This window comes from Spea bombifrons, chromosome 1, assembly GCF_027358695.1.
Source record: "Spea bombifrons isolate aSpeBom1 chromosome 1, aSpeBom1.2.pri, whole genome shotgun sequence".
NCBI classification, from domain to species: Eukaryota; Metazoa; Chordata; class Amphibia; order Anura; family Pelobatidae; genus Spea; species Spea bombifrons.
The window spans coordinates 54,871,902-54,993,797 of record NC_071087.1 but is presented as its reverse complement, the minus strand read 5'-3'; the positions used below and the strand labels follow the sequence as shown (position 1 = coordinate 54,993,797).

The following is a 121,896-nucleotide window of genomic DNA, read 5'->3' as shown; positions in this document are numbered from 1 at the left end:
TTATCCAGAATACTGAATTTGTAGTCACTTCAGATGACAAAACCTTCTAGGCCCGGAAATCAGTGAGAGGAAAAGTAAACGTTTTGTGTCATTTACTTTATTTCAATCTGCATATCTTATCAAAGGCCATATTTTCTCTCAATGAAAAATGAGTGTGGCCCACGCACATATATATTTCTGATGAAGTGGCCCACTGCAGAAAAAACTTGGACACCCCTGGTATAGAGTAATAACCCCCAAGCGCTGTATTACAATAAACGTCCTTTATCTGCAGACCTGCTGCCATTGTTGTCTACTAAATCAACTACAACTGCTTTAAAAAGAAAACAGCAAATGGTAAAGTGTGACTTAAACATTAATGTATGTATTTGTAAAATATTTGCTGACATTTTATACAAAATAGATATGAATAACAAAAAATATTATTTCTAAGCCTCCTTTATCTTTATAAAAAAGATGTATGTGGTTTATCTATAGAAAGGAGGAGAAATGTTAACAAGACGTCATGATCAAAAGCTAGAGGGTCAGAGATTTAGATGTAGTGTGAGGAAGTTTTACTTAACTGAGAGTTATTTGGAACTGCCTTCAGGCAGAGGTAGTAAAGGCTTATACAGTAAGGGGCTTTAACCATTCATGGGATACACATGGCTCCTGATGAGACCCACAACTGTCAGTTACCGAGTAATTGTTGCCACATAAAATGTATCTTCTGTTTTATATGCTGCTCTATCACTTCACTATAAGACCTAATAACTAAAATATCGCTGCCCTGTGAAGATGATGTGGAAAATGTGACCCGCACAAAATGCTGCTTACATAAGACCCTTTGAAGGTTAAATTAACTTGTTTATCCTTCTTTAATTGGAAAATGACAATTAAAAGCAAATAAGGAGTTGAACTACTTGGAAGAAAAATTCACAAACACCGATTATTAGATTATTAATAGACTTTATTATATAATCAATTTTTTTCTATTTAATCGACCCTAAAGCAGGTCAAGGGGGGGCCACCTCTGGACTCACAAAGAGTCATTCACCAGCACGCAGTATAGGAAAAACCCCCTCTTTGGAGGAAACCTATGAGGGACCATGGCTGGAAGAATTGCCCTTCCCTCTGGGCATTAAGAGGTTAATCCTATCTTGTGGATGGGGCAAAATTAAATGAAAAAATAAAAGTAAATGGATGATCACAAATGTCCATCTGCAGGTTACAATCTTCAGACCTCTGCTGGGATCCCGACACTCTGCGAATATCTTTGCCGGAGAGCCGACACTCCGCAGATCTCTTTGTCAGGCGGCCAGCAGTTTTGACATGGTTCTTCAGACTACCTTGCTGCTGTAGAAGATGCTCCAGAGTGATGGCTGCTCTCCTGTGTGGAGATCTGTTCACCTTCCGTTATGACATCACAGTGGGGGAACAAAATAAAAAAAACTTTATTTACACACACGTTTACACAAATCTTTACAGATTTTATAATGGGAACTGGGCATGGCTGAAAATGGTTGATGTAGAGGGAAAAGTAACCTACAACCTGCTCAATATGCAAGAGAGAACTTTACTACTGATAGGATGGTAGAAGGTGGAAAAGCTTCCCAGCAGAAGCGGTAGAGGCTAATGCCGTGAGGGAACTTAAACATGCATAGGATAAGCATATAGCTCCTGAATTAATAAATGTGTAAAAAAAAGAACGTGTTCTACTGCCCTAAAAGCCATAATAAAGTGTATACAGGCAAAAAAATTAAACGGTTAATTGTGTAAACTTCTGTGAATATTTAACTGTCCCCGAGTGCTGTAGGACGTTTGTGTGATCATTTGTGATATTGCGTCGCCTCCGTGTTCGACAGTTTTATTTTTAACCACCTACCGTCAATTGTGTTATTTGTTTAATTCAACAATAAACGTTATAATTCATTCTGGCATCAATATACCGCCAACGCGCATTTTGGCTCACATCTTGCATTGCTGCCTAGCAACTAACCGTAGCTGCTGCGAGGCGCCGGCACGGCTTACTGCGCATGCGCGGAAATGTAAGCGTGACCTCGTTACGTATGCGTGCTACCCAGACGCAAACGCGCGCGGTTGTTTCGTTCCGGTGATTCGTCTGGAAGTGTGTTTCCGGCCGGCTCTCGAGCAGTGACATGGCCTTTAACTTTGGAGCCAGTACGGGGACCGCGACCAACCCGGGTGAGATAGCGTTAGAAAGAAGCGGCAGTGCTACCGACTCATTTTGCAGGGGCCTGCGTGAGATAGGAGATGTAATAGTGAGCTGGGGGTAGTTAGACGAAATCATTATGAGACGAACGAAAGGTAAATAAGGCTGCTGAGGCAAACTGCACCATGGCAAGGGAAGCCGCATTGGCCATTCATGGAACGCAAGCTGTCTAGAGATATGAAGTGTCTGTGGTGGAAGTGGGTTGCAGCAATAGAGGACTGTCGTACTGGCCCTCTATATAGAATGTAATATGGTGTAAGACAATGAAGTAAAGTATGATGGGGGGCAGATGGATATTTAGACTACTCAGATATGGTTGTATATGAAATCATGTGGCCAAACATATATTTTCCTATTTTCTCCCTACCTTTCTCTCCTCTCCCCTATTCTCTTGCCTCTATTTTTCTCCTAGTTATTCCTCCCCACTTTCTCTCTCCTTACCCTCACTCTCTCCTTCCACTGCTTCCCCATCACTCCCTCCTCCTCTCTATCTGTATTGTTCTCCCCTTTTCATCAGCTTGTTCTCTCTCTATCCCTTCTATCTCCCTTCGTCTCTCTAATTCAGGAAGCATAAAGCATTTATTAAGATGTGATAACACTAACCTAATTATTGTTTGTTGTTTTTTTTGTGTGGCTCAGGGCACAGAAGAAGAAAGAGGTCCTCTAATAAGAACATCCTAAACCATTTTCTGCAGACTGGATTAACTATGCAAAGTAATCAGAACCTGCCCATACTACAAAATACAATGGATGGACTTTTTTGGAGTTAACAGCACACATTTTATGCACATTGAGTCCTTGGAGTCCGTTCAGATTCATATTTCAGTAACTACTTTTTTGTGTGTAATACTTTCTCCTTACCCTTAGAATGTAACATCTAAAACAAACATGAATGAATATAAAACCACTAATTGACTCATTCATGTTTGGTTTACAGGATACTTACTATCTTAATTTGTTATTTGTGTAAATGAACAGATATGCATTTTTGCACTTACATATTAAATAATATCATATCAAGAATTGAAGGGACTAGGGTTTCAGTTTTCCTTAAAAAGTATTTTAGTTGCAGCTATTATAATTTTTAGCAGAAGGGTGTTTTGGCTAAGATGCTAACAATACTAGATGCAACTTATACTATATGCCGCTGTATTCCTTGACCTAAGCCAGCTTTTGATGTGTACCAGAGACAAACTACCATAGATGGCTTTTAAACTGCTATAGGACACAACTGGAGTGACCAGAGGCGTCAATACTTGGGTTCTCTACAGCTTTTGCACTTTATGGTGCATGGAGAGTTTACTACTTAGAGACAAATGTTAATACAATGTCAATATTTCTTTAGATACCGTAAGTACCCAGGGGCATTATTTTATTTTCAGGTAACAGTACACAGATGATTCTGTGCTTATGGTGACAGTCAACTGGCTAATGGCATTGGTAGTCGTTAGTCACACAAACTTAAATTGACTACCATTCTATTTTAATTAGAAGGATGTATACATTTGACACTTATGTAGCACCAAATAAACATTTTACAAAGATAACTGGCTGCATGACGTTGGGCAATCTGGTTTCTTTATTACCTTTTTTGTATTGGAGCCCAAGGTGCAAGTGGTTCCATATGTCGTGGAGAAGTGGAGTGAAACAAGGTGCTCAGGAGGAGACAAAGTAGATCACTGGGTTCACTTCTGGGGCTACACTTCTATGTATTTTCTTCCCAAAAGGCCAGCGAGAGGGCTGATTCTTGCCCTCTCTCCAAGAAGGGGAACCACTGAAGAAAGGGAGTAATGAGTGCAAAGGAACCACTCAGCAAAAAGCCTAATCTTTGAGAATACGTCTTCACTGTGGCCTTTTCACCAAATCAAAAAAAAATGTGCATCAGTATATTTGCTTGAATACATATCTTTAAATCCAGAAAAGTGATAAAAATCGATTTTGATGGCAAATAAGATAATCTGCTCATTTTTCATGTTGTAAAGACAGTCATTGGTCTTGTCATAGATTTACATCTATCAAATAAAATTGAGGAAAAACTGTAATTTTGTAATTCACTGCTTGTTGGGATTGATTCGCTACAGGAAAGTTGTGATTAATCTCTCAATTCACAATTCATTATTAAGGGCCAATCTTAGCAAATTTATCTAGCAAGAAGGACTGAGCTGACCTTGTGTCATGTATAATCCTGTGGGTGGGAGGCTTTAAATAATTCTCACTGACTTAATTATACATTATACGGGCAGCCAAGCTCTTCCTGCAGAAGAAGCTCTGTGGGTTGGCTCTTCACAGTGTATAGTGAAGTTAAGGAGCTGAACTATAACTCTCCTGACAACTCTTCCTTAACTTAACAATTCTTCATAATGCAGTGTGCCTGTCAATATGGTGAGCTTTGTTTTTACCTCTTACAGACCCCTTAATGTATTTTTATAAATGCAATGTCAACCTGATTTCTAATAATGTAAATGGAAAATAATACAAAATAAAGGTTTGCTTGTTTACCAAACCCAAAGTGTTTCTCTTATAAATGCTGGGTTAGGTATTATCTCATGGTGTCCTCATAAACCTTGAGTCAGAGCTGCTGGTGATAAATGCCTAGACTTTAATACCTAACGTTTAATGTTACAGGAAGTCAGTGCCTATTGCTGATCGTTTCCTTTTAAGGTTAGAATTTAGGGGCAATATTAACACAATAATCTAAGTTGCACCTTAGTGGATATTTAATGGCAGGTGCCGCATAACCATTCCTTTATTTTCGTTCTCTCGAGGGCCATATCATATTTTATCATGTGAGTTGAAAAAAATAATTGCAAGGTGCAATTACTTAAATTAGAGCAAAACTAATGCAACCACAACAAACAGCCGCCTTCTTATCTTGGATACTCTCTAAGTAAGGGCAGATAACATTTAGCCTGGGCATGATAGGAGTGTGATTGCTGTTAACAATCGTGTATATATATATATATATATATATATTATATAAATATTAATATTGTTATTGAAGTTTTTGTCCAATTTTGGTGTGTTAACCACACTTTTATTAAAAGTAAGTAACACACCAAAATTGGCCCCAAAAAATACAACATTAATTTATATATGATTGTTAACAGCAATCACACTCCTATCATGCCCAGGTAACCAGTACATGCTGAAATCTGGGTATGCCTGAGATTGCTCTTAACAATCATATATATATTAACATTGTTGATTTTTTTTGTACAATTTTGGTGTGTTACTTTTATTAAAAGTGTGGTTATTTATTTATTTTTTTAAAGTTGGGGGGGGTCATTTTCGGTTTCGGCTTCAGCTAAATGAATCCTGAATTTTCCTTTTCGGTCCAGAATTTTCGTTTCGGTGGATCCCTAGAATAAATAGAACTATTTAATTTTTACTTATCCAGAATACTGAATTTGTAGTCACTTCAGAGGACAAAACCTTCTAGGCCCGGAAATCAGTGAGAGGAAAAGTAAAGGTTTTGTGTCATTTACTTTATTTCAATCTGCATATCTTATCAAAGGCCATATTTTCTCTCAATGAAAAATGAGTGTGGCCCACGCACATATACCGTATTTGCTCGATTATAAGACGACCCTGATTATAAGACGACCCCCCAAAATCAAAATATTAATTTAGGAAAAAAACAAAAAGCCTGAATATAAGACTACCCTATAGGAAAAAAGTTTTACTAGTAAATATTAATTCATGTAAACTAATTTTCATATTTAATAAAAGCTATGATTGAGAAAAATATATTTTTTATTTGCCAACCTGCCCCCCCCAGTTATGCACATCTGCCCCCAGGCTTGCCACTCTGCCCCCAGAAATGCCTTATACCCCCCTATTTGCCACTCTGCCCCATGATGTGCCTTTTAACCCCCTATATGCCCCTCTGCCCCATGATATGCCTTATACCCCTATATGCCACTCTGGCATATAGGGGGTTAAAAGGCATATCATGGGGCTGAGTGGCATATAGGGGGTTAAAATGCATTTCTGGAGATATATATATATATATATACTGCTAACAGCAATCACACTCCTATCAAGCCAAGGCAGCCAGTACATGCTGGAACCTGGGGATGTTAGAAGTGTGATTACAGCCTCCCTATGCCATGCTACCACCCCCCCCCTTACACATCCATGCTATCACACACACACACACACTGATTCACAAACATTTAAATACTCATTCATTCCATTAATCACACATACACACACACTCAAACCCCCCACCTTACCTGAACTGCAGACTTCTGCAGGGCCCCGGCTGTGCGAGCAACTTCTCTGGCCCCGCCCCCAGAGGAAGGAGGGGGAGGTAGAGTTATGTGAGGACTGTGCTAGCTTCCTGTTTCCTGCAGCTAATAGCAGAGACGCTGCTCGTGATCAAAGCCCGGTAAGCAGCACGGCCGAAGCAGAATGAGGTCTGATTAGAAGACGACCTCGATTATAAGACGAGGGGTATTTTTCAGAGCATTTGCTCTGGAAAAAACCTTGTCTTATAATCGAGCAAATACGGTATATTTCTGATGAAATGGCCCACTGCAGAAAAAACTTGGACACCCCTGGTATAGAGTAATAACCACCAAGCGCTGTATTACAATAAACTAGGGCTGCAACAACTAATCGATAAAATCGATAATAATCGATAATGAAATTCGTTGGCAACGAATTTCATTATCGATTAGTTGAATCGATTATTATCGATTATAAAATGAGGGTTTTTTCAGAGCAAACGCTCTGAAAAATCCCCCTCATTGTATAATCCGTTTAGTCTGACTCACCGTCTCACAGCAGCAGCTCCTACTTACTCCCCCTCCCTGTAATCACTGTGACAACTGGCCCCGCCCCTTCCTTCTCCAGGCCAGAACCACATGGCTGTGACACTCATCTAACTGTAAGTATATGTGTATATATATATATATATATATATATATATATATATATATATATATATATATATATATATATGTGTATGTATATATGTATGTAATATATATATATATATATATATATATATATATATTTGGGCTACTGAAAGTTAGGGGAGGTGGGGGTTAATTTAGGGGCAGTTATGGTTAGTGGGGTGTTTAGGGTTAATTTAGGGGCAGTTATGGTTAATTGGGTGTTTAGGGTTAATTTAGGGGCAGTTATGTTAATAGGGCGTTTAGGGTTAATTTAGGAGCAGCTGTGGTTAATGGGGTGTTTGGGGTTAATTTGAGGCAGTTGTGGTTAATGGTGTGTTTAGGGTTAATTTAGGGGATGCTGTGGTTGATGGGGTCTTTAGGGTTAATTTAGGGGATGCTGTGGTTAAGGGGGTGTTAAGGGTTAATTTAGGGGCAGTTATGGTTAATGGGGAGTTTATGGTTAATTTAGGGGAATCTAAATCCTGGGGGCAGTGAAGTGGCATATCTGGGGGTATAAGGCATATACAGTATATAAGGCATATGTGGGGAGGGCAGTGCGGCATGTCTGGGGAGGACGGAGTGGTGTATCAGGGTGTATAAGGCATATCTGGGGGTAGAGTGGCATATCTGGGGGTAGAGAAGTGGCATGTCTGGGAGGCAGGGTGGCATGTCTGGGGAGGATGGAGTGGGGTATCAGGGGATATAAGGCGTATCAGGCACAGTGGCAGATGTGGGAGGCAGTGTGGAGTGGCAGATGTGGGAGGCAGCGTGGCATATGTGGGAGGCATTGTGGAGTGGCAGATGTGGGAGGCAGCATGGCGTGGCATATGTGGGGAGGGCAGGGTGGCATGTCTGGGGAGGATGGAGTGGTGTTTCAGGGGGTATAAGGCGTATCAGGCACAGTGGCATGTGGGGGGTAGAGTGGAGTGGCAGATGTGGGAGGCAGCGGGGCGTGGCAGATGTGGGAGGCAGCGTGGAGTGGCATATGTGGGAGGCAGCGTGGAGTGGCAGATGTGGGAGGCAGCGTGGCGTGGCAGATGTGGGAGGCAGCGTGGAGTGGCAGATGTGGGAGGCAGCGTGGAGTGGTATATGTGGGAGGCAGCGTGGAGTGGCAGATGTGGGAGGCAGCGTGGAGTGGCATATGTGGGAGGCAGCGTGGAGTGGCATATGTGGGAGGCAGCGTGGAGTGGCATATGTGGGAGGGAGCGTGGTGTGGTATATGTGGGAGGCAGCGTGGAGTGCTGTGGTAGGCAGCGTGGCATATGTGGGGGGGCAGCATGGCATGTCTGGGAGGCAGCGTAGCAAGCCTGGGCTCAAATGTGCATATATTGGGGGGCTGGTTGGGAAATAAAGACAAGAAATGTATTATCAAAGTTTTTTTATTCTGCTGTTTGTATTTAACATCATTTGTTTAGTAAATTATTTTAAATAAATGAAAAATTTACATTCATTTTTTTTATCCGATTAATCGATTAATCGAAAAAATAATCGGCCAACTAATCGATTATTAAAATAATCGTTAGTTGCAGCCCTACAATAAACGTCCTTTATCTGCAGACCTGCTGCCATTGTTGTCTACTAAATCAACTACAACTGCTTTAAAAAGAAAACAGCAAATGGTAAAGTGTGACTTAAACATTAATGTATGTATTTGTAAAATATTTGATGATATTTTATACAAAATAGATATGAATAACAAAAAATATTATTTCTAAGCCTCCTTTATCTTTATAAAAAAAGATGTATGTGGTTTATCTATAGAAAGGAGGAGAAATGTTAACAAGACGTCATGATCAAAAGCTAGAGGGTCAGAGACTTAGATGTAGTGTGAGGAAGTTTTACTTAACTGAGAGTTATTTGGAACTGCCTTCAGGCAGAGGTAGTAAAGGCTTATACAGTAAGGGGCTTTAACCATTCATGGGATACACATGGCTCCTGATGAGACCCACAACTGTCAGTTACCGAGTAATTGTTGCCACATAAAATGTATCTTCTCTTTTATATGCTGCTCTATCACTTCACTATAAGACCTAATAACTAAAATATCGCTGCCCTGTGAAGATGATGTGGAAAATGTGACCCGCACAAAATGCTGCTTACATAAGACCCTTTGAAGGTTAAATTAACTTGTTTATCCTTCTTTAATTGGAAAATGACAATTAAAAGCAAATAAGGAGTTGAACTACTTGGAAGAAAAATTCACAAACACTGATTATTAGATTATTAATAGACTTTATTATATAATCAATTTTTTTCTATTTAATCGACCCTAAAGCAGGTCAAGGGGGGCCACCTCTGGACTCACAAAGAGTCATTCACCAGCACGCAGTATAGGAAAAACCCCCTCTTTGGAGGAAACCTATGAGGGACCATGGCTGGAAGAATTGCCCTTCCCTCTGGGCATTAAGAGGTTAATCCTATCTTGTGGATGGGGCAAAATTAAATGAAAAAATAAAAGTAAATGGATGATCACAAATGTCCATCTGCAGGTTACAATCTTCAGACCTCTGCTGGGATCCCGACACTCTGCGAATATCTTTGCCGGAGAGCCGACACTCCGCAGATCTCTTTGTCAGGCGGCCAGCAGTTTTGACATGGTTCTTCAGACTACCTTGCTGCTGTAGAAGATGCTCCAGAGTGATGGCTGCTCTCCTGTGTGGAGATCTGTTCACCTTCCATTATGACATCACAGTGGGGGAACAAAATAAAAAAAAACTTTATTTACACACACGTTTACACAAATCTTTACAGATTTTATAATGGGAACTGGGCATGGCTGAAAATGGTTGATGTAGGGAGAAAAGTAACCTACAACCTGCGCAATATGCAAGAGAGAACTTTACTACTGATAGGATGGTAGAAGGTGGAAAAGCTTCCCAGCAGAAGCGGTAGAGGCTAATGCCGTGAGGGAACTTAAACGTGCATAGCATAAGCATATAGCTCCTGAATAAATAAATGTGTAAAAAAAAAGAACGTGTTCTACTGCCCTAAAAGCCATAATAAAGTGTATACAGGCAAAAAAATTAAACGGTTAATTGTGTAAACTTCTGTGAATATTTAACTGTCCCCGAGTGCTGTAGGACGTTTGTGTGATCATTTGTGATACTGCGTCGCCTCCGTGTTCGACAGTTTTATTTTTAACCACCTACCGTCAATTGTGTTATTTGTTTAATTCAACAATAAACGTTATAATTCATTCTGGCATCAATATACCGCCAACGCGCATTTTGGCTCACATCTTGCATTGCTGCCTAGCAACTAACCGTAGCTGCTGCGAGGCGCCGGCACGGCTTACTGCGCATGCGCGGAAATGTAAGCGTGACCTCGTTACGTATGCGTGCTACCCAGACGCAAACGCGCGCGGTTGTTTCGTTCCGGTGATTCGTCTGGAAGTGTGTTTCCGGCCGGCTCTCGAGCAGTGACATGGCCTTTAACTTTGGAGCCAGTACGGGGACCGCGACCAACCCGGGTGAGATAGCGTTAGAAAGAAGCGGCAGTGCTACCGACTCATTTTGCAGGGGCCTGCGTGAGATAGGAGATGTAATAGTGAGCTGGGGGTAGTTAGACGAAATCATTATGAGACGAACGAAAGGTAAATAAGGCTGCTGAGACAAACTGCACCATGCCAAGGGAAGCCGCATTGGCCATTCATGGAACGCAAGCTGTCTAGAGATATGAAGTGTCTGTGGTGGAAGTGGGTTGCAGCAATAGAGGACTGTCGTACTGGCCCTCTATATAGAATGTAATATGGTGTAAGACAAAGTAAAGCATGATGGGGGGCAGATGGATATTTAGAGGTGTAGTTGGCCAAAGGCTTTTTATATAGAAGGATCTAGCTGTTGTAATGGGTGTGGTAGGTGACAGGGAGCAGGCTTTTCTGATTACAGGATGATTACATGGCTTAATACTGATGTACAACCCCAAGGTTGTTGTTTTTTTCCAAACTACCAAAGCTTGGATTGTGTTTTTGTGTTGTGGATGTTGTGTAGCTGCATTGATGTTACGTGTGTGTGGCTTGTGTTGCATGCACTGCCTTAATGTCATACTGTGAGAACCCTTGTTAATAAAGCCCCAGGGAAGAAAAAAAATAAAGAAAACCAGAAATATAGTACTAAGATATATATATTCCCTTTACAGTTGTATGGTACTAAAGCCATCACATTGGTGGCATCAAAGAGGCAAAAGTAGGGCATAGAGCTAAAGCTATATCCATGCCTGCCTAAAATATGGTAGCTTGCCATAAATAAAGTAACAATATTTAGCCTGTTGGCAAATAATGTCTGCTATCAAATCACTAGTTGATCTAAAGCCTTGTTCCTAAAGCATTTGCTTAACAGAAATTCCCTCCGTGTGTTTCGAAGCTGGCACGCTGCGGTGGCATCTGGGAGTACGTTAGATATATCTGCTAGTAACTGCCATATATCCCAAAATAAATTGAATGTGAATTGTGTTTTGTGTCATTCATGGTCAAAGTCACCTTTGGGTAAAGGAAATGCATTCATTTATTCATTCATTGGTCTTCTGATTTTGTATAATTTGTTTTGTGTGCTGTCCACTAGGTACGACTGGATTCTCGCTGGGGACTTTTACTCCCAAAACAACCACCTCGGGCCTCGGTTTTGGTACGGCCACCACTACTGCGGCAACTGGTTTTGGAGGTAAGGGCAGATAGAGGTAATCAAGATTTAAAGAGGGCTAATGTTTTTAAAGAGTATGTTAACTTTGATTGTGCGCCCTGAAATGTTAATGTGTTGCTTATAGCCATCAAAAGAAATGCTTTATTACTTAGTAATATAGAGTTTTCCTCTGTTTTGCGTAGTTCGGTTACAGCATAATATGTTGTCTATCTAGAACCTTTGCATGTGAGAAGTGACTTGAATGATTGATTTAATGACCAACATCATATCCAGAATTTCCAAATAAATTATTTAAAGTGTTTTCAAACCAACAAGTCTCATTCTTGTGTTTCTTATGTTTAGGTCAGTAGTGAATCAAATCTTCTTCCATCTGTTTAACAGATAAACCTGCTGAATGTTTTTTTTTTGTGCCCATGAGTAGGATAGAATAATGCTACAAGTAACATTATCCTACCCATGAGTACAAAACACTATATGCTACATTGGGACTGTCTGTCGTAGGGATTGGGAATACGCTTAGTGTTTTCTTCAGATTGCTCTATCCTTGCGTATAGCAGTTAGTTTTTTTTTTTTTTTTTTTTAGTAAGGGCAAGATTTACTAAGCAGCGGGATTTCTAAAAAGTTCACACTTGCCTATGTTATGTTTGTGCAATTAAGGAATATACTATGTTAACCAGCCATACATTTTCCTTCTCCAACATTTGGCCTGTTATCAATGCTATCTTTTCCTGCACAGCCACTTTTCCTCTTGCTAGACTTCTATGCTATTAGATTTTGTATGCCGGATCCCTTAATTGAATTCAAATGCCTTTCCGCAGAGTGATTGTGTGACATTGTATGATTAGGTATTGTTCATGGGGTTAGGATTATTTATTAAGGGTAGTTTGTGGCCAGTGGCGGTTTGCTGTTTGAAGTCCCTGTGTCTATTTTAGCTATATGGTATTAGTCACATGTTTGTCAAATATTTGGTTTAGTGCAGAATAGCTGTACTTGCACAAAGACAACCCCGCACGTCTAACTGCTTCCTATAATGCTCCTATTGCTAGCTGTATACCTCAACATGGTGTAGGCGATCCTCACTTTTATGCTTTCTTTCTGTGCACTTCTTTTCTTTTCTTCTATGCTTGTTTCTAACTCTTGCCACCTTTTCTTCATGCTTCCCATGCTTCAGGATTTGGAGGGCTTGAATCTACGACCTCCAGTAACAGTGGGTTTAACTTTGGGGGGTTTGGACTAGCCTCTAATCCTGCATTAAATTTTAACATTGGGAATTTCAGTGTTTCTTCTGCTCCCGCAGCACCCTTCAATTTTGGTAACACCCTGGCAAGTGCAGGTAGAGAGATATATGTATGTGATGTTTGTTTGTGAACACTTTAAACACAGTGGTGCACGAATAGCCAAAAGTTGCTAATGTTGAAGAATGTGTATTAAAAGGCTTGCTGCTTCCTTTGTTAAGAAAAAAAAAGTAATAAAACAGTGTTTCTCGTTGGTATAATTTCAGTGCATTTTAGAACATTACGCTGCATGTCTACTCTGGCATGATTTATTTGAATATTTTTTGGAGCAAAGTGGTTTTCTTTGTCGTTTTTGCTATATGTGTCCCTTGAAGCTGCCTTTTTCCCAGTGAGTGCAATGGAGTTCTCCTCCAGCATGCTTTATAATGGCTCTCAAGAGCCTTTGGTTCAGTCAATGATTTGACAGTTATGTATGTATTTGTTCCTAGGGAAATCAATGCATATACTTTGTTATATAGCGATAGCACTTGTGTTATTGTCGATGGATATTACAACTTTCGTGCTATAGCTACTCTAAACACTACTAGTTGCATGTGGAATAAGTAGTTTCAGCTCAGTGAAGCAACACACACAAGCTTTCATATACTTCTTGCCTAGCTCCAAAGATTTTTCTATCTAGCAAGATTCTGTATCTGTGCTTGCAATCTTTGCTGCAAACAAACAAGACCTCCTGTAGAGACCATTTGAGGCTTGCGTAACCAAGCCATTGGCATTCCCTAAATATTTACGTGAGATTTTGCGCACTACTATAAAACCAGAAGATTTTCCATAATGTCCTCTTTACTTTAAGCTTTACTTACTATGTTCTGTTTGGCACTAGTTATTCTTGGACCACTGTGATTTCACACACATTCCACCAATCTGTTACCATTCTGCTTTTGTCAAGTCCTTTTATACGGTCGACTCTTCATTCAGTATCTGTATGCCGGGAGAAGGGAAACTGGAGATGTCATATCTGATGCCTCATTTTACATCTTTCTGTTTGTACTTTTCCCTCTACGTTTACCGTACCCCTTACGACATTATATATATGACGATGTAACGATCAGACTGTTTAATCTGTGCCCCATATATATATAAATACAGCTATGTACTTATACAGCCATATAACCGCTACCTCTTACAGAGAGTTTGTGTGAAACACCGTGCCTAGCTATTTAACTCTGCACCTTTGGCTTAATGACATGTTAGCCTGTATATGTACACCATAGGAAAGGTATCTTAACTTTTCTTATAAGCCTGTTATGTCTAATCTGTTAAATTACGGGTTCGGTCAAATAGTCTTTGTAAGGATGAGAAGAAAAGAGAGAACATCACAGAAGGAAGTCCTTTACATGAGACTCGCACTGCCGCCGAGTCACAGATCTGACCTTCCGTGCTTGTTAACCTTTTAACTAAATATCTTCATAGCAATCACACAATGATAGTAAAGCAACCTATAGTTTGCTTTTATGCTAAAAGCTGTGATGGCAACAGATCCACTTAAGGGAGTAAATCCACATGGATGTGCTAGCTTTAGCTAGCTAGTACCAAATAAACTGTAATAAAGTGGGTTCAGCTTAACACTTTAACCATTCATTTTGGCATTATTATGTGACTATTAACGATAATAGAATATTTATCTGAAATTAGGATATTTGCACCTACACACGAGGTGTGTTTAATGATTAGGGCTCTTTTAGATCAGCCCCCACCAACAATTTTCCAAACCATTCTCCTTTTTCTTTGTAGTTTTATGACAACTGCTTTTGTTTTCTTAGCGTCGGGTGGTTTTGGAGGATTTGGGAACACAGCTACGACAACAGCTTCTGGGTCTGCGTTTAACTTTTCTACTCCTTCAAATACTGGCACTACAGGTAAGACAGAGTAACATAGGCAAAGAAACCTGTGTGTGTGTGTTTCCAGTTCTCAGTTTTAACCCCTTAATGACAATTGCCGATTCTGGCACATCATGCACTAACATCTGGTTAGTGACAATTGACGTGCCAGGCTTTAAACGGGTGCAGAAAGCGATCTACGTTTGCTTTCTGCACCCATATGGTATTGCTGTAATGTAGGGCTGCAACTAACGATTATTTTCATAATCGATTAGTTGGCCGATTATTTTGACGATTAATCGGATAAAAAAATGAATGTAAATTTTTCATTTATTTAAAATAATTTAATAAACAAATGATGTTAAATACAAACAGCAGAATAAAAAAAACTTTGATAAAATGCATTTCTTGTCTTTATTTCCCAACCAGCCCCCCCAATTTATGCACATTTGAGCCCAGGCTTGCCACGCTGCCTCCCAGACATGCCACGCTGCTTCCCACATATACCACTCCACGCCGCCTCCCACATATGCCACTCCACGCCACCTCCCACATATACCACTCCACCCCCACATATGCCACTGTGCCTGATACGCCTTATACCCCCTGATACACCACTCCATCCTCCGCAGACATGCCACACTGCCCTCCCCACACATGCCTCATATAATGTATATGCCTTATACCCTCAGATATGTCACTCCGTCCTCCCCAGATATGCCGTATACCCCCCAGATATCTCATAGTCCCCTCGTAGAGTCACAGACCCGTTCGCATCACACTGACACCATACTTTTATTAATAATTACTGGGTTAATCTTCACTGCCCCCAGGATTTAGATTCCCTTTAGTCTGCCCCCCTTTATCTCTAACTGCACCCTAAGTTAACTTTATTAAATTAACCCTCAGTCCTCATCATTAAATTAACCCTAAACACCCCATTAACCATAACTACCCCTAAATTAACTCTAAATACACCATCAAAACAACTACCCTAAATTAACCCTAAACACCCCATTAACCATAACTGCCCCTAAATTAACCCTAAACACCCCATTAACCACAGCATCCCCTAAATTAACCCTAAAGACCCTGTCAACCACAACAGCCCCTAAATTAACCCTAAACACCCCATTAACCACAACTGCCTCAAATTAACCCCAAACACCCCATTAACCACAGCTGCTCCTAAATTAACCCTAAACACCCCATTAACCACAGCTGCCCCTAAACTAACCCTAAACACCCTATTAACCATAACTGCCCCTAAACACCCCATTAACCATAGCTGCCCCTAAATTAACCCTAAACACCCCATTAACCATAACTGCCCCTAAATTAACCCCCACCTCCCCTAACTTTCAGTAGCCCAAATATTAATTTTATACTTACAGTTAGATGAGTGTCACAGCCATGTGGTTCTGGCCTTCTGGGAGAAGGAAGGGGGCAGGGCCAGTTGTCACAGTGATTACAGGGAGGGACTGGTAAGTAGGAGCTGCTGCTGTGAGTCACTCAAACGGATTATATAATGAGGGGTATTTTCAGAGCGTTTGCTCTGAAAAAACCCTCATTTTATAATCGATAATAATCGATTCAACTAATCGATAATGAAATTCGTTGGCAACGAATTTCATTATCGATTATTATCGATTAGTTGTTGCAGCCCTACTGTAATGCCTCGATGTCGACTGTATGGCAGCGGACGCCCATTTTTGTGTGACAGTGGCATATGCCACGACATGGTAATTCATACATGGAGTAAAAGATGTGTGTGGGGGGAAAAAAGACTACCACAAAGTTTGATAAAGACTGGTGGTAGAATTAGTGCATGGAAAGAGTTAAAATACTAGCATTTGAAATACCCTGTGGTGTCTAGTATTAGAAAAGTAGCATTTATTTTGCGGGTTTTTTCATTAGCTTTTATAGAAGAGTAAAAGTCAGAAAGTCCTTTTTTTTCTAAAATGTTCACCATATTTTATACTTTTTTTAATGGTAAATGAAATGATACAATCAAAACAAAGACATCTAAAGAAAGCCCTTCTCCTGAAAAAACGATGCATAACTTGTGTGGGTTCTGTAAACAGTAAAGAAGGAAATTACAGCTAAACACGAGCACCACAGGAATGGCAAAACAGCCATTGTCACGATGGGTACAAAAAATAAAATCAGCCTTTGTCACGAAGGAGTTAACATTCTTCCTTTGACTTATTGGGTGTAAAACAAATCCATGTTTAATTTGGCTGCACATATATCTGCTGGATTGTATTCATAATGCTTATTATTTCCTTCTCTTGGAGAAGGAATGCTTAATATTTATTGTGCTTTTTCTTCTGTAGGACTGTTTGGTGCCACTCAAAACAAAGGTTTTGGGTTTGGAACTGGGTTTGGAGCTACTGCCCCAAGTACAGGTCTGGGTACTGGCTTAGGAACAGGTCTTGGCTTTGGTGCATTCAACACCCAGCAGCAGCAGCAGCATCAGCAGCAGCAAACTGGTCAGTATCATCTCTTCGGATCACTGTCTGTTCTGTGAAAACCTATGCAAAATAGTTTGTGGCATCAGCTGATTGCCTCAGTCGCCACTAGTCAGTCCAGTGTCCATCCAAAAGTCATGACTTGCATTATAATATCCATTTAAAGTGTGTCCCTGGGGTAAATGGAGCTGTGCATCTGGGCCTAATCATCGGTAGAACGTTTTCCTAAGCAGGGAAGTAGTACTGGTGCTAAAAACTGCAACTCTTTTTAACAGTTCTGTATGTTCTATCACTCCTAGGACTTGGTAGTGGTCTGTTTGGTCAGCCTGTTCAAAATGTTCAAGCAAATGCCCAGTCCAACCAGCTGATAAACACGGCGAGTGCTCTTTCTGCACCAACTCTGCTTGGAGATGAAAGAGATGCGATCTTGGCGAAATGGAATCAGCTTCAGGCGTTTTGGGGAACTGGGAAAGGTTATTTCAACAACAGCATTCCTCCAGTTGAATTCACCCAAGAAAACCCATTTTGTAGATTTAAGGTAGAACACCTATATTTTAATGGCTACACATTTTTAATTCCATTTTTTTTTCACAGTAACATTAACTAGAAAGTAGTTTTGTTTTCCCATAAAGTTCTTTAGAAATATAAATATCCCGTCTCTGTAGCAGAGGGACGTGTTGCTCTTATTTTATATAAAGACTGGTGGGTTTTTTCAAGGCATTAACTGTTTATAAAAGTTTAATTGTTATATTATCACTGACTTCTTTTAAAATGGTATCCTGCAACATTGACAGAATAGAGCACTGCTATGTTTCACTGCATTATGTCATTTGCATAGGGTTTATATTTTTGATTTATGTTCCATCCAAGTATACTAAACTCTTCCTGATTTTCGGGACAAGAAAAAAAAAAAAAAAAGTTGGTAATTATCGTCTCCTGTTACGTACAGGCTGTAGGTTACAGTTTCATACCCAATAACAAGGATGAAGATGGCCTGGTAGCACTGGTGTTTAACAAAAAGGAATCTGACGTAAGGGGCCAGCAGCAACAGCTGGTGGAAAGTCTGCACAAAGTCCTTGGATCAAACCAAACACTGACTGTGAATGTGGAAGGTGTTAAAGCAATGCCCGATGACCAGTAAGTAGTGTCTACAAAGCTGACATGTGAAACGCAATAAAGTAACTCCCGGGTAGTAGATGACTTATATTTCCCTTCTATTTAATGCGACAGATGTTACTGAAAATGCTTCAATGGCTCTAGCAAGCTGTGCCATGCTAAAAAAGAACATAGACTCCTGCTTAGTGGAGTATGTATGAGGTGGATATGAATGTCTCATTGAATCTTAACCAAGTGAATATTCCCTGGGATGTTGATTTGATCCACAACAATACTATGAGAATTTAAATCGCCTTTCAGAGATTCTTCTTAGTGTACCTTATGCCGCCTTTTGCTTTTTTGTTTTTCTCCCCCCCCCCTGAGCTGTATTACATCAGCTGATAAATGGCAGTACCACAGATTGAAAATATGATTTGTCTTTTCTCTGCAGGACCGAGGTGGTGGTCTATGTTGTTGAGCGATCTCCAAATGGCACCTCCAGGCGGGTTCCGGCCACAACTTTGTACAATTATTTTGAGCAAGCCAATATCAAGGGAAACCTGCAGCAACTGGGAGTCACTCTTGCCGTTGCAAGGACAGAGCTTTCCCCAGCGCAAATAAAACAGCTCCTACAGACCCCACCTGCAGGCAAGTGTTATCACATCAGTAGAATTGCTCTTGTTGCATACATCGTAATCATAAGTGCCTGTTCAGGGCTCTCAACTTTATAAGCTATGTATGTTTTATGCAAACTGACCAGAAGAAATAAGAAAAGTATTATAGTTCATGCTAATAATTTTGCGTTCTTGTGGATTGATGCTACCGTAAAACAAATGTTTTTTTTGTGTGTGTAGGTGTTGATCCAATCATTTGGGAACAAGCTAAAGTAGATAACCCAGATCCTGAGAGGTAAGTAAATATCTGAGTGTTTGCGTGAAATTCATTTTGAAGTACTTTTTGTCCTGCTATTGATTTATTTTAACCATGCCAGTCACTGGTACAAAAAGGTACAGAAAATTTTGCTTAGCTATAGAAAATGTAGTCACCTTTTGTACTAAATATTATATAATTTGTAATGCATTTTCTGATGTATATTTAATTTCTACAACTTTAGTATTACTGTGTAGGAACTGTAACCATCGTAGGAGTCTTTGGTCCGAGTATTCCAATGCTATTGTTTTTGTTAAAGGCTTCATGCCTTTGAAACAATGTTGATTTTGTTCTTCCAGACTGATCCCTGTACCCATGGTTGGCTTCAAGGAACTTCTGCGTAGACTTAAAGTTCAAGACAAAATGACTAAACAGCACCAGTCCAGATTAGATGTAAGTTTTAGGGTTGCTAGTGCCAATCATTTTTGGAGATTATTTCAGTACCGTTTTACCCAACTCGCCCTCCTCCATTTTTAGATAATATCAGAAGACATAAGTGAGCTACAGAAAAACCAAGCTACGACAATGGCTAAAATTGCACAGTACAAAAGAAAGTTAATGGAATTATCTCACAGAGTTCTCCAGGTATTTACCCATACATATACCTCCTATATATATCGGTTCGGTCTTTTCTTTAGTTCAGATCTCATATGTGTTTCGTGATATCATCATGTAATGATTTAGTTACTGGACTGTAATTATTATGCAGAGGACATCAGCAACACTGGTACTGGTACGGGCAACACTGGTACTTATGGAGATCTGTATCTCTGCTATCAGAATACTCTTAGGCTTCAATAATAAAGGTTAGGATTAGGAAACAGTATTGGTTCCCAAGCCAAGGAATGTGTAGGAATAGACTGCACGACACCTCCAATGTTTTTACATTAACTGTCTTAACTCTGCTGCTTGTGTGTATGTTTAGGGTGGTAGCATAGTGCTGAATGATGTCTGATGTTGCATTACAGTCTAGCTCAACATAAACTGGTTTTCATATTACTGACGCTTTTTATTTACTTCCTAGTTATATATTTTATCATTTATAATTTTATCTGTTGGTCCACAATATATATTCTCTCACTGAGGACCCTTTTGTCGTTTAGGTTTTAATAAAGCAAGAAATTCAGCGCAAGAGTGGGTTTGCTATCCAAGCTGAAGAGGAACATCTACGTGTTCAGCTGGACACAATTCAATCTGAACTTAATGCACCTACTCAGTTCAAGGTAAGACTCAACCTGTGTCCTGATGTTTTAGATTCTGCTTACTATAATATAATATTGGTATTGCGCATATGGAAAACAAAGTTCTGAATGTGGTCTTCTTTCTTATTCAAATTCAACTCCAGAATCCACAAATGATAGTGTAATAAAACACAATTTATAAGGAATATATTTGGAGTCTGATTGGCACTGATTTATTAAGCATTACAAAGCCACGTATATAAGATATAACTGTCTCTTATCTACAGCGGTAGAAATCCTCCCTTTTTACCCAGTGTTAAGTGTTTGTCGGGTTGTAATTCTAATTCAAGTGGGCTAAGCATCCGAGATCTAGTACATTTACCTTTCCTTTTTCCAGGGTCGACTTAATGAGCTTATGTCACAGATCAGAATGCAGAATCACTTTGGAGCAGTTAGATCGGAAGAAAAATATTACGTAGATGGTGATCTTCTGAGGGAAATCAAACAAGTAAGTGGCTTCTTATCTAGCTGTTGCCCTTGATGGCTAAAGTGTGGTGTTACGCATCTGAACCAGACCAATGTGTATTAAAACAAAGCCATCGTCTGATAATAGTCAATAAATGCTATGTGGTAAAAAACACTCTCCTGCAAATTGTCCTTTCTGAGTTATTGGAAAATAGGTGTAGTCTTACTGGTTAGTTCCTTGCAGGATTAGTTCCCTCATCTTTTGTACCAGTCTATTTTTAAGATGTATTAATGTAATTTTAAATAGTCAAATATTATTGCCCTGTACTGTAATGGTCATATGGAATGTTGAATCTGTTACTGTAAGTCGGGATTCCATTTTATTTGGAGAACACAACAAATAATTGTAGTCACAATCTTCCGGCACCTCAGATGGGGTTACATCAGAAGTAGAGACCCTAAAACATATGCGACTGCATCCTTTTGTTTGTCCATAGGATTATTGGGAAATCGGGAGTAAACTTTGCACTGTAAAACTTTTGAACTATACTAACATTTCTTTCTCCTCTCAACTGCTAGCATTTAAAGCAACAACAAGAAGGACTGAGCCACCTAATTGGCATAATCCGAGATGACCTGGAAGACTTAAAGCTCGTTGAACAGGGACTCACTGATAATGTTCACATCCGAGGGGGAATGCTAAGCAGCCAAAACACAGCAAGTTCGTTTTTTTAGAGGCCCTGGTTCTATGACAACTTTACTGCATATCGAGCAACACGTACTACACAGATATGACCAAAATAAAAGCAAGTCAACGGATAATGCACTTGTTTTGCTGTTAAACAGTAGATTTACAGCATTACTTGATGCCGCTATATACAGAATACTACAGTTTGACAGTCCTGGGTTTTTATTGAAAAGATTCTTTGGTTTCTAGAACACTCTAAACCAGCTGGAATAAACTCATGGAATAGTTTGTGAAACATCAATTGCATAAACTGCGGATTTAGTGAATGTAAAGTTCTGATTTAAAAGACTTTTCGTCTCGGTGGTTTGTGTGTGAAATGGGGGGATATCATGATATATGGTATTTTGCAAGAATATTAATAATGTTGCTATGGCTACAGTACAAACTTTACCTAAAATGTGGTCTTTAAATATATGTAAAACTGTTTTTTATGGCTCCTATAAATATTTTCTTAATATTTCTACTGGAGAGTGTTTTACTTCAAAAGAGATTATTTTTTGCGGGAAAAGCCGTTCCATTCCCAAATGCGTAATCTTAAAATGGCAAAATGATACACTATATGATCAAATGTATATGAAAATTTCTCTTAATTATTGAGTTAAGTTGTTTCACCTCGCTAATTTGGTGTATAAAATGAAGCACATAGGCACATCTTAATAGGCAAACATCGACCGTAGAATGGCTCGCACCAAACGGCTCAGTGGCAATAAATGTGACACTGTTCGTGTCATAGGATGCCCCCTTTACCACTGGTCAGTTTGTGAACCATATCTGCTTCTGGAGGTAACATCAGTACCACCACTGTGTTTCGTGAGCTTCACGTAATGGGTTTCCATGGCTGCTGCACACAAGCCAAAAATCACCATGTACAATGCCAAGCATCAGCTGAGTGGTGGGACGCGCACCGCTACTAGACTCTGGAAACTTAGGAGTGAGGAATCCCGGAAGTCTGATGGATGAATATGGGTTTGGAGGATAAATGCTCTTGGCTGAATGTGTGCTCGGATTTCCTCAGACACATTCCACAAACGTCTGGTCATAAAGTGTATGTTTAAAAAAAAAATTAAAAAAATACAGTTAGTATTTAACCCTTATGAACTGTACACACACACATGGTATCGGTTGATTGTTACAATTATTCCATGCAAGTCTACTGGTCAAAAGAAAATAAGATGAATCTTTCGGTTTGTTACAGCACTCACTTAAAGGAGAAAACAAAATGGGTATACAAATATCCTGTAGTGCCTACACAGTAGTACAAGAAACTGCATGTAAGAAAAGGAAAATTACCAATCCTGTGAATGCATAAGAACAGGGGTCGCGTAATGTTTAACCCCTTAATGACAAAGCCTGTACATGTACGGGCTCAAAATGCATTGTTTTCAATGGGTTTAGGGACCGCCCATTGTCCTTAAGGGGTTAAAGTGGTTCTGGCATCGTCTCCAAACAAGAGAGCAAAGTTGGCAGCAAGCTTCCGTTTGTTAGTAAAGGGCTTTTTTCATTCGGCAAAGTTGGCAGGAGAGTTATGGCTTAAAACTACACCCATCATGCTATTTCAAATTTAATTACAGTAATTAGATTCCCCAATAGGCTGGGCTGGGTGAACTTCCCAAAAATGTTTTTTTGTTTTTTACGTTCTTAAAGTTTAGCCCTGTCTCTGAAATCAGATGAACCAAACTAAATGTAAAAAAAGAAAATTAAGTGAGGTTGTTGCTGCTGTGGTTGTAAAGTAACTTGCACAGCTTTTATTACATGTGTGTAGGCATCCACCTGTCAATCCACAGGTCAATCCACCTGTCCAAAAGGGGTCACTTCATCAAATAAAAGGTCATAAAATAGACTAGCCTTTGCTTAAAATAAAGAAAAGGAAGCACAGACTAAAAAGCATACTAACTCTGATTTTGTAAATACTTTTTGTAATCACCTACCTGAGGCACACATTTTGGAGATTCTATCACAGTATATAGCCATATATTGCTTAGCCCACCACTTAGTCAAGTTTGGCACATTCTACCTATATTTCTTACCAAGGAGCTCAATTAACGGGACAGCACAGCTTCATGAAGTTTAATTTACACCTCTGCAGTCTTGACAAAGGATCCCCCTCTTGAAGTAAGTCTGCCCTGCAGGTGGATCTTATACTTTGTGTGACTGTTCCGGCCAGTCGCTTTATAACCGTATGCGCATGTCTATAATAAGTCTCCCCAATGCCCCTCTTTTCTAAGTATACATTGGTTGCTACATGTATACCATGGCCTTGTCAGGCACAGACTAGTCATCTGGCATATTTTGGCATTTAGTGTTTTAACCTTTTGAACTCAGGAAGCATTAATTAGGCCAGTGGGACAATTAAACCTTGCATTCAGTGCCTACATTGATCTGAACTTGGTGCTGTATAGACTGTGAACAGCCATTTAACTTCATTTCTATGCTGTTTCCACTTCCCATCACCTTCCCACAATTGCAGAGGAAGGTCTGTTGATACAGGCCCCAGATGACAACCAGGGCCCGAATGGCAAAAAAGAAAACTTGCAGAATACTGCAGTCTTTATTACAAAAACATAGTGGCAAATGAATTAAGGAAATACAAGAGTTGGGCAAATCAAAAAAAATGTTGATGATGTAGTCAATGTGCACAACAAGCTGCTGGTTGACCTCCATACTGAAGTTATGACTAGGCAACTGACCAACTTTAATTTTGTTGTTTTTAGCCTTTCAGGACTTGCTTTTGTGTACTTTGGGTCATTGTCCTGCTGCATAAACCAACTGTGCTTGAGCTTTAGGTCACAGACTGATGACCAGATCTGGTTTTCTGGTAGAGAGCAGAATTCATGGCTCCATCATTTATTACAAGTTGCAGAGGTCCCGAAGCAGCCCCAGACCCTCACACTACCATCACTCTGTTTGACTGTTGGTATGATGTTCTTACTGTAAAGTGCTGTGTTAGCTGTATGCTAGATGTAACGGGACCTGTGTCTTTCAAAATTTCCCCTTTCGACTCATGAAGCCACACAATAATATCCCAAAAGTGCTGGGGGTCAACGAGATGTTTTTTTGGCAAATGTGAGAAGTGTTTGTGTTCTTTTATGTTATCAGTGGTTTATGCTTTTCAACTCTCCCATGGATGCCATTCTCTTTCTTGTTGTGGAATTGTGAACACTGACCTTCTTCTTTACATGTTAGTTTGGGTTCCTTTGTGACCTCCTGGATGAGTCGTCCGTATGGTCTTGGAGGGATTTGGTAAGCCTGACACTCCTGGGGAAGGTTCACCACTGTTCCAAGTTTTCTTTATTTGGTAATGGCTCCTACAGTTGTTCTCTGGAGTTCCAGAGCCTTAGAAATGGCTTTGTAAACATTTCCATACTGATAAGTCAGTGACTTTGCTTCTCATCTGTTCTTGAATTTCTTTAGATTGTGGTACCATGTGCTGTTTTTTGAGATCTTTTAGCCTACTTCACTTTGCAAGACAGGTTCTTTTTAATTAATGTTTAGATTCAACAGGGCTGACCATGGGTGTATCTAGTACAATTAAACCAAATTATTAATTTGGTTAACTGTTTAATAACTAAAGAGGAAATTACCTTTTCACATATTGCCAGGTAGGGTTGGGTAGCTTTTTTTCCCCTTCAACGCGAAATAATTTAAAAACTGCATTGGTTTGATCATCTAAAACTGTTAAATGTGAGAAATGTGCAAAAATAGAAGAAATCTGGAAGGGGCAAATACTTTTGCACAGCACTGTAGGAGCAACCACAGATTAACCTCAAAGTGGTAGGCAGAACAACTCACAGAATGAGAGAACCAAAAATGTTTAAAAACCACCTGCCTTCATTTGGCACACTCATTAATGGGTACCTAATTGGCCTCTGTGTTAGGACTATATAGCTATACTTCCCGTGGGCAGTCCTGGTGTGAACGCGCAAGAGAATGACACCACAAGGCCTTTCACCCAGTTCCACCCCGGATTAAACCGGAAGTAAGCTATATAAACCTTCAGTCTGCATTCTGACACTTTCCTTGGTGTTGTCTCTTCTGTTTTGCTCCTGCGAAATACTTGGGTTGTCCAGGGACATCACTCATGTCTCCTGATTTGGCACCTGTTGTCTTTCTGAACTGGTTCTGAACCAGCTTGTTCTGACTCAGCTCCTGCTTGCCGTTCGGCTTCTGATGTTCCTAACTCGAGGTTTCAGACTTGTCATGCTCCTTCAACTACTCCTGTCATTCCTGTGGCTCATACCTCCTCCTACTGCTATTCTTGTGGTGTCACTCTGGAAGCAATGTCAGTACAATAACTATTTTTTAGTAACTTCATGAATTGGGTTCCCATGGCTGAGTCACACACAAGACTAACATCAGTGAGGTATGTTCACTAAACGGAAGAACTTGGCTGGCCTTGTATCATCAAAAATGTATATATAGTCACATCGGTGAAGGTTCTTGAAAGCCTTTTTACACAGTTAGCATTATACAGGGCAAGTTTGCTAGGGATAGTCCTTCGTTCTGAATAATGAAGCGAGAAAGTTAAAATTAAAATAAATGCCACTCTCCTGACAACTGACCCTTAAGTGGATATACCCCACTGTCCAGAGACAAATATCAGCAGAGGTGGTATAAAACGTCTCTGGAGTCATTCTTCATTTGGCAGTCCAATAGGTGACTGGGTGAGTATGAGAAGAGGGTACTACCTTCCTGACTGCATTCTGCCAATAAGATAACACAATAATTGTTGAATAAGAAATAACGGAGTTGTTCTTCGTACCTTGGGCTGGGCCCTGTAATTCCATTGAAAAGTCATCTAAAGCATGAAATAATGTTCAACATTATTCTTTGCTTACAGAGTCAAAGCCAAAAAAATCAGTCACGGGATGGTAACATAGGAATCCACTAGGGAAGCCAACATATTGAGTTACTTATTATTTAATGACTGTCAATGCTACATGGACTTTCACTTTTTATGTTTGTGTCATAAGAAGTGCTGTAGATGTCCATGTTAAGGATACGGCTGTAGATGGCAGGTGCTGGTATAAGTATATATGAGTTTATGTATTTATTTATAGATGCAAACACAATCCAAACATCTATATGTAACCTGATGTTGATGAACTTAGGGTAGCTATAGTGGCTCCTTCATTAGTGCTTTTAGATGTTTTTAAGCTCAAAATCTTAATGCCCTACTTTATCTATTAATAATTCAGTACTTTGCAGAATGTACAATAAGATTGCTGTACAGGTTTTATGAGCTGAATGTCAGCCCAAGAATATAACAAGCTCAATAAATTTCTAATTCTCTGTCTCCAATATGAGGTCTGTCAACTAATCGGAAGGCTTCCAGGAACTCATTGATGTCTATGTTCCCATCCTTATTGAAGTCAATGCTTCGGGCCATGTTCCACACTGCCTCATCACTAATTTCTATGTTTAAGTGGGAACTTAGTAATTTCCAGGTATGTTGGAACTCCTCAAATGAAATAAGACCTAAAATAGGAGAAAACAAGTAATACATCTGATTTGCATGTGTAAAAATGAACAACATATTTTATCAATGAAATTGCATCCTATTATCATCTTCTGTAGAGAACAATCACCCAATCAAATGTGTTTAATTACAAAATATCTATACTTTTCTCCCCAATGTCTCGCTTTTCTATGAACTTAGAATGTTTGCTGAAAAAGTCACAATAACATATGTAGAAATAGCAGAAGTCTAGAACTTGAACTGTGTAAATAACACAAGATTCCTCTTCTAAATACTTTATTAAATTATTTAAATGGATATCAATTGGTCACCAAGTCACATAAACCATCTGAGCAAAGCCCTGACCACTACCCTTACCACACACACACACACACACACACACACTAACAAGTGTCTCTCATTCACCACTTGAAATAATGGGGGTATCAATTTATATTCCTTTGCAAATTTACATTCTTTTAACACTTTGAAAAAGCCTTTGTAACATGTAGTGTGCAGTTTTATACTATTTTATACTTTTTATTCTGTTAAGTATAAATAAATACATTTTTACATTGCTCCTGCTCATTTTGCTCATTTTTTTTTTTTTTTTTTTTTTTTATCAAGAAGGACACCTGCTGTTCCAATATCCTTGGTGGGGATCATTATGGCATCCTGTCAATTCAGTATAATTAATTTGACATATAATAAAGAGGTGCCTATCAATAAGGACTTAGTCTTATGTGTATTCAACGTACCAGAGCTGTCACTGTCTATTATTCTAAATATGGTCTCCAAATCCGATCGGTTTCTGTAGAGAGCTTCCAGTAAACTGGCATGTAAGTTCTGCAATACAAAAACCATTCATATAAAATACACACATGGCATTTCATATTTACCAGTTCACTATTTTTTACAGATGTTATTGTAAAAAATATTATTCTTTTACAATTATTACAAATCAATGTATTGAAATGTACAGAAACATTGTTTATGTAACACTAATTACTGTGCAAATGGGCCAAAAAATATATGTAGAATATTTCTTCACTAGCATCCTCTTCATCTTCTTGCTCTTTCTTATGTCTTTCGTTTTTGTTTTTTTTTGTCCGCATCTCCGTAGACATGTCCTCCCGGTGAACGCAAAAATGGCGGGATTCCGTTGACACCCTTCAATCAGAGAGAAGATATCATGGAAGCTACACCATTTTTGTGGACGTTCACCGGGAGGTCATGTCCATGGAGATACGGAAAAAGAGAGAAGAGGGAAGAACAAGAAGATGTAGAGGATGCTAGAGACAAAGGGGAACTTTGAGATATGGAAGGTCGTGGAGAAGGTAGGGAGACATTCAGACAGTGTGAGAGAGTGGAGAGAGTGAATGAGCCTACGAAACTCCAAATGAAAATTCAGAGATTTTTGCTTAGTTTTTTTTTCGTTTCGTCTGGGGTTTTGAATAGAAAAAAATATGCAAGTTTCATAAAATTTGCTATTTGTACGAATCTGAATGCACAAAGTCTCTTACTAAGCCTCATTTAAGCTTCAAGCCAAGAGAAGTGTTATCTGGCCTTGAGTTCCCCTTGCACAGGTTCTAGCCACACCCTGCCCCTTCCAAAACTATTTGATCAATTCCAAATAGACAAATTATATTAGACTGACAAAATAATGACCCTGCATAATAGATTGTAAGTGCGCAAGAGCAAGGACCTCTACCAGTATGTTTTAACATGTTATTCTTATTATGGAATTGTATATTGTCAATTTTAATGTTAATGTCAAGTACTAATATTCCCTGTGCTCCCTTTTGTAATAGCACTATGGAATTTGCTTGGGCACTGTAAATAATGTAACCGTACCTCTCTAATTGGTTGGCATGCAGAAAGTTCATCAAACCACTCTCTATATTTAAGGAGTCCCTCTGGAGAACTACGTATAAGCTGTGGCCTCAGCATTCGCCATGGCAGACCAAGATTCAAAACTGATTCCAATGCAGTTGCCCAGTCATTTAAAGTAATGTATCCTGTGGAAAAGAATACAATTATCTGTATAGTTTGATGTGTCAGGTGTGGTGAAATAAGAAAAGCAAAAGACTAAGAGATGCCACACCAGTTTCGTTTATTAATCTATACATAGAATAACCAATGGTTGAATTGTTTTTTGAGATATCCAGCCATTTTTTTTATCTCATTCTATAACATACGAATAATTGATGTTTAATATTTCACCATTTTCATGAGGCAACAATTCCCAATATTATGATTATGTTAAAAACATAATGATTAATGCCCTATTTTCAACATAAGAAAAAAATATGTTTCATAGTATAACAAAATTTCCACTTTTCAGCAAGTTTATCCAAAGGAGTGATTTTTGCCATTAACATAAGATTTAATAAACCAGCAGATCCTGCTGGCTATGAGTTCTTGATGTATTATTTATTCTTAAAATCACCTGAATACACAATGGAATGTAAACTACCTGGATACTTACAAGAAGAATGTTGTGGCTCAATATCTATATGACCCTCCTCATGACATTTACAAGTAGTTTGCCATTAAATAATCACAATGTAATTTTAAATGAAATACATAAAAGCTGAATTAGCATTATTGGTGTTAATGGTGACCTCAATATAATGATGGCTGTCCTTACCGCTTTGCTTTTTGTCATAAAGCTTGAACGTGTTGATGAGGTCTGATTTGTGAGCAAACAGTTTCTCCCTCAACGCTCTCAAAGCGGATTCCTCTACCGCACTCACTCTAAAACACAAAAAATAGGAAGGAACTCGGCTGAATGTCTAGTCGAACAATGGTGCAAACTTCCTGAACCTTAGTTGGAGGCAGATCTGTCAGGCATTAAAAACTTTTTCAGTAGGGCCGTGGAAGACAAGGTGCATTGCCTAATGTAGCTGTGCCCTTTGGGTTTTATTTTAATTAAATACGGTAGTTTCTATCCAGTGTGACACATGTACATTACGGCAAACCTCCAGAACTACTCCTTATGGGTTGGGTTACTGGGCGACTGCAGTGTGGGAAGCAAATCCTTTAACACGAGCACTTCAAGTAGGTTACATAATTACATTTAATCACTACTATAAGGTGGTGTACATTAGTGTTAAAAGAAATATGACACACTTTCCTTCATGGTGTCTTTGACCACTCAACACATACAACTCAAAAATCTGCCCCTATCCCCAACTAAAGTTGATTGATGATAAGGTGTTAATAGTGAAAAAAGAAAACTCCCATAGGGAACAATTATCTTCATAAAGCTCTGCCACACATATTTGTCATATGTATCCCTTTGTTAAAGTGGAAGTTTGGTCACATGTATGGATATACATTTTTGGCAATGAAAGGCAGAGTACCTTTGCCTCATGGTCAGAGTATGTGTAGTCTTATTTGCTTGGTATTGTACAAAATGGGGAACAAGGTCAGGCCCAAGTTTGATGTAGGCCCCTTTATTGCTGCCAACTTCATAGTAATTTGAAGCAGAAAATATAGTCAGTACCTAGCCAAAAAAACAAAAGAAAAGGTATTAATGACTATTAATTGTGGTACAGAATGCTATGTTATCGTTCAGTTCTTTAAAATAAATTACTGTGAATGTAAATTTCCTTACCTTCCCGTTGTGGCAGAACTCATAACCTTCCTGCTTACATTCATGGGAACGTATTAGTAGCTGTAACCCATGTTTTTTAAGGATTTTTTCTGTCACATCAGGACCAAAGTAACAACCTCCTCCACGCACTGAGTTTGATTTGCACCCATCTTGTGCCATTGGATCACTCCAAAGAATATCTACAATCTACCCAAAATTAAAAAAACAGAATCATTGGAACAAATATCGATACATATGTATAATAATAATATATACCGTATTGGCCCGAATATAGACCGCACTTTTTTCCCCCACTTTAAGTCTTTAAAGTGGGGGTGCGGCCTATATTCGGGGTCTAGCGCCCGACACCCGGGACATGCAGTCCCGGGCGCCGGGCAGGCAGCGGGGTTAGGATACAGATCCCCCGCAGCGGTGCAGGGGACCTGCATCCTACTGTCTGATACGCTCAGACAGCCTCCCCTGCCGGCACTTTCCACGGGGGGAGTACCAGCACGGGAGGTTGTCTAAGCGCATCGCACGGACGTTCACCGGCAGCGGCGATGCGCCGTTGCCGGTGAACGTCCGCACGATGCATTTTAACCCCCCCCTACTTACCCGGGCAGACTCCCAGGTGTCTTGCAGGGCCGGCGGAAGACATCTACGCAATACGCGTATACAACTTCCGGTGCCGGCACTTCCGCTGAGTGCCGGCACCGGGAGTTGTATACACGATGTGCATAGATGTCCCCCTCCGGCCGTGTAAGACACCCGGGAGTCTGCTCTGGTAAGTCGGGGGGGGAGGACAGAGTGACAGCATATCTCGGGGGGGGGAGGACAAAGTAGCAGCATATCTCGGGGGGGGGGACAGAGTGGCAGCATATCTCGGGGGGGAGAGGACAGAGTGGCAGCATATCTCGGGGGGGAGAGGACAGAGTGGCAGCATATCTCGGGGAAGGGGGGAAGACAGTGGCAGCATATCTCGGGGGGGAGAGGACAGAGTGGCAGCATGTTTTTTGGTGCTTTTTTAAAGAAAAAAACTTTTTCTTTAAAAAAGCACCAAACTTTTAGGGTGCAGCCTATATACGGGGGTGGCCTATATCCGAGCCAATACGGTATTATTGATACAAATAATGAGAAGCTAGAGAGCATTGAGAATTGAAAGCGCAAGCTGCCTAAGCGGCACGCTAATTGTCCATTGCTGGACATTAGTTATATAACAGGGGTCATTAAAAGGTCAGGAACGTTAGGGCATTAAGTTTTGGCAGGCTAGGTTAGCTAAATTCAGTTTTAGGTTGCCGGGCAGGTAGTTTAGATAGCACAACTGATTGATTAATCAGCTGTACTGCAGCACGAGCGTTTGCGCGAGCGTTCTGTGTGGCGGGAAAATAAGCGCAGCTGATTGGTGCATTCAGCTGTGCTTGCGGCGCAAGACAATTTTAAAATAAATAAGCTGCGCACAGAGAGATTACCCTGACCTCAAGAAACTGTTGCTGAGCGAGCGCCCCCCTTTTTTGTGTTTAAATGTATGTTATATTGTCGTCGTTTTATAGGGGTAAAGGTTGCTGGAAACTTCACGAGCAACCGTTCGGCGCCCCTGCCCAGAACTTAACCCCTTAACGACCTTTGCCGGTTCAGGACCGTCATGGAAAAACGGTCACGTAATGACCTTTGACGGTCCTGAACCGTCAAAAAATTAAATAAACTTAGAAAGTGATCAACGATCACTTTCTTCGCTTAAACGGCGTAACTGTAATGCCTCGATGTCGAGGCATTCAGCAAGGCCGAGATCGGCATCGGGAGCCATGTCTGGCCCCTCCTCGGGACATCAACAGCCTCAACCATTCAACCATGCAAGTCAATGGAGCCCAGCTTTCTAATCACAATGTGATTAGTAAAATATTCAAAAAATAATTAAAAAAAAAAATGGAAAAAAAATAAAAAAAAATGTGATAACATTTAAAAATAATTATGCAGTGATGTCACTAGATGAACCATCCAGTACCAGCAAAATGTGTAAAAAAAATATAAAAAAATAAAAAAATTAAGTTTATTGTTTTGAGCAAGTGCTAAAATTTCTCAAAAATCTCAACAAAGAGTTAAAATAAAAGCACTTTACCCAAAGCAAATACCCAAGGGGTGTCTAAAATAAAAAAAAATGGCTGATGGGGTAAATTGGAGTGGCCGAGCTCAAAGATAGGGCATAGGTACAGACTGACCAAAATGGAGAAAAAAGCGCACTTCCCAAATGTGGCATTTTAAATCTCAAACAACACAACAAACCCATGCATGTCGGGTATCACTGCACTCAGGAGATGTTCCTGAACACACATTGGGGTGTTGTTTGACAGTGACATATACCAGAACCTGTATATCTATAACTAAAGTACAATTTTTGTGAAAAAAAATAAAACAAATTACTATTACAAAGTTTGACAAAGTGTAGTTGTATAATTGGTGCATGGAAAGGGTTAAAATAACAGCATTTGGAATAACCTGGGGTGTCTAGTTTTCAAAAATATATGGTTTGAATGGGTTAAATTGAGTTAACCGGCTTCCAAGATATTCCAAAGAGGAGATGGAGGCAGAATGACCAAATGACCACCTGAATTACGCATGCCCCAAAAGTAGCCTTTTACCAGCCAAACAATCTGACAAACCCATGCATGTGGGGTATCGCTGTACTCAGGAGATGTTCCTGAACACACATTGGGGTGTTGTTTGACAGTGACATATACCAGAACCTGTATATCTATAACTAAAGTACAATTTGTGTGAAAAAAAAATAAAAAAAAATTACTATTACAAAGTTTGACAAAGTGTGGTTGTATAACTGTTACATGGAAAGGGTTAAAAAAAACAGCATTTGAAATACCCTGGAGTGTCTAGTTTTCAAAAATATATGGTTTGAATGGGTTAAATTGAGTTAACCGGCTTCAAAGATGTTCCAAAGAGGAGATGGAGGCAGAATGACCAGATTTGTTAAAAAAGGTTTGGAAATCATAAAACGCTGCTTGTACTTATTGCCCTATAACTTACAAAAAACAGCAAAAAAAACATAAAAACATTGGGTATTTCTAAACTCAGGACAAGTAGTAGAATCTATTTAGCTAGTTTTTTTAGTTGCTTTTTTAGGTGAGTAAAAGATTTTTCAAATAAAAGTCATAAAATTTGTTTTTTTTCAATTTTTCACCATGTTTTTTTATTTTTTTTATAGTAAATAAGATGATACGATCAAAATAATGGTATCTGAAGAAAGCCCATCTTGTCTTGAAAAAAACAATGTATAACTTATGTGGGTACACTAAATGGGAGAAAATTACAGCTGAACACAAGCACCACAAAAGTATTAAAACAGCCTCGGTCCCACAGGGTACAAAAAGAAAAAACGAGCCCGGTCCTTAAGGGGTTAAATTAAAGCATCGTTTGTTTGGGTTTTTTACTTTATTTAACATCTTCCATGTTTAATAAAGTTAAAAAAACTTTATTTAACATGGTAAAAAAAGTAAAAAAAAAAACAAAAAAATTTAATTTAAGTCCCGGGCAGGCGCCCCTGTTGCCATTGCACCCCTAAGGCCGGCCCTGCTCTTAAGTATGACTTGAGGCACTCTTATTAAAGGTTTTCATTGTGATTTTTTTTCTGCAAAGGCCAAAAGCTAATATTACATTTAACATAAATGTGAAGCACGAAATAAATTAAATAACATATTTACTTCACCTGCTTTCTCTCTTCGTCGTCAATGTCATATTCCTGTATGTCCGAGTCAGACTCGGAACCAGAAATGGGGCTTTCTGGCTCTCTGAACGTGTCTGTGAACCCCACCTGCCTACGGCATTTCTCAAGTTCTTCGTCCACAGTTTGTCGCACCCGCTTAGAAATCTCCTTTCTGTCGATGGTGATCGTGGTGGGACTGCTGGCAGATCTTTTGCCCCTATATTTTGGTAAAAGGCTTGGGCTAGAACTGTAGGAGAATGAGCAACTCCTTGGATAGGGCACTGTTGTTTCCACAGGTAAAGCAGAGTCTCCATTAGTAAATGTTTCCTGACTTGACTTTGACTCGTTCTGTTTGACATTCTCTTTCTTTTTCCGAGGCCGCAAGGTTGAAGTGAACTAATGATTCGAAACAATTTAGTAGTTACTTTTTAAAATGCTCTTAGGGTACTTAATTTTTAAAAGCCAAATGCAAAAAAACAAGCAACAAATATGCATCAATAAAATGTGACATAGAGAGTATTATCTCTGGTATCTGCTTTTTATTTTCAATATTGTAATAAGTGATTTTAATTATGTTTATATTGTTAAATTTTATGGATTTTATGGATTTTTCACACAAGTTCTGTCATATTAGTTTCAAATACAACATATTATTTCTATTAAATTAATTTACAAAAAATAAATCAATGGCATACAGGTTCAGTGACACTCGCTCCTCACTTCCTCTTCCAAAATAGAGGGGCAATTTATTATGGGTGAACATTATGTAAATCCCAAGAATTCATGCGATATACACATAAAGTGGGTTTCTAATAAATATATACAAGAATTATTTATGTATTATATATTTTTACATTTTGGTCTTCAATACATAGGTTTATTAAGGATATAAAATTTGGAAAATTGACAGATTCTCTTGAAATGAAAAATTTTAAAAATATCTAAAAATATTACCTTGTGTCGTTCAATTTTAGACAGTAGCTCTAAGTCTGTTGTATCTGATATTCCTCCGTGAGTAACAAGTACCCTTTGGTCAATTAGAGTGGCTAGTGGGAGCCAGCTAAAAACATTTTGTAGCAGTTTCAAGATTTTCTTACCATGAACCTGAAATAGGGAGATTACACAAGTTCATTAGAAAATGTAATATAATTTGTGTTTTCTTGGTATTTTAAAAAGTTTTTTATTGATGAAATTGTTGAGGATGTCCATAACCTTATTCACTGCACAATGCATATCCTGACTTTATTCACAAGGTATTCCTTTTTAGTAAACATATCCAGATATGCCTGGATAGTGAGCAATGTGCGTCTGCAAAATTTGTTATGGGCTTTTCCTATGTTATTTCATTGAGCTTGTATTTGGGAGGTAAAGTTGCCGGTTCCACCTCAAATCCCATCCCTCTCCTCAGCAATATCAGCATCATTCCACTCTCATTTTGTCATATGACACACTCACAAGTCAGTGGCCACATTGCAAACTAAATAGTCCGCAACCTCAAACATACCTTGTATTTTTGCATAACTTCTTTTGTAAATCCGTATCTATAAAAATAAGTAAAAGGTAATCATTATTTGTTAAAGATAATACAATTAGACACAATTAGCCTTAATTTTTCAGTAACTACCTTAAGTTGACCATGTAGTCCTCATGGTTTCCTCTGTTCAAATGGACAACTTTGGGGTAAACCAGCAGAAATGCAAAGAGGATCATCAGAATCTCAATTGATTGTTTTCCTCTGTCTACAAAATCCCCGTTAAAAAGGTAAGGTCTCTCCGGGGATGGAAGGCCATTCTGAGAGCGAAACAATGAAATAAAAATACATTTCTTTAGATTTATATATAGGACCTGCAGATTTCACAGCATTGTAACAGCAAAATTATTTAACAAAGACAATTCAATAGAATTTGACAGAAGATAGGAACCATTTGGCCCAAATTGTGCCAGCTCTGATCTCCCTGCATCTGAGTTTCTCAAGTTCATATAGACAGAGGGAAAAGGAAAAGAGAGAAAGATAAAAAGGAAGAGGGGGGGTATGTGAGAGCAATGTTGTATTTTAGGCTAAGTCAGGGCTCGACAAATACCAGGCGCCAGGTCGCCATGGCGACTCAGAATTTTGTCCTGGCGCCTAGGAGTTTGTCAGCCTCTTACATCCACAAAAACCCCAACTTTGGCGACAGCGCAGCGTTAACCCCTTCAATACCGCGATCGCGGCATTTAGGGGTTAATTCCCGTTTTTTAAGGGACTCTGCTGCTGGTGGTCTGCCTGGAAGTCCAGGCAGACCAGCAACAGCAAAAACGAGCCCCCACAAGCCCTTTGATGACTCCTGTAGGCATGGAAGCCTATAGCAGTCATCAGAGACTCCCCCCTGCAATGGCTGGTCTATAGACCAGCAATTGCTTCCCAGCTGCCAGAGGCAGCTTCAGTGACAGGGGGAGAGGGTTCTTTGGTCTCCACATGAGTGTGGAGACCAGCCCCAACACCCCCCTGCTGCCTGATCGCTCCATGAGAGCAACAGTGCAGCGTTAACCCCTTCAATTCCACAATTGTCTATAACACATTTGCGGCATTGCAGGGGTTAACATTTGTCCCCACAAGCTTGTGGGGACTAAATATCAGTCAATGCTGTGCTCCAATGGAACATCAGCATTGAAAGCGTTAAAAAATATATATATATCAAAAAAAATAATTAAAAAAAAACAGCACTGACCTGAAAGTCCAGGGTGCTTCCAGGTCAAATGCTGTGAGTTTAGTAAGTGGGCTGATGATGATCAGATCACTCCTAACCAACTGTTAGTTTAAAAAAAATCCTGGCTCCTAACTTTTTTAGCTGGCGCCTAGTTTCACAACAAATTTGTCAACCCCTTTGCTAAGTCTATGCTAGGATGTGTGTGTGTGTGGGCAGGAGTCAGTAAGGGCAAATGTACAAGTGTGTAGTTTTACAACATCTTAAATATTGTATTATTTTCTATATTTTGTAATATTTTAAAACATTTTTGATTCAAGATTAGAATTAAATTCTCAAAGTTGAGATTCTGTTTCAGATAAGATTAAAGCAGTGTGATTCACAGGCCCCCGCTGATATTATTCTATATGAAAAAGGCACCTAAGTGACCATCCTCTGTGAAGATGTTGGTATGCAAAGATTTATACATTGAGCAGAACAAAGCATGCACCAGTTTGTAAGACCAATAACGTACTAACTTTTGGATACATTTTAATGACATTTTTAGATAAGAGTTAAGGAATTCCTTCCTATAATGCAAATTATAATCCAAATCACATCTTCAATGACATCCCTCCATGTATTCATAGTACTACAGCTTCTAACAACTATATGTAAGGAATGCATATAGAAGATACTTTACATACCTTGTAAAATATCAAAAACAAGTCATCGAGTCTGCCATGCAAATCTCCTAAAAAACAAAAGTAAGGCGAAATGTGATCATGGAGGTTACATATTAACTTTTAAGGTCAAATGATCCAGAAAGAGCTTTTGGTACAAAAATAGTAAAATAATAGTGAGGAATAATTAATTACATAAAAAATAGATGGCTGAAACAAAGCAAGGATTTTAGATTCCAGACAAAGTCCTGGGATCAGCCCTGCCTATCATACATTAACACCCTAAAGAAAGGGTTAAAACTTACAGGCAAAATAAGAACAACATAAATAACATAATAAGCACCTGTGCTTACCACAAATTGTGATTTCTTTGCTGTAACTGGTAGTTACACGCTTTATATTTGGCAGTAGTTTCAGGTGATTTTTTGTCTCATGCAGGAGATGCAAAACGTAACGGGCATGGAGCTGCTACTGGGAGAAACAGTCAGAGAGTCAGAGAATAAAGCATGCATCCTCTTTCAACACACAAAACTAGCATGGTGGACAGTCTCCAGGCCAGATAGCTGCGAGGGGGGTTCCTAAAAGGGTTAATGCCAAGCAGCCTTCAGGGTACCCAGTCACTACAGGGCACAGAGCTACCACTTCTAACCCGAACAACTCACCCCACCACCCCATATTTGCTACCATCATCAAGAGGGTGTTAACATACACATTAATACATTAATAACACAATTTAGCAAAAATGTATACTATAACCATGTGCAATCCCCAAAACGTCAATTCACAGCACAAAGACGCAACTACTTAGATCTTATCTTTAATTTGATTAAATATAGACTTAGAAAAAATAAGGTAAATTAGATGACAGACATGTGACCTAGGGACTATATAAGACCCATGCTTCTCTCAATGCAACGCATTCCCCCAAACCAACAACCCCCCATGCCATCCCTCTTCCCAGAGACCAATTTTCTTATGTATATGCACTATACAGATATTTATTTGGATAGGAATGCCCACAGCATTTATTATAATAAACTGTTTACAGTTAATGTGTAATTGTGTGTGAACATGGATGTATAATTGTGTGTGTGAGAGCACGTATGTGTAAGTGGGTGAAATGGAGTGTGTGTGTGTTAGTGAGCATGAGTAAGTGTGTGTAATTTGTGTAAGTGTGTTTACATATGTGTTGCAGAGTGTATGTTGGAAGGGGGAGGGCAAGGGGCAAAGAAGGCACAGACAAGTTGTTTGGGGGCAATGATGGCACAGACCAGCTGTTGGGGGGCCCCGGGTCAATTTTTCACACCAGGGCCCTGTGGTTTGTAGATACGCTCCTGTCCCACCCAGATGTGTCACACCTATGACAAAACACTCAAATGAAGCTAAACAGCAACCAAAGCTAACATTAAATTAACATTTTTACCACCCTCACCCAGAGACAAGATTTCCAATGTCTCCCACCAAACAAACCAGTGCAACGTTGTTGCTTCAGTCTGAAAATTAGGAATGATATCAACTTGTCTGTTGGTGCCCTGTAAGTAACCCAAAAACCTCTCCCCTTGTCTTACATTTTTTCAACTTGGTTAAAGGTTAAACATAAACACCTACACAAGTAAAATAACCATGGAATTTTCCAAATGTGGAAGTTCCTCACAAGAAGAAGTTCCCTCAGTTCTTTTGTTTTCACATGCTAGGTCATGACTAGTCACTAGACCCTATGTTATTAATTCTGTTTGTATAGCTATCTGAATGCCAGTCTCAGCAAAAGTCAAAGGTCTTTACAACAGAAAATAAACTTTGTTTGTAGTAGAAACATCCATTATTTACCAAATAAATAAAACATAACAAATTTGAATTTTTAACTATAAAACTATGTTATCTTTGAATGATACATCATCATGTAATATAACACTTACTTGTTTTTGTTTGAATGCTTCTACCAAGGCTGCGGCATGCATAGGCTTTAAGGGGAAGGTAAGGTGAGGACCAGTGTACGACTCCGGAACCTCTATGGATTCATAGTCATAGTATTTTTCCAGCTCGGTATCCTTGAAACTTTCCTCATCAGAGAACATACGGCAGATGAAATCCCCTTACAAAAGTTAAAAAGTTCCAAGGAAGACATTTACCAGGGAGTGTTGCAGTGTTTCAAGTTATTACTTAGACTAACAGTACTATAAAAAAGGCTAATTATTCCAGTAAAACTACATAAATTAGGCATTCTTAAATATGTACCCTGCCACCACTATTTGGGTTTATTCACCAAACCGTGAGACTGAACATAGCCTGCCAACCAGCCCTCAAATGTGGACATGACCTTCTAGAACAGGGCTGCACAAGTCCAGGCCATGGTTTTTGGGAATCCCAACACAAGCACAGGCGTCTCAATTTAAAAAAAATCATAAAACAACTTTTTTGGGACAGGGATACACAGAATTCCTGGTTGGTCTGTGGCCATTGAGGACCAGAGTTGTGCAGCCCTGTTCTAGAACTTTCAAGGTTCCCAAAATTCTGAATGATGTCACCTGTATTCAGGCAGGCAGTTCAGCTTTGATATATCAGTGAGAAGAACCACAGATATTATCGCATCACATAAGAATATAAGGGATTAAGCTCCAGACTGTGTGAGCCTGAGAATCTCCCCATTCCATGCAGATGGAGGTTTTATAAAAGTTCAAATATACTCTTCCTTGTCATTTTAATTAACATATAAAAACAGCTAATTGCACTGAATATTTTCTTTTAGACAGAAAATGTTAACATCTATCAACTCTGGGATTATAATTATATATATATATATATATATATATATATATATATATATATATTATATATCGATATGTACTATTATAATATGAGTAACTTACTTTCTTTACTATTGTCAGGAGTGAAATGGTCCATCAGAAAATTGAAGAAATCATATAGCTGCACGAAAAAAATACAAATATTACATTACTATTGTCATTACCTTACATGACCTCATCTATAACAGCAGGGCATTTATTGGTTAAGCAGCCAAGAGAATGTTGACAAGATTAAGGTCTTGTGAATCATACCTGAAAATCTGGGTCATCAAGGCATTAATTAGGCTTATTCTGTGTTAAACCACTAAATGACAGGATGACAATATTTACTTTAGAATGCCTAAACAACAGGGTATCGTTCAGTGGCAAGAGTCCTGATAGGTGAGTGGAGGCCAGGTACGCAAAAAGTGTTTTTTTTTAAAGAAAATAATACCATGACTGCAGTATGGGTGAGTAGAATTTAAGGCCCGTCTATGGGCTGGTTCCATATCGTCAAAACACCTTAGTTCCCTCTAACCCCTTTGCTAAGATATTCTGTAATTGATGTGATCTTCATTTTAAAGAAATAAAAAGCAAGAAAGAGCATTTTGTATATTTTACCAGTATGTGTACCACAAGTCATGAGTTCCCATTTCACAGAATACGATAAGGGGTTTAACTGGAGATTGGAGCACGTTTGGTGCAGCACATTCCTTAACGTCTCTTTCTCTAGTTGAAAAGGATCATTTTTCACTCTATTTTAAAATCCCCTTGTACATTGTTAAAAGTTAAAACAATATGATAAAAAAACGTCAAACTTTGTTAGCCCTGCTTTTACCATATTTTCCAGATTATTAGACGACGGTCCCCCAAACTTTGGATGTTAGTGAAAGAAAAGAAGAGGCCAATATATAACACTCTCTCATTCATTCTCTCTCACCCTCTCTAATGCTCTTTGTCAATGTCTCCTGAACCTTTCCACTGACCACTTCTGTGTCTGTCTCTTATTCCACAGCTCCACTTCTTCTCTTGCATCTTCTTGTTCTTCTGTCTTCTTTCTTTGTCTGCCTGTCCTCTGTTATCTGCTCCATTATCCAGGTACTTCAGCAAAAGTGGCGGAGCCTTTGTGCATTCCCTCTCCCACGATTGGAGGAACGTGGGAGAGGATGTCTCCGTGGAGCTTTGAGTGGCTTCACAGATGGATTCCCAGGGAAAGAAATGTGTAAAAACACTTAATTTTCTCTGTGGATCCATTTGCATTAGCGGAGCTACGGAAAGGAGACAGGGACACAGAAGTGGTCGGCAGAGAAGATAGGGAGACATTGAGAGAGCGTAAGACACAATACATAAAAGTGTGGAAGAGTGAATGAGAGTGTGGGAGACAGCATAAGAGAGTGTGAGAGAGCGTGAGTGAGAATGAGTGACAAGCCCCAAAGCTTAGCCAGTTGTGCCGCAGATCTGAGGTCCAAATAAAGAATGACCTCGATTATGAGAATGATTTTTCTGAAAGATTTATTTAGTGTATCATAAGAAATTTAAAGTTTTCCAGATTACCTTGATTTGATCCTGTTCCCCTGTGTACTCTATAGACTGGAAGATACTCCAAGTGCATCTCCTTCTCACCTCCATCTGAGCAATGTAACGTCGGTACCAGCGCTGAATAAGAACTGCTGATTTGAATGCTGCAAATTACATATATCATTGAATACTTTTGAAGAGAGACTTGCATTTACAACGGCATTTGTTTAATTACCCACATTTTCCACTTCAAAGGCAGCTACTACTTTCACAGCTTTTGGAACAACTATAATAATTTATTAAAACTACCTCTCAGCATAACTGTTTTTGATGACTTTGGTTTAAAAGTAAAGTATTTTACCTTAGGGAGATTAAGATCTGCAGCAAAAAATGGCATAAAAAAAGCACAACTACCCTTGATCACACAACATGCTCCTCCATCCTCTGTAGTTCAATTATTTCCTGTCATACATACAATGTACATACCTGTGCTAGCCGGGACAAGAGAGGAACCTGTAATGAGAAATACAAGGCCTCCGTAAACTGCCATGTATTTTTGCAGTGACATTAAGGAAAAACAAATGCATGGTTTGGGACAGAGTGGGCATTTCCAGCCAGAGTATGAGAGTTATTGCAGGATAGCATCTCAAAAGCGAATACATGCAGTGATCTCTATGCATTCTTGTCCAACACATGTTCATCAAGAGGGACTGCTTAGAAAAGCATAGCCTTCCCTGTTACCCCTTTTGTACAATGACACAATATATGGTTCCCTCCACTACTATTGGCATCCATATATAGAAGCAAAGAAGGCTGTGAAAAATTGTTATTATTGTTTAACCCCTTCGAGACAAAGGCTGATTTTACTTTTTGTACCCTTTGTGACAATGGCCTTTTTAACATTTCTGCGCTGCTTGTGTTTAGCTGTAATTTTCTTCTTTCCCGTTTACTGAACCCACACACATTAGATATTGTTTTTTTCAGGACAAGAAGGGCTTTCTTTAGATGACATTGTTTTGATTGTATCATATTATTTACTATTAAAAAAATTATAAAATATGGTGAAAAATTTAGAAAAAAATGACTGTTTCTAACTTTTAGTTGAAAAATCTTTTACTCATCTATAAAAGGTAATGAAAAAACCTGCTAAATAGATTCTACTATTTGTCCTGAGTTTAGAAATACCCAATGTTTTTATGTTTTTTTGCTTTTTTCTACCCATTATGGGGCAATAAGTACAGGTAGCGTTTTGCTATTTCAAAGCCATTTTTTCCAAATCTGGTAATTCTTCCCCCCATGTGCCATTTCGGGTATCTTTGAACCCGGCCAATGCAATTTACCCCATCAAGTCATATATTTTTGAAAACTAGACAGCCCAGGGTATTCCAAATGCTAGTATTTTAACTCTTTCCATGCACCATATCTACCACCAGTCTTTGTCAAACTTTGTGGTAGTCATTTGTTTGCATTTGGTTTTCCACACACATTTTAATTCAGGTATGAATTAAAATGTTCTCGTATATGTCACTATCACAAAACACCCCAATATGTGTTCAGCAACATCTCCTGAGTACAGCGATACCTGACATGAATGATTTTGCCTGGCTGTTTGGGGGCAAAAGGGCCACATTTGGGGCATGCGCATTTTTCAATGTTGAACTTTGGCATTTGGGATCCACTGCCCATGCCCTATTTGGTACATCTTTGAGCCAGGCCATTTCAGTGTGCCCAACAAAACCATATATTTTTCAAAACTAGACACCACAGGGTATTTTGAATGCTGGTATTTTAACTCTTTGCATGCACACATTTTACCACCAGCATTTTTTCAAAGTTTGCAGTAATATTTTTGTGTGTGTATTTTTCCCACACACACCTACTTTATGTATGAATTTACAGCTCCTGGTATATGCCGCTGTCACACGACACCCCATAATGTGTTCAGCAACATCTCCTGAGCGCAGTGATACCCCACATGCATGGGTTTGTCATTTTTTGGGGGAACTAAAAGGCCACATTTGGTACGTGTGCATTTTTCTAATTGGAAATTAGATGTGTGGCCATCCTTCCCCCCGTGTTAATTGGGACATTGTTGAATCCGGCCAATTCAATTTACCCCATAAAATCATACATTTTTTAAAAGTAGACACCCCACGGGCATTTAATATGCCAGTATTTTAACTCTTTCCATGCGAGAATTGTTTTAAACTAATATGCTAATTTTAGGACTTGCTCACAAAAATATATTTTTTATATATATATTTTTTTTTTTTATTATTATTTTTTTTTAAAAAAAAATTTAACATTTTTTTTCAACTTGGAGGTTCCCCTGATAGTGACATCAGTGGGAAATGATTTTTACATTTTACTGTTTTTTTACTATTTTTTTCTAATTATTATTAATTTTATTTTATTTTTTAATTTATTTTTACTAATCACACTGTGATTAGAAAGCTGGGCTCCATTGACTTGCATGGTGAATGCAGTACCTGTATTCAACCTGCAAGTGGAGCCAAAGTTCTCTAGATGGTCTGGACCATCTAGCGAACTTTTAAAATTTGTGGTTCCTGTTACAGGACGGCGGCCATCTTCCTTGATGGCGAAGATTGCCGGCAGCTGCGGCTGTGACCGCTCTCCGGAGCGGTCACAGCCCATCAAAAGGTTAGTGTTTGGTGTCGATGGATGCCTCCTGATCGAGGCATTCCAGCGACACCATTTAAGTTTAGGAGGCGATCGTCGATCGCCTCCTAAACGCTTTTAAAACGGGCGTCCGCCGCCATACAAAGTATGGCGGATGTTGACGCCCCGTGGAGGGGCCAGAGATGGCCCCTTCGTGCCGATCACGGCGTTGCTGAATGCCTCGAGGTCGAGGCATTCAGCAACGCTTTTTGGGTGCAGAAAGCGATAGTAGATCGCTTTCTGCACCCGTTTAAAGACGTGCCGGTCCTGGCACGTCAATTGTCGTAAAGCACATGCTTTTCCGTGCCGTGCCAGGACCGGCAATTGTCATTAAGGGGTTAAACTTGGATATCAAACAATTGCATACACAACACAAAATATATGTGTGGCACAATTATTGGCATCCTTTTAGTCAACACTTTGTGCTACCTCCCTTTGCCAAGATAACAGCTCTGAGTCTTCTCCAAAATATCTGATGAGGTGTGAGAATACATGGCAAGGAATCTCATACAGAATCTCCTCCAGATCATTCAAGCTTCCAGGTTGACGCTGGTGGACTCTCTTCTTCAGCTCACCCACAGGTTTTCTATGAGGTTCAAGTCAGGGGACTGGGATGGCCATGGAAGGACATTGATTTTATGGTCAGTAAACCATTTTTGTGTTGATTATGATATGTTTTGGATCATTGCCCTGCTGGAATATCCAATCACGGCCCATTTTACGCTTTCTGGTAGAGGCAGTCAGGTGTTCATTTAATATCTGTTGATCTATGATAGAGTCCATTATGCCATGTATCTTAACAAAATGTCCAGAAAAACAGCTCCCAAACATTAAAGAGCGACTTTTCCATATGGCTACCTCTCTGTGTGTGCCAAACCCACCTCTGTTGTTTATTGCCAAAAAAGCTCTATTTTGGTTTCATCTGACCATAGAACCCGATCCCATTTGAAGTTCCGGTAGTGTCTGGCAAACTGAAGATGGCTGAGTTTGTTTTTGGATGAGGGTACATTTTTTTTCTTGAATCCCTACAGAACAACTTGTGGTGATGTAGGTGAGGCCGTATTGTAGTTTTGGAGGCTTTTTGACCCCAAAACCTCAATAACTTCTGCGGTTCTTCAGCTGTGATCCTTGGAGATTTTTTGGCCTCTGGAATCATCCTCTTTAGTGCGTTAAGACAATATAGACACACATCCTCTTTGCTCTTTCAGGTAAATTCATAATATTTCCAGTTGACTAGAGCGTCTTAATTATTGCACAGATGGTGTAAATGTGCATTTCCATTGCTTTTGCTATTTTCTTATAGTCGCTTCCCATTTTGTGAAGCTCAACAACCGTTTGTCGCATCACAGCTATATTCCTTGTTCTTACCCATAGTGATAAATGACCAGGGGGGTTTGGCCTATGTGTTATCTAATATTTATAGTGAAACAGGAAGTCATGATTGAACTATTTCCTGTTCCTAGTCATCCAGATGTACTCAAAAAAGTAAAATATCAATGGAACTATAGTTCAAATATATTTTTTTCATATGAATTCATAGGGGTGCCAACAATTCATAATTTCCCATTTTTTTCTCTTTTTTTGGATGCATTTTCATTGTGGTTGCAATAGTTTGCCCATATTAAACAAGGGTGCCAGTATTAGTGAAGGGCACTGTATAAGCTAGATTTCAGTCAGTTGAATTTTACCCCACAATTACAGGAAGCAAGACACCTTGACAGGAAAGCCACAACCAAGAGCTAAACTCAAAACAATAGAAATAAAAAAGAAACCATTGTCACTCCTTACCACTATTAATGTTATGCCTTCTTGTTGTATAATATACAACAAATAAAAAGAAAAAATGTAATCAAGTTTATCATGTAAACCAAGTATATGTTGTTAATGGAGTGTATATTTTTTTTACAATAAAAATGTCCCAATATATTATTTTAAAATAAGACAACAATATTAGGTTGTTAGCATTGTGTACGATATAAATTGTTGCTCACCCTTCCTTGATCTGCGAATTGAGTGACCGTGGGTTGAGCTGGTAGAAGTTCCACATCCCATATTTTTGTATAACTATGACCTAGACAAAATTAGGCAAACAGTAAAAATAAATTATGTTTGTTTTTACAAAGAGCGTTATAAACCAGGTTAGTAAAGAGAGACAGACAAAGCAAGCCCAAAAATATGACAAGAGGAACTGCATTATAGTGGGCTGTATTTGTGTTGGATACTAAAAATGTCACCAGATGCTTTCACCAGAGGAAGAAGTATAGGTCAACTCATTATGAGTTTTTGAGGTGCAAAGATCTCAACATAAGTGCCTATGATGCCAGTTTATCCATGTTTATGTTAATTCTAACTCTTATATGTGACCTTTTGTTCCATACACAAGCAATTGACGATAGGAGTTGACGTGGTGAAGTTGGTCAGGCATATAGTACAACAATGATAACAAAACAATTCCCTCTTTTGGCTTAGATTAAATCATTTTTTCTTAGATTAAGGGATAGGTAGGCTGAGACATTAGAGGGGGTCTTTGGCAGCAGATCCATTAAAGCATAAGCATTCTCTTCAAAGGTTCATACACTCAAACATTACTGAACATTCACTTATAAATACAAACAATAGTACATTTTAAGTGTTGATAAATAACAACCTTTACGTAAAAACAGACTTTATCACAAAGAGCTCAAGAGAGTCTAAAACCCAAAATGAATCAAAAATAAAATTATCCTTCATAAAAAGCACTATGTTTGGACATTAAGACAAGGTTCTAAATAAGAGTCCTTAAACAATTGGGCTCCTTATTGACTATTGAAACCAGAGTAACAATTCTCCAACTTAGTTTAACTATGAAACCAGTAAACAATGGTACACAAGTGCACAAATAAAGGGGCCGAAGCTACCACAGTGATTATACATGGTCCTATAACATGTCTTGTCTGGTATTGTTGCAGTCTTTAGCTTTGTTAAGTAGTAGTCATGGTTACTTCAGTGTTATTTTCATATACCCTGTTCACTAATGATATCACATATCTATTCCATACATCTTTCTTTAAGTTCTTCTGTTAAAGTTATTGCATCTAGCATTAAGTAAAATGGAAATTCTAGCCTTTCACTATTGGGCTTTTTAGGTTCTGATTATTTTTGAATATATTATATTTTTTAGTTGATGCAGGGGAGGGCCATGTGGGCTTATAAGTAGCTTATAACATATTTCATCAACCACATGCTGAATATGGACTATCCGGTCCTGGCCAAAACACACATGCATAGAAAACACAAAAAGAGCGTATTGTGTTGCTCTAGACACCCCAGTAACCATTTGCGGAATTGCAATTAAATAATAAAGGCTAGTGGATAAAATTATTTAAAAGGGAACTCCCACCATTTTTTAATTTGTAGTATACGATTAAAAATATGTTTTTAAAAATATTGTGCTGTTTTCTGTATTTTTTTAAAAATATAATGTTTTCAGGTAGCCGCATTTTAGCCGTTTTTATCTGGTAAAAAAGAAACTCTGTGTGGTTTGGAACAGGTAATGTCAGACTTATATCGATGGCAACCTCCAGGTCTTCAAGGTGAAACATATTTTTATAGGACCATCCCCACCTGGTGCTGGTTATCTAAAATGAGTACATTACACAATACGGGTACCAGGATTTGCTTCCTAACTTTCAAGTGCAGTAGGGCTCACAGCAAAGTTCACAACCCTGAGTGCAATATAGCTATTAATAATTCTTCCATACTTAAATGGATGGTGCTACTCCACAGGCTATTTCCCTCATCTGTCTTGTGCACTTCTGGACACTGTCGTCGCATTATCTTTAAAAATTAACCCTTCTTAAAACTCATACACCACATCCTTACACTGGAACGTATGGTATGGAAATGAGTTCCTTATATAAATTATGATTTTGTACCGGTCATTGGATTTGACCATATTAAATTAAATTGAGCCCTCCCTTTTTACATTTAGGATTTATATTTTCACTAATCAATTAATTAATAGCATATTGAAATTATACCAATAGCAAATTCACTTTTATGTTTGATGACTTGTTGTTTTAGTACTTATTACAAAGAAATGCTTTTAAAAGAACGCTTACCTCATAAGCCAGAAATATGTCATAGTTGTCTCGAAAGATTTTGTGTGCTTTAAAGCTGTATCCTTTTACTCAGCATCTCCCCAGATGTTTAAACGGGATATGAAATGTGGTTCACAGATTAATTTTCCAATACACTATTAAACAATGCATTGCCTTTTTTTAAGTGGTGGTGGTGGTGGCAGCAGTGGTCTTCTCCATTACCAAAAAACTCAGCTTCCAGACCGACAATGCATACCTTTTATTTATTTACAAAACTCCAGAGCTGTAAAGCTACCATGTGACACATAAGACACTGAAGGGATCTGTAGCGGATTAGGATTATAATGGGTTCTGAAACAAATACTCTAGACTTTTCCTTAATAACTACGCAGTAAATACTAGCACTTTCGATGCCTTTTTTAGCCACAATACTACAAAATATTTAATGTAAAATTTCAATATATTCATAGATTTCCCTTAGAAAACGTTGTTTTCTTGCACTCTTTTCCAATTGCTCTTGTTATACACATATTTTGAAAAGCAGAAATATATGTTTAGAACGTGTGATTAATTTCTCTTTTTATGTAGTTGACTATGGGCTTTAGAACATACACACAAAATGCTAAAAGGCGAGCTCACCTGAGTGCTAACAACACTTAAATAACCTTTTCTACAGGGATTGGAAGCACCTCGGACCTCGGATCATATCAGACTAGTTTCAATCACTCAATCAAGACAGTCTACTTGAAAAAAACAAACAATAAAACAACAGGCTCACCGCAGACAAATGTTTTGCCCGTCATCATCAGCGAGATGTATTTGGTATCACTCTTAACACAATGAGCAAGGGGGTCCACATATGGACTCATCCTTATACTTAGGGAGACCCCACAAGATTTCCAGGGCAGAAAATAAATTAGGAAAATGTATGAGATTATTTCAACTGAGATCAGACAGCACTTAAATTACCCACCTAACAGTGAATCAATATTCGAAAGAGTGCTATTGCTATGATATAGAGAACAAAATTTCTGGTTTCGGAGAAAATTTACAAACGTTCTGCCTACTGCAAAGATGGTACACATCCCTCCAAAACTGTTTGTGGAGCATGTCCAAAGACAGGGCCGGCCTTAGGGGTGTGCGACCTGTGCGACCGCACAGGGCGCCATGGTTGCAGGGGCGCCTGACCGGGACTTAGATTAAAGCATCGTTTTTTTTTTTTGTTTTTTTTTTAAACTTTATTTAACATCATTGATGTTAAATAAAGTTTAAAAAAAAAACAAAACGATGCTTTAATCTAAGTCCCGGTCAGGGGCGCCGAGCGGTTGCTGGTGAAGTTCTCGGCAACCGCTCGGCGCCCCTTACTCTCCGTGACTCCGTCGCGGTGCCAGCATCTCATGTTGAGCGCCGGACTATACCGGCGCTCAACATGAAATGCCGGCAGAGCGAGAAGACGGATGCCTCCCGCTCTTACCGCAGGACTCCGGCAACAAGGTAAGTGGGGGGGGGGGTAGTTTGAAGGGGCAGAGGGGAGGGGTAGTTTGAGGGGGGGTAGTTTAAAGGGGCAGAGAGGGCGGGTAGTTTGAAGGGGCAGAGAGGGGGGGGCGCCAGAGGAGTAGTCCGCACAGGGCGCCACAACGCCTAAGGCCGGCTCTGTCCAAAGACAATGGTAATCACCTCCTGAGTATGGCACTTTGGTCATGGAATGTCCCCCTCATGCTCAGGAGTCATCTCCTGGTTAGATGATGCTGAGAGATGTAAGGGCTGCTGTTGTAGCTTTTATTAGTTCCTTCGCTACAACATTGGGGAATAGAGTAGCCCAATATGTGAGCCCTGAGAGCGAAGAGGATGGTTAAGCCTGTATCTGGTAAAATTGTATAATGGAATGGAATTTTTTTCCTTACATTGTTGGAGTGTGCAGTTTTTTTATGAGGTAGGTCAACCAACTGCTAAGAATCTAATCACATTTTCCTTCCAATGCCGGGAGGATCCCATATTTAATTTCAATATTAACAAATTTAGATATTATTAAGAAATCTTGCAGGATCAGAATGATTTTGAAGATAATATAATTTTATATAAAATTCTTGATTTGATGACTAGTGACTAGCACATGATTACCAAAGGGGTGAAGACTTGGATTCAAGTATAAATTCCTACATATCCCATATGTTCTCATCAAATGACCCTCCCAAAAGTATTCTAAAAGGCATTTTGTAGACTCAGACAAACCCATACCTACTCTTAATATGGAATCGAGACAGTTGGGTCTACAAAAACAGAAATCAGGGTTGTACTTCCTCTCCAACTCCATGGGGCATTTCTGTTAATGAATATAATTTTCTGATAAATCTTCTAGGCATTGAGCAAGGATGTCTATGTTTGGACTCGCCTTTGGGAGATCCTTGTGCTACAGTACAGTACGTGGCACGATTGGCTACAGGCAGTGAAGCCATCACTAGGACAGTTTCCTACTTTATCATGGGCTCCCAAGTGGACAGAGTAAAGGACAGTAATGTACAAGGACGGCAAAGGAGTGCTCCATGTACCAACTTCGCTGAGACTCTCGTTTTAATGTGCAACTGTGTGCAGATGCAGGATTATTTTTGAAGTTATTAGGTATACCATTTTTATTTTACAATTTATGCCTCTGTATATACTCGGTTATACTGGTAATGATTGTATTTTGCACTGCAGTATGTCTTATGTAGGATATGTATGTTCTGTTTTAAAATCAACTCAACGTTCCAGACTTAAACCTAGGTGTCACTGGCCTTAAGAACAAAGCTATATCCTCTAGAATTTGTGCATGATCTATCTTATAGCTTCCTCCCATTCCTATTATCAGTACTCAGTTTCCACTCTGCCTATGGAACTCTTCATTACATCTTTCCATTGCTTTTGAGGAGCTCCTTAAAAAAGTGATGCACAAACTATGAGAGACATGTTCAAAGGGTACATAAGACAGCAAATAGTAAAGCGTTACTTTTATATGAAAAACATTGTAAGAAGCTCAGCTGCGATTGGGCAAATATTAACCGTATATATTCCCTACTCAAACAACTTTAGCACATTTCTAATTTTGTACAGAAAATGATTTATAACTAGATGAAACTCACACAACCCTAGGATCAGAAACTTTATCAATGCGAGATGTGGTATTGCTGGATTATTTCTGGGAGTGTGACTACTCTTATATGTTGTTTTGTATGTGTGCCCTTTAATAATCTCCATGTGGAGTTTGCGATGGAGGTGTAGTAGTACAGAGCTTCATTGATTTTTGAGCTTCCTTGGCCATTCAGGGGAGATCAGAGGATGTCCCCAACAGGCCGATGTGTGACAGTGCCTGAAACTGGGACCATGCAGCGAAAAAAAACAACAGCATAATGGACACTTTTTAACAAAAAAGGATAATCTACTGCAAGAGTTTAGTAAACGTGCTGTACTGCTACAATCTCACAAAATGTATATGAAATACATATACAATAATCTAAATTGCATGTTGCAGTTTGTTGGCCTTTAATGTAAATTGGCCTTTAATGTAAAAGTTTAGTAAAAACAAAACTAAACAAAACATCTACCTCTTTTATCGCAAAATAACAGTATATATTATATAATTAATATGATTTTTAGCATTCTCTGAAATTAAAGACGACCATGATGATAATAACAAAAAGAAAAAAAACTCTGTCTGTGTGATATCATTATGTGCTTAGGAACCTGAATTGTAGGGTAAAAATAAAGATTCTTTGCATCTTACCTGGTGGAGATGAAGTGCCTCTATAGACAGTGTACATTTACCGTATACAGCCCTGCACTTCACAAATTAGGTCACTGTCTTAATATCTGTTTATCCATGTGAAGGAAAGCGTGAGTAAGCGGGTAATTGCTCTTAAGAAGCTATTAATATGAAAAGGTCATGGACCTGAAAATTGAAAACAAATATTTCTGGTTCACTAAAGTTAAAAAAGAACCAGATAGTTTGCGTACGCACAAATCATTGTGTGTTTATCTATAGTTTCTGTATACTATCAGCTTGTAGTTTCGTTATCAGATGATGATAATTATGATATTATTATGAATTTTACAGGTATTTTCATAAACACACTATGTTGGTGTAGGAAGCAGGAATCCATACCCGTTTTGTTTTTGAGAGTGTGGTTAAAAGTATACATATGTATGGGCTTTACTGAGACTGTTCATCTGGTAACTTTTTATTTATTTGACCAAGTCAAATAGAGGAAGGACAGTGTACGTTTGTCATCATATTTTAATGTATAATCTCATCTATTGTTTATATTTTTGTGTTACCCTATTACAATGAAGGAGAATGTTAACATGAACACAGTGACATTCTGGCGTAGGCCAACTAGGTCCAGGGGGTGGCAGCCCCCCTCCAGCAAAAACAAGGGACAGATTGCTCTCTTGGGTGATCTGCCCCTCCACTCTACCGCTGCTCAATGGGCTAGTTACAAGGGAGATCTCTGCCAGATGGTTCATGTACAGTATGGAGGCTGTGTCTCCAATGGATGCATTACAAGACGCCATGTCTTTATCCTGATGTTCTGCATCAAGAATGGGAGCTGCGGAGGGAATGGCTGCAGGTGTTGTCATGTTGTCAAGGTGTTGCCCTGGTCAGGCCTAGGGCAGCACCAAAAATAAGTATGTTGCTGCATGAATACTGTACTGGTACAGAAGGAGAAGAGGGGACCATTCTTTTTTGCAGGCTTACAGTCTATTAAGAGGGCTAGATCATTATTAGGATGACACAGAATACTGTGGATTTCTGGAATTTATGACACTGTCTGAGGTCCCCAGGATATTGATACTGGGACCATGAAGAGTCTTGGAATGAACTCTACATGCAAACTGCTCACATGAAGACCTTCTAGCATACCTTGTAATCTTATAGGAGTTTGAGAGTTGAGAGAGAGGATGTGAAATGTACTTTTGTACAGCTGGACTGGTGATAACTATGCAGCTGTGGCCCTTTAAGTCCAGTGGCTACCAAATGAAATATGTGGTACAACAGCTGGATGTGCACAGCTGCACACTATGTTTTTATACTTATGCAGCGTGCAGCCACATGTATCAAGCTGGTGACCGCACACTGCAAGGACCGATCTGCCAATGAAGCTGCAGTATGGATAAGTATGAGGCCCTACAGTATGTATACAGGGGCATAACTAGAAACCACAGGGGCGTGGTGAGGAAAATTTCCCCTGGGGCTGCCCAACCTCACCAAGCAACATGTCCCACAGTGCCCCCAAGCAGCTTGTGAGTGCCACCTTTGCCCCAAGCAGCTATCAGTGCCACCCTAACCCCCAAAAACTCTGCCATCTTTGCCCCCAAAACAACTGGTCTGTGCCATCATCACTCTCCAACATCTTGTCTGTGCCATTATTGCCTCCAAACAACTTGTCTGTGCCTTTTTTGCCCCTTGCAACATAAACTCTGGCACATACTTTTTACACAAATTTACACATGGTAATACACATGCTTATACATACACTTATTGATACTTATACACATGTACACTTTCATTCTAACACACAATCCTTTTCACACCACTTATATATAGACATGGCTGTTTTTTTTAAAAAAAAAAAAAATATTCCTCTATAGAGGGTGGAGTGGCTCAGGCAGAATCACATCCCCAGGAGGCAACTTGTGATCTAATGGGTCACAAGTTGTTTTTTTCAATGCACATTATGTTGACTCGCCTGCAGTCTATATGTAAGTTAAATGTTTATTTTTCAGAGCGCAAATGTAATTGTTGGCAATAGTGAATATGTAAGTTGGACTGTTGTATCCTGGGTAGATAGGTGTTTATACTGGTTGCTAAAGTGTAGTGGCAAAGTAAGAAAGGACAAGGTATTTCATTTTAGACATTTTAATATATCTAAGGAAAATAAATATAGTCAGAATGCAGAAACCAGTTATCTGGATTTTTTTTTTTAATTAGAAAAAGTTATTTTTTATATAAATTCTAAGATATTTTAATTACAAATTTAATTTTTGATCAATGCTGAAAAATAAATGTTCGCAAAATGTGTTCACAGTAGATCTTCTTCTTAAAATATATTCTTAACTTATTCCTTATGACCTGCAAATACAAAACAAATCACTGTAATAAATCAATATAATACATTTTTTTAAATAAACACACATCTATACTTAACCAGTATCAATAGCTATACACTTACAAATATAAAACTAACATTACAGCCTTACAAGGAACAAGTGGTTAATTTAGAAGTATTCTACATACCTTCTTTTAAATTCCTTTTACGGGTTGTGTATTTTTCTGGGTATGCGGCACTCATTACTGTTGTATAGACAGTTTCACTATAAATTGGAAACAAACAAAAAATAGTGTTTCGCAAACTCCTGGATGCAGAACAGCAGTTAAGAAATGCACATTTGCCTCAAATACATATCTGGTATTATTTCAAGTCTGCATACCTGGGAACTTCTGGGCTCCAGCTACCCGGAGCCTTCCCTTGCAGGACACGGCCAGGACTGCCCACTGACGTCAGCGGCGGTCCCATGACGTCGGTGATAGCAGCGGGAAACACCCCCATTTAAAGGGAAAATGGGTGGGGCGTGTCAAGACCCCGCAACCTGGAGGATTCGGGTCTTGAACCCGGAGAGTTCCAAGGTATGTGCATCAGTCATTGTGCTGAAAATGCTTTTATCTATGTTTCATATCAGTAACCTTAAAAGCAACAGTACTGATGACAAGCAGAGTATGCCAAATTGTGTTACTAAATCAGTGTGAGGTCATATTGTCTAATAAACTGAAAAACTGCATCAACTTACATAGGATGTTGCAAGATTCATAGAAATGTAATTTATATATGAGACATTATCCCATTCCCCCTCGTTACCCCAAAAGAGAAAAGCACTCTGTTGTGTGGGTTTTCCAATGTTAAGGCATTCAAAACGTGTCTCAGCGTATCTCTTTTCTATTAAAGAGTATTACTGATTTGCAAAAAAGCAACTGTTACTGATGCAGAGCACCTACTGGACATCTTATAACCCTTTTAATATATGCCACATTTGCATGTAAAATAAATAATAAATAAAGAAATATACATACACACATAGTAAAATAGTAAAAAAAAAAAAAACAACTCTCATATCTATCCTTGTATAATTTCATACAAAATATCTTACATTTATAATTATGATTTCAAAAGAAAGCCCTACTTGTGCTGAAAAACTAAAATATAATTTGTGTTTAACTGTATGTCATTGAAAAAGAGACATAGTAAAAACACACAAATTTCTCCTGTCCCATAGTGTGAAAAAATCCCTGGTCCTTAAGGGGTTAATAAGCAACTGATACACCCTTTTTTTCCCACACACAAAAAAAAAACATACTTACTTATTTAACACTGGAATTACTGACAATACCTGTGTTTGCAAAAAAAAATAGACATGCATTAGAAAATAGTATTGTAGTACAGGCAATACCACATCCATTCTAAAGTATAAGAACGGAGGTAAGTAATCAAAATATTGAATATTCTCCTGTAGACATTCATGTGATTCACTACTGACGTCCATGAAAAAGCTCTAAAGAAAATGTGCCATAAACTGGAGATTATACAGCATTTTTGTTACGTGCAATCGCTCTGAAAGCTGTTTTTTTGCTTTGTGTGTCATTATACACAGGGAGACTGTTTGAATTTAATTTTGAAAAACTGATTTTATAAATAGTTTTTATAAATTATAATAACAATAAAAAGGTGGGCCCGATACTTGATTTTCTACTGTAACTTTAAATACAACTAAAAAAAAAATATATATATATCTATGCCCAACATCGCTTTTTTTCATGATTATGTCTTTACTAACTTAAATATAAAAAGTACTATTTTTTTCTAATATTTGTGTTATAATAATGTAAATTTGTTTTTCACATCCAATCAAGGTACAAAGAAAGGTAGACAAATAGAAAACCCACCTTATATAAACTGTCAAAGTTGATATTTGCCTGCCCAGTGGCATTCAATGCTTTAATAGCTGGCGTCCTGTGATACAATATAAAAAATAGGTATTTTGTATATATTTTATACATTTTCTTAAAAGAATTGCCTTGGTCCAAAAATGTTTTGTATGTGTTTCTTATACATGTTGGAGTTCAATTCAGTTTACTGCATGTAAGTTGAAGCAAGCAATATTTAGTTGCTGGGGTTAGAAAATGAGACTTCGATCTCATTTACATCCCCCTTTGGCCAACTCTACTGAAAGCTGTAAACACTGTACGGTATGCAAACTTCTTGCACATGCTCATGAAAACTCTCATAGAAATTAGTGAAGCAACAGCCAATCACATGTCTGCTAACAAAATGTCAGTGTTCAGATAGCATAGGTGTTTTTGGCTGCTGCTACTCATTAATTTTAAAAGGAACTTTGCTTACAGTAGCGGTAGCTAGGCATGGAGTTAAATAAGACAGAAGTCTCATTTTCTAAATGACTAAAAAATGCATGCACGTATATGTATGCATTAAAACTTACGGAAAATAGACTCCAGTATCCATTTTACTTAAAAATTGCACTTTAGTTGTCCCTTATTATATGATTAAATGCATGTGGCATACATTAACTTTGCTATATGAAAACATTTGGGGTTGGTTCCTTATTTGTTTCTGTAATGAATATAGTTGGTTTGTTACCCGGTCTTAATATTATGAATTCCATTATCCTTCTGAGGCTTCATAAATTGTTCAATGCAGTGATGTACCTACCTAGGTGTTCCAAGTACAATAGAAGGCCCTGTGCACCTTTACGAAATATAGCGACAAAATATGATGTAATATCCCTGAACTCTGTCTTAAAGGCACATAGCACTTTTTAACGAAGTCTATGGAGACTGTGCTGAGCCAGCACAGCCTCCATAGCTTAAAAAGTTCTTCCATGTAACCGGCCCATTGTGTAGAAGGACACAGGAGGGCTTGGTAGCACATTAAAGTTTTTCCTGCAAGAAGTGGCTTTAAAGAAACCTCATGGATTTCACTATACATGTAACAGGACCATCTCAGCTGTTCTAGAAAGGAAAGGGTTGGCTCTTCATGTACATAGCTAAATTGTGATAGAAGTTAGACTTGCGCGTTCATTTTCGTGCTGAATGTCAACGTTTAGTCCGAATTAGTCCAAATAATGAGCAAACACAACATTGGATGAAAGAAACAAAACTAATCTCGCCATTTTGCCTGCACTAAGAGGAGGGACATTGAGTGAGCTGATCTTCATTTGTCCAATCACCTCACTCCTATCACACCATGCTGAGGGCTTTTCCAATGGCTGCACTGCATCTTTCAAAAAAAAATGAAGGAAGCCTATATAGGAGCAGAGCAGGCAGGGTATCCATTCATTTCACTGCTTTATGCGACACCGCTGTGCTGCATCTGAGCATTTTACAGAGTGAGATTCTTGTGTGTGAGACGTGGAGTGCCTCAGCCTGCCCTTTCTCACTGTGTCTAAGACTCTGTAAAGTTTTGATTTAGTTACGATCACAAATTAAATTAATTATTTTAATGGAGATAATTTGACCAGTCCACCACTATCCTTAACCCTATAACTGTAAGCTAATTTTGACCCTCTTTCTTACATCCGTTGGTCTGAAATTCCCTATTGAACTTCTTGTATGTTTATTTCTGGTTTCCCTGGCAACTGGACAAACGAATGGGATTTTCGAAAACGAAAATATTGGACGAATTTCGTTGAATATAAAGATGGAGGAATTTTGTCAATTAATTTTTTTCCCACAAATAGAACACAAAATTTCCGCCGGCGAGCATGGTTTCCTTGCAAAGGTCCATACCCTCACTGAATAAAAACCAGAGCTAGATATCTCTATCACATACCTGTTCCACATTAGTCAGGTTAAAGCCGGAAGTCAAATAACAATGAGAAAACAAATAAAAGGATTATGAAGAAAGTATCCCAATGTTAAATATTTATCTTCTGATTTAGTGCCACATACCTGCGGTCATCTGTTGGAGGTGGATTGATCCAGTGGTCATAATTTGTTTCCACACGGAACCACCTGCAGGTACAGAGGAAAAAGTACATTACTTGGGTGTAAAAGTGCAAGATGTCATTTTACTACTCCCACCAGTACCACATAACCAAAGATACAAGAAAATATGCTGGGAGAGTCACAAACACACACATTAAAAACAATGGGAATGTGCAGGGTTGCTTACAATTCGTTAGTATGTGAAATCTGGATTTTTCTCTTAAAATCAAGAAAAGTCTTAAACTTTTTTTTCCTAATAAGGCTACAGCATCAATATACCAAATCAGAAAAAATATTGCTTGCAAAAAGTGATGAACAATGTTATATGCGTCCTGTAAATGGCAAAATGAATGTAAACAGTAAGCATATGATGTGCTTCCACAGTCAAGTCTAGCAAAAGTGTGTATTGGTAGTATCTATCTTTTTTAGTTGCACTAATTATTGCCCAAATAATATCAGCCCCAGGTAGAAGGTGCTGCATAAATCATGTATCTGGGTCCCTGAGATGGAGCAAGAGAAGAGAACACTAGTGCTCTATCCCCTTCACATTAAACCAACTGGTTTAATGCTGGATTTTGATGTCTGAGTCCAAGATTTTGATGAAGCCTGCAACAGGTGCAGGTGGTAAACTCTTTCTCTGAGCCTAGTGAGGCATTATCTGTGCAATGTCTGGGGGAGGTTTTCCACAGCTTCGTCTTAGCTGTTAGGAAGGGTTAAAACAGAAGACATTTAGGATGACCAGCTAAGTGTAAGCCAGAGAGAGTTGGGGTATTATTTTGTTTTGGGATGTTTATGTTTACTTGGACAAAAAGTCACAGTTTGCCTTACTTATGCTGTAGCTGAGCATTATCACCCTATTAGACTGTGCTTCAAGTCCCAAGAAGTGACTTATTTTGGCTCTCAACTAAAATGGTTGAAAATAGATATAATGAAAACATAAAAATTGTTGTCCTCGAGAGTAAAATAGGTCTTGTCACCAGAGGGTTAAATATACACCATTTGATGAATTGAAATCTATATACACAGTGTATATTTACGTTGGGCACTGCCCTACCTACAGCCAGATCTCGCTTTGTTCCTGGTAAGGTGTGTCCTCTATAATACCTCTGCACAGAAACATACATTGAGCAGATAAGAGACAATATTGAGCCTGCCATGCCATAGGGGCTGAGTTGCCTCCAGTAATGCAGCAGAGGTGCTGCTGTTCTTCAAGTCTAGTAGACCTATGCCTAGTTGGCCTAAGTCAGAATACACCGCTGTAATAGACCTATAAAATATCAACTAATAGGCCTATGAAATATACTTAAAGTAGTGAAAACAAGTTTCTTTAAATCCATTAAATCCTCTGTGTATTAAGAGATTTAAAAGTCATGGACAAAATGGCTGCCGCCATTCATTGAAATACCATATATTTTATTGCATTGTCAAGCTCATGTGCCCACATGCCACTCCAGGGGCATAACTAGAAACACAGGGCCCATGTGTGAAATTTTCTCAAGGGCAACTCAACTTCACAAGCATGTCTCACAGCGCCACCAATGCTCCCAAACAGCTTGTCTGTGCCACCTTTGCACCCTAAACAGCATGCCTGTGTCACCTGTGCCCCCTAAATGGCTTGCCTGTGCCATCTCTGCCTGCTAAGTACCCTACCGGTGTCATCTCTGCCCCTAAACAGCCTGCCTGGCCATCTCTGCCCTTTAAATAGCCTTTCTGTGCCACCTCTGCCCCTATAACCAGGCTGCCTGTGCCATCTATGCCTCCTAAACAGTCTGCCTGTGCCATATTTGCCCCTAAACAGCATACCTGGGCCACTTCTGCCCTTTAAACAGCCTGCTTGTGCCACTGCTGCCCCTTTAACAGCCTGCATGTGCCACCGCTGCCCCTTTAACAGCCTGCATGTGCCACCGCTGCCCCTTTAACAGCCTGCCTGTGCCACTTCTGCCCCTAAACAGCGGTGTAACCTCCTGAAATAACCTGCCTGTGCAACTATGGCTCTAAACAGCCTGTCTGTGATACCTATGGCCCCTTAACAGTCTGCCTGTGTCACCTATGCACCTAACCAGCATGTTTGTGCCACCTCTGCCCTTTTAACAGCCTACCTGTCCCATTCCTGCCCCTAAACACTTAAACATTAATTCACTCCCTAACTTCATCTGCCGATTTCTCTGGTCCGGGGGCCGACCGAGCAGCAATGGGTCCACGTTGATGTCTATGTCTAACACAGGTCCGCAGCTTACTGTGACACTTGCGCACTTTGTGAGAAAACTCTCTTTTTCCAGCACTTTTTCCACTACCACTTTAGGTGGTAATGGGGCTGTATAGACATCAGAGCGTCCACAGTCCTGCACAGACAGCATCCAGGCCGTTTGGTCCACAGAGAAATCTCCCAGTTTCCTGGTAGGCCTGCCTGGCCCTGTGCGTGCTATATGGGGAGTATGAGAGTGGAAAAAGGTATTTCTCATATTCTTGCATTAAGGTTCTACTGCAGTTATGTTGTTATTACTGTTTAAGGCATTTAAAAAAAACATATAAGACCCTTGATACGTCTGTCAGGTATATTCGATTACACTAATGATTCTTGCTGTTATTCTGCATTTTTATTACCTAAGGTATCTGTGAAAATTGCTTGGTGTATGAAACATAATAACTGTTGCTTTCCTAAATAACTTCAGTCCTCGAGTGCTGGAAACAAGTCATGAATTCTGTGTATCCTTGCCTGAATAGAAGTAGTTTAATAAATGTTTAATTAAGATGCCTGTGCTCACGCTGGTATCCAAATATTGCGGTCTGTTTGCAGTTGTCATGAACCGGAATTGTGCACTCCTGATCTAGCGTATTAACGCAAGACACTTACTCTCCACTTAAAGGATCCAAAGGCCAGATATCGGCAGGTCCACCCCTGTTCCTGGTAATAACCACCCCTTCTCTAGCATGTGCACCCGCCATAATATAGTATGTTTCAGCAATGATTGGAGTCTTGGATAGATGTAGGACAGCTGTTTGAAAATCCTTGGCATTTTCCAGTGTCTGTGGAATAGCAAAATACAAATAAAATGTTTCTTCAACTGAAGAACTAGTAGTAATATAATCACTAAACACATGGTATGGGGTTATAATATCTGGCATGCATTTATAAAACAATATTCATAACCAGTAAAGTAAAAAACTTTAGCTCCATTTCATAGAGATTTGTATAATACAGACCTTCAAATCCAGTGCATGTACAGTACAATCAAATACAATGTATAAAAATGAACCTGTGATGGGCTTATTTTTTTTTATTATAATTAATATAACTAATTAAACACTCATCTACAGACACCAGACAAGCCAGAAGGCTTGTTTTTACCTCAGAAATCTCATGGTACTGCCACAACCACAAGGGATTCTGGGTAGGCGCACGCAAATAAGGTCAACAATGATCACCTTTTCCCTCTATATCCACTTTATACATGGAACCCTTGAAAGTAATTGCCCGCTGTACAAGACAGCCTTTAGACAAAACTCGGGTAAGAGGTGCAGTACACTACATACTACATTTTCAAAATATCTTCTTGCATAATTTAATACCTATGGTCAGGAGCTCTAACTTCCTGGCCAGAGCTGTAACTAGGGATCTTGGAGCAGGACCAGTCGTGCAGACATCACATCCTCTTCTGGAAATGAAAAGAGGTTCAGAGCCACTGCTGCCAGGCTGCTCTAGCATACTCTTCACTTTGAGGAACATGGAGCAGCTTCTTGCTTTGACCTCATATATGTTACAGCCCTGCTCTGGCCTTATATTGTAATACAGAGCTTACTGAAGTCCCTCCTGCATATTATTTTGTCTGATGCTAATACATGCATGTTAATAATTTCATTATGATTTCTTTCACTTCTCTTACTGGATCTCTTTTAAGTCGAGGGCTCTAATTTTAGTAATTTGCATTATACTTACATCTCGAACCAGCCAGCTAACAGGAGAGCTTCTCTTCAAGAATGCGTAAATTGCATTCTCCCACCATTTGCCATCACGCTCTTTGAAAAAAAATGCATGAGAAAGAGGTCAAATGTAAACTGCAAATGACTTTAATAACAAAAATACTTCCTCTTTCTTCTATGATAAGAAGGTTGGTGGAACTGTAAAAGTCAGTCACCAGAGAGTGTTTCAACTTGTTATAACACCAGAGATTGCTTACAACATTACAGTTCCTCTGTAAAATTATGACTGATCTCAGCAGAAATGTAAGATAATAAATATTTAGTATATTTGGGGCCATACCTTCCACGTAATAAGAGAGGCAACTGTCCTAGGTACTATAGTGTGAGGGGTGCGCTTAGGCACGTCCTGGTGCTTCCCTCTGCTTCTGGAAGCTGATGTTCTATCAGCATACCTGGGGACCCTCCAGCACTGCTTACATGGGTCTGCAGATCACTCTTCTCTTTTTCCAGGACAGGGAAGAGGTGTTTCGCCATGCCCACTCCCTTTGCTCTCCCACTGTCAACCCTATTAACGCCCTCACATGGCTAACAACACCAGCCAAGCCATTGAACGTCATTAGCCCCACTCCTTTGCAAAGACACTCCCTCATAAGAGGAAGAGCTACAGTTAGCCTACCCTGGAAATTTCCCAGGTATAGCCATCAGCATACCTGGAAACTCTCTGGCTACCCACAGTTTTCCTGCCGTGACCCAGAGAAGCTGCGCTTCACCAAGAGTCTACAGACGAAACCTGGGGAGTTCCCAGGTATGGCCATCACCAAAGAATGCGACCCTTCGTCTTGCCCCAGGCACAAAGATTGGGAATTGGGAAAATATATAATTTTTCTTTACCAGGACTGATATTTCTCCTAATATGCCTTTTCTTTACATTCATAAACGGTACTGTTAAAAACAATACACAAAAGTGTATACACTAATAATGTAGTATTTTTTGTGAGTAAGGCATGAACATAAAAGTAAACACGAGAGAATATATGTATATAACAAAACGATTTTCTTTATTGTTGTTTCTGTGAAGCTTTGAATATCAGAGAATATAATACTATACTACTCTTACACTCCTGGCACATACTGGGTAAAAAACAGCATTATTGGCAGATTAAGGGAGCTATAATGTTTGGCACCTAGTTACCTCTTGCATCACCAGATACAGTGAAACTGTAGGGGCTTTGTCCGGTCCAAAGACCAATGTAGCCCAAGAAAGTTGTTCCTGTGTATTTAATCTGGAATTAAGTGAAACAAAACAAAATTATACAAGAGTGGAAGAAATCTGCATTTATTTGATATTTTGAGTACATATTCTATTCTGAAACTACATTAAGAACACCAATGTGTGTGCAGTTTCCACTATCAGTAGCAAGAATATCTTACTGGTCAGGCTCCCTATGAGGCATTAACACTTTATAGCGGGAATGTATTATCACAGTCGCAAAAACGGAGCCTTCATTTAAATATATATTTGAGAATAGCAAAGTTATGCGAGTACTGGAATACCCTGAGCAGATTGACTTTAACAGGCACTGGTGAGTCGGGGATCACAGACCCTTGCACAAATACTGATTAAAATATCATATGAGGAAGTCAGCGGATAAGATTTAATTAAATGTACAATAACCTGCACTTCACAAAACAACACTGCAAATAATCCCAGGACTCTGCTTCGTCCCGATAAAGTATGTCCACCAGAAAGAGGACACAGCACACCTACAATTTATTCCAGCATAAAACAGGCAGTGGTTTGGTCCCCTGGTGGCTATAAGGGATCAGATTTGACTTGTTGTGGATAATAATGGGAAGAAAACATTGGTTGGCTCCCAGTACAACAATGAAGAATACAATGGTGCTATATAAATCAATAACTAATATTAATTCAGCTTGTTCCGGATATGTTGTTTGTAAAGAAATGTGTTTGCATTTTTTTAAATCACAATTTAAATTTGAGATTATTTATGATACAAATGAATAAAACCATCAAGAAATTCCATCTCAGTTCTATTTCCCATTTTTTCCCCATAATGTTCATTCTAATACAATTCTGTATAAACAGTAAACTGTTGATCAACTTTTGGCCTGGTGGATACGCATGCCTAGGTTCATGCAAATTATCTGGAAGAAGTACAGCTTCTTGGAGTTCTGGGTTAAGAAGATGTTCAATCTCAGGCGCTTTCAAACTGGGACTAGTCCAGCCACACTGCCAAAGGAGGAGGAACTCTGGGAAGCCTACTGTGGAATATATGGGATTTTTTGATGGTCACCCAGCCAGTCTGAGAACCATACTATTGGGATCTACTACATCACATAATACTTTTGTGAGTGTCCTGGACCAAACATATGCTTCCCATTTTTTTTTCTTTTTTCAAGGCTATATGGCTTTCAAATTTGCAGAAGTAGAGATGTAAAGTGGATGTAAAGTAGGGATGTGAAGTGATCTGGTTTACAAGCCGTATATTACATGTTCCAGATCCTGTTTTTGTAAAAACCTACAGTTACTGGAAGCTACTCCATTTAAAAAGTAAATTAAATGACACGACGATTATGGTTGCAAAGTAGTCAACTCTGACCACAGACTGCTGTAAGACAACTGTAGATTTTTAGTATTATCAGCATTTTTATCAGCAATTTAAAACCCATGGATAACTCTAAATCTCAATGAAATGGCATTTACCTTGATGCATCATAAAATGTGGGTTTTATTCCAACATGAACATTAGTGGAAGCTCAGATTTTTTAAGAAAATCATAAAGGCACTTGAAAGAAAACAGCTTCAGATCTGTCAGTATGCCAGAGAACAATATTTGCAGAGAGAGATGTATTATTATTTATTGACTTATATAGCACTAATTAATTCCATAGTGCTGTACTAAAGGATTTAGTTAAAGTAGGAGTAAGAATGTTAAAAACGGAGAAAAACACCAGTGGGGGATCCTAAGCCACTGCTTTCTTTGCTTTTATAGTTGCTCCCCCTCTGCAAAAAGGCAAGGATCCTCATGCCAAAGCCAGTGAATGCCTGTCCTGAATCAATTGTCAGCTTTCTCAAAGGAAACGTATAGCTATGTCCTGATAGATAGTTTTATCTAATAAAATCAGTGTATATAGTGATGGTATAAGGTATTAGTGAAATTGTGGTTCATTCCTACAAATAGGTATTTGTAGAATACTCTACCTGACCATTGCTGATAAAATTTAGCTCCACTGTTAGATTTCTTAATATATCTGCAAAGTTGTAGTCCAGATTTCTTCCATGATAAACATTTCCTTTTTCATCTTGAGCTATTATGCTTGTACAAAACCTGCATTGCACAAAAAAATGAATGTTACATTGTCGTAGTAATGCATTACAACCATATTTTTATTCATTTTATTTGCCATGTATCTGATCTGATAAAACAGGCTACATTTAAATAAATTCCTCCGATTTGCCACCAGTAAGGCCAGGTGCGCTATCGTTATGGCTATCAAAGTACATGCACTTTGCCCTAATCCTTGGTCTATAAACCTGAATACCTAACTAAACAGGAGAGGCCGTGGTAGGGCATTAGAAGAAATGTAAGTGAAGTATCAGTTTATCTTACTTTATTGTCAAAGATAATTCTCATTTTTTTATTACGAAGGAACATAAATCTATATTCCTAGATCTATTATTAATACTATAATTTTAATTACATATAGGCAGACTGGCACCACCCAACAAAACAGTTCTGAGTCTGTACTTACGCTGTGGCTTCATAGGCAAGGTTTAGAGCTAGAACATCCCCTGGACTGACACCCAGTGTCTTGGCGATACCCCGGATTTCCCCGGCATAAGGCTCTTTAACAAGCAAAGCCAAGTCAATGTCTGTCAATGGTAGGATGAGGGCATGGGCCCACTTTGGCACACTTGAGCTGTAAAAGATAAGTGACAAATATAAAAATCTTGTGTGATGCGAGGTAATGTTTAAATTCCCATAATTCAATCAGTATTATGGGAATGTAAACAATATACTGTAAATATAAACCGAGCTGGATTTATAGCAGGCCCACCAAATGACGCTCTGGTGCCAACCAAACCATAACTGCTCCTCCTTTTAGCCGTGCATTACAGCCATTGCATTGGACAATATCCAGCCCTGCTCAGTGCATATCCACCAAAGGGAACTGCACTGAAAACCCTTAAATGAAGCCTAGAAAGGATATAGTCTGTGTGTAAAGTCTCCCTAAATTGACCCCAGAGGAGGTGAGAGACATGGTTTCTGGCAGTGGGCCAAAATCCTCATATCTTTGGTCCTGGATACAGCTGTCCCCTGTGCCATCTCACCTCTGATCACAGCAGCTTTTGATACAGGTTGTATCAGATGGTGGATTATACCCTGCAGGGGACACTCCAGCCATCATGTATTTAATGGATAGGGGGGAGTCTGAACAGTCCTCCTATAAGCATTTGCCCCCTTTTCCTGCATTGAGTTCAAGGGGGATCCTTTCCTGCCACTAATCAGCTGTTGACAATCCTTTAAGCATAGCTGGGACTTGTGTATTTAAGGGGAACATTCAGGCAGGACAGTAATAATGTACATTTAATTATCTTTCATTACAAAATCAAACAGAACCAACCAATATGAGAGTGAGTATGCTGTGCATAAGCCATTATTAACCCTTAAGGCATTGCTTAACCCCCCATTTGCCCATTAACTGGGCATTTAATGGTAAAGGAATGACTTACTCATACACATATCGCAGAGCCTCTCTCAGGTAAGAGTAGTTATAGTGCCTCAGTACCGGTGCCCAGCGCTCCTGGGGTGGCCGGTCCAAGCTGAGGTTATAACGAGGTGGCTGAAGGTCCTGCACGTCTAAAGAAGAGGACGGACAGACGGACACAAGGAGCAGCAGTAGGATCACCCAGGCCATCTTACAATAAGCGATCACACACAATGAATAAGTAATCTGGATGATTCCTCAGCACATATAGTGAATCCACTGGGATCAGCCGGTACCGACATGGAGTTGCTGCAGTGAGTGAAGACGGTGAATGACGTTGGAGGAACAGGCTGTGGGGCTGGCGAGAGGAGGCGGGAGATCTTTACGTTTCACTTTCATAATACAATCCCAGCTGGATGTGTTCTTCCGCACTGCCCTGTTAGTGTGAGCATTATAACTACAATAGTGACAGCTCTGAATATAGTAACGGTGTATTGTTATTTATCTTTTATTTATATAGTGCCAACAATGTACGCAGCGCTGCTTACTATACGTACATTCAAAGGGATGAGAAAACTGACAGACTAACCCCCCTTAAGGACCAGGCTGTATCCTTCGTTTTAACATTTCTGTGGTGCTCCTGTTTAGCTGTATTTTTCTTCTTTCTCATTTACTGAAAGACACGAGTTATATATTGTTTTTTTTTCCAGAATAAGAAGGGCTTTCTTTAGATACCGTTTTTGATCATATCATCTTAATTTCCCATTAAAAAAAATATGGTGAAAAATTGAAAAATATTTTACTCGTCTACAAAAGCTAATGAAAAAAAATTAAAATAGGTTCTAAGATTTGTTTAGAAATACCCAATGTTTTTATGTTTTTTGCAAGTTATAGGGCAATAAGCAGGACCGTCCTTAACGCGGGGACACAGCAACCTTGGTCTGCCACGCTAGGGGGCACGGGCGACCCCTGCGAGCACTTGTGCACTGGCCCATCTGCGATCTGTGATCCTGCCCTGCACTTGTAGCGTGAGGACATCTCACGCTGAGTCACGTTAGGGTAAGAAGGAGGAAAGATCCACTGACCCTGATAGTCTTTTCCTAATCTGTAGAGTCAGTGCGGCAAGTACTTTTGTGAGGAGGGTGTTATTGTATGCCATGGAGTTTTTTTTTGGGGGGGGGGGGTGACAAATGCTTGCCCAGGGACCAATCAATATGTGTTCAGAAACATTTCCTGAGTACAGTGAAACCATCCATGCATAGATTTGGGTTGTTTGGGGGCTAAAAGGCCACATTTGGGAGGGGCACATTTTTTACATCTGGTCAGTCTGCACCTATGTCCTATTTGGGTCATCTTTGAACCCGGCCAACTTAATATACCCCATCAAACCATACATTTTTTTTTAAAAAAATTAGACACTCCACGGGTATTTCAAATGCTAGTGTTTTAACTCTTTTCCTGCCAGGAGTTTTGGAAAGACACCTCGCTAATTTTAGCACTTTTAAATATATTTATTTTTACATTTGGTTGGAACTTGATGGTTTTCTAATAGTGACATCACTGGATAATTATTTGTACACGTTACCGTATTTTAATTTCATTAAGGTTTTTTTTTTGTAATTTTTAAACATTTTTCTATATATATATATATATATATATATTACTATTAACATTGTGAATTGTCGATATATCTGTTTGCACCTTCTGACTATGATATAAAAGTTATTTTTTCTCTTGGTACCAAACTTGTCTCACGCTGTCTTAAATCTTTTCAGAATGAGCAACCATACATATTTTTTCATGTACTAGGATATGATACTCATGATGTATCTTAAGTGTTTGTATATATATATATATATATATATATATATATATATATATATATATATATATATATATATATATTGTGCAGAAAACCCCTGGAATGGAAATGGGGAATTAGTTCACTAGTTACATTCCACCTGAAGCATCAGCCTTGTAGGAATTTCACATCCTCATATAGCAAATGCTGGTGAGAGTTCACAAACGTACTCATTCCGTAAAAAGAGAAGAATTGAGAATTATGCTTCTTCATTTTATGGTTATTAGTAATATTAAAGTAATCTATGCAGTAGGTCAGGGTGTCTAATATGACATTATACACAAGCTTGTGCTTCTAACTCACATTGTACACAAAGAATCAGCAAAAGCAGTAGGACACAAGTCAGGAACTATCCATACTGGATTTTACCATTAAATCACTTACTAAAAGGATTATTGGTTCCAATAAGACATTTCAATACAATTACAGCAGTGTATTTCTTTTACATTTTCACACTGTTTACAAGGAAAACATGCTGGCAGCATGAACGGTATCTCCATTTACTTTGGCGGATCATTTGGCAGTAACATTTGCAGACCATTAAGGGAACATAAGTAGTACGGCTATTGTAGCATCCACACTAAAGTGACAGCTGAACCAACAATTTATATACTTTGGTAAAAGTTGTCAAAGTTCAATCAAACTTTAGTTGTATTTTGTACAAAAATGTTTAATTTTAGTCAACTTTATCCCAGTCATACAGTAAAGAGGAATCATACCAGGAAATCATGAATAAGGCTAACAATCTATTAATACACCCCTTGTGTTGTCATGACCAGTGTTGATTGCATAGAACTATTTGTAATATATATATATATATATATATATATATATATATATATAACAAATACCTCACACATGTCCCTTAGTGTTTATATGATATTAGCTTAAGGCAGCTAATACATTAAATGTCCATGTGTTAGGTTCATGTACCCATTCCTTAGTAAAGCATGGGTTGATATTGGAACAGGTGGTTAGTATTAAAGGAGCTAGATGAGCGAGGTGGTCTTCCAAGCACAATTCCAAGAGGATTGGAGTATTCTGCAGCTGGGGACACTTCCGATAAGGTCCAGATATAACAGTATAGTTGTTGATAATGGTATGTACTTGCTCATAAGCTGTTTGCCATTTAGTGTAACACAATGAAGGCTTGAAGGTTTTGTTACTTCTGAGCTGCATGTTTGCAATGTTGTGAATATGTTGATATGCAAAGGAGTCTTTTCTAGCTTTGTACCAACATTGCATGCTAGGTGTAATTGTGGGGTCATCAGGTTTATTCACAACCAGGGATAGAAATAATGCAGGGGTACCCAGCCTTTGTACACAATGAAGTAAATTAATTTCCCTGGTGGTACTTAAGTCGGAGATCGGTGCTCATCGAACACTTTAACGTCTACACTCAATAACACTATTACACTGTGTTGAATCCCTCATCGTTTGGCGACAATCATTAAGTCTCCCCCCCAACACCTTTTCCCCACATCTGCCCCACCTTTTACTGTACCTAATATTACCCCACACACACTCACCCTGTAATTATTTATACCCCTGCTAATCCCACCATCGGTACCTAAACGATTAACCACACTTAATGCCTAGTCTCCTGTCTTTGGTCATTAGTTATTCTTATCACTTTTGTAAAAGGAGATTTGCTCCACAGCACCAATTGTGCTCTGTTTTGTAGCAGACATCAGCTTCTGGACAAAGATGTCAGCAGGCCTTTTAGAAGTCTTCTAAGTGACTTTCAAACCAAAACACTACCCAGTGATAAACAACATGATAATATTGCTACCTTGGAGTCTTGTTAAACCACAAAAATGACATTCCACTAAAGTGAAATATTAAGCAAAAATAAAAATACAAAAAATAGATTCATTATAAACATTTTTCATTTGCAGCAAAATACAGTTGTTTTTGTAATCAGGATCAGTGATGCATTTTTTTACACATAGGTCTTCACACCGATACATTTTCCCTATAATGAAGGAGGTAATTTTGAATGCTTCAGAATTTAAGTGGCGGTGGCATAGTCAATGGTCAATTATGCCACAGTGCATCCATTTGGAATACAGAATCATTTTTGAGTTACACAAAAATGAAGACCACAGTTTTTTTTTGTTTTGATGTTCTTTCATCGGTTATTTCATTAGCCTTTTCTTTTTCTTCAAAAGTGCATCCCGCAAAGCAATCTTAAGAAAAAAAAATAGATATTAATTTTAGGTGTATACAGCTGATTAAAAATGGACTTTTGGTTTAGTTGATTATCAAAGATTAAGGCAGAGAGGTTGAGTGAGCTAGTTCAACACAGTATACTAAGACACCAGATTAAGCGGTAAAAATAGAAAGATGGGCATGGGGTAAGGAGGACTATTTACTCAAATTCGTAGGATTTAATACAATGAAAAAATATATAGAACCATAACAGGAATACAAGGCCAAAATATGTATTGGATAGGCCAACTGGTTCTTTGCTACATGTTAGTGCATCCGGATAACACGTTGGGATAAGGCACAAGAGCTGATAATATATACAAGCTTGCAATGGTCACTACAGCTGGAGCACACATGACTTATTTCCTAAAATGCAGAGTTAGCAGAACATGAATTTCTCCATCTGCTAAACTCAACAACTGAACAAACAAAATCTTTTTACGGGTATGCCCTCTGTTTAAGACTCTATTCTGTCAGGACGTTACCTGCTTGTCTCTGAAGGAACGTTTGTTTTTGGATCGAACATTCAGGCTGTATCGCATCATCATGAAGCTTTTATTTTTCTTCTTTTCCTTGTTGGTGGTGCTGGCATGAGGATTCATTTTTGTCTTCTTCCTTACAAATTCTTTGCGGTCTGTCCTACCAGCCTAAATGTGATAAATGGCATATATTATGAACCCCATGTCATGGAGTAGAAATTGGAAAGACTTGATTTTTTCTTTTTTTTCTTTCTGAATGGTGTGTCAACTTGCTATTCCACTAAAACAATACAAACATTAAAAACACTGTTGAATGCAACTACCTGAACTAAAACTTCATAGAAAAGGCTCTATGTTAAAGAAAACAGAAGAAAAAAAAACACCACACAACGTAACAGATTATATAGGTAGCTTAGTATGCTCCGCTGGGAGCATTAGCTAAAAAAAGAAATGTAATTTATCATCAAGAAGCAAGGTTCAAAGTACATACCAGAACGGTGGCAAGTCTTGTTTCTTTATCAGACTTTGGCTTCTTATGCAGATGTTCAATATCGCGGAGAGAAAGCAGCTCGCCCCTTGAGTTAAAGCAATGATAAGAAATACTGTGATCAGGCCATACATTGAAGATGTGTAAAATTAAGAGTAATGCTAAACATGTAACCTCTCCTTTGTAAATTTGGGTCTGCTACGAAAACACCTGCTAAAAAACGTTAAACCCAGGCCGCCTATCTGGGGGGAAAAGCAAAACAAGACTTCTATTCATTTTCTATTACTAAGATGCTACGCATTTGTGGCTTCTCTGGTGTACAGGTTTTTATGCCCCATGGCACGTGTATGGTGCTGCTGTTGGTCTCAATATTGTTTATGTGCACTTTTGCCTGGTTCTCCTGTTCACTCGGTGAACTTGTAAAGGGGTAGTGCATTTAAGTGAATCTGGAGCAAAGTTTGAAACGTGGTCACCATAATAACCAATGAATTGGTTCAATGAGCAGAAAACATCCATTGTTTGTTATGGTGCTAGGAGTAATTTTTTAATCTTTGAATCAGAATCCATTATGTCAGAAGAGACAAAGTGCTTTAGTTGCATTTCACATACAATATAAAGAATCACAAGTTCCTTCTTTTTCTCAGAAAAGATAAACATTGTCCAACTGATATTAACACTGTTTATTACATTTGTACCTCTTATTTAGAAAAACCTCTCTGTTGCAACCTTCACATCAATCAATATGTGCTTATTTTTCCTAAGTGTGTTTTGCGCAGTTATGAGGATACACTTACTTTCTTTCTTCATCGCTGCTGTCAATTTCGATGTTTTTCCTCTTCTCGGATTTGCCCGGCGCAGCATTTACTTCCTTGGCCATCTGAGCTATCCGAATCTTCTTGAAGTCTTCCTGGGTGAGCAGTCTGCTAGCACTGACAGCTGCCGCCTTGACTTTTCGTTCTTCTACTGGCATCGCCTGGATTTTCTCTGCCTTTGGAATTATATTGGTTTATTGTTAAAAAGGCATGGATTACAGATAGAAAAAAGGTGCTAGTCACAAACGCTTACATAAAATATCCTCCATGCAAAACAGCTGAGACTCAGCAAGGAGCAAATTAGTGTTTTTTTCCAGTGATCAGTGACATGAGAATCACTGGAAACCAAAAAAAACTGCAATAGCAGAGAACAACTAACATGAGTCAGTTTTTTTTTTATTGTATATATGGGTCTACTTGACAAAAAAAAAGTAGGTCCTGGGTCAGGCCTATGACAATGTTCTCTATACACGACTGCCTGGACACAGAGGTTATTGCCACCTGCATAATAACAGTTTCAAAGCTTTATTTTAAAGAAAGGATTAGGTAAAATAAGTTTAAAATATATTCCTTATACCTTTTTATATATAAAAATTGTCTCAATACTTACAACTTCCTGCTGTTCTTCATCAGAAGAGTGATGAACGTCAATCCATTCGCCATCCTCGTCATCGTCACTGAGACTTGCACTTTCCCAGCCATCTACAAACACACCATGTACTTTTATTTAGATTTACTTTTGAAAATATATCACCAAAACGTATAAAAAGTTATAGCTCATTTACCATCCTCTTCTCCTTCATTCACTTCTTTTTCCACTTCCAGCACCTCAGCCCCTGGAATATAGTCTCTTGCAACCAATTCTCCGTATGCATGGATTTTCGCTTCTGTCGATGCTTCTGTGGGTTTTCCCTGTAAAATTTATTTTTATTTATGAAGTATCACATCGTGATTTTACAGTGCTGTAGGTTTATAGGGTCCTTGTACATTACATAGTCACATCACAAATAACGCTACCATCAGTCTATATCCAACATATGCAAATACTCACCCGGAATTTCTTTTGCAACATTTCAGGATTTAATGATCGGAAGAGGTGTATCAAACTTCTTGAAGACATGGACACATCTGATGCAAAAACATTATATTATTTTCAATATATATTTATATATGTTATTGTATTTGTTGGCACTCTGCAAAAATATCACAAGCAATGGTAACGTTATGCCATACTTTAGAACACTTATCAACACAACTTGTGGATAATATAGGATAATATATTGTACTTATCATATGCTTTACAGTGTATTTAAAAAGGTTCAGATCATTTTAATTACAAATGCCCCATACCAATTATGTCCAAACTCCTTTTTTACCTACATATTAAAATATATTTTCTCCTAATTTTTAGAGGCATATATGTTAAGTATGACATCATAGTGATTCACTCAGGATTTGAAAACTGGCAGAATGAAAACTGGCAGAAAAAACACAGGTCATACTATACTGATAAAAGCAAGTAAAATCGCAATCTTACTTTTATCCTTATGGGTTTTATACTGGGCCAGATCTTGAAGCAGTTCTTCCGTCATTGCTAATGGGCATCGAGCTGTCAACTCCTTGATCGCATTGATGCTGCAGAATTACACCACAGACATAATAGTAAGAGTTATGAATAAAATAGGATTGAGAATATACAACATGGATTAAAACAATTTTTCACCCCTAAGCATTGCATAGAAAAAACTGTTTCAAAACTGAAATAACATTTTTACAGGACATGATTTCCTCTAAGTATACATCATTTATATCCCCGGACAGACTAAAAGAAATGAAAACACAGGAAGGGGGCTGTGATCTCCCATAATCACAATTTATAATGAAGTGAGGTGTGTTATTAAGGCATTTGATGGCAGTTAAAAACCATTTAGCCCATCAAATCTGCCCATTTTCCCTGGTATAAGGGGTTTAAACCACTCAGTCTTTGGTCATGTCCTATAGCGAGGAACGCTTTATGTCTTTCCCAATTCTCTTACTGTATTAGCCTCCGTTACTTCTGCTGGTAGAATGTTCCTTTTATCTACTACCTTCCCAGTAAAGTAGAACATCTTTATGTTACATCAAAAAAAGGTATAACTAACCATTCAGGGGCAATGCCACGCACAACAGGTGTTTTTTTTTTTTTTTTTTTTTTTTTTACACATGCAATATATATTGTACGTATGACTCCCATCTTAAACAAGGCTTACAATCCACATGACCACAATATCTGGGCCGCTCTTCCCATGGCAGTACCCTTGCTTGTTTCAAATATAATCCTAACATAAAAGCAATTTGACTGCAGATAAGAACCATTCGGCCCATCTAGTCTGTGCATTTTCCCTGTTGTAAGACTCAGGTCTTAATTAGATCTTATCCTAGATTCGGGGTAGCTTTTGCCTGTCCCATGCATGTTTAAATTCCCTTAGTGTATTAGCCTCTACCACTTCTGACGGGAGCTGTTCCATTTATCTACCACCATCTCAGTAAAGTAAAAGTTCCTTACATTACGTCTAAACAGTTGACCCTCTTGTTCTAACATTTTTTTTCTCCATTAAATGATCGAAATGACCTTAACATGGAATCTTTATTATGAGTCTACCAAAACAAAAACTAAAAAAAAAAAAAAAAAAAAATCAGCTATGACATCAGACAGGTAAATCATAAAGATTCTCCATACTGTAAATTAGTGTCCATTAAGCCCGACGTGATGTGTTGTATGAAAGAAAGGAGAAAAATAAAAGTGTACAGACCCAACAGTCATCACCTCTCCCGAGTTTCTGTCTGTAACAAAGTTATTGGCTATCGTCATCACCACAGACTGGGAAATCTGGAGGATAAATAATTTATTTATTAACCACTGGCAAGTAACGTGAGATCATATGTAAATGATGTAATATATATCGCTATTAAATAACTATACATACAATTTATTTTACCGACAGAGGAGAAATACATGTTCCAAACTATAGCAGTATTACATGGGAATATATGCAACAACTTGTTCTCTTTCCAAAAATAAATAAAAGCAACACTTATAATTTTTTCTTCAAACACCAGCACACTTATTCTACAGAAATACTAATAGACGTATGACAATATAGCACCACACGGTTTTCTTTTTAAGTTCTAGGCAACCTTCTTGCCCAAAGTGTTTTACAACTCATTTGAATGTCTGATGTAACAAGGTTTATGTCAATCCGATTCAGTGAGGCGGGACCCATTTTTGCCCTTTTCTGAATACGTTATTTTTTGCGTCTACTGGTTTCATTGAAACCTTTAAAAAATGTATGCATGCTTTTTTTTTTACTAGCTTTTGCAAAATCTTCCGTCTTTAATTAACCACTGTATTCAAGTGTTAAGTATTCTTGTGGGAACAGTATTACTTTACCAAGGGAAGCTAGCTGAAAGCACGATCGGTATGATTGTTACAGATAAGCAGACGGTATAACTGCTTGAAAATCCATACTGATTTTATTCCACACAAAAATAAGAAAAGGAGGATGTTATACAGGATTCTGGCCAAAGACAAATCTTAGGCTTTATGTCTGAGTTCAATCCACATTGTTTCAAACAAGCGGCTATGATAATGGCCTAGTAGTAAAGGATTACTAAGGCATTACCATAATGCACATGAATAAGTAATAGTTATAACCTAGCATTACTCCACCCATTGTACAGCGCTACGGAATTTGATGGCGCTATATAAAACTATAAATAATAATAATAATTACAGCACATGGCAGATGGAAAAAAAAGTTTGGAATTTTATAGTTATTGTAAAAGGCAGGCAGCGCACTACCATGGTAATTAAAAAAAATAAAGTAAAATAAGTTACCTCCGGCGGTACCAACTGATGGGTGGCTTGTGCAGCAAACAGAAGAATCTTTGTTACCTCTGAAAGACCAGACAGTGTGGTTAAAATAGAATGTATTCAAGAACGCCATAGATTTGTTCCAGTTTATGCCTTTTTAAAAAAAAAAAAAAATCATATTACCAATTTCTGACACTATGAATGAATTCTCTGTAAGGTATTTTATCGATAGCGTTGACTGCATACACGCTTGCCGTATAGCTTACCTCTTTGATGCGGCTGGAGGAATCTTTGCAGAAATGGGTAGAAATTAAAGAGGAATAACTGTGAAACAAATTATAGATATTCAGTTAGTATAAGTGATATTAAATGCAACATATGATTACGAAAAAAGGGTTTGGAGGAACAGGTTTGTTCAATAAATCTTGAGATTTACAATGGGTAAGTCCTAGCTATTTTCCCTTGCAAGAAGAGCTAAATTGGACTGGTGGACAATGTAATTTTCCAGAGCTAATACAACCCTCCTTGTAGGATATATTAACTGAGGGAATACATTGAAGGACCATGCTCAGGTGTGTCCTGCTCTGTTCTGGTTGTTTATAAGCCAGTGATATCAGGAGGTATGAACTAGAGTAATGTTTCTTCTGCATAAGCTAATGCCTTTAGTAATGAAAAATTGGACGTCTTACGGGCATATTCTTACCTCATGGATTCCAACCAGCCTGGAGATCAAATCCATAAGCATCATCTTAACCTCAAATCTTTCCTTGGAGGTCTCCAGCTGCTTCAACAGCTTCTCTGCAAAATCTGCAATAACATTCAGCAGATACGGAAAAATCCCAATTAACACGCGTTATAAATTTACCAGAACAGTCCTGGCATCAGGATAATCCAACTGGTAATCTGTCTTTAAAGGCCAGTGTATTAGCCACTGTATTTTCATCGCCGTGCAGGGGCAGGAGGTTATCTTGGCAGAATATGGCAACGTGCTGTTTGGGGGGGGGGGCGGAATGTGACACTCAAATGAGTGGCGTTACTTTGCTGGTTTGGAAGTCAGGTGTGTAACAATACTTATATATATTCCATTCCTGAATGCATGGCATATTATGTGCAAGTGTGTTCTACAGAATACAGGGTGGTGCTGTTGTGAAGCTGTATTTTTAGTGAATAGATGTTGTGGTGCAGAGCTAACCTTGTGGATCATGTACCAAGTGAATGGCTGAAAAGTTAAATATCTCCGGCTTTCGCTTCTTCTTATGTTTCTGTAAAATGAATGCGAGTAAAAAAAACGTTAGTACGGCTTCTTTTGTTGTGAGAGAAACCAATAGGCAATGAGGTCTTTGGTAAGTGCTTTTAACATTTGCTATTTCAATTAAATGACAACATGAAGAGTAATTTGGGGCATCTACTACTGAAATCAAGGGGATTTTTCAACCAACTTCTCCACATTTAGAATTCTGCCCTAGAGCATAGTCCCAATGTGTGCAGCACCTGAATGCCTATATCCTAGCTACCCCCAGGGTTTTTAATACAAATGTGTTGTTTAAAGTGTCACGTTTTACATACACAAGGATGTATATTAAAAAAAAACAAAAAAAAAACATTACAAATTAGAGGTGTAATCTCTATATACCCTGAAAGGACTACATATATTCATAGGGAGATCCAAATAAGAATGGAAGTTCTAATGCTGAATCCTTATCACTCCGTAATCAGACTCCCATTTCACAGGGACCTATGATGGAGTCACACATTCTAAACCATTAAGTACCCTGCCTTCTTTTGTTACTCGTTTAATTATTTCAATTTTAATGTAGATGAACAGAATTCATATTGGGCAGGGACACATCCAATTTTAGATCAGAATTGTGCTATTTTGCTAAATATATTTAAAAATGAGTTAAACCTTGGACTCTTTGGCCATCCTAACAAATCACAGTAAGCCAAAAACAAAATGCACTAACCACACAGACGAGGACTTTTTAAGACCTTTTTATTGTCCAACAAGCCTCTCATATTGTTGCTTGCCGTTCATTATGTTGCATATTTTAATATATCCACACTTACCCTTAGGACCTTCATAGCCTTCTCCAGTTTCTTCTTGCTTTTTGTATTCTTCTTGCTAGTAGAGTATCTGACCATTAGATCTCGGGCAGTGGGGCCTTCATCCTGCAATTAAATAAGTTATACGAAAAGTTATATACTCAGTGTCAACTAGAGCTGAAACAACTAATCGATAAAATCGATAATAATCGATAATGAAAATCGTTGTCAACGATTTTCATTATCGATTAATCGGATCAATTTTTATCGATTATAAAAAGAGGTTTTTTTCAGAGCAAATGCTCTGAAAAACTCCTCTCCTTATATAATCCGACCTCAAACAGAGATCGGATTATAACACCGGAATCCAGATCCCCCGCTACGCTGCAGGGGACCTGGATTCCCCTCACTGTCGGCAGGTCTCTCACTTCCGTCTCTCTCCCCCTCCCATCTGCCTCCTCCCCCCTCCCATACATCACTCTGCCTCTCTACCCGGCACCGTTACTGACAGCCACTTTCCCTGCAGCTTCATAGAAGCCTCAGTGTAAGTGAAGGTGAGTAACGCAGTCTGTCTGTGCGATGCAGAACCCCACCGGCTGACAGAGAGTCATCCTCTCTGACACCCGGTGAGGGTCTGCATCGCACAGAGACTCCGTTACTGCCCTTCACTTACACTGTGGCTTCTATGAAGCTGCAGTGAAAGTGCCTTCAGTAACGGAGCCGGGTAGAGAGGCAGAGCGGTGTATGGGAGGGGGGAGGAGTCAGAGGGGTGTATGGGAGCCACCCTCCCATACACCACTCTGGCTCCTCCCCCTCTCATACGCCACTCTGCCTCTCTACCCGGCTTCCTGGTGTGTTGTCAGAAACGGAGGTTCACAGGAGGCAGAGTGGAGTATGGGAGGGGGGAGGAGCCAACGTGATGTAGGGGAGGGGGAGGAGCCAACGTGATGGATGGGAGGAGCCAGAGTGGTGTATGGGAGGGGGAGGAGCCAGAGTGGTGTATGGGAGGAGGCAGAGTGGAGTATGGGAGGGGGAGGAGCCAAAGTGATGTATGGGAGGGGAGGAGCCAAAGTGATGTATGGCCAGGGGAGGAGCCAAAGTGATGTATGGGCAGGGGGGGCAGAGTGGTGTATGGGAGGGGGAGGAGCCAGAGTGGTGTATGGATTGGGGAGGAGCCAGAGTGGTGTATGGGTGAGTTATAGTGGTGTATGGGGGGGTATTATGAATTTTTAGGGCATATAGGGGGTATAAGGCATATGGATATTAGGCATTTCAGGGGGGCATAAACATATCTGGGGGTAAACGGTATATCAGGGGGCTCAGTTGCATATCACTGGCATATAAGGAGTATAAGGCATATCAGGGGCACAGTGGCATATCAGGGGGCACAGTGGAATCTGGCATATAAGAGGTATAAGGCATATATGGGGGCAGAGTGGCAAGCTGGGGGTCAGATGTGCATAACTGGGGGCAGTTTGGTAAATAAAAAAATTTAAACAAGGCCTTTTTCTCAGTTTTTATTAAATATGAAAAATAGTTAACATGAATTAATATTTACTAATAACTTTGTATTAAAACCTAGTTTGAGAAACACTGTGTTTGGGTTCTTGTAGCTTTTATTATGTCAGTAAAATAAGAAGGTGAATAGAGAGAGGCCATTGCAATAAAGAGATGAAAGTGTAAATTGTACGTTTTTTATTGCAATTTTTCTTCAATTTAAAATAATGTATTTTTTTATCCGATTAATCGATTAATCGACAAAATAATCGGCCAACTAATCGATTATTAAAATAATCGTTAGTTGCAGCCCTAGTGTCAACACATATTAAAGGACATGCAGGGTAGCTAGTATCAGAGCGCTTATCATATTCAAATAACAACATGCAGTGCTGAGTGAAAGGAAGAGATAATGGCTTTTCTCATGGGCATTACATGGTCTCAATTCCAGCTATGAAAATGAATACAAGCCACCAGACCTCATAGAAAGGGGTTTTTTCTGGACACGGTATGGTTAATAACTAACAAAAACAAAACTACATGCATAGTTTCTATAGATGGGCCAAAAACAGAGACAAGTTGTAATGAAAGTTCACCAAATGCAAGCTTCTAAATGTAATAAACTAAATCAAGGCAACTCCATAAAACCCAATAAATGACATGAAAGGAGTTCTAACCTCTGATTCAGAGTCGCTGTCTTTCTTCTCATCCTCATCTTTTCCCAGAAAGAATTTCAGCGCAGCGACAAGAATCTATGGTTAAAGAAATCCTACACATTTATGAATTGTCTTCATACATCGGCGCAGAAATATCTGTTTAACATACATTGATGAACCATGGTGTTGAGAAGCCTGCGACAAAAACATTAAAATGAAAGTAAACTCTGAGCCTTGGTGCTTGAAACTGAGTTTACTAGTCATCTCTGTAATGCTGATTGTAATAGCGATCTATGTACAATCTGAACAAGTCTGGACCTCACAGGAAACCATCAAGTGGTCTTATTGCCACATACAGTAGAGCTTGGAGAATGAGTTTTAACCTATATAAATCACTATCTTATTTCTACCTACACATAATGTCATTAACTTTTTTATATACACATATAATGGTTTTAAACACAAATAGTTACCCCCCCCCCCCCATTCTATACAAACTGTTAGAGGGTCAGGTACCACTGGTGGGTCTAGAACACTTGCTAAATAGATGTTTTAAAGATTCATACATAGTTCCCACTACATCACTTGCTGAAGAGTACTAACTGGATAAAGCAGGATATCGTCACTAATGACCTTCTAAATTACAAGACACCTTGTCAATGCATACCAGTGATGTCTTACCTTGGTAACCTTAGAAAAGCAGACTGTAGCGATCACATTGACTGTTTTTGCATCATTCCTAGAACATGCAAAAACAAATGTTAAACCACAATTTATATAGTTTCTTGTATGTTTATTATTACTCGTTTTAAATGGGCACCATAAGTCTTCAGAGTTGTACAAAGGGTACACAGGACATGATTAGTATATAAAATAACAAGATGACATACAGAAACAGATAATCAGGGCCCTGCTCAAGTGAGCTTACAATCTAGAGGGAGTTAGGGGGTATTACATAATAAGTAAAAGTGCCATTATTAGGGTTGGAGCAGCCACACTAGTAAAAGTATTGCAGGAGAGGGACTAGGAAAGGTGAGCCAAAGGAATATGGGAGGGCGTTAATGTTGTAAACTTCCTTAAAAAAAAGTGGGTCTTAAGGATTTTTTTTGAAGGATCGAAGGCGGGGGGAGAGACGGGTATGCCGAGGGAGGGCATTCCAGGGGATGGGGCAGCCCTTGAGAAGCTTAAAATTACAGAAGAGGACAGAAGGAGATCATTGGATTAGCAGAGAGACCAGTTAGGAGCATATTTACAGTGATGAGATGTAAGTGGGGGAAGAACTGTGAAGGCCTTTGAAAGTAAGATTTTGAAATGAATCAGGAGAGGATAGGTAGATATGGGTGTCATCACTTAAACCAGTGGCTAGATTTGCTCTATGGGAGCCACGTGTGATAGAGATATATATATATTTAGATATATATATTTAGATATATATACACACACACACACAGTATATAATACGCACACAGACATTATATAACAATAGATTTCAATAACAGCATTGGTTTATAACTTGCCATAATAATAAAAAGGGTCATAGACTACTCAATACATGTTCTCTTACCAGATATTTCTTCTATACAGCTCAATCATGACATCTAGAGACATCTTTGCAGCAATCACATTGTTGTCCCTAAGCATAGTATACATGAAATTTTGTAGCGTCTACAAGAAAGAAGAAAACAAAAAAAGAGGGAATCAGTCATTTGGAGAAACCGCCAACAGGCGAGAGGGGGTGAAAAGGAATGGATGTAACTTACCGTATTTACTTTGTTGTTCTTGTGTTTGGCATTTATATTCTTTATGTCAGTCACAATGTGGGTGTATAATGTCTAAGAAAAGAAAAGCAGCTGACTATTAACTACGTCACTCACAGTAATAATGGATTTGGAAAATAATAAACCAGAACAATGTCCTCGCATTATACAAAAACGAGGGAGATCATAAGACATTAACCCTTAAATGTCACAGCACTCGCATTGCCCCCACTATTCACATCCTTCTTTCAACAAATGTATTATTAATGAAAGCTCATGCACTTCCAAGACACAATGTATAACCCGCTTTGATCAAAGGAAACATGCCCCATGGGAGGATGGAAGGATTTCTATTGATGGTGCAAATAATATTTCTCCAAGAACTGATACCAGTTTGTTAGCATTGCGGCACATGGAACAAAACATCCATCAAAAAGAAAAACATTCATGTGATGCAGTGTCTGGTCCAGCTTTCATAAAATTAGTAGAATAACTCTGATGCATTACACAGGATCAACTATACTCTTCTTCCAAAAGCTCCCTGGGGCCTTTCACAATACATAGCTAAGCCAGGGAGTAAAATTCAATAACACATGCCACCTTCTAGAGCTGTTGCGAGTTACATGTTGCCCAGTGCTGTTATAAGGCAACGCTAGGTGAAAAAGTATTATACATAATTTTCTCATCTTTGCTTCATTCAAACTTACTTTTCGCAGAAGTTTATCGGGACATCTCAGAAGCTCAAAAAAAAGCTCCAGGATAATCGAGGGGTTGATCAAATCCTTGTTTCTCAGCATGATTAAAGCTTTGCAGAGTGTCTGTAGAATAAAAACAAATACAGTAACCACATTTAGCCCTAGCTAATACGAGTTATCAAGAAGCAAACACAATTAAACATACATAAGAATCTTGTTAAGGTGATTAAAAGAAAACTAAATATAGAAAAGTAGCATTTGATGGAAGATAAGCCGTTTAGCTTACACTGGGCTCACAGGTATGAAATAAAAGAAAATAAGGCTGGGTTGGATAAATATACCATTCTCAGGTCTGGCTCCATCACCGTGTGATATGAATAAAGTAGCGATTTCATCTGCTCCGGGAAATTTTCAAGGTGAATTGGATAACAATGAGCAGTCTAAAACAAACAACAACAAAAAAAGAAAGATTTCACGGTTAAAAGACAATATTATGCCATCATGGCTGACACGGACTGAGCGACCCCAGAATTCTAAACAGTTCTGTCTCAAAAACATCTACTCTCCAGCAACAAAAGAGTAATATACACAGGAGACGTCTCATTTTAATGTGTGTGTGTGTGTGTGTGTGTGTGTGTGTATATATATATACACACACACACACACATTAAAATGAGACATCTCCTGTGTACCAAAACGTGAATTTCTAGGCATGCGGATGTGGGTAACAAGTGGCATTACTATGGCATTACTAAAGAACATGGTGTTGTTTACTTCAATAAAGGCTGACATTAATGTAAACCAGGTTTTATTTCATTTTACTCCAATAAACTTTGTTTGTCTGCACAGCTGGAGGCTGCCATTGTTGTCAGTCGTCTGATATTTTGGCTGACTTTCTTTACTTAAGCACCACTCTTAAGCCGATTCTTTTTAGAAATGCTGATAAAGTTGGTTCCTCCAAGTCAGTTTGTCAGGTTGTGTGATTAAGGCTGAGCCATTCTAATTTTTTTTTCCACCATAGGAAGTATGATAAGGAGGGTGTTTTTTTTTTTAATAGTAAATTGGGCTAAGATAAGAGAGCTAGAACACATAATTAGCTAACATGCTGCTGCTTGAAAAAATTATAGTAAGCAAAAATGGAAACGGAAATGGAAAAAAAAAAAAAAAGGAAACGGAAGAATCTCTTTGAAAAGATATTTATAATCTAATAAATGGCCCTTAAATAGTATATAAAACACCAATATCTTCTATTGGCGATAGAAGTATTCAGTAAAAGGTGCCACCATTTATTGAGCCACTCACCTGAGCCATGAACATCACCAGTGTAGCCAGCTCCTTGTTGGCTTTATCCGGTTGAAGCTTGAAGACTTCGACATTGGACAGGTAGTGATTATACTGTTGTAAAAACTACAAAAAAACATATACAGATATAAGGTTTGATGATCAGGATTAATACATAGTGCACTGTTACAATTGTACAGAACCATTAATCCCCCTCCCCCGAGAAACAAATTGTTTTAAACAAATGAAATCTAATAGACAATGTTTCCTAAGGTCACACAGGATTTCTCGATGCTCGCTGAAGCAATGATCTGCAGGCATCAGTATATTTCACTGTGCTTTTCCATACTGTACAAATACAGAGGGGAAACAAATCACTAAGCCTCGACTTACACGACATGGGGATATTTCTTAGACGTCAACTCAGATTTAACCATGTGTTATACAGGGTCCGCTCAGTCCTTCCTACAGGAGATCATCACTAGGGTTGGCCCTTTATAACGGGAAGCAGGCCAGTTTTAGGAAATATACATGAGAGCTGCAACCTTGAGACCAATATGTAATCCAGTAACCTGCTAATTCTACGATTTCGTGAAGAGACCCCACAAATCACTGCCTCGGCATACTATAATCAATATAAGACGTCATCTTGATTCATGGCCCCAGAAAAATAGATTGGTGCGTTTATTTTGCGGTATTAAATAGAACCAAGTGAGCAGCAAACCTCTTTTACAGACAGGACTACGTTTACATCTAAGTGTTGATTGAATAAATAATGATATATTGTTAAATGCGTGAAAAAGGTTTTGACAGGTATTGCCTTGGAAACAGACACGTATACTCAGGTAATGGTTAAAAATATCACTTTGATGACACATTGGAATACAGTCAGTAAATATGGGGAACAGCTCTCCATAGGCTGTACAATTTCCATGACCCAACTTTTAGCAATCCAAATGGTCCTTAGGCTGATGGGAGCAGTAGTCCCAAAAACCAGAGAATTGCAAATCAACTGTTATGAACGACAAATTCCCCTCTACATGTGACAAGCAAGGAATTACATGATTCTGCTACGTGGTGGTCATATTTTATGACGTGTACACTGAATTAGGAACCCCCCCCATCAGGATTAATGATATATGAATGGTAGTTATAGCCAAGCAAGGGTTAACAGTGATCAGGGCTCTCACCTCTTCAGTATAAGAAGCCGGGTCTCTCTTTATGAGGTTCTGCAGCTGTGGCAGGTTGGTCGGCAGCTTGTTGTTATTTCTCCCGGACATGGTGGCGATTTCAAACACAACCCTACAATAGCCTAATACGCGTGGATAATCAAAGTCAGGCGGGTGAATTACTGTATAACTTCACTATTACGGTTTTCACGAACTAGCACACGTGTGTACATCCCTGGAAACCACCATGTTGGATCTGCTGTCGGCCGATGACGTCGCTACGGGTCTTGATTGGAGTCAAACAGTGTAGATGAGCAAACCAACGCGTTCTGCCACGTTCAGGCAACTGACACTACTGCAGCAGCTGCCAGACGGGGAGTGTGATATTCGGAATATAACCAAACTTGTATAAAGCTCACAGTCATGTTTTAGAATTGTGAGGAAACGATTTTATGGAACACAGTATCCCAAATACACCCCTCTCCACTATTATGCTGTATATAATAGGTGAGTCAAAAAGGAAAACTAAGTTTGGTAGGATAAGGTCTACCAGGTTAACGGATTTTCAGCGGGACCATTCTGTATTTACATTATATTGCATTTATTCAAATAGCACCAGCAGATTCCGTAGCGTTGTTACAACAGTCAGTAAAAAAGCATCGCACACAATAACAATTTGTTTTAAAAATAAAGAGACAAGGGCCCTGCTCTTACTGTCCATAATAGCCCCACTAAGGGGCTTAGAATGCGTATTTAAATACTTTAACTACAGACAATTGACATGCCTGGCACTTCATGACTTTAAACAGGTGTAGTAAGCGATCTACCATAGAGATGCATATTCAGCGATACCAAAATCCAAGGATGCACTGTGGCCGCACCAGAGAGCGATAACAAGCGCCACCGCGAGAGATTTTGCCTCTCGCAAGATGGTGCCCTCTTTTTAAAAAATCAACAACTTTCCAAGAGGGTCTCTCCAGACCCTCCTGAGAACCATGTGCTTCCCCTGCAGGTTGAATAAATGTACTGCATTAAACCATGCAAGTCAACGGAGCCCAGCTTCTCAAAACAAGTGAAGGCTCCTTGATGCCACATTACCGTATTTGCTCGATTATAAGACAAGGTTTTTTTCAGAGCAAATGCTCTGAAAAATACGCCTCGCCTTCTAATCGGGGTCGTCTTATAATCAGACCTCAAATAGAGGTCTGACTATGAGACTAAGATCCAGATCCCCCGCACCGCTGCAGGGGACCTGGATCCTTCCGTCTCCACCCCATTTAACACTCCCCCCCCACCCCACACACACATACCGGTGCTTCCAATTTCCTGCTGTATACCGGGGCAGCGAGTTGACGTCCACGCGATCCGCGTAGACAACTTCTGCTGCAGCCGGATGGAGGTGTGGCTAGCAGCAGGGGTTGTCTGCGTCCATCGCGCAGACCTTCCCCGACTGTCAGAGATCAGAGTTCCCCGCACCAGTGCATATTTGAGTGGCAAGCCTGGGGGCAGATGTGCGTAACTGGGGGGCAGGTTGGAAAATACAAGGAAATAAAAACAAAAAAATATTTTTCTCAATCATAGCTTTTATTAAAAAATTTAATAGTTTAGATGAATTAACATTTACTGGTAAAACTTTTTTTCCTATAGGGTCGTCTTATATTCAGGCTTTTTCTTTTTTTCCTAAATTAATATTCAGATTTTGGGGGGTCGTCTTATAATCGAGCAGATACAGTATTTCATATAGTCTTGGTGACATTGGTACTTATGATCTTGTGTAATCCGCAGCTCTGGTTTAACTCCAAGTTTATGCTCCCTCACACATTTTTCAAAGTCCCACTTGTTCGGTTTGAGTTGTCTTTTTAGGGGCAGTAGTAAAAAGCTAGACGTGGTGTTTCCTGGAGTGATGTTTGCATCCTCTTTGAATGGCCTGCACACATAATTACGCACAAAGAAGGCTCACAGCATAGTTAAGACATCTTGGATGTATGATTAGTAGTTAAACATAAGTTTTTGATGGTAAATTCTTTGATGGTTAATTTTGAAAGCCTCACGGTATCTTCCATATTGACAGGCTAACCTTTGTCATTCATATTGTATTCCATGCTCTTTAAATTGTGTATATTGTATCCATTGATGGCTATACTGTATTGGCCCGATTATAGGTCGCACCCAATTATAGGCCTCACCCTTTTTCAGTTTGGTGCTATTTTAAAGCAAAATATATTTTTAAAGAAAAAATACACATAAGTGGAATGGTAAAACAGTATTTTATCTATCTAGTTGGGGCAGCCGGTGCACATCTGCGTGATGCACGTAGACAATCTCTGCCGCTGCTTGCCCCGACGGAAGTGCCGGCAGCAGCCGAGGTTGTCTGAGCGCATTGCACAGACCGGCTGCCACAGAGGAGGATACATGTCCCCTGCAGCGCTGCGAGGAACCTGGATCCTCACCCTGCTGCTTGCCCGAAGCAGGGCTAATTGAAATAGAAAAAAAACACCTGCCTGCGGCCCGGAACTGCATGTGCCGGGCATCGGGCGATACGAATTGCACTAAACCCTGATTATAGGCCACCCCCCCACTTTAACAATTTAAAGTGGGGGGGGAGTGTGGCCTATAATCTAGACCTGAAACAACGAATCGATAAAATCGATAATAATCGATAACGGGAATCGTTGTCGACGATTTCCGTTATCGATTAATCGAGTGATGGATTCGTCGTTGGAGCGCTCGGCTCCTTTCACTTACCTCCGCCAGCGTTCCCCCGTTTCTGCTGCAGAGAGAGAGAGAGAGAGAGAGAGAGAGAGAGAGAGAGAGAGAGAGAGAGAGATGGATTGCCGGGTGGGAAACTGATGGGGCAGAGTGTGGGTGGGTGCAGGGCATTTCATTAAATTATTAAATATTTTTTTTTTATCCGATTAATCGATTAATCGAAAAAATAATCGGCCGATTAATCGATTATTAAAATAATCGTTAGTTGCAGCCCTACTATAATCTGGCAAATATGGTAATTTTAATCAAACATGTTAAAATGTAAAAATAACGTGCAGCCACCAGATGTCACTATTGTTTCCAAAATGATTAAGCGTATGAGCCAGATTCTATTACCAAAGGCAAACATTTGTATAGCATTGCTTTTAGGAATGGTAGGACAAGCTTAACAGAACTCATCCGTCTCATTATGTTTAGTCACTCAAGTAAGATTACTGTTAGGACATTACATTACATTATATTAATTTATAAAGCGCCAGCCGATAACCGCTGTTACATTCATTAGCACATTTTATAAACACATAATAACACATACAATAACAAACTGGTGCAAAGGAGAAGAGGGCCTTGCTCTTGCGATCTTACAATCTAGCCTCACATTTGAAATTAAACCCCAAAGGGGCCATTGTAGAAGGGAGAATGCTGCTGATTAATCAGTGACTAAACAGCATAGTCTCCTGTGACATAGAAGCATTGCATTTGACAGCAGCTGAGAACCATTTGACCCATCTAGTCTGTCTATTTTTTATGGTGTAAAGCCAATTATAGATAGTGGGGGGGGGTAGATAGTGAGAAGGGGAGAGGGGGTAGATAGTGAGAAGGGAGGGAGAGGTGGTAGATAGAAGGGAGGAAAATGTGGTAGATAGTGAGATGGGAGGAAGAGGGGTAGATGATGAGAAGGTAGGAAAGAGTAGATAGTGAGAAGGGAGGGAGAGGGGGTAGATAAAGGGGATGAATTGTCTGAATGACCGAGAGTATGAACTGATGTTCAATTCTGTGAATGAGTGAGGGAATTAATTAATTTGTGAGAATGCATCTATGAATATGTGTAAATAATTTGTGTGAATGAGTGAAAGAATAAATGATTGTGTGAATGAATTATGTGAATGAAAGTGTGAATTGATGAGTGACTGTAAAAGTGTTTGTGTATATCATAGATGTATAGTTGATTTGTGGAAAGGGAAATATGGCACAAGCCGGGTGTTTGAGCCTTGGAGACCAAGATGGCACAGGCAGGGTGTTTATGGGACAAAGATAGCACAGGCCAAGGTGTTGGGGACAAAGATAGCAAGTCCTATGTGTGTTATCTGGGAGCTGGTCAGATTCTACGTGGGCACTGTGGACGCCAGGGCCGGCTTATTCTGTTGGTCCATATCTGTCCAAGCTATGTTTCCATACATTATTTATGTATACCTGCAAATACAGGGTTTGTATGTCTTATTCAGTTGATCAATACCTGCAGTGCTGTTTCCATGTGTTGTTTATTTGATCTATACCCTCAGTGCTGAGTTTAAATGTGATATCCAGTTGATCTATACCTGCAATGCTGGGTTTGTGTGTCATTCTGTTGATCTACACCTGCAATACTATGTTTCCATGCATTATTATTGTATACCTGCAAATACAGGATTTGTCTGATTCTGATTCAGTGTGGCAAATATTTTTGTTGATGTGGTAACGGAGGGAGTGATTGCATGCTAGGAAGCCTGGATTGGTGCCCAAGGAAATGCTTGCGTAGGGTCCGATTTTTTTCAATATAAAATGTATTGGCAGTAGGGTCTAATATTAATATATATCGGCAGCTGGGTCTAATATTTATATATATTGGCAGCAGGGTCTAATATTAAGATATATCGGCAGCAGGGTCTAATATTTATATATATTGGCAGCAAGGTCCAATATTTATATAAATCGGCAGCAGGGGCTAATATTAAGGAATAAAAACTAACTGCCATGTCTAATGCATATATATATATATAGAGAGAGAGATAGATAGATAGATATAGATATTTATCTATCTATATATCTATATATATATATATATATATATATATATACCTGTGTGTAATCTCAATGCTCTTCATAGCGTGTCCCTGAATGAAATAAAATGTGGTCACCCTAATTGTACACCCTTTCAAATGTTGCAACCTGTACAATCTTTAATTCACCAAAGGGGAAAAAAAAGAGAAAAAGATTTAAAAATGTAATAAAATAATTTAAAAAAATGGTGGAGGTATGAACGGACCTAAAACTAAAATTGCTATTGCATGCATCAGAGCTACTGACATTGTGTAATATTTGTGGGAATATGTATTCTATGCCAACATTGTGTTTCTTTTGGAGAATTAGGCAATATAACCTTTATCCTATGTGTGTCTACTGATGTAGGTCTGCATTATGTCACTTACATGTGCTTTTGTTCAATATGTAGAACCAAAAGTATTGGATAATCTTTTTAATTTTCTGACTGAAAAGGAAATATTTACTTCACTTTTCTTTAAATATTCATTTAAATGAATCATTTAATTATTTTGGAAATCATTTTGGAATCATTTTTGGAAACAAATTTAAGACTGGATGAGGGTGGGTCTGGTTTTATACTTTTCAAACAAGTCTGAGCATTAGAACAAAGTTGGTACTGTTTCTGCAAAGGGGAAGAATGCATTTTCCCCCATAATGGGGGCAGATAGTTTCAGTTTCCCAGAATATTGGATTTTTTTGTAAGAAACCTAGTTTCAGTTTCTATGCCTGTAATGTTATGTTTACGTTCCGACAGAGCACCCCCACGCGCATGACTGGGCCTGACTAATACAAGGTTTGTCCTTATGCCAGGTGACTTTGTAATGTTCTAATAAAGGGTTAATTTTTCAAGTTATTCTAGGTTGTTTCTTTTTTATTACAGTGATTTGGTAGCACCGAAGTTCCCCCTAATAAAAGTCTTCATGAAAACCTTCGTCAGGATGGAAAGGCATTCTGAATTGTCACCAAGCAAAGATTTCTGCTCCGACATAAAAACAAAAAGAGCAATATGCAAATGTCATGTGCCCCTGAAAAACTGTTCATTTTGAGACCATAAGGTAAATCCTTTAGATTGAAGTTCAACTTCTGCATTAAGTGATAAGCTGCAGGACACAAGATGCTTGACCTTGATGATTGTCCTTCCCTCTTACAGACCCTGCGAGAGAAGTGAAACCTCTCGTATTCAGCTTTGAAGCTCATTTATGCAGGACCGTCCTCACACCGTGATGTGCTAGATGTCATGTTTCGTTTTCATACAGAACTGCATAAAATGAGGGCACTTTATATATTAATAATATATCAATAAATAATAATCACCATAATATTCTGTTTCTGATGAGACTGTGACCAGTGTTAGATGCATCTAGGCTTAGCAATGCCTAATATAATGTTGTTGTTTTTTAATGAAACCAGTACATCAAAGAGACAGTTTAATGTCCCTGTAGAATGATGCATATTAAAATATGAAAGTCTCTCAGAGATGTATATCACCCTCCACCAGGTGAAAATAAAAAAAGCACCATCAATTCAGCTAACAGAAAAGATTGAAGAACTTAAAAATAAGATAAATCAACTAAGATATAAGATCTACCCAGCTCAGAAATATTGAATTACTTAAGAATAAAATCTTTTCTAATACAAGCAAGATATAAAGTTGACAAGGAACTCCACTTTAAACTTCAAAATGTATTTAATTAGAAAGATGTAAAAAAAAAGTAATGTCTAAATAATATGAGGTAATTAATAAAATTGATGAGATTCCACCAACTTCAATCTTAATCAAATGGGCCAGAGACTCAATGAGACAAATTACAGAGAAAGAATGGTATAAAGCAATAAATATGACATATGATATAATACACTCTATAACAATTAGAGAAAATTACTTTAACCCCTTAAGGACAATGGGCGGTCCCTAAACCCATTGAAAACAATGCATTTTGAGCCCATACATATACGGGCTTTGTCATTAAGGGGTTAAACTTATAAATCAATGGTATTTAACATAAAATAAAAACCATGTTTCCAAGCTCCTCAGATAGGTGTAGGCGTTGTAATCAGGAAAAGGGAGACTTCAAACATATTTGGTGGACTTGTAAAGAAGTAAGGCCTCTCTGGAGGTGTGCTTTTGAACTCCTAGAGAATATAGATAATATTAAGGTCTATAAAACACTAGACATTGCTCTTCTCCATATATTTCCATCTGAGCTATCATTAAAAAAAAACTGATGATGGCAAAAAATTGGAAAGAACACAAACGATTTTCCTATTTACAATTGAAAAGTCAGGTTTTATTCCAATTACAGATGGAGAGTGGTCTCCACTGGATTAACTCACAACAGAAAAGAAAAACAATCATGTATGAGGACTGGATCATTAAACTAAAGAATTTATGATTCAAATAGTAATCGACACATATTACCGGCTTTTTTTTTCTTTTTTTTTTTCTTGGGGTGATTCAAATTCGACGCATATATAAGTATATTCTGGGTATAGATACTTGCGTTGTTGAATAATTATGTATGTAAAACTTTAAATGAAATATAATACTCACAGGATCCACCTCCTCTGGGGCACACTGCTGAGCACGGTCAAAGAGTTCTCGGTAGGCCTGCTCCAGGATCCATTCTTGGTATACCAAATAATCAAAATCAGCCCACAAGTCAGGGGACATACTAAAACGAATGACAAAATGGAATGCCCATAGACTTTAATGGGGAGGAATGCCCATAGACTATAATGGAAGGGAAAAGAATAATTGATTTTGAAATAAAAGTTTAAGACATATCATTTAGATCTTTGGCACACATACTCCCCGAGCACAGACACAGGATCTAAAACTCATATTATGTGTGATTATAGCTGTTTTCTATGGAATGACAGGTGAATCACAGTTTTAAGTGAATGCCCATAGGATATAATGGGAGAAACATTAAACTTGTTTTTTAGAGAAAACCCTCTGACATATCATATAGATCTTTGTCATGTATACTCCCCTAGTACATTTATAGGTTCTAAACCTCATATTAAGTGGAATTATAGCTGTGTTCTATGGAATGACAGGTGATTGACAGTATTGATGGAATGCCCATAGGATATAATGGGAGAAAAATCTAACTTGTTTTTCAGACAAAACCCTCTGAAATATCATACAGATCTTTGGCACACATACTCCCCTAGTACAGACACAGGATCTAAAACTCATATTATGTGTGATTATAGCTGTTTTCTATGGAATGACAGGTGAATCACAGTTTTGAGTGAATGCCCATAGGATATAATGGGAGAAACATTAAACTTGTTTTTTTAGAGAAAACCGTCTGACATATCATATAGATCTTTGTCATGTATACTCCCCTAGTACATTTATAGGTTCTAAACCTCATATTAAGTGGAATTATAGCTGTGTTCTATGGAATGACAGGTGATTGACAGTATTGATGGAATGCCCATAGGGTATAATGGGAGAAAAATCTAACTTGTTTTTCAGACAAAACCCTCTGAAATATCATACAGATCTTTGGCACACATACTCCCCTAGTACAGACACAGGATCTAAAACTCATATTATGTGGGATTATAGCTGTTTTCTATGGAATGACAGGTGAATGACAGTTTTGAGGGAATGCCCATAGGATATAATGGGAGAAAAATTAAACTTGTTTTTTAGAGAAAACCCTCTGACATATCATATAGATCTTTGTCATGTATACTCCCCTTGTACAGTTATAGGTTCTAAACCTCATATTAAGTGGAATTATAGCTGTGTTCTATGGAATGACAGGTGAATGACAGTATTGAGGGAATGCCCATAGGATATAATGGGAGAAAAATCAAACCTGTTTTTCAGACAAAACCCTCTGACATATCATATAGATATTTGGCACACATACTCCCAGGGCCGGCCGAAGACTTAACGCCGCTGACGCCATTATTTCCCCCCCCGGTACTTACCTTTAAAGAGTCCTGCCGGCCAGTCTCCCTGCTCTGCCACGGTGCCGGTTTGTAATGCTGAGCACCGGAAATTGACGCCACTTCCGGCGCTTATCATTACAAGCCGGCACCGAGACTGAACAAGGAGACTTGCCGCAGAGGAGAGAGAGAGGGGCGCCGAGCGGGTAAGCGAAAACTACTCGGCACCCCTCTCTCTCTCCTCCGCTTCAAAACAAACAACCAAAGAAAACCGCTTGGGGCGGCAAAGTGCCGCCCCTTCTAAAGTGCCGCCTGTCGGCTCCATTGTAGGGCCGGCCCTGCATACTCCCCTATTACAGACACAGGATCTAAAACTCATATTATGTGGGATTATAGCTGTTTTCTATGGAATGACAGGTGAGTCACAGTTTTGAGGGAATGCCCATAGGATATAATGGGAGAAAAAATAATCTTGTTTTTTAGAGAAATCCATCTGACATATCATATAGATCTTTGTCATGTATACTCCCCTAGTACAGCTACAGGTTCTGAAACTCATATTTAGTGGAATTATAGCTGTGTTCTATGGAATGACAGGTGAATGACAGTATTGAGTGAATGCCCATAGGATATAATGGGAGAAAAATCAAACTTGTTTTTCAGAGAAATCCATTTGACATATCATATAGATCTTTGTCATATATACTCCCCTCGTACATCTACAGGTTCTAAAACTCATATTAAGTGGAATTATAGTTGTGTTCTATGGAATGACAGGTGAATTAAATTTTTTAGTGAATGCCCATAGGATATAATGGGATAAAAATTAAATTGTTTTTTTAGAGAAAACCCTCTGACATTTCATATAGATCTTTGCCATGTATACTCCCCTAGTACACACACATGATATAAAACTCAGATTATGTGGGATTATAGCTGTTTTCTATGGAATGACAGGGGAATGACAGTATTGAGTGAATGCCGATAGGATATAATGGGAGGAAAATCAAACTTGTTTTTCAGAGAAATCCATCTGACATATCATATAGATTTTTGTCATTTTGAACACTGGTGACACTTGTAATATGTTGGTCACCAGAATGAGGAATCTGCACTCCACACCAAGAGAAGAAGGGCATGAAATGAATGAACTTGTTGCATGGGATGACGTAACCCCCTGAAACCTGCCACCAACAGATTCAGATAACAAATTGCTAGAAACAGTAAAAGAACAGATTTTGAAAACACCGGATCCTGGACAATGGCTTTGCGAGGAAGCTATTGAAGAAGCCATAAGCAACTTCATCTGCCAGAGAAATCTTACAGAAAAGATTATGATGTGCCCCACCTACATTTACCAAAGTTTGGTAATAGAGGTCTGATTAGGAGACTAAGATCCAGATCCCCCGCACCGCTGCAGGGGACCTGGATCCTCCTGTCTCCCCCCCCTCCCCATCATACACACACTTACCGGTGCTTCCTGCTGTGTTGCCGGGGCAGCGTGTTGACGTCGCGTAGACAACGTCCGCTGCAGCCGGAAGGAGGTGTGGCTAGCAGCGGGGGTTGTCTGCGTCCGTCGCATAGACCTTACCCGACTGTCAGAGATCAGAGAACTCTGATCTCTGACAGCCGGGGAAAGTATACGCGACGGACGCATACAAACCCCCGCTGCTAGCCACACCTCCTTCCGGCTGCAGCAGAAGGCGACGTCAACCCGCTGCCCCGGCTGGAAGCACCGGTAAGAGAGGAGGGAGAGCGGGGGAAGGGGGATGAGAGAGGGGGGGTGAGTGTGTGTGTGTGTGTGTTAGTTAGTTAAATGGGGGTATAGGGTGTGTGTGTGTGTTAAATGGGGGCATAGGGCATTTCTGGAGTGGCGTTAAGGGGGCATTTAATAGAGCACTCTGCCTCCTGAAATGCCTTATACCTCCCTATATGCCACTCTGCCCCATAATATGCCTTTTAACCCCCTAAATGGCAGAGTGGCATATAGGGGTATAAGGCATTTCTGGAGGCAGAGTGCTCCATACAATGCCTTTTAACTCCCTTAATGCCACTCTGCCTCCTGAAATGCCTTATACCTCCCTATATGCCACTCTGCCCCATAATATGCATTTTAACCCCCTAAATGCCAGAATGGGATATAGGGGTATAAGGCATTTCTGGAGGCAGAGTGGCACATAGGGGGTCAAAAGGCATACCATGTGACACAGTGGCATATAGAGGGTTAAAAGGCATATCATGGGCCACAGTGCCATATTGGAGTGGCAAGCCTGGGGGCAGATGTGCGTAACTGGGGGACAGGTTGGAAAATACAAGAAATAAAAACAAAAAAATCTTTTTCTCAATCATAGCTTTTATTAAAAAAAATAGTTTACATGAATTAACATTTACTGTTAAAACTTTTTTCCTTTGGGGTCGTCTTATATTCAGGCTTTTTCTTTTTTTCCTAAGTTAATGTTCAGATTTTGGGGGGTCGTCTTATAATCAGGGTCGTCTTATAATCGAGCAAATACGGTATATAAATATATATATATATATATATATATATATATTAATACTGTCATTGAATTATTCTGTCCAATAAAAGTGTTAACACACCGAAGTTGGACCAAAAAATAATTTATAACAGCAATCACACTCCTATCATGCCTAGGCAGCCACTACATGCTGGAATCTGGGCATGAAAGGAATGTGATTACGGACTCCCTATGCCAAGCTATCCCCCAACACTTACACATCCATGCTATCTGAAACCCTCATTCACAAACATTCAGCATAACACCCATCACTCTCACACACTTACATTCAGCATAACACCCATCACTCTCACACACTTACATTCAGCATAACACCCATCACTCTCACACACTTACATTTAGCATAACACCCATCACTCTCACTAACTTACATTTAGCATAACACCCATCACTCTCACACACTTACATTCAGCATAACACCCATCACTCTCACACTTACATTTAGCATAACACCCATCACTCTCACACACTTACATTCAGCATAACACCCATCACTCTCACACTTACATTTAGCATAACACCCATCACTCTCACACACTTACATTCAGCATAACACCCATCACTCTCACACACTTACTAATCCACTCTCTCCTACCTTTTCTTCTTTCACTCTCACTTTTCCTCTTCCTCTTCTTCTACTTCTTCTTCTTCTTCTTCCTGTCCTGTGCACTGAGCGCGGAAGACGGTGGGCGTGGCTTCAGTGTTGTGCGCCGGGATTTGACATCAAGTCCCGGCGCACAGCCACAGTTGCCGCGCGCACCGTTTCTGGAGGCGTGCCGGCATGGTGGCAGCCCTCAGATGAGCCGCCCCCCCCCCCGCCAGGTACGCATGATGCCCGCATTCGGCCGCATTCAATCCTGTTCGCGGCCGCTTAGTTTTTAACTTTGCGGCCGCATTGAATGCCTGTCTGCCGGTCGTCCGTCCGGCCCACCGGCCTGGATTTAGGGCGGCCTGGGGGGCAATTGCCTCCCTGCCCCCCGGCCCAGCCCGCCCCTGCCTCCACTTAACTCAGGATCCTTATCAGTTGGGCCATGAATCACACCATGAATCACACCTCTTGTCAGAACAGATACAGAGGGCATGCACAAAGAAACACATTTAAATCAACACATCAATTAAATCAATTAACACATTGAATGCTTACTCAAAGAAACAAACCACGTCTGCTGGATTACCCTTCCATGCATCTACTACACCATGAGTTATTCATGACACTATACATTTATAAAATGGTTTATCCAATACAACTTTTGCCACCCTTTCCAAATTGCTTTGTAACAAATTGAGCCATAATAAGTGCAGATTTACAGGCCTCCTTTTCTCCTCTTTGCTTAGCTTACCTACTAATGAGTGGCTACCTTGAGCCATAAAGTTTGCCCTATCCCGGTAGAGTCTTTGCTTTAAGATCCTGTTGGTTTTTTTGTGATACTGTATGATAGTTGTGGCACTTAAATTAATGTTAATTGGTAATGTACAGTATATGCTCCTGCTATTCTCGACTTGGCCTTCTGGAAAACCATTGAGAAGCATATTGTAAAAAAAAATCTCATAAAATGATATAAGGGGGGATTTATTATTATTATTTATTGTTTTATATAGCGCCATCAAATTCTGTAGCGCTGTACAATGGGTAGAGAGGACATAACAAGTAGAATGTAACATAACAAATTGACTAACAGAGACAACAGGTGAGGAGGGCCCTGCTCAAATGAGCTTACAGTCTAGAGGGGATTTAATTCCACACTATGTTCAGAGATAAAGAAAAATAATGAGAAGCAATCAAAGAGAAGTGGGGGAAATAAAGAAAAGAGAGGGAGAAATAAAACGAGATGGGAGGAGATCTGGGTGATGGAGCAAGTCCTATGCGTGTATTCTTGGTGCTGGGGAGTTCTATGGTTGCTGGGCTGTTCTGTGGATACAATCTCATTGCTGGGGCAAGTCCTATGTGTGCAATCTGTGATTTTTGCCTACCGTGTAAGTACCGTCAACGCTGGGAGTCATGTGTCTGATGCGCTTATATGGGTGGAGCCACTGGAGGCGGCTAAATTCGGTTTTGCCTAGGGTGACAAAAATCTTTCCAACAGCCCTCTTGGGGTCATTGTTTTGAAGACTACATAGAGCATAATTTGTAGATATAAGCCATTAAACTTTTTTTTCTATGTTTTTTTTAATCTTTTAATCTGTTTTTTTAATCTTTTTGTATTTTAGGTTAACTCTATTATGTGTGTCCACTTATATTTGTTGCCAGCATCATCATAAATTGTCTGGGTTAACTAGGATGGCAGGTCCAGGGGTGGTAGTCCCACTTCTGCTAAACTGGTGATCCCTAACTGTTACAGCCCCCTAAGCATACTATTCCCAGTGCTGAACATCGCTCTGAGGCAAAGTATTGGCTGCTAAAGTTGAGGGGCATCTCGTAGCAGTATGTAGGATGAACATATTTGAATTTATTTTCTTTTAAATTAATATTTTTCTGTAACGCCCAGTGTTCTTTTGTTCAGAATTTTCTTACACGTGTACATTATTTGTCTTTTAAGAATGCATTTATTTTGTGATTTCTTGTTATACTGCAATTATGTGGTAGTTATACATGAGATAATTAGGTTATTAAGGATAATATATTGCCAGAATAGTGAATCCATATTTGTAATGTGGTTCAAAGCAATATAACATTTTCACACTGCTTCACTTTTCTTCCATTCACATGTTCACTGTGGTTTACCCCTGTGACAAAAAAAACAAAAAGTGATTAGATTAAAGTATAGGATATTGTGATTGATATAGTTATTTGCCATTTGGGTTTTGTACTAGTTGTCTACCTCTTATTCCAATTTGAAAGGGACACTTACTGTTCAAGATGCTCTCTGTTCTCCTCTAAGTACACTCAATATCTCCTAGCAATCCCAGTTTTCTCAAGAACAGTCACAATTGTGTGGCCACTGTCTCGCTTAACTGTGTAGCTGACCCACTATCTCACTCTTGCAGGCCTAGGCCAGTGGAAGACAGCCTCTGATCTCCCCGGCTGGCCTTGAAAGCTGTAAAAATCAATGGAGCTCCCATGTGGCCTCTTTGTGATGAGGAGCATGGATATTGCTATCAGGTGGCTCAAGTGTGCCCCTCACCTTGTAGCACCTGGGGCAGTTGTCTCTCTTGTCCAGCAGAAGATATGGCCTAGGTGACAGCGGTTTAGATTTTCCCCAATGATGATCCTTGGTGAGAATTCTACCCACATAAGCCATTTAATTTTGAGCCTAAAACTTTACTGTTTCTTTAAAAGACTAGAGTATAAATGAGCTAGAGCAGGGGTGTCCAAGTTTTCTCTGCAGCGGGCCACTTCATCAGAATTGTATACGTGCAAGGGCCGCACTCATTTTTCACTGTGAGAAAATGTGGCCTTTAATAAAATATGCAGATTAAAATAAAGTAAATGACACAAAACCTTTACTTTCCCTCTCACTGATTTCTGGGCCTAGAAGTGTTGTGACTACAAATTCAGGATAATTAAAAATGAAATAGTTCTATTTATTCTAGGGATGCACCAAAATGAAACTTTTGGACCAAAACATTCACTTAGCCAAAACCGAAAATGACCCCCCCCCTTAAAAATAATACTAAAAACTAACATTTTTAATAAAAGTAGGTAACACACCACAATTGGACAAAAAAAATTAGCAATATGACTTGGCATGATAGGAGTGTGATTGCTAACAGCAATCACACTCCTATCATACCCAGGCAGGCTACCAGTAAATGCTGGTACCTAGGCATGATGGGACTGTGCTTGCTGTTAGCAATCATACTCCTATCATGCCAAGTCAGCCAGTACATGCTGGTACAGGGTGGCTGTAAGTGATGTGCAGACCCCATACTTCTGGCAGCATCAATACACAAGGGGGGCAGCTAGCTAGGTTTCAGCATGTACTGGCTGACTTGGCATGATAGGAGTGTGATTGCTAACAGCAATCACAGTCCCATCATGCCTAGGTTCCAGCACTTACACATCCAACCAGTAAATGCTGGAACCTAGGCATGATGGGACTGTGATTGCTGTTAGCAATCACACTCCTATCATGCCAAGTCAACCAGTACATGCTGTAACAGGGTGGCTGTAAGTGATGTGCAGACCCCATACAGCTGGCAGCATCAATACACAAGGGGGGCAGCTAGCCAGGTTTCAGCATGTACTGGCTGACTTGGCATGATAGGAGTGTGGTTGCTAACAGCAATCACAGTCCCATCATGCCTAGGTTCCAGCACTTACACATCCATGATATCACACACACACTCATTCATTCACAGGCCCGGATTGATTTAGGGGCTGATGGAGCTGCAGCTCCAGGCTCCTACCTTAAAATAGGTCCAGTCAGGGCACCTTAAGCCCTTAAGCCCGCCGCAACTCCGACCGGGTCCGCCACTCTAGGAGGCCGGGAAGCCCCCACCAGGGCCGGCCTTACGGGAGTGCGGCCGCACAGGGTTTAAGTTAAAACATCGGGGTTTTTTTTTACTTTATTTAACATCTTCCATGTTAAATAAAGTTTTTGTTAACTTTATTTAACATGGAGGATGTTAAATAAAGTAAAAAAAAAAATTAAGCCCTGTGCTGCTACAGACCCCTAAGGCCGGCCCTGATGGGGGCTTCCCGGCCCCTTAGAGTGGCGGACCCGGTCGCATATTTTTAAGCACAGAGTGACCACCAATTGCCATGGCGACCTGCTATTCTGTGGAAGCTATTAATGCTGTATGATGTTGCGGCGGGCTTAAGGGGCTCTGCGTTAATGCGGCCGCATAGGCCCAGTCTTGACTGGGCCTATTTTAAGGTAGAGGCCTGGAGCTGCAGCTCCATCAGCCCCTAAGTCAATCCAGCCCTGCCGCGGGCCCGGTCGCAGTTGCTGCTTGCTCCGGCAACAAGGTAAGTAGGGTGAGGGAGGGGGGCAGTGAGAAGGGGCAAAGGGGGGGTTAGATAGTGAGAAATGGGGAGAGGGGATACATATTGAGAAGTGGGGAAGGGGGTACATAGTGAAAAGGGGGAACAAAGAAGGGGCAGATAAGATGGGGAGAAGGGTTAGTGTGAATGAATGAATAAATATGTGGATGAATTGCTTGAATGATTTGTGAGACTGCATTAATGAATGTGTTAATGATTTGTGTGAATGAGTGAGTAAATGCAAAGATGGTACATGAAGGGTGGGCTTTAACAATAAATAAATAAATAAATAAAAATGGGCTGCTCTGGCTTAAATGCCCGGGCCTATGTTTTGTCCCAATCCGGGCCTGTTCATTCATATACTCATTCATTCACAGATTCATTCCCTCAATCACACATACTCATTCAAACACCCTCCCCACCCCCTTAACTGCACTGCAGCTCATCGATGCCGCTCACAGACTTCAGCAGGGGGCGGCCTCCCTCTGCGTTCTCTGGTACTGAGCTAGAGTATAAATGAGCTGTTTCAGTGAAAAGTATACATTGAATCAAAAGTATAAAGTCCAACTGTGGTGGAAAGTTCTAAAGGTGAAGCAAACAGCAGCAATATTTTTTTATTTCCTTTTATCTATGGCAATTGCACAAAATCCTCCCTGAATTGCTTACATATGGCAGATTAGACACATCAACAGAGTGAGTGTGGCAAAGGTTTCATTATTCAATACATACCATTTATTTTTCATGGCTTCAAAAAGTATTTTCACCATTGTAGAGTGTGGGTTAAGGCAAATCTTTTTTCCCGACTTCAATATAGCACTGCAAGAAATATATTGTGCATAAAAAAGTTTAGTTAGCTTATTTCCTGTATAGTGAGTTGCTGACTAGTAACCCAACACCATAACATGGTTTGTGTCATTATAGGAAAGCACAATTTATCAAATAATATTTCGATTTGTTCACCAATGACCAGAGCAAAGAGAGCCATCATGTAGTAATGGCCACAATTAACAATGCCCATAATAATGGAAACAAGTGAAGCCTGGGTGTATACCACACAAGTGTCTTATTTTAAATAGGAAATTCTAAATTTTTATGGCTCTGTTCCACAATGAATTAGGCACTAAAAATACAATTAAGGAGGTAAGCAGATTCTCCCCTGACCAGCCCACTGAGCTGTAAAATTGAGGTTTGTGCTTTTGCACAGGGCACAAGTCCCATGTGGCCACCTCTCACATATTGAAGCTTTGGTATATTACAATGGCATTCTTTTTCAATATATTGCAAAACTGGACATGTAAGACAACTTGGTGGTCTTTCCCTAGGTCTTCCTCTAGTCTCGGCCCTACCTTTAACCATGCAACTAACAAATGTGTCCTGCTTTGGGCACCTGAAGTGTTGGTGAGTGTATAGGTTATAACTATATTGACTAGAATTGAAGACAACTTAACCATTTTTTAGGCCCCTTACATCTCACAGTGCCATTAAAAACATTTCAAGGAAACTTCATGTGAGGCATGCGAAAAATCTATACAATTGGTTATAGTTTACATCGCTATTTCCCGCAATGTGTCCAATGCAGACACAGAACTACCTATAGTCAGAGGTATCAGTTTATATTAAATTTAACTTGCATGTAGGCCTTCTTACTGAAATCTTGATATCCAATATTGCCCCCCAAAACAAACCCCTACAGCTTACATGACATCCATTTTCTCGCAGATAGAACTTAACGGGTAGACCTCAAGTCTCTTTATTTCCTTCACATTCAGCCTATTGGCAAGACTTCCACTGCATCTGCAACGTCGCCTTGGAAGTGGAACCATCCCTGAAATATGGAAGTATAGTAAATAGTATTAAAATAGACACAATCAATGTAGCATTTCTTGAGTAGTTATTGAGCAGAAGCACCATATTTTTAATTTATGTCTCCAAGTTATAACCGCTCTATATGGTACCTTTTTCTAATGCTAATTCAATTTATTTCCACATCTATTGACAGTTAGAGTTTACGGCTAATGCATTTCCATGCCAATTTCACAGATTAAATAGAACCTTGGATCAGTTGCGTTACACAATATGTAGTGCTACTATTTGTTTTTTAAATTTTATTTCAGATGGATATATTTATCATGCTTTCTACTCTTGTTTTTTTTGTCCTTAATGCATTGTGCTTTTAAATACTTTATCAACAGAGTAAAAATGTATCTGCTAATATAATCCTAATAATTCATAAAGATTTAAAAGGACAGTACTATGAGATTTTTTCCCTCATGGTCAATGGAGTAAATTGTGTTTCCATTACTGAATTATGTGCTTATTTAGTGCAGTGGTTCAGATTTGTCAAGGACGCAGTAGTCTGTTATACTTGCTACAATTGCAATTGCATTAAAGAAAAGAGGGATGGGGGCTTAAACAACTCCGCAGATTACCCTCCAAAATATAAGGTGTCCAAACTAAGACACCTTTATTAGGATCATGGATAGAGGTATGGATGGGACACTTAGGAAGTATGCTGCAGAAAGTTTCACCATGAAACATTGCAAGTGTAGATTGCAGGACCTCTTTCCACATTTGAGAAAACATAGCAGTCCCATGTGAAGAAATCACATGACTGTCCCTTTAGAGCATCTGGGACAAAGGTACAGTTACAGAGCCAGTTTGCAGTCTGACCTTTCATTAATAGTAAAATTAAAAACACAACACAATAAAAGTGAATTATCAGAAATTAAATTATCATCTTAAATTATTTTGAAATGAAAGGAGTTGCCAATGGAAAGATGCCCAACTAGTCTGGAGCCATAATTCAAATGATTTGCTTTTAAAAGCAACAATGCAATACATTTTTTGCTTGCATCGTTAGTATATTTTTGTAGAGTTTGGTTTAAAGAGGTGCAATGATTAAACTGTGAGACTGCTGGTGAGTTAAACATTTCCTCATGCATCAAGGGGCTAATTTTAGTGAATGCCTCCAGCAAGGAAGGTTAAGCTGACCCCACCTATATTGTATAAAGTATTTCACTAGTTTAACTATACATTTTAGAGGGCAAGTGAAGTCGAGCAGCAGAAATACAACTCTCATGCAAACTCTCATTTTAGTGAATAGACCCATACACAGATTCAATAATATGAGAAAACAATGAATTCTAAGAATATTACAGCAGTAGTAGAATAACTTCCTAGAATATTGTATCTTTGTGAATTAGATGACCTTACCTTCCACACAGGCATGGACTACAAGGAGCCAGCAAAAGATCACAACAAGATTCTTTTCCATTGTAAGATCTCCTTAGAACCCTTCAATACAACTGTCCTTCTTCTATAAAATAAGCATTCCATGTCCCTTGTATTTATATTGTTTTAGCCATATCTACATTATGATTGGTATGTACAAGGGAAAACACCATTCAGACTTCTTGGGGATTTCTTGTATGAGTACTTCACATTTTCTTGAAAGATGCAGCTGTTATTATAAATGGAATACAATCAGTGCCTTCACAAACATACAGTCTGACTCTCAAAATTGTCAAATGCTCTGAAAAATACCTGTGACAGAATGACCTGTAATACAAGGCCCCAAGGTAGTCAGAGATGGCTCAAGCCTGGCTGCCAAACAAAGATTGCTCAGGCAGGAACTCCATTGTGTAAACTAATCCAGTTAACAGGATTGCTGCCAATGGGAGATTCAGAAGCTAAAGGGCATTAAAGGTTGGGTTGTCTACATGCACCTGTTTATCAATGTTAATTTATGTTAATGCAGTTCTGTGGATATATGAGTCTATATTTTACATCAATAAACTGTTAATTCCTGCTGTACTCAATTCAAGGTAGTTGTGTCTACTTATTGGGTACACATTGCAGGGTTCCAAGGTGTGCATGCTGGCTGGTGCTGGAAGTTATTCCGGGGACAACAGGAGGATACTAGGTGATCTCTGGGAGTTACTACAGCTCTCTTGGTGAACCCGTTACATTGGCGGCAGCGGCGGGATCCTCCTTGCAAACGTCCCAGCAGAGTACCAGCGGCTATACCAGCAGCAAGCTAAAGATGGTGCCAACACTACAAGACGTTTTGGTGCGCAGCAGAGTCATGGGCTACCTGAAGGAATGGTACGTGCTACAACTAGATTGGCGAATGCCGTACCTGGGAGAGCAGCCCCAAGAGGACTTGGTGGCTGAGTTGGAGAAGTTGCTTCCGCTTGAAATGAGTGTGGATTGTGGGTAACGGGCCCTGTATTGGCAGGCCGCACAGTGGTGTCCAGAGCTGAAAGATTACCTGCCAGAGGGCGATTACTTTGGTGGCCTGGGATTGATAATGGAAAGCCTACAGGAGGACCGAGAATGTGGGAGCCCATTGAAGTATCGGTGCGAGGAGATACTGGAGTTCAGGGAAGGGATTCTTGGTGAACCCGTTACAATACCCTTCGCCTTATATTCAATGTCATTTTATAATCCAACCTCAAATAGAGGTCTGACTATAAGACTAAGATCCAGATCCTCCGCAGCGCTAAAGGGGATCTGGATCCTCCTCTTTGGCAGCCCATGGACGTCTGCAGGATGCGCGCAGAAAACCTCCACTGCTGCCCGGCACTTCTATGACGGAGCGCCAGCGTTACATGACCTTCCGGTGCTCTGTCATAGAAGTGCCGGGCAAAAGCAGAGGTTGTCTATACCAGCTGACCTCACTAGACACCAGGGAGTCTGGAGCACAGAGAGCAAATCTAGGGATGCATTGCTAAGTCTGGGGGGCAGAGTGGCATATAGAGGGGTATAAGGCATATCTGGAGGGCAGAGTGGCATATCTGGGGGCAGAGTGGCAAGCCTGGGGGCAGATGTGCATAACTGGGGTCAAATGTGCTTAACTGGGGGCAGGTTGGCAAATAAAAGATAATAAAAACAAGAAATGCATCTTCTCAATCAGACTTTTTATTAAACATGAAAAAATAGTTTACATGTGAGTTAATATTAATATTTACTAGTTAAATTTTGTTCCTATAGGGTAGTCTTCTATTCAGACAGCCTCCCCTGCCAGCACTTTCCACGGGGGGGGGGGTGCCGGCACGGGAGGTTGTCTAAGCGCATCGTGCGGACGGTCACCGGCTGCGGCGATGTGCATAAACAGCCCCCGCTGCCGGCACATCTGCACGATGTGCTTTAACAATCTCCCTTGCCGGGAATTCCCACGGGGGGAGTCCCGGCAAGGGAGATTGTTAAAGCACATTGTGCAGATGTCCCGGCAGCGGAGGTTGTTTACCCGCATCACCGCAGCCGGTGACTGTCCGCACGATGCGTTTTACCTCTGCCCCCAAGACTTACCAGAGCAGACTCCCGTGTCTTGCGGGGCCGGCGGGGGACATCTACGCAATACGCGTATATAACTTTCGGTGCCGGCACATCCGCTGAGTGCCAGCACCGGAAGCTGTATACGCTTATTGCGTAGATGTCCCCCGCCGGCCCCGCAAGACACCCGGGAGTCTGCTCTGGTAAGTCGGGGGGGGGCAGAGTGGCAGCATATCTCGGGGGGGGGCAGTGGCAGCATATCTCGGTGGGGGGCAGTGGCAGCATATCTCGGGGGGGGAGACAGAGTGGCAGCATGTTTTTTTGGTGCTTTTTTAACCCCTTCATTCCCCTATAGACGTACCGGGACGTCCAAAAAACGCCCACAAAGAAACCCCTATGGACGTCCCGGTACGTCCAGCCCTTCGTGCAGCGTCAGGGACACATCGTTTGACAGCCTGGACTCCACCCTGGCAGCAGAAGCCGGCATCGCCGGCTTTCTGCTGCCCGATCTCCCGTAACAGCTACCGGCATGAAAGCCGGTAAGCTGTTACGGTTGAAAGTGCCCGATCACGCAGTTGCAAACGCGCGATCGGGCATTCCCTTCCGGGTTGCGTCACTGCTGGGGATATCCTGCCCTCCGATGAGGCACAGAGACGCTGCGATCTCTATGCAGGACCTGCATAGAGATCACAGTGTGATCGGTGCAGGGGGATCGCGGGGAGGGGAGTGAGAAACCATCTCTCTCACTCCCCCTCCCGTCCTGAAAGAGAAAAGCAGAAAAAAAAAAGTTAAAATTAAAAAAAAATATATAAAAAAACATAATAAAAAAATTATTAAAAAACCTTACTTCCCATTGCCCTAGCATAACATCTAGCCAGTATAACCCTCCTGCCCCCGTTCACAACCCCCAAACCCGTTAAGCCATAGGCATAAAAATTATACAAAATTGTACACCTTATAGTATGCTCCCTGGTGCTGGGAAAGTCTGGAAAATCTATATAAATTAGGTATATCTGAAATCAGGACACCTGAATTAATAAACTTTACCTAATTTTGTGAGGATTCAGAGGGAAAATGTAAAAAAAAAATTAGTTTATTTTTCTAATCTTCGCTAGTTTTTACTAAATTTCTCATTCTAAATTTTCAGCTAATCATCCAACTATGGTATCAAACGAAAGCTCTATCTCTCCTTGAAAAAACAATATATAGTTTATATGGGTACACTATTCACAGGAAAAGAGAATCATCGCTAAACCGACATACCCCAAAAATGGCAAAATTGCTCTGGGCTTTGAGGTACCAAAAAACCCTGGGATTGAAGGGGTTAAAGAAAAAAACTTTTTCTTTAAAAAAGCACCAAACTTTTAGGGTGCGGCCTATATACGGGGGCGGCCTATATCCGAGCCAATACGGCATATATATATATATTTTTTTTTTATTTATAAATATTAATGATGCAACATGTGAAAAATGTTTTCTGGTCATGTTTTAGCTTTCCTTAAGCTAAAAAAAATAAAATGCAGAACTGCCCCCCCCCCAAAAAGAAACATCATTACCCCATTATTTTCATTAAAAAGTATGGGTTTTTTTAGAAGTTGCTTTTGCTACAAGAAATGTGTAGCCATAGGCTTTGGAAACGAGACAGAGGAAGTATGCTATATTTATGCTTGTTTTTTTTTTTAATTGTTCAAACAAGTAGTGGAATAAAAGTTGTACTGTTTCCTCAAAGAAGAAGGGAATTTTTCCTGCTAGACAGTTTTGCTTCTCAGAACACCAGACATTGTAGGAAACATAGTTTTGCCTGTTCTTTCACTTTCCAAAATGCCCCCCCGCAAGTAGTTCATTTTAATTTGTATGTAAGACTGGACCTGGTCCACATACCTATGGGCTTTGTAAGGGGCTAATAAAGGGTTAATATTTCTTGACTTTCAAGAGCTCGTTTATAATGATTCCATGAAATATTATTATATATAATATATAATTATTAGTACACTGATCAAATTGTCCCCGTTAATAGTCATTATAAAATATTTCTTGTGAGGAAGTAAATGCATAAGGAATTGAATCCTCTACATTTAAGAAGGGATTTCAAACCATCAGTATTATCTAAAACACACTTAAAGGGACAGTCTAAAGTCACTGACACCCCTACTATAGAAGAACGCATATTAAAATATTATATGAGTTCATTAATGTGTATTATTCCAAAATGATAAAAAGTACATAAAAAGGGCATTTAGCTGGGAATTGGGAAAAGGGGCAAATACAGTTGGGGGGACTTTGCATTTGCAAAATGGACCACACGAAAGGTGCCACACACTTATCATATGCATTAAAGTGCATATGGTGGCTGCAGTAATTAAGCCCAAAAATAGGCAAATAAATCACAAATATATTTCTGTATAATATATGCTTTATTCCACAATGTCCATTAATGTAATGTACCTGCAGATGTATGCAGAAAAAGGCATCAGTCCATGAAAAAGAGCTATCAAATGATAACCCTGAAAACATAAAATAAAAAATGAAAAGTTTTTAATAAAAATGCTGAACTAGAATAAATCAGCCCAATCAGTGGCAAGAAGGCTGTCGGGATCTTAGTCTGAGACCCCAAAGGAGCCACTCACCCGAGTACCTGCTAACCGCAGGTGCCGGGTCCTGCGCCGTATGCCCTCACTCAACTTTATTCGGCCCCAAATTTAGGCGGTGAGGAACACGCTTGGATGACATCACGCACAGGGGCGGGCCGTCCATGACCGGCAAGTTTAAAAACCGGCACTGAGTTATTGTGCCGCTTCCAGCAACTCTCTGCTTGCAGCTTATTTTCCCTATTGTTCTCAGTGTACCTGACCCTGGCTATTCATACTGGACTTGCTGATCTTCATGTACCTGACCCTGGCTATTCATACTGGACTTTGTTGATTGCTGCGTACCTGACCCTGGCTATCCTGTTTTGACCTCACTGTATTGTGCTTCTTGGATTCAGTGTTCTCCTGCGTTCTGGACTCCACCTTATAAACCCCTGACAAAGGCACTCTTTGTTAGAGCTCCATGCCTGGAGTGTTCACCACGCCTGTGCTTGAGATGATTGGCGCTAAGCATATTACATGATAAGGCATGCTGCGTGGCAAATACCTGGGGGGGGGGGATTCATGTGGAGAATTCTGCACAATACCCCATGCATCTGGAAAAGGGATACCATGGAAATGTCGAGGGACATCTTAACCTAGATAACGATTTGGATAATCCAAATAACATTTGTCATTATTTGTGTTTATAAGTATGCTATTTTCCTGAAGATTGGGTGTGGTTATAGCCCTGGTCTTAGTTACCTTCTAGGGATAGCAATATTATTATAAATGGACTCTCATAGGTTTCTCATAAGTTCTCAATCTTGACTATTCTATTGCTGCATAACGTTTAATAACCAATCAAAAGCTAAATATATGCATACATGTGAATAGTGACATAGAATAAACAGTCTCCTGTAGCTGCCCTGTGAGACCGTAAAAGCTGAGCATAGTTTGCTTCATAGTGCAAAACAAGCTTCAGAGGAAGAGCTTGGCACCATTCATTGATATGTGGGCTAAGTCTCAACCAGTGCATAAAGGTTCTCTTTTAAATATCGTATCGCTATGCGATCAGTTTTTGGTTTCGCTCCGACGATGCATTCCTCCAAACCCTAGATGTAAACAGACAAATTAGGAATGCGCCTAAACCACGAGCAAAAACATTAATTATTATTTCTTATCTTTGGCAGAAAGGCACAGCGTGGTAAAAGACAGATATACAAACACATGCCTTCATAGCTCCAATTGATAATAGTTTTTTATCCCGATTATCTTCTGGGAACTAGACCAATGGACACCTGTGCCCCCTGCTCCATTCTTGGAGATGTCTGTCACCTCTAAAAGACCGCAATGCAAGGAGGCCCCGGAACAAGGGAACTCGTGTGTAGGGGCATCATGACAGAGGTTAGGGATAGGATCACCTTCCCTGGCAACAACTTGGAGCTGGGAAAAGCTTAGCTACTCTCAGGCTCAAATAATACAAATGTGTAATATGAGGCCTACCAAACAGGTGTGAGCATGCTGCAAATACAGTGTATTGGCTGTACAATGTATACAAAAAACAAAAACTGTCTGCGCTTCTTACCCTAATAAAATTGGCAACAAATATATAAACATAATATAAATGAGAGCAGGGCTCAGAGTTAATTAGACTTAAAGAAGGAAATACATTTATTTCCAAGATAATATCCAGTTGGGAGAAATAATTAAATATCTCTATCACAATAAACGACTGGTTAAATGAGTTTAGGAAACTCCTCCCTAGGATACATGACCTTTGTTTACTGGAGACACAATTTAGGGTACTAAATAAATGGTACCTTGTACCAACTCGTGTTGCAAGTATGTTTCCAGTAAATTCTAACATCTGTTGGCGCTGTGATCAGTCGATTGGAACATATCTCCACATATGGTGGTCTTGTCATAAGGTCAATAGAGTCTGGGTAGAGATTCTTCTCTACTTGAGGGAAATAGATAACATAGTAATCCCAGATTCCCCGCCTTCTCTACTACTCCACCTAGGCTGCCCTCCCTTGATTCAAGTACAACTAAACTTATCTAGGTCTGCAACTAACGATTATTTTCTTAATCGATTAGTTGGTCGATTAAGAAATTTTAGATTAATCGATTAATCGGATAAAAAAATGTACATTTTTCATTTATTTAAAATAATTTAATAAAGTAACGTAGGATGTAAAAAACAAACAGCAGAATAAAAACACTTTGATAAAAATGCATTTCTTGTTTTAATTTCCCAACCTGCCCCCCCCTGTTATGCACATTTGAGCCCAGGCTTGCCACACTGCCTCCCAGATATGCCACATACCCCCAGACATGCCACATGCACCTAACTGCACCTTAAGTTAACCTTATTAAATTAACCCTGAAGAGAAGACCCCATTAACTATAATCACCCCTAAATAAACCCTAAACACCCCATCAACCACAACTGCCCCTAAATTAACCCTGAAGACCCCATCAACCACAACTGCCCCTAAATTAACCCTAAACACCCCATCAACCACAACTGCCCCTAAATTAACCCTAAACACCCCATCAATCACAACTGCCCCTAAATTAACCCTTAAGACCCCATCAACCACAATTAACCGTAAACACCCCACTAACTATAACTGCCCCTAAATTAACCCTAAACACCCCACTAACTATAACTGCCCCTAAATTAACCCTAAACACCGCATTAACTATAACTGTACCTAACTTTCAGCAGCCCAAATATTAATTTTATACTCACCAGTTAGATGAGTTCTTGAGCCTCGTGGACGGTATAGGAAATGGGCGGGACCAATTTACACTTTGGCCCCGCCCCTTTCTCGCTCCCTGCCCCTCCCTGCAGTCACTGCCGATTGGCCCTGCCCCTTTCTCCCTGTCCCTCCTTGCAGCCAATCGGCAGTGACTGCAGGGAGGAACTGTAAGTAGCATTTGCTCTGAAAAAACCCTCATTTTATAATCGATAAAAATCGATTCAACTAATCGATAATGAAATTCGTCGGTAACGATTTTCATTATGGATTATTATCGATTTTATCGATTAGTTGTTGCATCCCTAAACTTAACCATTCACACATGCATAGCAGCTAAGAAAATTATAGCGAAAGAATGGAAACAAAATAGACACAATAAAGTAGTTTATTAATGGCCCTTGCATTTTCCTTAACTCTCTTTCATTTTAAAATAAATAAAATCCTGGTTGACTCAGTCCTCACAAACTACAAAATATGAAACCAAACTGTTTTAAATATTGTCTTTCCAATCTGCATTTTTTAGAACTAGTAAGTCATTACTTGCATTATAGATCACACTAAATGAAGTTACTTTAAAAAAAAAAATCTGATTTTTTTTGCAATTATGGTAATTATTGCTAATATTTTACATTTATATTGTTACATTAAATTGTATATCTCATTTACACGTATTTAATTACTACTCATAGATGTACATTTGTGATATAAGTATAAAGATAATATGAAAAAATGTAATGGTTACCTGATTGATAACCTAAAGAATCTGGAGATTTTATCGACTGGTTTAGTTTATTGTTCACATATCCTGAACCAAGTTGGCTGCCCAGTGGTTTGATTTGATTTGGTTAGAAATTTGAATTAAAAACAGTGCTTGTTGTTGGTAGTTTCAGAATTACCTGCATTAAACATGTATGTGCAGTTGAGCAGTTAATCGCTTATTAATGAGTATAGTTTTTTCCCACTAGTCTGGATTATAGTTATATATATAATTATATTTTGGGTTCTTGGTGTCTGGGGCAAGATTGAGGTTCTCAACATCACATCCGCTTCAGAAAACAGAAGGAGGTTTAGTTGAATTGCTCAAGCGCTTCTCTCACCTTGCAACACCTGGAGAAACTGCCCCTTTTGCCCTGGAGCAGTTACAGCCCTGCCTGTATTACCTTTTTTTGTTACTAAACTGTGATGAACCATCAAAGAATAAATGGCCAACAAAATAAACCAACACAAAGCAGTAATTTAAACACCCAACTCATATTTATTTCCAAAAATAGTAATCTTTTCAAAATAAGACAATAAATTATTTTTTGGTACACAAACATAAAATGTCACCGATATATTTGCCTATTATACAGCAAATTTTGATATTTATTTTGTATATAATGCAGTAGGCAGTGTGTCTGCCTTTAAATCTACAGATCAAAAGATTATGTATGGGTCTAGGTGTACAAATGATGTTTTTGTTAACACAGGAAGAACAATCACAGCAAAACTCATCCACTGTGCTTATATGAACATAAAGACTATGGTGAGCTGTGAGATGTAACCTTTGTGGTCAAAGACCGCTGTTATGTCCACAGAAAAAAAAGAAACTAACCTACAGGCCTGGGGAACGATACTCAAACCTAGAGCGTTCCAAGGTATGAATAATGGTGGTAATTTGTAACTCAGATATATAATTAATAAAATATACAAATTTTCTTTAGCTTACATTTCTAGTTTATCTTAAATTTTATCCTTTTCAACAAACAAAGAAGCAAAATGTCTATTAATTTGCTCAGAGAACAAATCAACACAATTAAGAGATTAAAATAATGAATAAAACAAATGTTAGTCGCTGCTATATGTACATTATACACATTCATTTATAATTAATCTCTCTTAGCTTATAGAAAATAGTAAACATTAATATGTATCTTGCACATACTTTTCTGCAGACAAAATGTAAAAAAACAAACCCAAAAAAAAACAAGGACCACAAAGTATACTTTTTTACATTGTTTTGTCTTTTCTTTAACCATATTTTTGCTGGAACAAGGCAGGATCACATTTTTGATAACGTGAATGACGGAGCGAAAGCCACCATCTGAGATTATGCTTTAAGATGATTGATCACTCTCATGCCTTTCATTTTCCTGTTAAAAACAGAATACGGAGAATTATTTTCATTTTCTGGAAATAGTGTCCATTTTAGTCAACATGCCAGATTTCTCTACAATTTTTTTTTTATATAATATAAATATCTTGCATATCATACCGTATCTTTCCAGAGATTATTTCCTTTACTAGTTTTGCTTTAGGATTGATGCATTTTGTTTTTACAGTTTTGCTTTTGTCCTTGATGGTAGCTCTGAAACCAAGACACAGCATATTAAAACATTAGCAATTAATCTAAAATAATTTATTAATCTAAAAATTACGATTTACCTATGCAGAGATTTGACTTGTTTTTTTATTCTAAATCAAGCGTAAAGCAGTGTATTGAGATATTTTTTAAGGCTCCATTTCTATGAAACTATATGTTAATAGGACTTCATATATTTAGTTATATATAAAATATTTACATTATGATTGCTCCTCCAATTGCTTTGAAAATACATACTTAAGTACATAAATCGAAATGTCCGTTCCTATATCTGTGCATGGTATATAGTATCATGCAATTCTCTTCTTCGTTGACATATGTTATGCAGTGAATGCTTGTAAGGTTAATATTACACCAGGAATACTAAACTTTTAGCAGGTTGGATGATTTTGAAAAGTTGAGATTAACAATGTTATTCTAACGAGAATGTAACCATAGTGCAAGTTACATATACTGTAGAAGCATGTAAAAAATATTCTGTGCACTATACTTTTGTCTGTCAAGACCACTATTAACATACGGTATATCTTAAATCTGGATGTAAGCATTTTGTTCTATGACATATAGAAATAAATATATATATGTATAAACATAAATATGCCGTATTACTTACATAACTTCAATTCTTTCACAAGATGTGCTTTTTGGAAAAATTTCAATTTTTGTCGTTTCTTTAACATTTAGTCTTTTACTCGATTTGTGGCATAAGCAACGTTGACCTTGATGCGGAGCAGACATTCCTGAGTTAAATTTAAAAAAAAAAAATCCTATTAAAGCAAGCGCATGTTATTACATTTCTTTATTTCAATGTTTTCTTAAGGTGTACATTGAAAGTAAGCTTCAAAATCTATAATTAAACATTGCATTTTGATATAAATACGTTGAGTAATATAATGTTAGAGTTTTAAAGTAATCAAAATTACCTTTTGTCAGGGGTAAAATGTACAGGAGAACACAGAAGATGATGAGATATTTGTTTGCCATGTTCTTGCTGGAGAGGTTCTTCTTCTTGGCGAATTGACCAGTGTTAAGAAGGAATCACTCCGAAGCTCTTTATATTCATTCCAAAAAAATGTGTTTTTTTTTTCTAGGGGGGTGTGGGCTGGATCCCTTACTTACTGGAAATGCTCTGGTTTCAGTGATGCTGAATGTGAAAGCAAAAGTATAATCTTACTGTTACTTACCCGTCCTCGGTTCCCACGTCTCCGCAGCAGCCGCCACGCAGGAGAGGGAGACCTCCCTCCACCGCACGGCCACCTCCGCAGCAGCCGACACGAGGGAGAGGGAGACCCCCCTCCACCGCACGGCCACCTCCGCAGCAGCCGCCACGAGGGAGACCCCCCTCCACCGCAAGGCCGCTTCCGCTGCCTTCCTCTGAAGTGCCGCGCAGGAGAGGCAGACCTCCTGGTACACGGCGTCCTGCTGCTGCGCATGCGCGACCTCTAGTGGCGAACTCGCATACTAGAGGACTTTATGAAGGGAGATTACGCCATCCACAAGATGGCCACGAGTCACAGACACCGGAATTGATGTCATGAGGGGCTGATGGGAGATTCAGACTTCCTCTGCGGTTCTCCATTTAAACCCCTCAGACCAGTTTCACCTTGCCTTCTGATGGTCGTCTATGCCTTGTGCTAGCACCCAGATAGCGTTTTGGTTCCTGTATTCTCGTGTATGATCCCGGCTTGTCTGACTTCGTTGTGTTCCTGATTCCTGACCTCGGCTACGTTTACGTTTATCCTGTTTTCCTGAATCCTGACCTCGGCTACGTTATATGACTATCCTGCTCTCCGGAAACCTGACCTCGGCTTGTTTGACCTGTTCTGTCCTGGAGTCCTACCTGACCACGGTGTCTCCTAACTACTTGTACGTGACAGAATCAGAAGGCCATCATGAGACCCGCTTCGGTGGGACTTCAAGGTTCCTGTGAGGATCGTCTAGATGAGATGGATCATCGTCTGGATCAGTTTGCCCAGGCGCTCCAGACGCTTCTTCAGCGCACTGATCCCGGACTACAGATGCATGCTCCAGCAGTAGCGCCCCCACCGGTTCCTTCTCCGACTCCAGTTCCTGTGGTTCATGTTCCTATGAATCTTCCACCGCCACAACGTTACGGAGGAGATCCTGCTGCTTGTCGGGGGTTCCTGAATCAGTGCGAAATACATTTCGAACTTTCACCTTACGCCTTTGCTTCTGACCGGGCCAAGGTTGGGTACATTATTTCGCTCCTCACCGACAAGGCTCTGGCATGGGCATCTCCTTTATGGGAGAGGAGTACTCCAGTAGTTTGCTCCTACTCCGAATTTGTCTCTGCACTACGCTCCGTATTCGACGTGCCAGGCAAGAGGTCTACCGCTTCTTCCTCTCTGTTTAACATTCGTCAAGGGGAGCGTCCTCTGATGGACTATGCTATTGAATGTCGCATCCTTATGGCGGAGGTGAACTGGACTGGTGAGGCACTTATTGCAACTTTTCTGAATGGATTATCAGAGACTTTGAAGGACGAGATCGCTGCTCGAGATCTTCCCTCTGATCTGGATTCTGTAATTTCTTACGTAACTCAGATCGACCTTCGTCTCCGCGAGCGTCAGGTGCAACGGGACAGTTTGAGAGCACGTGAGAGAGGACCTGCTTTGGGTATGCTGCGTCTGTCCTCTGTTTCTAGCGGCACTCGGATGACGGTGCCGATTCGAGTATCCTGGCCTGAGGGATCCGTTTGCACAGAGGCTTTTTTGGACTCGGGAGCTGCAGAGAACTTTATCGATGCCCGTTTTTGTGTACAGCAGCTCATTCCCACCATGCCTAAAGACACGCCTGTCAGACTTGAGGCCATTAACGGCAGACCGCTTCACCCGGCTCAGGTTACTCAGACTACTATACCTGTGACACTCTCCGTAGGCATGCTTCACAATGAGAGACTTCAGTTCCTGGTTATCTGCTCTCCCTCTACTCCAGTCATTTTGGGGTTTCCGTGGTTGCAGACACACAATCCTACCATCAATTGGACGACGGGAGAGATCACTTCTTGGAGTCATACCTGTGGGGAGCACTGCACCGAACCCATCAGGCTGGCCATGGTGTCTACTACGTCGGAGATCGTCGCGGCAGTCCTTCCCAGTCAATACCGAGACTTTGCTGATGTGTTTGACAAGAAGGAGGCTGAAAAGTTGACCCCGCACAGACCTTACGATTGTCCTATTGATCTCCTTCCGGGTACCATGCCACCCAGAGGCCGAGTCTACCCCTTGTCTGTTCCTGAGACTAAGGCCATGGAGACATACATAGAGGAGAATCTGAAGCGGGGTTTCATCCGTCGGTCTACCTCCCCGGCTGGCGCTGGGTTTTTTTTTGTCAAGAAGAAGAACGGGGAGCTGAGGCCATGTATCGACTATAGGGGCCTGAATAGAATTACGAGACGCAATTCGTATCCTATTCCCCTCATCTCCGAACTCTTTGATAGGTTACGTGGGGCCCAGATCTTTACCAAGTTGGATCTTCGTGGGGCCTACAACTTGGTCCGTATCCGTGCCGGCCATGAATGGAGGACAGCATTCAACACACGGTCCGGACACTATGAGTACCTGGTTATGCCGTTCGGCCTGTGCAATGCCCCGGCAGTGTTTCAGGAGTTTATTAACGACTGTCTCCGGGACTTTCTCCAGCAGTTTGTCGTTGTCTATCTGGACGACATTCTGATCTACTCTGCAGACTTGTCCACCCATCGCGAACAAGTTCGTCTAGTACTTAGTTGTCTTCGACGACACGGACTGTTTGCTAAATTAGACAAGTGCGTCTTTGAGACCCGTAAAGTGACTTTCTTGGGGTACGTCATCACTCCTGAGGGGTTCGACATGGATCCATCTAAAGTACTGGCGATCAAGGACTGGCCACGCCCAATGGGTCTCAAGGCTCTTCAACGTTTCCTGGGGTTTGCCAATTACTACAGGCGCTTCATCCGTAACTACTCAAGGATTGTTGCACCGTTTACGGACTTGACCAAGAAAGGGGCCAATGTCTCCGAGTGGTCTTCCGAGGCCGTTTCTGCGTTCACCCTTCTCAAAGAGAAATTCACGACGGCTCCGGTGTTACGGCATCCCAATCCTCTTCTGCCGTTTGTCCTCGAGGTGGATGCTTCCGAATCCGGGGTTGGAGCAGTGCTCTCGCAACGTGCTTCGTACAGTGGTCCACTACATCCTTGCGGCTTTTTCTCCAGACACTTCTCCACAGCCGAAAGGAATTATGATATCGGCAATAAGGAGCTGTTGGCAGTTATTCTGGCCCTGGAGGAGTGGCGTCACCTTTTGGAGGGGGCTTCGGTACCTACCTTGATCCTGACCGATCATAAGAACCTCCAATACATGGAATCTGCCAAGTGTCTCAATCCACGTCAAGCTAGATGGGCGCTCTTCCTCTCCCGCTTTCCCTTTGTGCTGACGTACCGTCCCGGATCAAAGAACACTAAGGCTGACGCTTTGTCCCGCATGCATGTACGACCAGAGGAGGAAAGCAGGGAGCCTGAACCGATTGTCCCTTCTACCAAGGTCGTGGCAGCCATTCAATTACGAGGTTATGCACCTCTCCTGGATCGCATCACTCGCTCTCAGGGTCAAGCTCCGGATTCCAGGCCTCCAGGGAAACTGTACGTCCCTCCCAGTTTGCGGGTGCCTATCCTTCGCACACTCCATGGCGCCAGAACCTCGGGACATGCGGGAGTGGCGCGCACCAAGGACTTACTTTCTCGGACTTTTTGGTGGCCTCACTGGGGCAGGGATGTTACGGCTTTCATCCAATCGTGTACCAGGTGTGCAGCTAACAAGTCCTCTCGCACTCGGCCTGCTGGACTCCTTCGGCCTCTGCCTTGTCCCTCTGTCCCCTGGACTCATGTGGCCATGGATTTTATTGTCGAGTTGCCTTCGTCCAGGGGACATACCGTGATTCTTGTAGTGGTCGACCGGTTCTCAAAGATGGCTCACTTTGTTCCGCTACGGAAATTGCCCAGCGCCTCCACCTTGGCAGACATTTTTATCCGGGAGATTGTGCGGCTCCACGGAGTGCCTTCGGAAATTGTGTCAGACAGGGGGACGCAATTCATAGCAAGATTCTGGCGCGAATTCACGAGATCCTTGGGCATCACCTTAGCCTTCTCCTCGGCTTATCACCCTCAAACGAACGGTCTGGTTGAGAGGGCTAATCAACATCTAGAGCAATACCTGCATCTCTTCATTAATGACCACCAGGATGACTGGGTCGATCTACTGCCGTTCGCGGAGTTTGCCAGGAACAACACGCTCCAGGAGTCCACCAGAATCTCTCCATTTTTCTGTCTGTATGGTCTTCACCCACAGTCTCTTCCGGATACAGTACCAGTATCGCCTGTTCCGGACCTGGAGGAAAGACTTGCTTCTATCCGTGCCACCTGGGCTTCTGTCCATTCTGCACTGGAACGCGCTGCCCAGCTTCAACAACGTCAGGCCAACAAGAGGCGTTCACCCAACCCATCATATCGGCCTGGCGATAGGGTGTGGCTATCTACGCGGTTCCTGAGACTCCGGGTTCCCTCCATGAAATTGGCTCCGAGGTTTATTGGACCCTTTCCGGTTCTGCGTCGGATCAACCCAGTGGCCTATGAACTCTCGCTGCCCAGGACTCTTCGCATTCCTAGAGTATTTCACACCTCCTTGCTGAAACCTTTGGTCTGTAACCAGTTTACCCGAGGCGAACATTCTATGACTGAGACTGCCCAGAGGGCTTCCGAGAGACGCACTCCGCAGGTCATTCTCGATTCCCGGCGGCAGCAAGGCAGCCTACAATATCTGGTGCAGTGGAGAGGTCTCGGTCCCGAGGAGCGTTCCTGGATACCAGCGGCACGCCTCGCTGTGCCAAGATTGATACGTGCATTCCACGCTAGACACCCGTCGCGTCCTGGTGGTCGCCCTGAGGGCGCCCTTTTGAGGGGGGATACTGTTACTTACCCGTCCTCGGTTCCCACGTCGCCGCAGCAGCCGCCACGCAGGAGAGGGAGACCTCCCTCCACCGCACGGCCACCTCCGCAGCAGCCGACACGAGGGAGAGGGAGACCCCCCTCCACCGCACGGCCACCTCCGCAGCAGCCGACAAGAGGGAGACTGAGACCCCCCTCCACCACACGGCCACCTCCGCAGCAGCCGACAAGAGGGAGAGGGAGACCCCCCTCCACCGCACGGCCACCTCCGCAGCAGCCGCCACGAAGGAGAGGGAGACCCCCCTCCACCGCACGGCCACCTCCGCAGCAGCCGCCACGAGGGAGAGGGAGACCCCCCTCCACCGCAAGGCCGCTTCCGCTGCCTTCCTCTGAAGTGCCGCGCAGGAGAGGCAGACCT

The 121,896-nt window shown here is 39.8% G+C and overlaps 6 protein-coding genes and 1 long non-coding RNA gene across 7 annotated transcripts; 1 reads left to right on the top strand and 6 right to left on the bottom strand.

Moving 5' to 3' along the window:
* Positions 1-843: 843 nt before the first annotated feature.
* LOC128488392 (uncharacterized) lies at positions 844-9,904 on the bottom strand. The gene is made up of 2 exons (XR_008353812.1): positions 9,484-9,904; positions 844-1,332 (listed from the first exon to the last, which is right to left on the bottom strand). It is a non-coding gene; the product is annotated as an uncharacterized LOC128488392 (long non-coding RNA).
* A 339-nt stretch (positions 9,905-10,243) lies between these two features.
* Positions 10,244-22,215, top strand: NUP54 (nucleoporin 54). The gene is made up of 13 exons (XM_053461663.1): positions 10,244-10,582; positions 11,673-11,771; positions 14,806-14,901; positions 17,199-17,354; positions 17,633-17,871; positions 18,283-18,470; positions 18,880-19,076; positions 19,283-19,337; positions 19,658-19,751; positions 19,836-19,943; positions 20,462-20,581; positions 20,937-21,047; positions 21,584-22,215. The coding sequence occupies exons 1-13, from the start codon at positions 10,537-10,539 to the stop codon at positions 21,737-21,739; spliced, it is 1,665 nt and encodes a 554-aa protein (XP_053317638.1). The 5' UTR covers positions 10,244-10,536; the 3' UTR covers positions 21,740-22,215.
* Positions 22,216-26,768: 4,553 nt separating this feature from the next.
* PPEF2 (protein phosphatase with EF-hand domain 2) lies at positions 26,769-42,714 on the bottom strand. The gene is made up of 16 exons (XM_053461736.1): positions 42,651-42,714; positions 42,201-42,328; positions 40,731-40,788; positions 39,780-39,955; positions 38,217-38,331; positions 37,888-37,934; positions 36,142-36,308; positions 36,022-36,058; positions 35,472-35,621; positions 34,521-34,913; positions 30,827-31,012; positions 30,573-30,715; positions 29,858-29,964; positions 29,062-29,225; positions 27,966-28,053; positions 26,769-27,227 (listed from the first exon to the last, which is right to left on the bottom strand). The coding sequence occupies exons 1-16, from the start codon at positions 42,712-42,714 to the stop codon at positions 27,022-27,024; spliced, it is 2,229 nt and encodes a 742-aa protein (XP_053317711.1). The 3' UTR covers positions 26,769-27,021.
* Positions 42,715-54,990: 12,276 nt separating this feature from the next.
* Positions 54,991-67,960, bottom strand: NAAA (N-acylethanolamine acid amidase). Its single transcript, XM_053455710.1, has 11 exons — positions 67,630-67,960; positions 66,648-66,815; positions 66,097-66,223; positions 64,066-64,156; positions 62,890-62,969; positions 61,807-61,979; positions 58,917-58,979; positions 56,895-56,961; positions 56,313-56,341; positions 55,194-55,270; positions 54,991-55,028 (listed from the first exon to the last, which is right to left on the bottom strand). Exons 1-11 carry the CDS (start codon positions 67,812-67,814, stop codon positions 55,015-55,017), a joined length of 1,074 nt encoding a protein of 357 aa, XP_053311685.1. The 5' UTR covers positions 67,815-67,960; the 3' UTR covers positions 54,991-55,014.
* Positions 67,961-71,349: 3,389 nt separating this feature from the next.
* SDAD1 (SDA1 domain containing 1) lies at positions 71,350-86,664 on the bottom strand. The gene is made up of 22 exons (XM_053461652.1): positions 86,427-86,664; positions 85,258-85,362; positions 84,297-84,395; positions 83,968-84,078; positions 83,264-83,335; positions 83,068-83,168; positions 82,185-82,242; positions 81,525-81,599; positions 79,375-79,476; positions 78,500-78,569; positions 78,011-78,114; positions 77,574-77,631; positions 77,332-77,390; positions 76,247-76,323; positions 74,992-75,089; positions 74,506-74,582; positions 74,240-74,366; positions 74,065-74,156; positions 73,437-73,630; positions 72,646-72,730; positions 72,162-72,323; positions 71,350-71,654 (listed from the first exon to the last, which is right to left on the bottom strand). The coding sequence occupies exons 1-22, from the start codon at positions 86,514-86,516 to the stop codon at positions 71,604-71,606; spliced, it is 2,067 nt and encodes a 688-aa protein (XP_053317627.1). The 5' UTR covers positions 86,517-86,664; the 3' UTR covers positions 71,350-71,603.
* Positions 86,665-100,163: 13,499 nt separating this feature from the next.
* On the bottom strand, positions 100,164-105,871 carry LOC128488217 (C-X-C motif chemokine 9-like). The gene is made up of 4 exons (XM_053461656.1): positions 105,780-105,871; positions 104,265-104,391; positions 103,296-103,382; positions 100,164-100,366 (listed from the first exon to the last, which is right to left on the bottom strand). The coding sequence occupies exons 1-4, from the start codon at positions 105,838-105,840 to the stop codon at positions 100,351-100,353; spliced, it is 291 nt and encodes a 96-aa protein (XP_053317631.1). The 5' UTR covers positions 105,841-105,871; the 3' UTR covers positions 100,164-100,350.
* A 9,309-nt stretch (positions 105,872-115,180) lies between these two features.
* Positions 115,181-116,567, bottom strand: LOC128488201 (C-X-C motif chemokine 10-like). The gene is made up of 4 exons (XM_053461655.1): positions 116,461-116,567; positions 116,151-116,277; positions 115,430-115,522; positions 115,181-115,307 (listed from the first exon to the last, which is right to left on the bottom strand). The coding sequence occupies exons 1-4, from the start codon at positions 116,519-116,521 to the stop codon at positions 115,265-115,267; spliced, it is 324 nt and encodes a 107-aa protein (XP_053317630.1). The 5' UTR covers positions 116,522-116,567; the 3' UTR covers positions 115,181-115,264.
* Positions 116,568-121,896: the final 5,329 nt, after the last annotated feature.

Bases quoted from the DNA above. Each gene is read 5' to 3' on its own strand.
- NUP54 (XM_053461663.1), top strand. From the start codon at position 10,537: ATGGCCTTTAACTTTGGAGCCAGTACGGGGACCGCGACCAACCCGG. The intron at 17,355-17,632 runs GTCAGTATCATC...TATCACTCCTAG, and splicing joins GCATCAGCAGCAGCAAACTG to GACTTGGTAGTGGTCTGTTT. The intron at 18,471-18,879 runs GTAAGTAGTGTC...TTTTCTCTGCAG, and splicing joins AAAGCAATGCCCGATGACCA to GACCGAGGTGGTGGTCTATG.
- PPEF2 (XM_053461736.1), bottom strand. From the start codon at position 42,714: ATGGCAGTTTACGGAGGCCTTGTATTTCTCATTACAGGTTCCTCTCTT. The intron at 38,332-39,779 runs GTAAGTGTTATA...TTCTCCCAGTAG, and splicing joins AAGCATTCAAACAAAAACAA to CAGCTCCATGCCCGTTACGT. The intron at 36,059-36,141 runs GTAGTTACTGAA...TTATTTTTATAG, and splicing joins GACTACATGGTCAACTTAAG to ATACGGATTTACAAAAGAAG.
- NAAA (XM_053455710.1), bottom strand. From the start codon at position 67,814: ATGGCCTGGGTGATCCTACTGCTGCTCCTTGTGTCCGTCTGTCCGTCC. The intron at 66,816-67,629 runs GTAAGTCATTCC...TATCTTTTACAG, and splicing joins GCTCTGCGATATGTGTATGA to CTCAAGTGTGCCAAAGTGGG. The intron at 66,224-66,647 runs GTAAGTACAGAC...TGTGCAATGCAG, and splicing joins CTTGCCTATGAAGCCACAGC to GTTTTGTACAAGCATAATAG.
- SDAD1 (XM_053461652.1), bottom strand. From the start codon at position 86,516: ATGTCCGGGAGAAATAACAACAAGCTGCCGACCAACCTGCCACAGCTG. The intron at 84,396-85,257 runs GTGAGTGGCTCA...TGTTTGTTTTAG, and splicing joins TGGTGATGTTCATGGCTCAG to ACTGCTCATTGTTATCCAAT. The intron at 78,115-78,499 runs GTTAGCTCTGCA...ATGTTATTGCAG, and splicing joins CTTGGTACATGATCCACAAG to ATTTTGCAGAGAAGCTGTTG.
- LOC128488217 (XM_053461656.1), bottom strand. From the start codon at position 105,840: ATGGAAAAGAATCTTGTTGTGATCTTTTGCTGGCTCCTTGTAGTCCAT. The intron at 104,392-105,779 runs GTAAGGTCATCT...TCCATATTTCAG, and splicing joins AGTCCATGCCTGTGTGGAAG to GGATGGTTCCACTTCCAAGG. The intron at 103,383-104,264 runs GTAAGCTGTAGG...TATTTCTTGCAG, and splicing joins TGCGAGAAAATGGATGTCAT to TGCTATATTGAAGTCGGGAA.
- LOC128488201 (XM_053461655.1), bottom strand. From the start codon at position 116,521: ATGGCAAACAAATATCTCATCATCTTCTGTGTTCTCCTGTACATTTTA. The intron at 116,278-116,460 runs GTAATTTTGATT...AATTTAACTCAG, and splicing joins CATTTTACCCCTGACAAAAG to GAATGTCTGCTCCGCATCAA. The intron at 115,523-116,150 runs GTAAGTAATACG...TCTTGGTTTCAG, and splicing joins TGTGAAAGAATTGAAGTTAT to AGCTACCATCAAGGACAAAA.